Source organism: Balaenoptera physalus (genome assembly GCF_965194825.1).
Source record: "Balaenoptera physalus genome assembly, chromosome: 6".
Lineage (NCBI taxonomy): Eukaryota > Metazoa > Chordata > Mammalia > Artiodactyla > Balaenopteridae > Balaenoptera > Balaenoptera physalus.
In genome coordinates, this window is record NC_138885.1 from 62,673,979 (window position 1) to 62,795,874 (window position 121,896).

At 39.6% G+C, this 121,896-nt stretch overlaps 3 protein-coding genes and 1 long non-coding RNA gene across 20 annotated transcripts in view; 2 read left to right on the top strand and 2 right to left on the bottom strand.

The window, feature by feature from the left end:
• CERS6 (ceramide synthase 6) overlaps positions 1-26,115 on the top strand; it is a 318,012-nt gene extending 291,897 nt beyond the window's left edge. Inside the window, exons 9-11 of one of the 3 annotated variants that reach the window (XM_082465153.1) lie at positions 16,925-17,081; positions 17,640-17,663; positions 20,522-26,115. In XM_082465153.1, coding sequence (XP_082321279.1) covers positions 16,925-17,081; positions 17,640-17,663; positions 20,522-20,674 — 334 coding nt within the window. In that variant the 3' untranslated portion in view covers positions 20,675-26,115. The remainder of the gene's footprint in view (positions 1-16,924; positions 17,082-17,639; positions 17,664-20,521) is intronic. The other 2 variants (XM_082465154.1, XM_082465155.1) reach the window with 2 other exon arrangements.
• A 17,025-nt stretch (positions 26,116-43,140) lies between these two features.
• On the top strand, positions 43,141-100,856 carry NOSTRIN (nitric oxide synthase trafficking). Of its 8 annotated transcripts, none has more exons than XM_082465055.1 (18): positions 43,141-43,417; positions 50,636-50,797; positions 52,380-52,465; positions 64,001-64,084; positions 66,769-66,831; positions 67,032-67,113; positions 69,324-69,386; positions 72,022-72,120; positions 78,068-78,193; positions 83,397-83,495; positions 83,593-83,718; positions 89,774-89,843; positions 91,176-91,280; positions 92,381-92,469; positions 95,289-95,414; positions 96,347-96,461; positions 97,640-97,729; positions 100,647-100,856. In XM_082465055.1, the coding sequence occupies exons 2-18, from the start codon at positions 50,684-50,686 to the stop codon at positions 100,781-100,783; spliced, it is 1,674 nt and encodes a 557-aa protein (XP_082321181.1). In that variant the 5' UTR covers positions 43,141-43,417; positions 50,636-50,683; the 3' UTR covers positions 100,784-100,856. The 8 variants fall into 8 exon arrangements, with proteins under 8 accessions (XP_082321181.1, XP_082321182.1, XP_082321184.1 ...); XM_082465056.1 differs by having other exon boundaries at positions 43,221-43,417; positions 96,350-96,461; XM_082465058.1 differs by lacking the exon at positions 97,640-97,729 and having other exon boundaries at positions 43,221-43,417.
• On the bottom strand, positions 45,459-63,994 carry LOC309662425. The gene is made up of 4 exons (XR_014264661.1): positions 58,393-63,994; positions 57,457-57,576; positions 46,646-47,004; positions 45,459-45,548 (listed from the first exon to the last, which is right to left on the bottom strand). It is a non-coding gene; the product is annotated as an uncharacterized lncRNA (long non-coding RNA).
• Positions 100,857-106,354: 5,498 nt separating the features above from the next.
• SPC25 (SPC25 component of NDC80 kinetochore complex) lies at positions 106,355-121,667 on the bottom strand. 8 transcript variants are annotated; one of them, XM_082465199.1, is made up of 9 exons: positions 120,889-120,971; positions 120,273-120,403; positions 119,638-119,790; positions 119,479-119,544; positions 115,056-115,202; positions 113,897-114,001; positions 110,251-110,349; positions 108,437-108,486; positions 106,532-107,766 (listed from the first exon to the last, which is right to left on the bottom strand). In XM_082465199.1, exons 3-9 carry the CDS (start codon positions 119,774-119,776, stop codon positions 107,620-107,622), a joined length of 753 nt encoding a protein of 250 aa, XP_082321325.1. In that variant the 5' UTR covers positions 119,777-119,790; positions 120,273-120,403; positions 120,889-120,971; the 3' UTR covers positions 106,532-107,619. The 8 variants fall into 8 exon arrangements, with proteins under 8 accessions (XP_082321327.1, XP_082321325.1, XP_082321324.1 ...); XM_082465201.1 differs by lacking the exons at positions 106,532-107,766; positions 120,273-120,403 and adding an exon at positions 106,355-106,524 and having other exon boundaries at positions 120,840-120,965; XM_082465198.1 differs by lacking the exon at positions 120,273-120,403 and having other exon boundaries at positions 120,889-121,667.
• Between the last annotated feature and the right edge of the window lie 229 nt (positions 121,668-121,896).

Below are 121,896 nucleotides of genomic sequence, written 5' to 3' on the forward strand. Positions count from 1 at the left end.
CCAGGGATACAAAAATACATATGATGCCTCTGCTCAAGGAGCTTTTGATCCAGTTCTGACATTAGACAGCTGGCAGCAAAAAGTAGTAAAGAGAGGTATAAAATTTTGTGGTAGGGGCACAGTAGAAGCTTTGATTAATTCTGATCAGGGATGCAAGGATGGTTTCACTGAGGAAGTGATATTTGAGCTGGGCCTTGAGGGATAAATAGGTGGTAAATGGGAGGAAGGACAGGCCATCCTCAGGTAACACCATGAATGAAAGCAGAGAGGGAAGAACACAATATGAAATGCAATAGAATGTTACCCAGGGACTAGGTTCCAAGGTTAGGTCATATGGTAAAAATTGAGTGTATATTCCTAAATTTATGATGCATGTAACAAGATGGTCTCATTTTGAAAGGCAAGTAAGGTAAGAACTGAGAGTGTCCAAGTGTACAAAGGATTCATGTCCCCTAACTCCAGCGAGTTAAGAAAGTGACAGATGGGTTAAATTATTTAAGCACATTATTTAAATTATTTTTCTTTTGTTCTCAGTTATTTTATGCTGTTATTTTATTTTATTTTTGCTAAGTACAAATAGCTGGATCCTCAGTTTTATATTATATAACACAACTGATTCTACTGTCTAACAAGGTATGAAGAGGATGGGAAACCATGTGCGAAAGAGAGGAAGTTGGAAGAGCCAGCATTTAGGGGGATGTGGCTTAAGTTCTCCAGGTCAAATTAGAAACTGATATTGACAAGTTCAATATGGCAAAAAGAGTGAGGGAAAGATTAGTCTGTGTCCTTTTCCAAAATTTGTGCATATATGTTGCCTAAAGAGGGCAAAATCCCATGGATTTTCAATCACATATACATGATTTAAAGGCACTTCCCACAAAACTTTGGTTCTCAGCAGGTGAAAATAAATGTTGATCAGCCCAATTTGAAGAAAAAATGGAAAGGAATTGACTTTACTCTCTTAACTCTTTCTAGAGAGCCTGAAATGTCTATGTGGTACACATTACCTTCAGAATTAGAAAATATTAAAGCCATTCTAATTATAGAAAAATTTCATTTACCCTACAAATATTTCAAATCGTACTATTTGCCAAACACTCTACTAGGTATTTGAGACCAGCAGTGAAAAGGTAGACATTTCAGTCCCTGCTCTTATGAAGCTTTCAATCCAGGGAGGCAGATACCAGTCACACAGCTGCAGTGGTGAGTACTGTGATGGCATTCGGGCTGCTGCGAGGACCCGACCTATTCTGAGGGTCAGAGGATGATTCCCTAAGGAATGACTCTGAAGCTGCCGTCTGAAGAATGAGTCTGGGTCAGCTTGGGCACTCAGGGCTCACGGATCTACTCAGGAACTGAGAAAGTGTTTTGAAATGGTTCACAGTGATAATCTGAATTTTTAAAATATATATAATCTGGATTATCTGAATGACCCCCTCCTGACCAAACAGTGCCACATGATTTCATTACTCGCATTGTCTTTTTGTCGTTTTTGTCGTTAAAGTGTTACTTTATTTCTTGGGTTTTTGTGATGTTTATGGAACTGGTAGTTTTGTTTGTTTTTTTATTTAAATTTTTATTTTATATTGGAGGATAGTTAACAATGTTGTGTGAGTTTCAGGTGTACAGCGAAGTGATTCAGTTATACATATACATGTAGCTATTCTTTTTCAAATTCTTTTCCCACATAATTTGTTACAGAATATTGAGCAGAGTTCCCTGTGCTATGCAGTAGGCCCTTGTTGGTTAAATACAGAGGGCAAGGGTCAGGGGGAGGGATAGATTGGGAGTGTGAGATTGACATGTTCACATTGTCTTTTTGTTTGTAATCACCTTGCAACAAGATCTAGGTTGGGGACTAATCTAGTTAGAATCCTGTTACAGGAACTGCCTAGGTAGGAGTTGATGGTGGTAGAGAGTAGTAGTAGCAGTGTAGACAGAAGTAAATGGATTCCAAAGGAATTGAGGAGATTGACAGTGTGTATAGCCACATTGGTTATAGAGAGGATGGGTAAAGGGTGACACCACAATTTTGACTTAAGTAACTCAGTGAGGGCTAAAGCCATTTACTGAAGTAAGGAGATGGTGGCTAACAGAATGAGCTCTGGATAAACCTGGTGTATGTTCAGATCCTGGGTCTGTTCCTCTGACTGTATGGCTCTGGGTGAATTACCTACTCGCTCTAAACTCTTCTGCAAAATTTGGGGATGAACACAATAGTATGTCCCTGGAGTTAATGATGGTTAATAATAGGAGTGGCAGTAGTTGTGGCAGTGGTGTTACATTTAATAGGAATAGGCTTGAGGAAAATATAAATTTGGTTTTGGAGGTGCCTCATAAATATCCAAGAGGAGGTGCCACGCAGGCAAGTGTGTGTGTGTGTGTGTGTGTGTGTGTGTGTGTGTGTGTGTGTGTGTGTGTGTGTGTGTGTCTAGGAGCATTTCAAAACAAAACAAAAGAAGATAGACTTGGCTGGAAAACCAACCTGAAGAAAAGAATCACAAGCATGATTTTGATCGTGTGCTCATTCGTTTCATGAGCTCAGAGGCTGGTAGTGAGATCAAAGTTCACAGAGAAATCAAGAAAATTGTTATTTCAGGACCACAGCTTCTAGCTTGGGCAGGCACACTTTAAAGCTGTGTCACTCTTCATATCCAAAGACCATAAATGTGACCGCTGCATTCAAGAGCAGCAGGGGTAGCATTCTAAGCATTGGTTCCTTGGTACAAGGGGCATGTAAATAACATAGAAGTCCCCGGGTTATACAGTCAGCATCTGAAAACTTCAATCTCAGCGTAGCATTTGTTTCAAAGGATGAGCACATTCTTGGCAGCTCCGAGGTTGTTGAGGACGCAGGCTTTAAGGGAAAAAGTCAGAGCTTTAAGGACAAAAAAATTGAGCTTTGACTTCACTGTCATTTGTCTTGCTCTGAGGAGAAAGAAACAAATCACAGTAGATAATGATAAAAATGCACATTAGCATTTTGTTGGTATTGCAATTTGCTTTGGTTCTGCATGTTATAGTGTTTGCTTGAAAAGGCTTCCAAAGCCACTCTGTATTAGTCTCAATGTGAGATATCATCTCCTTTATTGCCTAACATCCTAATAATTTTATTTTCGGGGGCCTAATGTTCTCTTTTTTTTTTTTTTCTGTTGCGTGTCTAATGCTGCTGCTAAAACGAACATCTTGGCAGTAAACAAGCCCAAAACAATTATCATGGCACAATGCACTGAATAATTATGCCTATGGGTATAAATATCACAAAGCAAGTGTGAAAAGCAGCCCTGCTCTATCTGTACTTGTAAATCGGTGTATCCAGCAGGAATACTCTGGGGACTGCTGAAGTGAGGGCCACGCCTGCTGTCAGTTTTCTTGGAAAGGGAACTGATCAAGCATCCCCCATTCTCAGCACCTAATATTCTGTAAAGTGCCTTGGCAGATCCAAAGCAGGTCAAATGCACACAATCATTGCACTCTAAGAGCTTACGCTTTAAAGCGAGAGGCAGTGAGATCATGGGAAAATATCTAAAATGAAACAGACACACATTAAAGGACAAGTCATAGGAGGAGGCCAGGCATAGAAAACTGCGAGTGCAAGCACCCTGGGGTGGGAACAGTGTTGGCCTATTTCTGAAACAGAAAGAAGCTTGATGAACAAGAGGGAGATGGTCAGAGTTGAGGTTGGAGAGGTAGGAGAGGTCCAGGTTAGGAACTTTTATGGGCCTTGGGATGTGTTTGGGATTTTATTCTTATTGCAGTGGGCCGTGATTAGAAGGCTCAAGGCAGGAGAGTAATTCAAACAGTTATGATTATTTTTGAGACCTATCGGCATCACTGCTACAGAGCAGTAGGACGGCTCCCTGCTGCCCCTCGACACCCTTCTCCTTGGGATGGATGCTTATTTGGGACTTTGCTTGCCTTTCCAGGCAGACTGATTTTCCCTTGTCTCGATATCCTAGGTGAGGAAGGGATAGTTGGCCCCAGGGCCCCAGGGCCTCACACTACTTGGGGCCATTCCTAACCCTCCCAGTTAGAGAAGTAGGGTAATATTTGTATCCATATTTATATTTGCCATCCTGATGGAAGGGGCAACTTGAGGTAAGGTCGAAGAGACAGTGAGTTACTAGCTGGAGCCGTGTGAGAGTTGCTTTTCAGAAATGAACGTGAAAATCTTTTATATAGTCTCCTCTGGTGTTTTAAACATAAAAAGCCCAGTGATATATCTTAGGAAACTTGATGACATTGACTGAATCTAAAGGGGACTCTTCTTATCAAGTAAAAATCTATCATGAACACTGCTCTCTCTTCAGCACCATGGTTGTTCAGTGACCCAAGTCATCGTAACTGGGTGATGAATCACAAACACTCACCAAGGACGCTCAATGCTGGCTGCCTAATAGATCAATTAAGTGTGTGCTTAGGACACAAGCAAAGTGGGCCGTAAGCATTTTTTAAAAATATTTTTACATTTCAGCAAGAATTGACTTGATTCCCCATGCCAAAAGAGAAAAAGATTTTTAGGGATTTTCTTATTGTTTTGTGGTTTGGAATCATTTTTAATATCCATTATATGTGGGCAGGGATAAGGGTGCCATCTTCCTTTCCAGCTTTGGGCTTCTTGATCTGGTTCTGTGGACACTCTGCCTCCTTTGCATCGGGCTTTACTTATTGTCTGAATGAGTTTACAAGCTCATGCTTCAGACCCTTTCTTCGAAGGACAATTTCTGCAAAATCCTGGGGGGTTACACATAAGCTTTGTGTAGCCCAAAGGAGGGTAAGCAAGGGGCTGGGAAGAGTGGGGTCCTCAACTGTCTCTGAGTTGGGGCAGTTTGAAACCTCAAAGTTGGGGATTCTGATGCCAGGGTGCTATTGCTCTCATTAAAGTGGGAGAGGGGACAAAATTTTAAACATTTCATGCACAGCCTGGTAACTGTCATGCAGCCACACACAATCATAAATGACCTGCAGTCATCACGTCTACTGAGAGCAGAAACGGATCATCAAGTAATTCAGAATTGTTTGTAGATTAAAAAAAAAAAAGTACGAAAGGGAAATAGAGAACAAAAGAGGCAGTTTCCAAACTTGTCTGCACATTGGAGTCATCTGGGGACCTTTTAATTTTTATTTATTTATTTATTTACTTATGGCTGTGTTGGGTCTTCGTTTCTGTGCGAGGGCTTTCTCTAGTTGCGGCAAGCGGGGGCCACTCCTCATCGCGGTGCGCGGGCCTCTCCTGTTGCGGAGCACAGGCTTCAGACGCGCAGGCTCAGTAATTGTGGCTCACGGGCCCAGTTGCTCCGCGGCATGTGGGATCTTCCCAGACCAGGGCTCGAACCCGTGTCCCCTGCATTGGCAGGCAGATTCTCAACCACTGCGCCACCAGGGAAGCCCTGGGGACCATTTAAAGATTGCACCACCCAAGCTATGCCCCAGACCGTCTGAATTACAGTCTCTGGAGGCCGTCACAGGCATCAGTACTGTTAATGCTCCCCAGGGAATTCCAGTGAACAGCAGATCTGGGAACTGCCGCCCTGCAGAGCAGCCTCACTGAAGCACGTGGCACAAGGTGGGACTCGGAGAGACCAGGTTTCTAAATTCTACAGATTAAGGGGAATTAGTTTTAAACTGGAAGACACCATTCCGATTAAAAACTGATTTTGAGCATTGTCAGTGGACATATTATATATATATATATTTATACAGACTCCAGAAATCACATGTATATTTACTCGTTAACCTAAAATATTTGCCAGAAAATTGGTATTTGTGGAGCACCTGCTATATATGCTTCACCCTAGACTCTTCACCCTCACAGTGGGGGTCCCAGGACAAGAATGCAAGTGGAAGGCCACGTCTTGCCATCATGTTCCAGGTGAGATCTCAGTCAAAGGAAGAGTTGGGCAGAATAATCAGGAAGGTCCATCTGACCTCCTGGGATTTTTCTTCTTGGATTTGTTTCTTTAGTACCATCTGAGTGCCATGCTAAGGATACTCTCTCACAGAAATGTGAATCCTAAAACCAACAAGTGTGGCTCAGATTCGAGTTCCCCTCCATGTGTACACCTTGGGCATTCCTAAAGGTGTTCAGGCCCGACACCGAAAATTCAGCTTCACTTGTTCCCCCGCTGAGTGTGGAACACAAATAGGTATTTTTGAACTAACTTGAAAGCGTTAAAGTTTTTTAGACCATCATCCTAGAAAAAAGTTCTTAAGTGTTTTCTCTAAGAATACTACATACACGTAGAAAATCTTTTATTTTAAATTCCTAGAATCAGAAGTAGCCAATGTGAACATTTTAGAATATTTTCTTTTAATCACAATTTAATCGCATTTTATATACGCATGTATTTACACATACATATGAAAACTGGAGATCATACTGCATATGATTTTAATATGATTTTTTCACTTTTCATTAAATTGTGAGGATTCTCCCATGTTGTTAAATAGAAGAGATGATTTTAATGTATGAATAACACTCTACCATACAGATACACATTTTAACCATTTATTTGTTTCTTTTTTGCCATTAAAAACAGTATGTTTTTAAATTTGTTGACAATGTATTTATTTAAAGATAAAGATAGATAACTGGAAAAGTAAATTTATGAAGATAAACAATCATTTAAAAATATTTATATGTATGCCAAATTTTCTATAAAGATTTCACCAATTTACACTCTGACCAGCCACTTACAAGAGCGTTGCTTTTATTTTATTTTTGGCAGCACAGTGGTTTATCTTCTTTTTTACATATATTTGATAGTTTAATTGTATAAGTTTCAGGTATACAGCATTATAGTTTAACATCTGTATACACTACAAAATGATCACCACCACAAGTCTAGTTATCCATCACCATATAGTTGACCCCCTTCATCCACTTCACCTACCCGCTTCCCCTCTGATAACCACTAATCTGTTCTCTGGATCAAGGAGTTTGTTTTTATTTTGTTTTGTCTGTTTGTTGTTTTTTTTAGATTCCACATATGAATGAAATCATACAGCATTAGACTTTCTCTATCTGACTTATTTCACTTAACATCACACCTTCAAGGTCCATCCATGTTCTAATCAGTATAAAGTTTGAAGATTATTCTCAGTAGGAAACAGTGTATGAAGTTCGGGTTGTCTGAGTTCAAAGAAGTCAGAGGCAATTAACACAATCTTAAATACAGTAAGTTATAACAGTCTAATTTTCACAATCACAGAATTTCTAAGGAGTTATTTGCTTGCAAGAAATGTCAAATAATATGTGACTTGAATAATAAATGTTTACTCATTTAATAAAAAACAAATAGTTTACTCTTCCAAAAAGAAAAAAAGGTCCATCCATGTTGTCCCAAATAGTAGGATTTCACTCTTTTTCATGGTTGAGGGATATTCCATTGTGTGTGTGTGTGTGTGTGTGTGTGTGTGTGTGTGTGTGTGTGTGTATACACACCACATCTTCTTTACCCATTCACTCTATTGATGGACACTTAGAGTGCTTCCATTTTGCATGTATCTTTTCAAAATAGTGTTTTCATGTTCTTCAGGTCAATACCCAGAAGTGGAATAGCTGGGTCATATGGTAGTTCTGTTCTTAATTTTTTGAGGAACCTCCATACTGTTTTCCATAGTGGCTGCACCAGTTTATAGTCCCATCAACAGTGTTCAAGGGTTTCCTTTCCTCCACATCCTCTCCAACACTTGTTACTCCTGTCTTTTTCCTGATAACCATTCTGACAGGTGTGAGGTGATATCTCACTGTGGTTTGGATTTGCATTTCCCTGAGGATTAGTGATGATGAACATCTTTTCATGTGCCTGTTGGCCATCTGTATGTCTTCTTTGGAAAAATGTCTATTCAGATCCTCTCCCCATTTTTTAATTGAGTTGTTTTGTTGTTGTTGAGTTGTATGAGTTCTTTATATAGCTTGGCTATTAAGCCTTATCAAGTGTATGGTTTGCAAACATCTTCTCCCACTCAGTAGGTTGCCTTTTCGTTTTGATTTTATTGCATTCTTTGTTTTAAAGTCTGTTTGGTCTGATATGAGTATAGCTACTTGAGCTTTCTTTTCATTTCCATTTACATGGAATATCCTTTTTCGTCCCTTCACCTTCAGTCTCTGTGTGTACTTACTTCTGAAGTGAATCTCTTGTAGGCAACATATAGATGGGTCTTATTCTTTTATCCATTCAGCCACTCTATGCCTTTTGATTTGATAGTTTAAACGTTTTCTCTTTTAATTTAATTTGTTAGTTTGAACATGTTCAAACCCACAGAGAATTTGAAAAAAATATATAATGAATACACATATACTCCCACCTGCACTCATCAACTGTTACCCCTTGCAGTACCCATTGCATTTCTTTTACACACATGCATTTCTCTTACATTTGTCAAATCATCTGAAAGTGGGTTGCAGATGTCATGACACATCATCCCAAAAACTATGGCATACATATCTCTTGTTTTAATTTTGTATTCATTGGATTATAAGCACAGTGGAACATTTCATCCAAGTTTTCATAAGTCATTTGTATTTGTATTTCTTCTGTGAACTGTCTGTTCATATCCTTTGCCTACTTCTCCATTGATGATGTAGCACTTTCATCATCAACATCTATGATGCATGTGAGTGAAAGCTGCATCAAATGCTACCCAAATACCGCTCAAACCTCCTAACAAGGTGCTAGGCCCAGTACACACGGATAGCCGATGGTGTGTAAGAAATTTCCCTTGTGATTTAAGGTATGGCCTTGGCTATTGCTATTTCTGTCAGTGAGAAGAGAAGTCTTATATTCATCTCATTGACTATAAACATTCTATTCATGGCCAGGGACTATGGAAAGAAGTAACTGAGGTTGAATGGATAAGCACAGTTAAGCACGCTATAACTAGTAAGAGCAGAGAGGGTGTCTTGTCCTGTCAGTTAAATTGTTTTTTTGCCGTTTAGATGAAGCCCCCTAGGACAGGAGTCCCCAAGCCCTGGTCCGAGGCCTGTTAGGAACCGGGCCGCACAGCAGGAGGTGAGCAGTGGGAGAGCGAGGGAAGCTTCATCTGCCGCTCCCCAGCGTTCCCCAGTGCTCCCCATCGCTCCCCATCACTCACACTACCCCCTGAACAAACCCTATCGCCCCCTCCAACCCCGTCCATGGGAAAATTGTCTTCCACGAAACCAGTCCCTGGTGCCAAAAAGGTTGGGGACTGCTGCCCTAGAACACTGTATACTGTATTCGAAGATAAGTTTTACCAAATAAAACCACTGTCTCGAGGGCCACTATCTTGATATGTTTGCAGTTGGGATTTCTGCAAAAGAACTCTTTGCTATCCAGCTCCTGAGTCTGCACACCCTTGCTGAACGACTGTCCTGGGACCACCTGAGTCAGATGGGGTTGGTGGGGGAGGCCTCTGGGTTTGCTGCATTTCAGCCGTCCTTCTCTCCAAGGCAGGGTTTGTTATTTCTTTCTTCCTCAGTAAATTGTTAGAATATGTACCTGCGCTGAGTTTGCCAGCAGATAAATCACACCCGGCAGATTCCCAGCCTGGCAGTGACAGGTAGAAGAAGCTTTTGAGTTTCAGGCCCTGAGCTTTGCACAGCCATTTCCCCCTCCTAAGTTCCAAGGCACAACTATTTGTCTTGTGGCTCTCTTTTTATTAGTGTAACATGTAATCCCAGAAATGGTGTGGTATTAAATGTCACGCAGAGTTTGTGCAAGGCCTGGTCCTGATTCAAGTTACAGACGTGAGCAGTGCCTCAGGGAAGCAGGTCCCCTGTCTCCTCGTGCCCTCTGTCTGCCCGTTTCCCATCCGCCCATTCGCCTTCTCTCTCTTTCCTTTCCCCTTCTTCGTTTCCGTTTCTTCCTGCCCCCAAGACAAGATTTGCAGGTATTGCCCCCATAGTTTCCAGAAGCTCTCTCTTATATCTTGCAAAACACATTTCTTCCACAGAATCATGAAATAAGAAGGTAACAAAAGGAGAGTGCAGAGATCAGGCAGGTTTCACAGTTCTTAGGCCAGTTATTAAGCTCTAACAAAAACGGAATTCTGACAAAAACAGCTCCAAGCATGCCAACAAAGCCCCATTCCAGGGACAAAGGCGATCAAATGTGCTTATGATGTGTGTTCAAGTTGGCCTCTCTACCGTCTCAGAATCTCCACACCCATAACCACGAATGAACCTAGAGAGCTGCTTCCTTTGTTCAGAGGGAATAAAAGCATCTGTCTTTGGAGGCAGGGCTGTGAACAGACCTATCCCAGAGAGGCAGGGACCTTGCCGCCACTGGGACGCCCTGCTCTGCCCTGCGAGCAGCTCTCCTCCTCGGCCCTCCCAGGAGCCAGCCATCCCCTACTCACATAAAACATGCCAGCCTGAGGGGACAGAGGGCACCAGCTGGTGTGACCACAGACAGGTTCCGTCAGTCACTGCCTTCTTGTCTGGAGCAGGAAGCTGGGACTTTGAGGAGAACCGCTTATGGCCAAGCCAGGCCACCCCTGTGCCGCTCTGAGACTTAGTGAGCTGGCTTTTGGGAAATCCGTCCAGCTCTGTGAAAATCTGTTGCCCTCTTTGCCCTAGTTAAGACCTTTAGAGGCTTCTGTTAGCACTTGGCTATCTATTATCATTCTCCTATGGTCTCCTCAAATTTTAACTTAAACTGATATTTATTTATGGGATTTATATACATGTTATACTTAAATATTCATTACAGAAATTTTATGGAATATGAAATACCGCAAAGAAGAAAAAAAAATCCCAATCCCATAATTCTGAAATAACCACTGTTCATAATTTGATGTCTTTGTTTCTAACATTTTATATGCTTAAAATTACATCTTTTTCTTTACCAAGATGCGATCATTCTGCACATACTGTTTTATAGCTTTGTTTTTCTCATTTAACATTGTACTATAAGCATTTTTCCATTTCATTAAGTATTCTTCTATAACATAATTATATTGGTTACAGAATATTCCATCTTCTGAGAAGGTCATTGTTTATTCATCAGTACTCTATTTGTAAACATAATCTAGGATGTTTCAAGTAGTATGCTACTATAAATAATATTTAAATGAACATCCTTATGGCTAAATCTTCCAAATCCCTGAAATTCTTCCTTAGGACAAAAGGTTGGAAATAGAATCATAGACTCAGTAGGTATGCACATTTTGATACATGTGGTAACATTACCCACTAAATACAATATGCCAATTTATATTCCATCCCCAGCTCCCCAACTAGATGATGAGTTCTTTGAGGCCCACGAATATGTGTCCCCAACAGTGGGGACAATGTTGGGCCTACAGTACAAACCTGTGCTTCAGTTTCTTCATCTGTGAAATAGACATAATAATACCTACTTTGAAAACAGAATTTATCACGTAGGGTTTATTTCATGAGGATTATGCGTTAGCACATTAAAGCCTGAGCCCAGTTCCTGACACATAAAGCTCAATAGATACTAGCCTAGTGTAAGAATTCTACTATATGGGGATTCTTCTGTATGAGGTGTTGAAAGGATTAAGTAAAACAATGTATATAACGTGTTTGGGCCAGTGCTCAACACATACTAGTTACTCAATAAACAGCAGTTATGGGGACTTCCCTTGCAGTTCAGTGGTTAAGACTTCGCCTTCCAATGCAGGGGTTACGGGTTTGATCCCCCGTCGGGGAGCTAAGATCCCACATGCCTTGCAGCCAAAAAACCAAAACATAAAAAACGAAAGCAATATTGTAACAAATTCAATAAAGACTTTAAAAATGGTCCACATTAAAAAAATCTTTTAAAAAAGAGCAGTTATTGAGAAGCAGACAAGTCTGTTTTAGGGGCACGTAGGCAACAAAGAGGAGGGTTGAAAGTAAGTATGTTGGAATCAGGGTACAGCCCGAAGGACATGTGCTTTCGCTAGGGAAACTCAGGTTGGGAGATGAGGAACATAGAAAGGCAGACCAGGCCGTGGAGGGGTTGGGAACTCAGGCAGACAGACAGCAAATGGGGCACCAAGAGGGCAATGACTCATTTTGAGAAAAAAATCCACCCCAGCCAGGAAGTTACTAGTGACAAACTTCCTGTGATATAAGGGATCAGTGTCTAAGTCTGGCCAGGCTGTGACCTAAAAGTAAAAATAAATGAATTGATCCCCATGTCTTACTCAGATAAGAATATGAGAGAACTGATATGCCCGTTGCTAGAGGAAAGACAGATGGTCCCTCCGGGTTCAAGTTCAGCTTCCTTTCAGGGATAGAGAAGCTAGTTCTGTGTCTGCTACAGACTGAGAATCTATTATTCGAGATAATTAAGCATCCAGGCATTGTGAGCAAGGTTTTCTGCTGTCTAGCAGCCTTGACTACCCAACAACGCTTGACCAAATTGTTCTTAAGTCTGGAGCTTTTATTACTTTAGAAAAACCAGGACAAAGAGCATTGCTTATAGCAGTGAATTAATTACCTGACTTTTCTTTTTCAGGTGTTAAGTGTCCATGGTTTCTGTTGAGAGTACATTTTAAATGCTTTTCTATTACCATCTACTTTAAAATGAGCAAAACATGCCAGTAGATTATGGATAAGCTTTAGGTAGAATCTACTCTTCATTTATGTTTTGTGTAGGTCAAATGAAAATAAATGCCAGAGAAGCACACACACATCCTGAAATATACTGTGGTCTGTCTGGGAAAGCAAAGTCAAGACCATTCAAAAGCTCTGAAGTAAAGAACACCTTAATTTTGACTGTAAAACAAGTTTTCCTTTTTAATCTACCCTCACTGGCATCATGCAGCAATCCTCAGCGTGAGGCCCTGAACCTGACTCTCCCTGAGAAGCAATCTTGGCTCTCTTTGGATATTTGACATGGATCTAATTATTGTGGTTTCTCTATAGATCACTCCAGAAACACACAACCAAGGCTCAGGCAGAGCTCTTTGGTGGGGGTAGAAGAGGAAGGGGTGCAGGCAAAGCTTATGATTACTTGCCATGGCTGTATCGTAAACGTCCACCTGTAACTTCATTCACACAGTGAGAGCACCTAGGCCTCTGTCATCTTTAATAACTCAACCACCATTATGTGATCGTGCCTCTAAGTCACTGGAATATTTTAAAAGTAAGATATATGGAGCGGAAAGTAAGGATATTTATCTAACTTTGCATACTAAAGATAAACTTTTGAGTTGGCAGTCACGATAAAAATGAAAAAAAAAAAAAAAAAAAGCATTGGTTATAGCTTTTCTGAATGAGACACCAGTGGAGATCTTTTCACACTGTGCTCTATGGCAGTAGAAGACTTCTGGACTTCTGAGGTTTAAGGGGGCAAGCAGAAGTCACATTAAGCCTTAAATATAGTATTAAAATGAGACTACTCTGACTTTTCTTTGCTTAAGAAAAAGTGGCTAAACTTTTCTGCATGAATGTATACATTCCCCTCCTCCTATCCCCACATAGCTTATATATACATATTTCTGTGATAATCAAATTTAAGATGAAAAATCCATCAAGGGTAAGCCTGAGCAAAAGTAACTATAGGGCAAGTCAAATTAAATTCCTATGATTCATTAAACAGCCATTAAAATAACCCATCAGGGCTAAGCTATTGGGGTGGTAAGTGGTGCATCTTTACATCACCAGTGAATTGCTTGGAGCTTTGCCCTGCAGGCATCGTTTCTATTGGGAATCACGCAGGAAGAAGCAAAGATGGGAGCCTCTTCATTCCATTGTTGGGGAAGATTCTTAGAAAGGAAGGTGTAACCTGAAGATGGAGTGATTTCTATGCTGGGACCCAGACTTTGGCAGAAGGTTCTGGCAGAATAGACCTACTTGAGCACGCTTTGTACGTGCGTGATGCGCCATCTAGTGGTTAAGTGACCCTAACGTTAATGAAAAGGAAAGTCGTCTTTTCTGGCCCCTTATGCTTCCAAACTCTCCACCACTTGATTGGAGCAGCAGGAGGAGGTTTGATGCTGTAGGCTACTTTGGGGGAAGAAAAAAATCTATTTTCTTAGAAGCCATATATTGACCCCAAATTAGTGGGGAGGGGGGGTAGAAACACTGATTTATAGTAATTATGCAAGCCAGAGAGGTTGCCAATTGGCAGTGTTTGCCCCAGAGTACTTTTTTCCATTTTAGTTTATTGAGGTATAATGCACACAATGTCATACACAAATCTTCATGATACATTTTTACATTTGTAAAATTTTGCATATGTATAATCGGCATAATCACCACCTGAATCAAGATAGAGAATGTTTCCAGCATGCCAGCAGCCTCCCTCCTGCCCTGTCCCCTCAGTCCTCCCTCAGAGATACCACTCTTCAGAGCCCTGTCACCATAGATTCGTAATGACGTCATTAAAGTATGTACTCCTAACCCTAACCTCTGGGAAAGGATAAAATCCTGTAATCACCATTTTAATAGTTTGCCCAAAAGGGGACAGTTTTCTCATCAGAAACATTCTGTGGCTAACCAGAGGCGCCATTTCCTGGGTTTGCTGTTTTTCAGAATCCAAGTGGCATAATGTCTCTCTCCTCAATCTCAATTCCTCATATATTTTCCTTACCAAGCTTCTCACTGAGAGGTATAGCTCTTTGGTGCACTGATTGTTTTTTCTCAATTGTCTCTGCAGGCAGCCAAGTCAATTTTCAAAGAAATCCCATTACTTTTGAGTGGCATTTCAGAGGTGCCACTGATTGTCATGGCAAAGCCTGTAAATTCTGATGCAGTGTTTCAGAAATTAATGTGAATATCATGTCACCAGCGACTGCATGACACTCTGTTCATAATAAGCCAAGCAAACTGTAATGGTGAGAAAGGTTGTCAAACTTATAATTCAGCAAAGGCTAATTTATAATGCGTAGCATCACGCAGTCATGGTTGCCATTTCTACAGGACCTCTTTCTGTTCAAATGAAACTAAGTTCCCTCTGAAGGTCAACATGTTTAATATGTCAAGAAGCAGAGCTGGTTCTGAAATAAAATTATTTTGATTATTCCCGAGTTGTCTTGTGCATATCTATTTATTTGATTACTGAACAAACACACAGTCAATCAGCCATCAGGTCCAGCGAGCAAATTACTTCGCAGTGTTTTGCAAGGTGCTGGAGATAGGAAAGCATAAGGTATGTAAGGCCTCCCTCGCTGTCGTGGAGTTCATCTTTGTTTAGACCTGTTGTCCCGTGGCCTGCAAACTGTGTATAAAGACATGGCTGCCTCTTGGGATAACAAACAAGGCAGGAATATACACATTATCCTAACTTATTCCTTTTTATAAATAACTTGTATTTTGTCCTAATTATTCGTCATGGATTTGGAAAAGAGAAGAATATAAAGAAGAAAATACAAAATTCCCTAATCCACCAAAGAAAGAAAGTCTATAATGGCTTTAATTCCTTCCAATGAATTATAATTCTCTTACTTTTTCTGTGTGTATGTGCAAATATATATTTATTTTATGGAACTGAGATATTATGATTTTTCTCTATCATAAGAAACTCTTGAAACATGTTTAATATTGTGAGTGACTTTATAATTTCTGGAATATCTTCATAGTTTTTTAACCACTACCTGTTATTGGAGATTTAGATTGTTTGCTGTGTTTGAAATGGTTACAGAGATGTAATGCCTATTATTTGAAATGAACTCTGACTTTTTACCATACTTAACAGCCAGAACTACCAGAATAGGGTTAAATAATAATGGTGATGCTGGTTGTCCGTGGTTTGTTCCTAATTCTAAAGTCAGTAACTCTGGTATTTGTTAAATATTATGACCACTGCTGAGTTGAGCTGGATAAAAATCATATTAAGTGCTTTAAGTTCCAAGTGTTAAACATCAGCAGTGGAGAATTGAACATTGCCAAATGTCTTTCAGTGCAGTTGGAATAATTAGGTTTGTGCCAATTTGGCCTATGGATGTGTGATAATTATATTAATAGATTTCCTAATGTTGGTCCCCCTCCACCAGAATGAATACTACTATATCACAGAGTAATATACTTTTAATGAATTGTCAAATTCAGCTCCATACTATTGATTTTAGGATTTTAAATCCATGTGTATTGAGCATTGTTCTTGAGAGATAACTAATACGGTAGGGTTAGAGACACACTCTGTTTGTCTCATTCTGGTGTATGAATGCAGGTTGCTGAAATTGGGCATGGGGAACCCGTTTATGTCTATTATTCATTCTCCTTTTTTTCTTTACCTCTTATCCCAACTCAAATAAATGTGTTTTTTTTTTCCTTTTGTGAATTCACTAAGTACTTTTCTTAACCTCTCTCAAAGCATTCATCACACTCTTATATTAAAATTTTCTGTATATTTGCCTTCTGTTCTTGTATGAGTGGTCCGTGTCTTACATTCAAGAGTTTTTCCATCCCTCCCCCTTAGTCACTGAGTATTGTCCACCTAACCTCTCCTGAGGGTCCCGGCAAAGCACTGCAGGGACAGTTGGTGGAAATACACTTCGATGAGTTTTGTCAGTCCACTTAGATCTCCAAACCAGCCCATCACTGAGCTAAGGAGGAAAGCAAGGAAGTGAGAGTAATTCCAAAATTTTGTGGCTACCGTGCTTCTGTGTGGCAGCAGTATGAGTCCAGAAGGCATGAATCAACTTCCATAAGGCTAAGGAGCAGATACAGCAAGGATGAGAGCCAAGCACTGAAACCAGCCGTCCTGTATCTGCCCCAGGTGGCTGCTCCATCCTGGTCCTGATGCTGGATAACAGAGGGAACCAATTACTTCAAATACTTTCGTCTGCCTCAAGTACATACTCTTACAACTAAGTATATTCATTATATTCTAATAATTAAAAAAAAAATCCTTCCAACCCTCATCTCAAGACATCACTTCAATATGATATCTTTCAGTTGCCTTCGTGCTTCTTTGCAGTAACTAGAGTTCCTTTGAAGGCAAAGTGAAAAGCTGTTGTTCAATGATTACTTTCTCCTTTTCCTTAGGGTGTTAAATACCACATTATTTGAAAGTTGGGAGATTGTTGGACCTTACCCTTCCTGGTGGGTTTTTAACCTACTGCTGTTGGTAATACAAGGCTTGAACTGCTTCTGGTCTTACTTGATCGTAAAAATAGCTTGCAAAGCTATTTCAAAAGGCAAGGTAAGATAAAACTCACCCTTTCTAATATGTCCCAGAAAATTATGGTTTTGTGTTCTTCTAATCAACGAGAATGTTATTTATTATTTAGAATTTCATCAAAACTGTTTTTTCTCCTTCAAGGTTTAGCATAACCTCTTTGAAACACAATACAGACTTTCATTTTCTTCTGTTCAGTTGATTGTTTTACATGTAGCATCGCTTTGCTGAATGGTCTGCATTTATAATTTTAGATTCAGTGGAGGTATATTATTTGTTGTGTTCCCGCTCTCCCTTTCTCCGTCTCCCTTGGTCCTCCTCTGATTATACTTATACCAAACAGAAATTTAATAATTCTTTTATTTTATGAGAAAGGGTTGCTTGATGCAGTATGACCATTTATGACTTTGTCAGTAAAAATTTAGTTAAATCCCTTTGGTTAAAAATGGGCTCATGAAGCTGATTTGAATAAAGCTTCCCAGGCCTCAAGCCCTCTGTGTAGAGCAGTGACTTTTCTGGAACGTTCTCTGTGACATTTTCTTACTTTCATTGTTCGTTCTCTTCCTTCTGCCAACCTGGAAGTCTGGGAAGTGGAACCCTTTACATGTAAGTTTCTCACGTCTCTCTCTCTCTATGCCAGTCCTGGGTCCCACGTTAGCCCATTGGCGGGGCACTCCGATGCTTTTGTTTCCATGCATATTGTTCTGTCTAATCTGTTGGAGCTGCCTGGAGGCTCTAACCGAGGTGTGGCTCCCACCAGCTGTGAGGGATGCTAGGGACAGCTCAGTTAGTGACCTTTTGTGTGAGCTTTCATTCTGCTAAATTTTGCATGATCCAACGGAGGAGATGGATTTCTTTCATTGGTGTTCAACATGTCAGCTAAAAAACAGAAATAGACCAAAGTGAAGTAGGAGAAACAGAACTAAGTTGGGGAGAGGATCAACGCGGTCCAGAAGGGAGGCCAGAGCATCGGCTCTTTGCCAGGGCTGCCCTGGGCAGCGGGGCAGCACGTGACCGCTTTGTGAGCCCCTTCCGCCGGGGCTCGGGACATCTAGTCACGTACTATGAAGCCAATTCTCGGCATCAGCTCCTATGTAAATACAAAATATTTTGAGCAATGAATTGTTTAAAAGCAAAAGTTCATTTTTTCTCTGTGACCTCGTACTCTTTAAAATGAGCATGTATTTCTATTTTAAAAAACGCTCCTGTCCTCATTTGGATACAAATTAAATCAATGTGCACAATACTGTCAATATGATAATGGTAACTGAAGATGCAAGGAGGCTGTAGATTAGATGATTTGTGTCCTTATTGCATTGCTATTTCCACCAGATACACTGTCTTCTCTCTAGTTTACTCCTTCAACTTTATTAGGAGACAGTCAGTTTTATTTCAGATCTCAGGCTTCAAAATATCTTAACTGCCTTTGCTGTTCACCTAGGACAGTAAGATTCATCTTTGGCCATGAGTTATGGACTCTATTTTCCTGTGGGTTATTTTGGGATATTCTAAATCGTTCCTTTCTTTGGAGGTAACATAAGTATAGATTTTTTTTCCAAATGCAATTAAAAATAATCTTACTAAGCATGCAAATGTAAATTAATCGCTCTCTGAAACTGGAGTTTTCTTTCCTATTAGCAGCTTAATTTATGACTAATGGATTTCTAAACGTAGTAGAGCTTTCATTCTAATGCTGTCTTTGTGACCCATTTTTTTGGAAGTTAAAGTATCCTTATAATCTAGTCATTTTGGTGTTTCAGTATCTAAATCTTCTTGGAGATGGTCCTTGTGAGTCTCATCTCATCTCAGGGGCCATCGGAGTGAGGTCCATTTTTATGTATTTACTCAGTCATCTCTGCTTAGGCTGGAGCAGCCCTGCGCAGCTCAGGACTTTCTCCTGTCCCCTCCCCACCCCACCTGACGGAGGTGACGTTCTCCTGCAGTGATGGTGGCTTCTCAAATTGGGAGGGCAGTGGATTCCAGGGTTCTCTGGTTGGGGGGTAGCGGTGACAGAGAGGATGAGATGTGGAACCCAGTTCATTCTGAAAAGCCTCCCAGGAGATTCTGCCAACTTCCCAACCCACCTCTTAGAGAATCATAAGGAACTAGACTGGGAAACTTTCTATGAAGCCAAGCAAGCCACCAGGTCCCTATTGCTACCCCCCTCCCCCCCCCCCTTAGACAATAAGTAAACAGCACGCAGTTACTCAAAGGTCTTAAGGCCTGTGGGGTAAAAATGTTTACCATGATGTAGACATAGAGTAGGAGGTTCAAACTCTTTCAATTTTAAAAGCAGTAGAGTATTTCTGTAATTTCTTCCTACATTACCTCCTTGTGAGACAGTATGATTTTTTTTCATCTTTTATGGTAACATATAGATTTATATCCTGGTGCCTTACTCATGACTTGTAGAGTCTGAATGGAGGAGGGAAGAACCCTGAAATGATGGGAGCCAATTCATGATGATCGAGCCAGTAGATTTTTCTTGGGAAATATTTTCAACTAGACCTCACCCAGCAAGTGCCCCAAATGCCTCCTGCTGCCATTAGTTGTTATGTGGTATACAAAACAAAATTTCTACTTAATTCTGGCAGACAAAAAAGAAAAATTAAATCATCAAAGAATGCATTAAAAAGCCAAATAAGAATGATGTTTTAGTGTACAGAGCTAGTGAATATCTCCATTAGTGTAGTTAATTAAGAGCTGACTTTAGGGACGTCCCTGGTGGCTCTGTGGTTAAGAATCCATCTGCCAGTGCAGGGGACACGGGTTCAAGCCCTGGTCCAGGAAGATCCCACATGCCACAGAGCAACTAAGCCCGTGCACCACAACGACTGAGCCCGCACTCTGGAGCCCGTGAGCCACAACTACTGAAGCCCACGCGCCTAGAGCCCGTGCTCCGCAACAAGAGAAGCCACCGCAATGAGAAGCCCGCACACCGCAACGAAGAGTAGCCCCCGCTCACCACAACTAGAGAAAGCCTGCACGCAGCAACGAAAACCCAAAGCAGCCAAATAAATAAATAAATTTATTAAAAAAAAAAAAAAAAAGAGCTGACTTTAAATGATTCTCAAAGAGAATGTGATCATCAGAGAATAAATGGACCCATTTGTACCAAATTCCTATAGTGCCCTTCCAGTAATACCATATGCCACTTTGCCAGTAAGAGTGGGGTTCATGGTCTAGTACATTCTCAATATCCAAAGGTACCTTAAGGAAGTCAGCAAAGCTAGCCCCCTGTGATGCCTAAATCCACCTACATTCCTTGATAACTGACTTAGTCGCCCAAATGTCTATCTCCAAAGAAGGGGAACTTATTACTATGGCAATGTTCCTATCCTCTTTGATTTTTTAAATATTTAGATCTGTTTATCTTCATGTATGATTGTGCATATACTTCTGAGCATGCCATACCTTAACGGTTCCTTCGGAGCTGGCTGCACTCACCTTCTCGTATTCCACAGGTGTCCAAGGATGATCGAAGCGATATTGAGTCTAGCTCAGATGAGGAGGACTCGGAACCTCCAGGGAATAACCCCCATGCTGCGACCACCACCAATGGGACCAGTGGTACCAACGGGTATCTCCTCACTGGCCCTTGCTCCGTGGATGATTAATTACTCAAAACTACAAGTCCCAAATAAAGTGAACTGTTTGTTCCTGGAAGTATTTAATAAGTTGCAAATGCAGTTCCTTTCATAATCTCTCAGCACCAGAAACAAAAATTAGGATTATCAAAGCATTTTGAATAGTGCACTGCCATATGTCCTGTCTGTGAATGAGGAAGAATTACCATTCTGTATATGTAGGCATGCTTTATGTAATTGGCACAAGGGAACAGTATTTGCATTTGTACTGTCTTAGAATATTATTTATTTTTTTTGTATTTGTTTGTGAATCTGTGGACAAAAGAGGGTTTCCTCACTCCTTTTACTCTCTGGGTTCATGACAGTGAGGGAGACGCTCGATCTGCTTCTACCCCTTTCTATTCCCCTAAGCCAGTCCGCTAGGAGCATTAGCTTAATTGGTCACTTAGAGCAAGCAAATCCCAGTGCAGGATTCTCGTACAGCTCCAAATAGGTTTGCTTTCTTTGTGTTACAGTGCCTGTTTCGAAATGGCCTGTACAGTCTCAGTGAGCTTTCTCCCAGTGTAAAGTTGAAACAGGATGAGCTCAGTTTTGTAATTGTCACTCTTCGTGGTCAATTAGCTGTTCCAATTAAAGACTGTGGTTATTGGAGGACTTAAAATATTTGTTGTGTATTAAATTGCTTTGGATTAGATGTCATTTCTTATTCACACAGCCAAGATTTCTTCAGTGAGAATGGCAGCTAGCTGGGGATTAACTTTGGAGGTTACAGAGATTTTTTTTATTCTCTATTATGGGATCAGTGCTCTGGCTCTGAAGGAAGGCTTAAGGTCATGGTTACAAACAAAGAAGTCACTCTTCCTACTGGGAATTTGTCCCATGATCTGAGAATAATACAAAGAGAGCAGCAGATTTCAACCAGGTTTTACCACTACCCCTGTAATTAGCGCCGTCTTTTGCCATGTCATGAAAAAAAGAAGCTTAGTATATTTTGGGAGAGAAAAAGGAGACTTCCAAGAGTTGGCAAAAGTCACCTCTAATGCAAAGCACTTTACCGCAACCAGCTTTCAAGAAAGCGCCCTATCTAGTATTTGATCTTGATGTTTTTATTTTTCTGAGCAAAATAAAGCCAATGGGAGAAAGACCATTTTACCCTTTGTCTTTTCTCCTTAAACATAACCCATAACATAACAGAATTTCCTGTTACTAGAAACTGAGCAGTGTTACACTCTAAGTCCTTTTGTTTGCTTCTTTGAAGAACTTGCTCAGTTTCCAGGAATTTTTGTTCAAAAGGAGCTATTTCCAGAAAAAATAAATAAAAATTCTACTCAGCAATGAGAAAGATTACTGAAAAAATAAGTTTCCATAGTCTCCTACAGGGCAGTGTTATTTATGTATAGATAAGAAAACCATACACATAAACCAAAGATTTTATCTCTTTTCTTGAAACCAGCTTTTTAGTAAGAGGGAATAAAAAGGTATTATAAATACTTATTTCATAAATCAGAAAGACCATCTTCTAAAAAAAGAGTCCCAAACCACAATGCAGTGATATCAATGTGCAAGTCAGGGCTAGTGAAGGGAACAGCAAAATACTAGGAAGTGCATGTCCTGCTCAAAACCATTCATATTCAATTCAATTTTTTAAAAAAATTGAAATAAAGCTTTGTGCCCACAGTGTGCAACATGAGTGTTAATACTTCCAAACAAAAACCTCACGCTGTAATGTTAACTCTTTTCCCACCTGCTTATAAAATAGTGTGTTTTTGGTATGGTCCATAGTAATGATTGAAGAGCCTTGGAAATATGTCTGCTTGTTTATTGAGGAAACAGTATAACTAACTCTTCTTGTAAAGCCTTATTATTTTATTTCACAGAACAGGGATATGTCTAGGAGTGTAATTTGTGGATGGTCGTGTTTGTAAGACCGATCATTAAATACCAAATATGCTTAAGTCATCTGAACATCTGCTAAAATGCAGATATATAAAAAGTAAACAGCAAGCATGTTATAGCTGAAAATTTTTGAGACGGTGAAAGTTTCTTATCAACTAAAATATGGAACAGAAGAATGACTCGTGCCTTGCTTTAGTGTCTAGAGCAAGTCCCCTGATGGGTGAAATAAACCAGAGAACCACAGTGTGTTCAACTTTGAATCATCTGACGCGTTTAGCACAGAAAAATAATTTCAAAAGATCAGCTTGTAAATTAAAGGTTTAGAAGATTTGCATGAAATGAAGAAAATTAAGTCTGTCCTTAGCAAAGACATCTATCTGAACAATCTTTTGTTTTTCCCAAAAGTCACTTAGAAGGATTGAGAATTCTCAGAGCCTCTCTGACCAATGGCAGGAACTTAACGCAGTCCTCTATGTATCTGTGGATTTTTATTTCATTTTACATTTTAAGGCAAAGAGTTCTTTTTGACTAATCAGAATGGTGTTTGTAGGTCTTTTGAGATGAAGAATAATATATCTTGTCTACTGCTCTCCCATGGTGGCCTGATAAGGCTGAGAGAGGAAAATATGCGAGATCGCCTATCTTCTACCTGTGCCAAGCCATAGCTTTGGAAGTGGATTTTGTAAAGTAAACTGTAGGTTTAGTAAGAGTGTTGTTTCCCATTGATTAACTTAGCCTGTCCTGGTCATATTCAACCTTCCCAAGGTACAAAGAGATATGTAGGAAGGAGTCTAGAAAAGGTAATATCTTATTCTCCAATTCTATAGCTTTTGTAGATTGATTAGAGGGAGAAAAAATGTAGAAAATCAAGTAGAATTTGGCCTTGGGTCAATAAATGATATAAAAATGTGTGATCTATGTATGTACCTGTATGTTTCTCAAAAAAACATGATAAAACCAAAATATCACTGACTCGTCCTTATCCATATCCTTTTCATGAAAACCATCTGCCATGCGCAATAGAAACTTCCCACCTCCTTCTCCACTTCCTGTTCATGGCCCCCCGACATCTGAGAGTGGTAGACTCCTTCAGCCTCTTTGTCTCAGAGCTAAGATCATGGAGGCCCTAAAGTCAGCATCTAAGTAGTTCCCATTTCCAAACTAAGTGATACAAATGTTGAGAATGGGGGAGCAACTACTTTGGATTGTTAAACTAAGTGTTGGAAAAAATGCACATGATTTCTGCTTCACCCCAGGATTTTATTAGCATCCAACTCCTGCTAGGCTGCTAGACAGATGGTATCCTGAGGTACCATCAGATAATGAAACAGGCATCTGACAAAGATGAACTAGGAAAAAAGAGAGGCTCTTCAAAGAAAACAAGCAATTGGGTGAGAGAAATAACTCTTCAGTGGGATAAAATCAGGTCACCTTTAGCCAAAATGGTGGGTAAATCTCAAAATGTCCAGTTCTATTACCAGACTTTGCGTTCTGAGTATTGGATAGCGTTTGAATTTGAGCAGACTAAATGCTTGCACCTTAGGTAGAAAGGGCCTGAATCTTCCACTCTATATTTTTCAACCTCATTTATCTGGGCCAAAGGAAAAAAATCACATTTCATTCCAAGTTACCTGAGTCTTTACAAAAGAGCTCTTCCAAGAGAACTTTATGGACACCCGTGATTGTTCCCAATCTATTCATGATTTTTGCATTGGTAGTTATTTTTGTCCCCTTCTTGGAGATGTTAATGCCAAAGTTGCCTGAATATTTGAGTATTTTTTTCTTAATTTGAAGTATGAAAAGCATACAGAATAATTCTGAAGGTATTAAATAATTCTCTTTATCAGTATGTGTGATGATATCACTACGTCCAAAGAAGTTTCAAGAAATCCTTTGGAAATAAGAGGTTAAATGTTTACATTTCATGTGCTATTTGAGATCTTAAGATTCTAATTAGCTTACTTATTTTTCTTTGTCTTTGGCTCATTCCTGCTTTGTAGATAAATATTAGTAGCCTTGAAATGTTCCTAACGTTAAAATAAGAAAAGATCAAATGAGATCAAAGTCTGCACTTGTGTGCTGTCCATGGAAGGAGTACTGTCAGTCACAAACAGTTCACGCAAAATGCAGCAAGATATTTTTTTAAATGAAGTTATTGTTGTCCCCAGAGTAGGAATAAGTTTCTCTTGGTTAAATGAAATTGTACCATTATCAAATTACCAGATAGTAATTAGCACTGGTTTGCTGTGGCCACATTTTAATTCTTCATAAGTAATAGGCCAGAAAAAGGCCCAGTGGTTTGCATTTGTATGCATGGTCCCCTCCCGTCCCCTAGGGGGCGCTCAGTAGATGCCGAGGAGGCCTGTTCACTGGTCCACTCTATGCTGTTGGAACGCCTCTAACATGCGCTCAGAGGGAGCATACCTGATGCTGGTTTTTATGGAGAAAATTGTGTTAGAGAACATAAAACATCATAAGTAACTGTTAATAAGATCTGTAGACACCCAAAGGAGAACTTTAGTCTTTCCAACGTGAGTTCAACCTGAAGCCTTTGAAAGGAGCACATTACCAAATGGCTACAAGCTGAGACCCCATCCGATCAAAGTCTCTGCAGGCAGACGGCCCATCATATGGTGTCTCCACAAGACTAGACAGTCTCAAGATTGCCCAGGAAGCAATGGAAGGGGACCACTAGCCTAAGATCTGTCTTATCTTTCACTCACATTCCTTTAAGTCTCCTGGGACTCTTAATAAAAAGCAGCCAGAATATTGTCACTTATCTGCTATCAATTTCCCAATAGCCTTTGGATCAGTTGTGTACCATACTTCCTTCTATGCCTGATTCCATTTTTCCTAAAAAGTATTGTGCCCACGTGAGCCTGTTTTCCTTAACACAAGTCCATGAAAGCTTGGCTTCCTATTTCAGTATATGTTGCATGGCCTGGAAACCAGGGAACAACAGCTGTTGGTGTGATTTCTATGTTAAGTGAAAAATTAGATTTTATAGAGACATTTTTTTTCTTTTGGATCTACAGTAATTTTTTAAAACTGTCATTGTAAAACTGCTCTTAAAAATTAGGGGTTTTTAAAGATTAGTTGCCAAAGAGAAATTAGCTCTGTAATAGGAACAGTTATGTGGTGATTCTGGAACTTAGCGCTTCATTAATTTAAACATGGAAAACACCCTCCAAGTTTGATTTCCCAGAGTTTCATAAAGCCTCTGAGCTCATGATTTTCATCACCTCTTTACCCACATGATCAGTTACCTCCATAGCCATTTGGTGTCATGCAAGGGGAAGGTGGTTAGTTTGGGGATTTGATTTTTTTCAACTTGCCGTGAGAAATAGAATAGGTGACAAAACCTTACTTGTTAAGACAATTCAGCGCTTGAGCATCTCTGTCAGAAATGGAATGATGTACTGTTAGCCAATTAGAATTATTTTATGTATTGTTATTATGTTTTGCTGATTTTTATATGAAAATATAATTATTCATTCTTGATCCCTGGAAGCAATCATTATAATGAGGATCATTTTACTTTGAAAACACTTTCATAATAAAGATAAGTATTAAGAGTACAGTGTAAATGCCCTTTTCTGTAAGCACTACCGAGCTTGTGTTGGTAATATGTCACATCTTCCTGGACAAGATTTATCCTCACATCATCCTATGAGTTTCTTGTAAGCCTCCTCAAATCCCAGTAGTCGCTATGATTACAAAAAAGGATGTAATATTTATACGTTCCATATAATGTTCTATTTATATGTTATTTTGTCGAGAATTTAGCTAAGCTACTTGATGGTGGTGTTGCCTCAGCAACCATTTTGTTTGCCACGCAGCCTGCAGGGACCGTAACTTGACACTAGCCCCTCATACAGGTGCATGTCCTGAATAGCAGCCCAGAGTCACAAGCAAATGTAAGTCCCCGATATATGACTTCAGCCCTTGTGATCAACAGTCTCTCCTGCCTCCCAGTGCTTGTATGCCTTATGCATCCCTTAGATAAGACTCCCCCAGAGGGCTTACCAAAACCTCCCTCTTTTGGCTTGAATTGACTGATCTGGCCATAGCCCAGGGACCCCAAAGCACTCCACATGTTGGACCCTAGTAAAAGCATGTGCCCCAGGTCCTGTCTCTTTCTCTCTGTCTGTACCCTGCCTTGACCTCCCTGTGTGGCCCCTTCAGGTGTGCCATATTACCCCCCCCAGGACCTGTGAATAATAAACCTCTCTATTTCAAGTTCTCTTGTGGTCTGTTGAACTCTGTTGTCGGTTCACCATCCGACACCCTGTGCTCCACTTAACAAAGGTTAATTTAACAAACTCATATATACACACATATACATAACATATATCTATGTTATAGTATCTCTTTGCAAATTAAGATATAAAAGCTTCAAGTTAAGTTTTATGTAGTACTTCATTCTGGAAAAATATAATTTATAAAGATATCAGATCAGATATATCAGACTGTACTAATTTTTCCAAACTATAAAAGAGGCACTTAGGATAAACAACACAAAGCACAACACACACAAAATTGCCCCTCAGAATATGTGCACTCATAGGAGCTTGGCTGACATCATCTTCTCGGGGTCTATACCCCACTTTGTTAGACCTTCTCTCCCTCTTTGTCTTTCCTGTGTAACTCTGTCTTCCCCAGCTGCTCTTCTGCTTTAAGCTTATGTCATCTCATATCTCAAGAGCCATAAAAATAGCACTGACATTCAACCAGACACACCCACCACCACCAGCATTATAAAAAATAAAGCAGACAGCCTATTAAAAATCTTACAAATATTATAACCACTCTCAACAACATTCTGATTCCAAGCATGAGTTGTTGTAATAAATTTAACCACCAGAATTTCTCTGAGGTACAGAAAGATAGACTATAAGCAAATGCACCATTTGGGGAAACCAAGAACTTTTCCAGTTCTGTTAACACAGCAGAGTCTAACTCTGCAAGCATCTCTACCAAATAGCCACGATGCAGCTCAGCTTCTCTTGGGCCCCCTTCCTTATTGCTGGGCCACATCCATCCAAGGCACATGTGATTTCTGCCCCCTAATTCTGTTTCTACCAGCCCTGTACTTGCTTCACCTGGAGCAGTGGTGGCAGTGTCCACAATGGTGAAAGATGGCAGGACAACCCGACAGCGGGGTCACGCACCAGGATCTGCTAGGGTGCAGGGTGGTCCCTCAGAACTAATCACCTCAGTGACGAGCCTGAGGACCACACCCTGGATTATCCCCAAAGCCGCTGTAGCATGAGGAGAGAAAAGTTAACATCATTCCTAAACACTGTAGTTTAAGAATTATGTAAAGTGTGTTTCAGAGCCCAGGCAGGAAACAAGTCACTAGTAGATGTTGAGTGGAAGAAACTTAAACCCAAGGACTATTTTCAGAGGCCTGGGCAGGACTATAAGGTCAAACTGGATGGTAAGGCACCCAGAGGCCAGCAAGCATGGGAAGCTGTTAGCCCCCTGGGCTGTAACCAGAGGCCAGTGGGAGGGGGTGGATGGAGAAGCTGCCTTGTGGGAGCTGGAAACTTGGATGGGAAGTCAACACCTCTGACATCTCTCTCTTCCTGCTTTCTCATGCCACCATTGGCTGAACTCAGCCAGAAAGCTGCCAGTGGGCACCCAGGGAGATGTGGGTAGCAGAGGTCCACCTCCCACGTGTAGAGCAGAGATCTGATGGGAGGTAGGGGCTGGAGGGCAAACAGAATAACCAGCATAAAGCTGGTGGTGTTACTGGAGCCTCACCTAGGGCCTGGCAGGTAATAGGGCACAAAGAACGTTAGCAGAACGAAAGAACCCGCTTAGGAGACTGCTGGTGAGATCTGAGCTATCAACAATAACATTCCATCTCTTAGGAAACAGGGTGAGCATGAGATCACACTTTGTCTCCAAGTCTTTCTGAACTCGGCATTTCCCTGTGTGTGGGCCGCCTCCTCTCACTGGTGCTGGGGACACAAAAGCTGAGGGGTTTTGTGGCAGGACTCAGGTAAGGGAAGCCACCTGCGGTACCAGCTTCCCAGACCCAGGCATGCAGGGCATCAGCGGAGAAAGATGCAGGCTAGAGAAGTGTCTAGAAACAAACAGAAGAACTGAGTAGAGAGGGTGTTGAAGAGCTGGAGAATTAATCAAGTGGAATTGTGAAAATATGGGGTGAGAAGGTCTAAGCACTGGGACTCGTGACTTAAGTCTTGAAGCAATTCTTTAGGCAAGAGTTTTGTTTGTTTTTTAATTAATGAATAATGAATCTATTGGCCTAGCCAGAGATAACTTGAACACCAAAGTCCTAGGTTCCTGGCTGCATCATTCAATCATTTAAAAATATTTATAGAGAGCCCATTAGGTGCCAGGAATTGTTGTAGGCACTAAGAATAGAAGGGTGAATAGCACAGGTATGGTTCCTGCTTTCATGGAACTTCCAATCTAGTAAGAAAAGGAAAAAAGAAAACAAAGAAATGAGCATTAGTTTGCTAGGGCTGCCATAACAAAATATCACAGACTGGGTGACTTAACAGAAATTTATCCCCCCTGCAACCCCTTTCTCTACAGAGGACAGAAGTCGGAGATCAAGGTGTCAGTAGGGTTGATTGTTTCCTTGGCTTGCCTTCTCGCTGTATCTTCACATGGTCATTTCTCTGTGTATCTGTCTGTGTCCTAATCTCTTCTTTGAAGGACAGCAGTCATACTGAATTAGGGCCCACCCTAAGGGCCTCGTTTTACCTTAATCACCTCTTTTTCTAACCATCGATGGAATTTTTATTATGTTAATCCCCTTTTTCCAACAAAAAGGAAGAAAAGTTTCAAGGGTATCATAATATGGCAAAAAGTTAACATCCTTCATCTTCTGCAATGAACACTGATTCATACACATAATCTATTTCTGGGGCTTTTAGGGATATGTACATAGAATGCATAAATGTGAAAGGTATCTTAAGGCCTCTTTAAAGGCCTGACCTCGAAATACAGTCATCTCCAGAGGTACTAGGGATTAGGACTTCAACATGAATTTGGGGGGACACAACTTAGCCCATAAAGCATGATAATTTCACATAGTGACACAGGACAAACGTAAAGAAGAAACAAAGTGATTGCATGTCTGCCAGGGCTCTTCAGACTGGGTGGTCACAGACACCTTCCAGACAGGGGATTTGGGCTAAGATGTAACTGACAGGAGTGGCTGGAGGAGGAACTTGGGCAGCTGCAGACCAGGCGGCAGGAGCCCGAAACACCAAGCCTCTGAGGGAGCAGGCTTGGAAGTTCAAGGAACAGCGAGAAGGCCAATGTGATGAAGCAAGATAGACGAGGAGAGAGCAGGTGACGACATTCGAAAGTTAGGGAGGGACGGGTCATACAGGGTCTGTGTTCCAGGGTAAGGAGGGCAAGTTTTAGGATAAGAGTAATGGGAAACCTTTCAAGGACTTAAGCAAGAAGTAGCATAATCTGACATGTTGTCACTTTTCATGAGAAAAAGAACATGGGCTAAGTAATGCCCATCCTAACCGTTACTGGAAAAACTGCTCCAACTTCAAGCGAGTCAGCAGTGTGTGCAGAGGTGTAGTGGACATCACATGACAAGGCAGGGTGGTGGGCACATGGCCATTGGAAGAAATAAAGGACTAAGCATTGCTGAGGATTCAACCCATAGGCGACAAAGTTAAGTCTGGGCAGAGAATGAGAGGTGGAAGATTTTACTGTAAGGATGCTGAGCTGTGGGACAGGAAGAGCCTCCAGGTTCCTTTAAGGAGAGCAGCTTGAAAAAATATGACAGATTGGCAATCATCAACCAGGGAGAACCCTGGCGGGGAGGGCAGGCTTCCTGACTGAATGTAGTTCCTTTGTGTTGTCACTGTTAACACGTTTCTTTGTGTAGTTCAAAGGCGTCTCATGGACTGCGAATTGATGGATGATCACAGTTTCCAAAACACCTCCCTGAAGGAGCCGAGCATCCAACAATAACAGTACTTGCTGTTTGTACGTTTCATAACTGATGGTTGCATCTGAGCTAGCCTGCTTGGTTTAGCACAGCACTCCCCAGACAGGGAAGGCGAGATGCAGAAGAGAAGGGACCTCTTAGGGCTTTCCTACTGTGTGCAGGCATCATGCTAAGTGCAGAACTCTCTCAATCAAACCATCCCTGAAAAGGTAGGTACACTTGCTTCTTGTTACTCACTGTGGTGATGGTCTATAAACTCAGTGTGAATCATCACTCCTATGAGAAATACAGGGCTGGGTTCCTGCGAGCCTCTGTTCACAACAGTTTCATCAGCTGATCAATACATAACTTTTGTTTTACACTTGCTTTTGTTTAAAGACACTTTTATGTAATATATATTGTAAATTCATTAACACTGAACTCACAGCTAAAAGCACCAAAACATATGCCTGAACAAAGCTTGTATGAGCTAATTGTGAAATATTCTGGAATTTTGCAAACTGGTTATTAAACAGTCATTATGAAAAATTATATAAACTTACAATTTAAAATTATATTTTAAAATACAGGTAATACTCAAAAACATCCCTTTCTAATTATTTGCCTACATTTTAATATCGCCTATGCTCTTGAAGTAGGATGGGAATACTATATGATGGTGTGCTATTATGCATTTCTTCCTGACCCTATGTTCAGTGACATTAAATAGGCAGCTTGAAATCAGCTGTGGTGGAAGTATTTACTCTATGGCAATGGGCAAAACCTGAAAATTGAGATGTTTGTTTGTTTGTTTGTTTGTTTGTATGATCCAGTTGTTAAATATTTACCAGCGCACCACAATCACCCACAACTTATAGATGCAGAAACTAGGACTCAGAGAAGTCATGGATCTCTGTCACCCAGCTATCGAGCAGTAGAGGTGAGATTTGACCCTAGACCTGAGTGATTTCAAAACTTATACCTATATCTTCCTAGTACATTACACTTCTTCCAATATTTGCCTTTGTTTCTGAGGACTTGGGATGCCCAGCTTTCTACCGCATTTGAATTGTCCACTGGCTTTTTCTTATTACCACCTTTAATTTTTCTTACAGATTTCAAAATTTTACCCCTCTAGTTTTCATCCCTGTTTTCCCTCTTTTCAATGTTATATTGTTTAGTGCTCTCAGATACATCAGGGCCCCTTCTTAGGGGAGATTCTCAATAAACCTAATACATCAGTGATTGAACTCAATTTTCCAAGCTCACTGTATCTTTCCAGTTCACAAGGCACATACATCTTTCCCCAGCTTAACCCTGGGAGCTTGTAAGGGCAAACATATAGCCCAGAACACAGGTTTAAAAGGAACCAATTCAAACAGTTCAATAATTCAACACATTGCAGGTTAGAAGGATAGAAGATATCTAGGTAGTGGAACTAGTTATTCAGACATCTAGGTTTTAAGACTCAGCTGAAAAATCTCATAGGGAAGTACTCCTGAGGGTGAGTAGGGATGGAGCGCTGGAGAGAGAGGAGGTTATAGGAAATAAAAGGGCGATTACCAGCCTTCCTTTTTTGAGTCGCAGCAGTTAATTAGATTATCAGGATTAAACTCCTGTTTCCTATTAGTTTTATTGACCCAGGCTACTAGTAACGACCCAGTAAGCCAGCCAGCAAGCAAAGTGTAGGATGCCAGGCCATTTGGAGACATATCACCAAAGATGAGTTCAAAAGGGTCCCTAAAGTTTTTAAAAGTAATGAGTGTTTTTTTGTCTCAGTTGAGGGCACTAGATGGATGGTTCATAGAACAGAGCCCTGACATACTATACTTCCAGTGCTGCCATTTCTTAGTTATACCACTTACAAGTCATTTCTGAGAATATATGAGACAATTTATGCCATGCTAGCTAAAAACACTACAATGCTAATGAATTCAATAAAATTCACATCAATATTAAGACAATACATGTCTTGAGCACCAGTTCTCTATGAGGCTTTCTGGTAGGCATTGTGAGAGATATAAATAAGACAAAGGCAAAGCTGCTGAATTGAAGGAATTCTCAATCTACTTTGAGGGGCAGGGCATAAGCAGTGGTTATTTTAATGGGTCTGGTAGCTGTAAAAGAAATAACACTTGTTCTAGTATGTAGATCAAACTTTATGATAAAGGTAAAATGCTTTTGAAAACTGTAATTACTCTACATATATAAGACATTGTTATCATCATCATATAAAATACACTGTAGTATAGTCATTGCCAGAAAAGTTCAGAGGAAAGGGATGTTGCTTAAGGATCAGGTAAGAAAAGGTTTCAAGGAGAAAGCCAACAAGAATGGATACGATCTGGATGAGTCAAGTGGGAAGAAGAAGGGCATTTGATACAAAGGGTATAGGAGAACCAGTGAGTAAGCCCTTAGCCGTGCCCCCTGAACCCTGTCACCTCTCACTCCATCCTCATCCCTCCCCATGGCCTCTCTCGACCTAGTTCTCAAGTCCATAGTCTCAGAACATGCTCTGTTGTGTTATATCTCTGGCATTTTGGACATACTACTCACTCTGCCTAGAAGGCCATTTCCCTCTTCTCCATCCAGCTAACTCTTGTATGGTCCTCCTGCTAGAAAGGTGGAATGTGATACTCTTCCTAGAGAAGAAAAGGTGCAACCATTTAACTCCATCAGAGTGCTTATCACACTACCTTCCTCACTTGATTGTAAGCATCTTGGGGACAAAGACCTTGCTTTCTACATCTGGATCCTTAGCCACCACACTTGCTGCATAGTAAGCACTCAATAAATGCTTGTAGAATGAATGTATATATTTACAGAAATAGGAAATTCAGGAAGATGAAGATGTTTTGTAAGGGGAAAATGAGCTGATTTTTACATTTTGAATTTGAGCTGATGTGAGCCCATTCATCTGGAAATGTGTGCCCAGAATTGGAAAGATGGGTCTATAACTAGGTACCATTATTATTTCCACTTTTTCAGATAGAGAGACAGATGCACAAAGAGGATAAGAACCTTGCCAAGGTCTCAGAGCCAGAAAGCAGTGATGCAGATAACTTAGTCCAAGCTCTGAGTTGTTCCCCTGTTGCCTACTGAAGCAGAACTTCGGGAAATGCCCAGAGTAGACAGATACAAGGAAGAAGATAAGCCAGCAAAGAACTCACTGATAACCAAGATAGAAAGAAATACAATGATGTTAATGATAATGATGACCTTCCCTTCTGCCTCTTTCTCCCTTCCTTTCCTTCTCTTCCTGACCTGTTCGGTCCTAACGCCTAGGATGGGACAGAGCAGGGTGATGTCTGTGCCAGGTGAGGGAGTCATGATGGCCCAGAGTTGGGTGCTGGAGGCCACATGGGCTTATGGACATTTCTGCAGAGGGAGGACAGCACCGCATGGAGAACTGGAGGTGGATGGGTGAAGAGGGTGCCCATGCAAGGTGGGGCCCAACATAAGGCCTTGAGCCTGAGCAGGAGGATGAGGGCATCCCCGCAGAGGCGCAGCCTGGCATGGAAAGTCAGAGTGGCTGCAGTGGGAGACTGGTTACATGCAGGGCAATTGACCAAATATATAATATATTAAGGATAATGGGAGCCGCTGTCAGAAAAGGGAATTACAAATATGGAGGGGGAGAAAACTGAATGAACTTAGTAGTATTGGATTAAAATTATAAATACATGGAGAAGTTGTTTGTGAACTAGGTGCCCCCTTCTCCATTCTTTGGCCATTGAATAAAGCTTGTGTTGTTCCAGCCTCAAAAAAAAAAAAAAAAAAAAGAAATTATAAGTACCCATGTAAACTCATGGTTTTCACTATATAAATAGATATCAAGATAAATATAAATATATAATGAATATATCAAATAAATATATAGATAGATATCAAAATAAATATAAATAGATGAAAAATAAATGTAAGTATATATCTGTGTATATGTGAGTGTATTTATATTCTACATTCCCTAGGTGTCCACCCCAGGGTCTGGAACCAGTGACTCCCCAGTGAACACAACTAGTGCCCCAGGTCTTGGTCTCTAAATCCATCCTAAATCCATTCTCCACTGACAGGAACCAGGGCTCCATGAAGAAGTGGCTAAATCCAGGGCTGGGCAGGAAAGCACAGACTGGAATGGAACATTGTGTCAAGCCAGAAAGCAAGGAAATACTCAAAGAATGATGGGAAAATTGTATAAGGCACAGAACCAAGTTGATGGGGCTCTCACTGGCCAAAGTTAGGACATTTTGTGCATCAAAATTAGTAATAGTAACTGATTATGATGCATTGAATAAAATGGGAAACTGTGAGTTCATATACATTAGTAAATGAATAAACTGAAAGTTTGATGAGGAATGAGGTGTTTGCGTAGTTTCAAGGTACATCCCTGCAACATGTTTACTAAGCTCAAAGGCAAAAGTTGTAATTTAACAGCAAAGAAGCCTGGCAGACACCATCTTAATTAAGTAAATGCCATCAGTAATGGTACAGATGGAATCTTGAGTCACTTGATTGGATGCAATAAGAAAGCAGCATCACTTCTGTTGATATTCCTGCCAACAGGAATCATATATGATTAGATGCATAACCTGAATCTCATCATGAGCAAATATCAGATAAATGCAAATGGAGGGGCGTTCTACAAAATAATTAACTGGTAATCTTCAGCTCAATGGTATGAAAGTCAAGCAAAGACTGAAGAACTCTTTCAGAGTGAAGGAGACGAAAGAGACTTAACAATTGGATGCAATGCATGATCCTGAACTGCATCCTGTTGCTATGGAGAACATAATGAGGACAATGGGTGGAACCGAGGAGTAGATGGTAGTAATGAACCAATGTTAATTTCCTGCTTTCGATGGTTGTATTGTGGTTTTGTTGAAGAATGTCCTTGTTTGTAGGAAATACACACTAAGATATTAAGGTATGAAAAAAAGAAAACTTCTGTGTACTGAACTTGCAATTTTCTGTAAATTTGAGATAATTTTTAAAATCAATATATGTTTTCAAAACCCTAATAATGTCGCAAGTGAAATTTTCAGATATTTAGATGCAGCAAGATCACTTTTTATAAATGAGAATGCCATCTTTGAGTTCCAAGAGCAATAAAGCAATACAAACTGTCTCAGCCACTTAAAGGGAAGTTTAGAGAAAGAAGAAAATACATTAGCTAAAACTTCTTGAGAATTCTAAATTGTTTAAGTAGAATAGTCATGTTAGTTTTTTGCAATTTTTGAATTATAATAGTTTCAGTTTTCAATATTTTATGTGTGTAATACAATCATCTTTAATAATGCCTTACTTTATTTGGCAAAAATAAATTAGAATGATAGTGATAACAGTAATAGTAAACAGCTAGTGTTTATTGAACATTTATTATGTACACTTTGCTATGAGTTATGTGGTATATTACTTCCATTTTACCTATCAGGAAATTGAAGCTTAAAGGGCTTAAGAAATTTCCCCCCAAATTAGCATATTAATGTACAGTACAGCCAACTTTTAAAACCATATTTTTCATGCTCCAAAGCCTATACTATTAATTCCTGCCCTCTAGTGCCTCCCATGGAGGCCATAGAGAAGGGAATCTTAGGGAAGATATCAGAAGCCTAGGCTTCATTCCAGATCCAACCATTCCTTCATTGTTTACTCCCAATCCAATTCATCACTAAGTCGTCCTGGTTCCATTTTAAAACTCTACCCTTTCCTCTCCATGTTAGTTAAGGACTCGCCATTTTTCTCCTGGTTCCTGGCAATGGGTTCCCAGTCTTCCTGATCCTTATGTCTTCCTTTTCTAGAGTCTCCATACTGCTGTCAGAGTGATTGGTCTGAAATGTGCATCTGAATATCACAAATATGCTTAAAATCCTACCTGCAAGAAGACCCCTGTGTGGCTCCAATTACCTTTGGGTTAAAGTTAAAACTTGGCACCTAAGGCTTCCCATGTCTCGTCTCTGAGTATCTCTTCAGCCTCAACTATAATATAAAGTCCCACGCAAACTGTGTACTCAAGGAACTCTTCTGAATACACCAACACACTCTCTTATGCACAGATAATTAGTATGTGCCCTTGGAGCATCAGCAAGAGTGACCATCTCTTGCCAGCATTTTCTGGCATTCTCCCCTTCCCCAACCAAGCTGATCAGGGTACGTCTTTAGAGTTCCCATCACATTTCTGTAAAGACCTCTTTCATATAACCTGTCACAATGTAATATAACCTTCCTTCATCACACTGAGCTCCTTGAAAGAAGGGATTGGAGTTTATTCATCTTAGTGTCCCTCAGAGTGCCTGGATCAAAGAGGGGGCTACATCAGACCTCACTGAGTGACTGAAAGAACGAATAGGCATCAATGAATTATCAATCGTACAAGATGCTTCCGAGAGGCAAAAATGAAAGAAATGGTGATTTTCAGGAGAACCATTACAGAAGCATTGCGGGAGAAGCTGAATAAGGGGTTAAATAATTTGAATAAGAGGACAACAGGGGAAGATTTTAAACAAGTACACAGAGGGCTGGTTGACTGAACCTAAGTTCTGAGTAAACCGGTTTATATACTGAGTGCCCTCAGTCCCAGGGACGAGCAACGGCTTTAAAAAATTAGTTTATACTTCTGACTAGGTAATGCAAGCACATCATATAGAATTCTAAATGTGAAAAGGGAAATAGTAAAGCTCCTCCTCCTCTCCACACCCATCCCCCAGCTCCTAAGTTCCAGTTGCAGAAGGAATCAAGGTAAATAACCGTTTGGAGTGCTTTTGTTTTCTAAGATTCTATCTCCATAACCTGGCAATGATTTATAGGAAATAACTATAAATCGATGATTTATAACGTAGAAGTATAACCATGCTGAAAAAGGCAAATAAATCCTGGGTGGCACTTTATTTACATAAGCAAAAATGCCAAACTCATACTGTGCCCTGGAGACAAAAGCAACCCTCTTCTTGACATTCCAGAGTGCATTTTAATTGAAATCCGTTAAGTTTGGCCCTAGATGAGCTTAGGAAAATGTAAGTAATAGCACATGAATATTAACATAGGTGATCCAATGAAGATATAAGGTAATTTAGACTAATCTGCATTTGTAAAATATTTTTCTTAGGCTTTTTTGGGGAGAAGTCAAGCCATAGATCATGGCTGTAGGATGACTTGATTTTTAATTAGTTGTCCATTAAGTTTTCATTTCCTAGGGCTTATTGGGGAAAAGTAAATTTACACTAATTTGTTTTATGCAAATTCATCTATTTGATTTCACCTTTATTCTCCATTAGCACCTGGAGATTTTAAATTAATATATATGGAAGTTGGACACGTACAACAATGAAAATTCAGCCCTAGCACACTGAATACAGGTTTGTATTTATAAGTAAGTTAATTGTGACCATTTGGACTTTAATTTAAAAATTAGGTAATTTTTATGAAGTAGAAAGTGGTAAAAAAAAAAAAAAAAAACCTATTTTGTGCAATTTTAAAAACCACAAGACAATTAGTACAAACTGAGCGTAAAAAGTTACTTTAGATGCTACAAATTAGGCTGGCTATTAACAATAACGATATCCGGGTGCCCGCCCCCCTACCCTTCCTCCACTCCTGCTATAGTTTAAAACACTCATTAGTGCTTCTAAATTAGACAGATTTTTTTTTTTTCTCATCCTCAGACTTTGGGCATAGGTACATTTTTTTTTTTTTAATGTATGCATTAAGGCAAGGCTTTAGAAATGTTTCTTCCAGGTTTGGAGAGATATGGAAATTAAGGAAACTAATCACTGCAGCAACCAGAGACTAAAAATAAAACGTTGTTTAGTCAGAATGAGATTGCTTCTATAGTTCCCTCTGAGGGTGATTGGTGGAAGTGATGTCATGTCTTGTAAACACTGTGGCTCTCACGTGCTTAGAATGGCTGCAGAGATGGTACTGGTCCTCTGTCAGCTCAAACAGACCAGGGAGCAGGGGCTTCGTCCAGGATTCAGAAGCAGGATGTGTCAAGGCACAGTGAAGATGTGGCACGCTGGTGGCCAGCCTCTCTGCCTGACCCTCTCACCCCTGGAGCCCAGCAACCTGACCAAGTGCTCCTGCTTACTCTGTCGTCAGAAACAGAGGCCAGCAACCCCAAGCCCAGATGCTGTCCCTTTACATTCTTCTTGCTGTAGATATGGTAAAAATTATCTCAGATGTTCTTGGCACGCTTTGCAGAAGTTGGCTTATTTTAGACTCCAGCTTTCTTAAATTTATTCTTAGCATTAGGCCACCCTTTGATTTTATCCTTGGTCCCAAGACTTTTCTTATCTCCTATGTTTATATATTTTTAACCAACAATTCTCCAAGAAAGTTCTCTAAGTGGCCCCTTGGGATTCTTCTGATTCCTTCTCAGTTTCCTGCTTGTCAAGGCCATTTTTAATCAGAGCAGTGGAGTCTCCCAAGGGCATTTGGACCATTTCCCATTTTAGAGTTCCTGCCCGGTCATACTTATCTTTGCTCTCAGTGTTTTGAACTCTGCTTCCCAAGAGCTGAAGACATAGGCCTATCCATAAGCAACATTCTCCGTCTTGTGGATGGAGAGGAGCTAGCTACCGGGGCCACTTTCTCAGAGTTGAATTCAATTAAGTGAAAACAATTATTTATTGGACATTTACTTTGCTCCACACACTTTATATAAAGAGTTCACTGAGTAGAGTGGGAGGCAGACCATGAAACGAATAATCTCAACACAACGGGGTAAATGAATCAAAAGAAGGGCAAGCCATGGATAACAATAGTACAAAGGCAAGAGTGTACTGTGTCTGGGGAAAATGACACAAGCTGGACTTTGGAGATAAATGAAAGCCCACGAAGGCCACATAAAGGTAGAAGGAATTCTAGGTAGAAGGAACCAGCATTATGCAAAGTCCTGAAGATATGGACTAACAAGGCCTGCTGTCACCATTTCACTTATTAGTTCTAACTTTTTAAAAGATTAAAGTTAGCATAATTGTTATCCTTTTTAAAAAGTGTTATTTGTCTTGTTTGTTTTCTAAAGCAATACATGTTTGTTTCAAATGTTAAAATTATATAGAAATGTATGACCTAGAAAGGAAGAGTCCTCCACAGTCCCATCCTTCAGAGATATACTATTGTCTGCCTGGTGTATATCTGCCTGGATGTTTTTTCTTATATAGGTACCAAACTACACTCATACTCATTCTTTTGCAGCCTGTTTCTAAGTATATACAACTAAATATTTTATATTCTATCCTCATTGTTTGGATCTGTTTTTTCCCAACATCCGGGTTGAGTGGCAGTGCAGCATAGTTATGAAACACGGAAGCACTGGAATTAGATGAATCCCAGCTCTCTCGCTCCTAACTATGTGACCTTAGGTAAGTCACTTAAGCATCTTGTGCCTCAGTTTTCCTATGTGTATTATTAGGATCTATACAGATCTATCTCAAATGATTGCTATGATGATTTAAAAAGTTAATATTTGCAAAGCACTTAGCATATCTTTACAAATATTACATATTGACACATGGTAAGTCCTCTAAACGTGAGCCCATATTACCGTAAGTTATTTAAGCAGGTCCCTACTGATGGATGTTTGCACCATTTCCAATTCTTTGCATGCTTTGGCTACTAAAGAAACTTCAAGGCAAGTTTTGAACTGCCCTTAACCTCTGTTACATTTGGGGTCCTTCTTTCTAACTTACTGGCGCCAACATCTGCTTACAGACACTCAGCAGGTGTGTCCTCTTTGGCGGAAGCACACAAAGGGGTGGGTGGGGTGCGGTGGGGTGTCTTCCAGATCAGTCCACCGCAGGTTTTCTTTCTGCAGAGAGGCCATGCCAGCAGGCGAATGCTGAGCACACACAGGGAAAGGAAGCAGGAAGACGAGGATCCGAATGGTCGAACGGTAGGTCAAGCTGGAGGCCTGGACTGGAAAGAAGCCAGAGAATGAGTGCAAGCCGGGAACGTGTGGCCAGAGACAAACCTGAAGTGAGAGAACTCAAAAGGATGCCTTGGGCACCAACCTTTTGAAAGAAGTATAGTATACGTTCTCTGAGATGCTTCACTATATATAGTTCTCATCAACCTGTAGATACAAATGAGGTGATGTTAATATCAATTCCAGAACTATAAGCCCTTCCCCCTTTTGCTCACACAGGAACTCAGCTTCCTCCTGCCAGTCTCCCTGGGCCATTTCTGGGAGTCAGAGATTGGGGATTCTCATATGCTCTCGGACAAACCTCCTGGCCAAGGTGCCTTACCAGCCACAGCCTCAGGTGCTGCAGCCTCCTTGGAGAACCCGCTCTGCTACTTCGTCCCCACCCCTACCCTCTGCAGCGGGGGAGGTGTGCGTGGCAGAGTATGTGTAGGATGGGATGCGGGGTCAGAGGGGAGAATGACCCTATCTCCAAATCTTTGTCTAGAGCCTGTCGTGAACTTAACTCCCCTCTTTTCTCTCCCTGACCTCAATCTCTGCTGAAGTTCCAGACAGGTCCCCTGAGGCTGAATTGAAGAAAGGGAAAGGCTGACATATTTCAGCCATCCCCCTCTGGTGTCCTATCTGCTTTATCTCTCTAGTCACTGAAGAACAAATAGACTGACCGTTGCAGTGGGTTGAATGTAAAACAAATCCCAGTTCTCTGCCCCTTTCTGTGTGTGTGCCCTTTGCAATGAGAGACTCAGCTCCTCCCATTAAGGACTGGAATCTCCCACACCCCCGTGAATTTGGGCTGGCCTGTGACTGGCTTTGGTCAGCTGAATGGGGCCGAAGTGATGGTGTGTCGGTTCCACGCCTGCACCTCGAGAGGCCTGAGCACTTCCATTCACTCTCTTGGCTCCTCAACACGCCCGAGAACAGCCTGGCTTAGATTTCAGGCTGAGGAAGGCTCGCCTCAGCTCCCAGCCAGCCACCCGACCAGCAGAGCCCAGAAGAGCTGCCCTGCCAAGATCAAGAGACATTTGTAGATGACCTGCTTTCGCAAGAGTAGGGCCAGGGAGACCCAGAGAATCACCAACTAACCCACACACTTGCGAACTAAGTAAAGTCACGTGAAGCCACTGGGTTTTCTGTTTATTACACAGCATTGTTGTGACAAGAGACGACTGATACAGCCCTCTTTCTAACCTCCAAAATCAAGGTTTTGTTGCAGATTCCAGCACCCTTCTGAGATGCTCAACAAATAGCCAAACTCTAATTCTCAGTATAAATTCAGCCAGGACACCCAGCTGCCTGTACAACAGTCTGTGGGAGGAATACTGTAGTGAGATGGAGATACTTTAATTTCTCCAAGAGGACTAAGGGAAAGCTAGTTAGCCTGCTGGGAGAGACACACATGAGGAGTATGGGTGTGAGCATGTCCTACCAACCTCCCAGAGGGCCACAGAGACCACGGTAAGCTTGGTGTGATGGCATTTCTTGGGGGGTTGGCAAGGGAGGCCAGTCTCCCCATTCTGAACTGAGTTGGGCCTGATCTGAGACCAAGCGCAGCAGGAATTGGGGGAAGACACGGAGCTGCCCCAGGCCCTGGATCCAAGGCACCAGCTAAGTCTATCTACCACTCTGAAGGCAAGGAAGCCCTCCAGTGGGACATATCTGGAGTGACATATTACTAACCTCACTTTGCAATCTGTCTTAAAACTCTTCCAGTATGACGGGTGCCTGGTCTAATTGTAGCCCTGCGATAGCTACGGCTCCGTGTGGTAACCTACAGTGATAACGTTCCTTTGCAGAAGCTCAGGGGAGAACCTTGTTAAGTGTGTGAATGGTGGTCCCTGACTAAGGACCCCTCCCTCAGATTACAGGGCAAGTCCTCCTCCCTCATTGTCTCTCCCTCTTCATGTGTTATTTCCAGGGACTGGGAATGGAACTTGCACATCAAGGGCAAATGGGTGGAGTCAGAGTCACCTGGGCAGCTCTGGAGTGTTCCCCTGGCCTGTGTGGATGGAGCTCCTTCTGGGCTGGGGACCTGTCTGCCAGTCAGAGCAAAGCTGCCCACAGACCAGCTGTCACAAGGCAACAGGCCATTAGCTGGAAATCTCAGGATTGACCCCTGGGCCACAGGTACAGAGTAAGTGATCAAAAATAAGTTGCTGATGGCTGATTTCTGGTTCTGTTTATCCTTTTGAGTGATTTTTTAAAATGAGGTTGAACATAGAAAAATCCTCCTTGACTTGATAGCTTAGGCTTCTTGGTCCTCTTGGGACAGTAGTGAGGGTTGTGTTGTGTTAGGCCCCTCGAGGTAGTTAATGCATGCCTGCTCCCTGGTAGCTTTTTCTGGACATTTTCCACTATAGTCATGGTTATATAGGGGTGGTCTTAATTGTCTGGTACCTTGGCCCTGGGGTGATGTGGGGCAGGGGGACTATTGGCTTGGTGTGTGAGAGGTAGATAAGGGAGGTGATTGGGGGTCTGAGCTCTGGATGGTTGGATTGCATATCAAAGCCATGCTTATAAGCTAGTTGTCTACTATCTCCAGGAATTAGCTAACCCTGGAAGGTGCAGTCCCTCCTCCCCAACCCAAAAGACCCCAGTGTGTCACAGCAACTGAAAATACAGAAAATAAAAAACAAGGTGAATATGGCAAGCTGAGAGAATCCCTCTACTCTCAGCCCTGAGTGACTGAATTACCAGGAACGCTTTATAACCTCTGGGCTTTCTTTCAAGGCCACACAGTTCAGGACACAGTATTCTGACCCCTAAGTATTTACAAGAGTCATTCTCACTCTCTCACTCCAGCTCTCTTGACCCAGAGCCATTCTTTGCTTTTTCAGAAAACAAACGGGATTAAAGTCCTGGGCTGGGACTTCCTCCTTGGGGTGTTTGACAAGGACTGACGTACTCTAGGCCCTTTGAATCCCGGAAGTCCAGGACACACCCAACTTTTGGTGCAGCATCCTGAATGCCGGAGCATAGGTAAAAGGACTGAAGCAAACATTTCACCATGAGGGACCCACTGACAGATTGTTCGGTGAGTAGCTCAGTGTGGTTTGCCTGTGTGTGAGAGGGCGGCTGAGGAGTAGATTTATGTATTAATGGATTTGAACTTAAGAAATTTGGGACGCTCAGAAGCCAAACATGTTTAGATATTGGCACTGGTACAAAAGTCTGTGGTTTTTCTTTGGTTCAATTTAAAACAGAGCTCTTTCTAGCAAATGACAGGGCAGGTAATCGTCATCTTTTATTCTCATATTCTTGAAAAAACTTTGAGTGTATGTAGCATTATATTTACATGCAGATGGTGGCTGTTTGGGAAACATTCTTCAAATCTATGCCAGTGGTGCCAAAATCGTGCGTACTGTAGACACACAAATGCACAGAATATCTGCAGCCAGTTTGGGGCTCTGGGAATGAAGTCAGGATGCAAGGGTTTTGCGTATTTTCCCATATCATTTAGAGCCCAGAACTGCAAGGCCCGAGGGAGGAAGTACAGACTCCGCACTCTGTCCGCCCTGCGGTGGTCCTCGGACATGTTTACCAACGTGTTTGTTTCAATCCTGGGAGTGGTACCAAAAATAGAAGGTTGGTCAAATTGTGAGGTCGTTAGCTGCAAGAGCAGAGATGTAATTTAGGAAATGAGGAGCAATTAAAATAAAGGGTGGAGGGGGGAGGAAATAAAGTAATCAAAGATTGTCAGTGTGTTATCCCAAGAAATGGTGCCAAAAAACTAAAACTGGTGACATCAGAAGCAAGGGGTTGCATTCATCCTTCAAGTATTTTATTGAAAACAAACAAAAAAAGGTGGAGAAGCAGATAAACAGGGGCTGCAATAAAACCATAAAGAAAAAGATCAACAGAGAATTATTGGTTTCGTTTGTGTTTATTCAGTGGATGTGGAAAGCACAGGCTTAGCAAAGATGAAACTGTATCCACCATCCCATGGAATGAGTTCAGGAATCAGACGAGCTAAATGAGATAAAGTCATGGTGGCTAGTGATATTAATAATGACAGCGTAGTAGCAGGCTCTGCCTACTTTTACTTTTTAAAAACACAATAGTCTCAGAGGCAAAAAATATACAAATCAATTTTCACTGCAAAGTAAAGGAGCTGTTACAGTGGAGGATTACTGGACTGAATGTCAATATTATGACACAGTATGAGTGTGTTTCGTGTTTGGTAATTGCAATCATTGTTGCTTTTGTTGTGGTCACCCACTTACAATGCTTGGTGTCAGTTTGTTTAACTCTTGTAAAAAAAAAAAAAAAAAGTCTGCCTGCCGCAACTAAGACCTGGTGCAACCAAAATAAACAAATAAATAAATATTTTAAAAAATCATAAAAAAAAAAACCCAAAAAGAACACAATAGTAACATGTGTCTAAGGTAGAAAGAAGTTCCAACAATATGGTTGTATACAGATTTTAAGGGCGAAAACTCCTCTCTTTGATTTCTTCCACCCCAATCTTGTCTCTCTTGGTAAGCTAACAGATAACTTTTCAAAAATCTTTTCTCGTTTATGTATTTGTTGTTTGTTTATTTTTCACTCCTTGCATTTGCTCCCTTACTAAAATGTTGACTCCTCTCCTTTCTCCTGATAGGTTAGCGATAATGTTTTTGTATAGGGTGGGTGAGTGGGACGGGGATGGGATAAGTGGAAGCAAAACCTTGTCACCAACGGTCACCAAAGAAGAAATCAAGACCAAGGGAAGAGTGATATAGTGGAGAGGAAAACCGAAGCCAGGATAAGTTAAAACAAAAACAGAAACTAAAAAACAAAAGCCTAATATCCCTTTCTAAGGCTGACTTCAGACCTGGAACTAGGAGAAATATTTCCTTTGAGCAGCTCCCAAGACAACCCATCACCATATCTCTATGTCAGCTTAATGCTCCCTCCCTGACATGTGGAGTCCTTTTCCCTATGCTGAACTATTGCCCCAAGGACTCCTGTCCTTGTCTCCAAACTTGAAAGTCATCTTTCTGGGCCCACTGCCACCAAACGTAGTCGAGAGCGGGAGGATATTCCTTCAGCCAGGGTTTCTGAATCCTCTGAAGTCACAGAATCTTTATTTATTTGCAATTGTTTCATCTTCAGCAAGTGTTCAAGTTGATTTCCTGGTGCGGTCCTAGTTTGCGCTTGGGCCACAAGGCTGTGTGAAGACGAGGCTGCAGTTTGGCAACAGAATAAAACAAGGGAGTGGACTGCAAAAGAATGCTTCATGAAACAGGTAGTTTCATGAAGAAACCAAAAAGAACGCAAAGCTTTATAACTTTCTGCAAAATATTCCATTTCATGAGTCTCTAGGGTTACACGGAACACAACTAATTCATAAGGCCTTAGCTTAGCTACAGTTCTTAACTTGGTCTACCCCAGTGGATCCACATATGGAAACAGTGGTTTGTGTGACCTTCAATGGGAAAAGCATGACCTATTTATTTGTGTTAGTTTCTAACTGCAATTTAGAATTTCCGCCAATTTTGAATATAAGCAGCAAGCCCTAGTACAACTGCAGTGTCTGTGACTTTGTAACTAATAAAAATCACTTATATTTTTATATAACATTACATTTGTTTACAGATATCTAGAAATACTGTTTACTCACACTCAGTGTGACTTAGAAAATTGGGTAATTCTTAAGACTCATTATTTAGTATGTTAATTAAAAAGCATATAATATATGATTTAAAATTATATTTTATAAAACATATATCAATATAATTAGTTTCCTTTATAATCCTGTTAGTTTGTTTTATGCATTTGAAAATATTTTTCTGAGTAAAATAGGTCTCACCAGACTCCAGAAAAAAATTTAACAACCTCTTCTTTTAGGTCATGCTCCAATGAGCAAGATAACCTGATAGCTGGGCCATTCTACCTCAAAGAGCTGGGTTAGTGTCTATGCACAAATTATCAGTCACCAGGGTAGCACACAGATTGCTTGAATGCTGTGTAGGACTTTTTACTAATCTTGAGAAAGTCAGAGCTTATTTGAGGGAGATTTTTAAAAGTTCTCTTTTTGCAAAAGAGAAGAATTGGCTCTGGGCCTTGATGCCTTAATGCCTGTGAGCTTAGTTTCTAATCCTCAAAATATGCCAAAGGAAATCATTTACAAATCCATGTGCAAGGAAACAGGATCAGATTATCTCCAAATGAAACAATCTAATCATTAAAAAAAAAAAAAAAATAGCACCTTCCTAAGAAACAACGCCATAGAAATCAAGGGCAAGTAATTAACTGTAACCAAGGTTTTGCTTTTACTCACTCCTTCAGTATCCAGGTAGGGACCTGTCGAAGCAGGCTTCCCTGGGTCCCCATAGTCAGCCTCTCCTCTTAACTTCATCAGCTGTTGAAACAGTACTGTGGGGCTGCTCCTTCAGCCTGCTTCAGACGCCAACCTGAGCATCCCATTTCCGTGGCTCAGCCTGGGTCAGAAGATATTAACTGGCACTAATATAAAAGATGCTGGGGCAATGGTCCATGGCTCCTGAGGGGTGCTGGGACACTGCAGAGATAAGGAGGCAGCTTGGGTCTGGCGTGGATGTCGGCCCACAGCATCCGCAGTGTGCATCAGTGAGATGTGGGATGTGCCGTTTCACATTTTGTGGGCCTCTGTTTCCTCATCTGTAAAGTAAGAGGAGAAGAGGATGAAGTAGGCTGTGTTCTTTAATGTGTCTCACAATCTGTGACAGCCTGCCGTGGAGATTCTAAGTATTCCCCAGGTGCCTAATAAATACAATTTCTTAGTTTACAAAAGCAGTACTTAGAGATATTACACCACATGAAATCAGTAGCACAGTGCCTGGCATGTGAAAGGCGTCCAACAAAAGCTTATTTGATTAAATTTAAGTAGAACATCATGGTTTGTTTAACACTATGAGGATCATCATTACCCCCCGCCCACCAAAAAAAAAAAGCAAACTTTTCATACTTGCACCTAGAATGAAAATGGATTTTTCTAGAGTGATTGAATTTAACCTTCTTAATCATTCAAATCATGGAAAGTCAGAAAGAGCAGCTAGGCCAAGGTTGATAAAGTGAATTTGTTGTTGTTCACAAGACATCTGTCTAATCATTTCACGTACGAATTGCCTAGGTTACTAAGTTTTTTCGTAACGATATTTATCCGACAGAATTTGCTTATAAGTGCTGGGCAGAAGCATTTTCTTAATGGCAGAATGGGACATGTCTGTGTACATTAGTTATCTACCTGAAGGGATTTTTAGGTTCTCAGAAAGATCCCACATATTTCTCCACCAGCCTGCAATCCCTTTATCAGGGAAAAAAAAAACATGTCGTTTTTTTCCTAGTACTTAATGACCTTAGGGAAAAGCAGCATGCTAATATAAATTCAAATGGAGATGTAAGATCAACAGTAGGTTCTTTCCTGGAATGAATATTTGGTAGGGTGTGGGGTATTCAAAAGCTCAATAGGTGGGAAAAAAACAGGAAAAATTCATCTTCCATGACTCTGAGTAGAGCAAAGCCTTCTGTGCTGGTTGATGACATTGAGGAGTGAGCTGCACTGCTCATAATACTGAAGGGTAATACCACTCTGAGTACACTTAGTGTGATTATACTGATTAGCTATTTATAAATATATTTATTTCTAATCGATTCTCTAGTTGATTTGCTCACTTAACATTTCTTATCACAGTTCTGTCTCTAACTAATGAGGTTATCTTTCGCTGTTTCGGCCTTAACTAGAAAATAAGAGGATTGGACTTTAGTGGTTTCCAAACTGTGCTCCATGGAATGAATCCCTTCAGAGACCCCTGTGCTGGGTGAGAGTGGGGTGGGGAAGAAGGATGGGAGAGGAGAAGGAGAGCCAAAGCCCAGGTCAAGAGACTTCATCCCCTCAAAGCAGATAAGTTCTAAGATTTTCTGATTACACACACACACACACACACACTGGATGAGATGGTCTCTGGGGTCTGCTTTGATGTTTATGCAAGTCTGCTTTTGCAAGACAGCTTTTGTCTTCAAGTCGGAGTACATGGTACAAGATGAAAGGTACAGAATCATTGAATCTAAAAAAGGGGTTATGCTGAAATAAAGGAACTATTCTTAGTCGCTCTTTTATTTATTGATGTCACCTTTATCTCAGTCTGGAGCAGGGTTTGTCGTGGAGTGTCCAGTACATTATACGTAGAGTCAACGATAAAGATTCTCCCCATTGCTGTAATAAGCAGAACATCCCATTCTTATGATCATTGAGTTAACAACAACAAAATGTATTGAAGAACTTCCTGACTTGTGTGTACCTGGGCACACAAGTGCCCAGGGGTCTGGGGGATGAGTTACAGGTGGGGTGTAGCTGGGGGGCTGAGCTCATGGGCCAGTTGCCTCTACCTTGAACAACTTTGTCCATTTACCACATTGTTCCAGTACAAATATCATTTTCCATGTATACCATGATGTGAAAAAAATTAGGAAGTACTAGCCTATTAAATGACAGGAAAATCCTCCCCAAATCCAAAACTGGGAGCCCCAGGGGCAACTGATGCCATTAGATATGCTTGGTTTGAGCAGATTCTTGCTTAAAAAAGTTGAATCTGAATGCCTTAGGGAAAGACAGGCGGTCTCCATACTGCCAAAGCTCACCCACTCTCCTCTGAAAGCAATCGAGTTTTGAATCATTGGTTTATAAACTTTCCGGGTTTCCTGGCTTCCTAGAACTAGTCCTGTGGAGATAGTATTTTAAAAATGTGTCTTGGAGAGTTTTGATGGCTTGATAAGTTTGGGAAATGCAGTAGCCCCTGCAGCCCCAGGACAGGGAAAAATTCTCAACTGGTTCTGCTCATTTCCACTTTGGTTAGGGGCAAGGTTTCCCCTACCTGTCCCCATCCTCATACATGGTATCTGAGGCACCCCATTCTTTCCCCAGGACTATTGGATGCAAATCGCCTCTTCTGGTGATGGTGAGCTGATGGGGGTCCACATCCTAAGACAGCTCATCTCAGTCCCTTCCCTCCCCTCCTAGTTTTCCTGATGGGAGTTTCTTCTCTCTGCTGCTCGGAAGGCATCCTTCCATCCAACTCTCTGCTTCGTCTTCTCCCAGCCCCAGCCTTACAGAATTTGAGAACAGAAAAATTCACTTTGCAAGCATGCATCCAAATCTTTCTCTCCTGCACATGGCCCCCTGATATTTTTGTTGGGTCTTTGTTTCTGTTTTGGTGTAAGCTGGAGAGAGAAACAAGTAAGACACTATTTTAAAAAATAGCTTAATAGTGTGTAATACTGTGAGATATTTCTAAGTAAATAAGAATGCTACAGGACCTATAAAGAAAACCATAAAATTTTATTGAACATGAAATAAGATTTGAACAAATGAAAAGACTTACTCTGCCCTTGGGTGGGAAGTCTAAATACCATAAAAAAGTTAATTTCCTCAAATTGAGATATATAGATGTAATGCGATTCCACTTAGGATCGCAACAGGGATTTTTAAAATTATAATTAGATAAATGTTGATATGGAAGAATAAATGTGCAAGAATAGTCAAAGAAATTATTAAAAGGAAAAATTGTTATTTAAAAAGAGCAGAAGCAAAGTGTCAATATCTCTGTAACTTAGGTAGTGAGAATATAATGTGTATCATAATTATTGTTTGTATCATTATTATTTATAAAACATAAAATGTTTCATAATTTAAAATAAAAAGTTAAAAGACTGTGTATGAGTTAGAACTATGTTTAGCTGCATATTTAGAAAACCCAAAGTAAAAGTGGCTTTTAAAAAAACCTACTGTTATATTTCTCTCATGCATAAAATAAGTCCAAAAGTAGAGAGTTAGGGGCTTCTGCAGTGGCCCCCAGGGCATCAGGGACCCAGGCTCTTTCTCTCTTTCTGATCTAAGATCTTAGCATGTGGCATCCATCCTCAAGATCACCTTACGGCATCAGCTGTCATTTTAAGTCCAGGTTTCAGGAAACAGGAGGAAGGAACTTTCACTAAAACCCAACACAAAACTTTCACCCATACCTCTTTGGGAAGCATTTAGTCACATGGCTACTACACCTCAGCGTGAGAGGGGCTGAGAAATGACTTTATTCCAGGGGCATGTGCCTGCTAAACATGTCTCTTTTCTTCTCATGATACCTAGGTATGTTTTATTGGATGTTATTTGGTGTTATGGGAAGAAAATAAAAGCCTTAAGGGACAATTTAGTGAAAGTGTTTAGGTAACAAAGGAATAAACAAAAAAGCTAAACAATTTAAAAATGCTTACCAAACTCTTCCATTGTACTTGTAAGGGGAGGAAGGAGGCCTGAAAGTATCACATCATTCATAGATGACAACTTATGTTTGTGGAAATAAAAATGAGAAAGCTTGGTTGCCCAATAGTGATTTTACTCTCATGCCTCAGAGGAGAATCATTTCTTCATGACGGAGGCTACACTTGGATTGCACTACAGGTATGTTTTGCTTGCTTGGCAAAGAGTTTAAAATTTTGTGAATTGTTTGCTGCAAAATTTTAAAAATTATGTTTCAGATACCAATCCTCATTTCAGCTTTTTTGCACAAAAAAAGCTGGTCCATGGTCCAGAGTTGTTGTGGCAGCTGTCTCTCCAGTTCACTGCCCCCATCCTGCTCCTCCCTCATCCAGGTGCCTATAGGCACCGAATTTTTGCAAACCTTGCTTTTGGAGTTAACAATGTCCTCCTAAAGAGCTTTGCCCTCTCACAGTTGTTTTTGTGTCCCAGGCAGTTTCAATGAAGCTGTTTGCTCCTATTGTGTGTCTACCAAATCCTGCCATGGCTTTCTGTGTTAAATTCAGGGGAAAGTTAAACTACTGCATAAAGAGAAAAAGATTTGGTAGCTATAGGATTATGTTTCTACATCCTAGGTATTGGTTGGTTCCACCCCTGAAGGTAGGGACCTGGCTTAGGTCATTTCTTTAGGTCTTTCTACCTCTGCGCCCTGTGTCCTCTTTGCTACTCTGCTAGCTGCTTACTCCAGGTGCTATAGCTGAAAGGTTGCCTCAGCTCTGAGGATTTGTATAATGGGAACATGCCTGCCCCATAGTAGGTGCTCAGGAAGTGTGAGTTTCCTTCCCTTTCCCCTTCTCAACAAGCGACTAGCAGCATGCCCGAGACATTTGAGGGCTGGAAGAGGCTGGCTCATTGTATGAACAAAGAGCCACCACACGGCACTCAGTCTACACAGAATTTGCATCCTCTTGTGTACGATCTTATTGTGAAAAATGTGATGGGCTATCGCATCTCCCAGATGGAAACGCTGAGACAGTGTGTTTGAGACTTGATCACCTTACTCACCCACTCTGTGTCAGGGAAGCAGCAAAATCAATTGACACTTGCCCTCTCCATCTGGGCACTTAAAATCTACTGTCATCAATGTCTAGCCTCACCAATACAATTTTCAGAATAACATTGTGGAGTTCTAAGTCACATGACAAAATCTTTTGACTGGAATTTTTGTGTCTACAGGCTAAATTCATATATAGATAAATTTATAAGGTTTGGTTCAACCAAAATGTTCAACTCATTATTATAACATTCTTATTACTAGAGTTAAATGAGACATAGAGGGGCCTAGGAGAAATTTTATTACCAAATTATTCACTTACGTTTTCTATCTCAGCCAAGAAGTACTCACTTTAATGGTTCAGGGTTTGTCATGAGGTCCAGGGATAGTATTTTGGAATTTGCGGGGAATATGCAGTGTATTTCAGAATGTACTTTTAGCCTTCCTGGGAATAATAGGGGTGACAGGAATCCAAATGCACCCCGCTGTTGAATTGTTTGCATTTGGCTTAAGAAGAGACAGGTAGACCAGCTTTATTTTTGAAAAGTTCTCCAGGATCTTTCACATCCATGCAGAAGAGACTTCATCTTTATTTTAAGAACTCACCCAAAAGGTGTGCATTCTGTAGCTGCATGATCATTTACAACGACAGTCATCATTACAGCAGCGTTCTGAATTTATAGGAGTTCAGTCTTTGGAAGTGCTCATAATCCCTCTGTGCATCTTTTTCAGTATAATAAAGTATACAAGAACCTAAAGGAGTTTTCTCAAAATGGAGAAGATTTCTGCAAGCAGATCACATCCGTTCTTCAGCAAAGGTACAAAATGCATGTTTGCACGAAGCAGTTCTTCCTCTTTAGTTGCAGCAAGCGATATAAGTGGAGGAGTGATTACAGCTGTGCTACTTTCCAGAACACAGTGTTATATTTTGGTACTTGAGAAATTGGTTTGAAGAGCGATTCTCTGTTATTGCACATTTATCATTGGGGCGCCATAAAAATCAGGAAACAACAGGAAGTAATTCTGCTTGGGAAGGCTCAGTCAAGTCCCTTCTGATTATTACCCTCTCCTGGGGCCCACCATTGTACCGATGTGTACTACCATTAGTGTGCTTCTCACACGGATGGCAATTATTCGTTTACATTTCTGTCTCCCTAGCAAGGGTAGTGGCTGCGTCTTATTCTTCTTTGTATGCTGAGCTCTTAGAGTCCGGCCTTTTGACTTCTTCAGTAAGTGTCTGTTGAATGAATGTGTGGATGAATGAAAAGTCACCGTTTTCAGTATCATCTTCTCTCTTTTTTTTTAATTTGCTTTTTTTTTTTAACGTCATTATTGGAGTATAATTGCTTTACAATGGTGTGTTAGTTTCTGCTTTATAACAGAGTGAATCAGCTATACATATACATATATCCCCAACAGTATCATCTTCTCCTAATACTCGATACGATCATGTGTAAAGCTGTTCACTGTGGTGAAATGAACACACTGAACTCAGTTAAGAAAGTTACAAAAATTCCTGCTTAAAATTAGAGTCCACGAGGACTGAATGGGGCCATAAAGGGTGCTTAGGCCATTTCCCTATGTCCAGACAGCTCTGTAATAAACAACTCCAAAGAGACCTTCAGAAAAGATTGTTTATTCTTTCAAGGGAACCCATTTCAAATTTAAAATATTACATGTGTACCATAAGAACAAAGATGCCTGAGTTGATTGCATTCTGTATTAGTAGGTCAAGAGCAAGGGAGAACATTAGCTTTATCAGGACTGATGAATGAGGCCAAGGAAAGATACAGGAGAGTTCAAATGTGCTTTTTTTTTTAAAATTATATTTATTTAACGAATGCTTATAAAGAATTTGGATTACCTTTTGTTTTTTGTTTTAATATTTATTTATTTATTTATTTATTTATTTATTTATTTATTTATTTATCTATCTGCGCCGGGTCTTAGTTGCAGGCATGCGGGCTCTTCATTGCCCGGTGTGGGATCTTCGTTGTGTTGTGCGGGATCTTTAGTTGTGGCATGCGAGATCTAGTTCCCTGACCAGGGATCGAACCCGGGCCCCCTGCGTTGGGAGCGTGGAGTCTTAACTGCTGGACCACAAGGGAAGTCCCCAAATGTGCTTTTTTTTTTTTTTTTTGAATTTTTGAATTTTATTTTAATTATTTTTTTATACAGCAGGTTCTTATTAGTACCCAAATGTGTTTTTATAAAGAAAACAACCAGGTTTGTCAAATGGAGTCAAAAAGAAAAAAATTTGTAGTAAGTTATTTCTATCTTAATAGCCAAATTGCTTTAATTCTATGAAAAGAAGAGGGAGGACCAATCTGGGAGGGAATTTGTTCTGTAAGAAAATATTTTTACCCATCTCAAAGGAAATTATTTAAAATAAAACCAGTTAACTATTATACAAGTTCAACCTATTACCTAAATTAGAAAGCATCTCCCTCCTGCAGATCAAGAAGAATCTGTACACAGAGTAGCCATACAAGTGACCTGGGTTGCAGTCAGCTGGGCCTTGATTATTTGGTGTCTCCAGGTTCAAAACTAATGCCTGGTAGACAGCTGTGAAGATGGAAGGCAGGTGATAAATAATGCCTGGTAAACAGACTCAACAAATGACTGAATAAATTTGGGGGAATTACTTCTCCAAAATGGCCCTATTGTTTTTCCCTTGTCTAGGTAACTCTGTTATCTCCGCCTTGCCACAGACATACCTACTTTATATACAATCAGAACCTTCATGTCTTACTTGTGTCTCTCTTGAAGTTGCTTCCGCAGGTTACCATCTGCCCTGGACCTATTCACATGCAAAACTCTCCATCCACACATTCCAGAATGGCAAACAAGCTCCAATGAAGGAGAAACACTTGGGTAGCTAAAGATATCTCCCTTCATGGTTTTACCTCCTCACAGAGCAGAATTTAGAATTTGAAAATCTAAAGAATACTACTGGCTAGCAAAATTACATGCATATCTCTGGGATAAAAACTGCATAGCATAAATACAAAAAGGGGATCTAATCGTTTACCTAGGCCAAAAAAATTATTCTGGATATTAGGTTGTTTATACAATAGATGCTTTCCTGAACAATGTATAAAGCTAACCTTTTACAATTAAATCATTTCCCCTTAACCAAGATGCCTTGTGTGAATTGCTTTATGTTTATTCCTGATAAATGTGCATTTGGCAATATCTCCTCACACTTGAGCTTGAAGCTCTCCTCCGTCTGCTTAGCTGTTTGATCATGCAGTTAACCTGAAGGATGTCATCCACACTAAAAGAGTTAGGTGTTTCGGGAGAACTGTTTTCTGATGGACACAAACTCCCTACTAATCTATGAATATGTGGCACACTGTGATTTTTCCAGCTGTATTCCTACGTGTCAGCTGGCCTTTGCTGAGGCCACCTCCCTTGCCAGGACTGGGTCATTTCTTTCCCATGGGGAGTGATTCTGATGTCACTACCTCTTCCTATGAAGTATTTGAGCTTTGAGAACATAATTACCATATCAAAAGGATGAATGGCCACAACATAGCTGGTATTACACTTGCCTTCACTGACCCTATTCTGCGAAATCAGCAATTAGCTCCCCAGATATACAAAAGATAAAAAGCTGTTTCCCACCAGTTATCTGGACATGAGCACTGGGCTTATTTTCCTCTTAAATAGATGGGCTTATTACATATGAATCAATGATACCTTTCCCTGGTATTAGAAAAATGCCTAAAAAGCTAGTACTCTTGAAAAGAAACTATCATATTACTTAGACAATAGACAACTAATGGGAAACTCCATCAGACAAGTAAAAGAGTACTCTTGGAATATATATAGCAGGCATTTCCACTGAGGTTTGTGACGTAGAAAATCATGAAGGCAAATCCAGTGGCCAATATAATGAAAGATTTAGTGAGGGGGCATATGGGGCTTAAGGATACCTGCCACATAAAATGCATTCAGTAAATCCTTGTAGATTGAATGAATAAATAAATGAAAGATAGTTAAGGGTTTATTTTCTTATTATTACATCTACATTATTAGAACAGGGTCTTTACTATTGTTGTATATTAACAATTCCAGACACCTTGCTTAAGAATCCATTGGAATGTGGTTCTGCTAACACTTCTGTATTAGCTTGTGGCTACAAGGGACTGCATCCCAATCAGGCTTCGAGGCCAGATAATGTTTTATTTCCAGTCTCAGCTGCCTTCTTGCATTTGTTCTAATAATTGGTAGTGATAGAAAAGTGTTGGTATTGAAACACCATTTTGCCTGGAAATTCTGCAATTCATGGTATTGCTTAGCTTCTTTTTTCCAATTAGTTTCTCCAGTTTCTTTTTTTATAGTAGTAACTCGGATTTAGCCAGAAACACACAGCACCTCCTAAGATGCCTAATGCCAAAGTCATCAGGTTCATTTCAACACAATCACAGATCAGATTCAAAAAGACAAAGGCACATTTCCAGAAACTATTTAAGTGTTTGGTTCCCTGCACCCTCACAGCTAAGGTTTAAACAGGCTTTGATGGGGAAAGTCAATTTTTTCTCTCTAAGGAAACGTAAGGTCAGGTTTTCAAACGGCAAGTACCACAACTCCGGACATAAAAAATTTTTTTAATTAAAAAATAGAAGAAAAGAAAAGAAAAAAACAAAGAAGGAAGTATAGTGGTCATTAACCCATCTACAATTCATTGCAGATGCTGTCAGCGAAAGATAAATGATTAAAATGAAATCTTTGATAAATTCTTACCTTTTCTAGTCTACCCATAGCCTGAGTGATCCTAATTCCCATAACTTCAGCTCTTTTTTTGCATATTGATGGCTCCCATATGTACATTACTAGGCAGTATGTCTTATCCATACTTCAAACCATATATCCAACAGTCTATTGGGCATTTCCAGCTGGATGTTCCATGAAACCACAAAGGCAGCCTATCCAAAACAGAGTTGATCGGCTTTTCCCGAAAGCTGGTACTCCTTCTGGATTTTTAACCATGATTACTGGTACCTCTGCCCACCCAATCAAACCCAGTACCTCGGAGCCACCCATGACCCCTTCTTCTGTCTCAACTCATGACCAAGTCTGTATATTTCTCTCTTCCAAACACCTCTTATTCCTATAGCTTTCTTTTCATTTCATGGCCTCTGCCATTGTTCTGACAGAACTCTCAACCCGTCCTCCTGCCTGGGGTACTGCCTTGCAGCTGTGCAGTTTGTGCACTGCACAAAATCACCTGGCTGAGGGGCAGAGTGAAGGCAGACATCTAATCCACTCTCAACCCTCGAGTCTGGTACGTGGGCTCAGAGCTGCGTCCCTTCAGAGGATCTCCTTTTTCTAGTCCAAGCAAGTTGCCTCAACGAGGGAGCATCTAATACATCTTCTACTCTGTGGCCAGGACCCTGTTTAAGACCCTTCAAAGACTCCCATGACCTTTAGTATAAAATTCAGCCTTCGTAGTATTTCATAAAAGGAAATTTGAGATCTGGTCCCTGCCTTCCTACCCAGCTTGTCTCTCTCCATCTCTGCATGACCCCACATCTCTCCATCTTACCTACAGTCACTGCTTACAGAACCACTTGCAATCACCCCCCATGGCTCCCTGCCATCCCTCCCACCTGCCTCCATGGGTCCCGGCATTTGTACCTGCTGTATCCACTGCCCGGTAGACACTTCTTCACCTGCATTGCCAGCCTCCACTCGATGCATTCTTCAAGATTCAGTCACCCCACCCTGGTGGGCCTTCAAGTCAAGACTCCAGTCCCCAGTGTCAAAAGAGTACTCCTCAGAGATGTACAGAACCAGTGCTTACCTCTGCTATCGCTCTACTGCCTACACTGTTACTTTCTGTTGACTTGTCTGTCTCCTCCACTCCTTGAGGGTCTTTGTATCCCACGTGACTGACACAGAGCCGGCATTCAATAGATGTTCACTGAGAGAATGAATGCATTCGTGTATGAGTGACTCTGTGCCTTCAGGCACTCATAACTTTTAAGAAGTCTAAGTTAGGCTCTTTACAAGGAGCAATATAAATGAGTGTGTCAAAGAAATTTACTTACATCATGTATAGAATGTTATTTTGAACAAAAGCGAGAAAAGAATAATAAAATCACAGAAGAGACCATTTATCCAGTACCGTCTATAGATCAGGCACTGCGTTAGATGTGTCTGATCCTTGGTCTCTTTTACTTAAATTCTCAGAACCCAGTGCAGTATGCGAATACTCTCATCTACCCCTGATATACAGATAGGGGTATGGAGAAGGTGACACATTTTGATTTCTACCCAGCTCTACCCAGGCTTGTTGTAAGGGCATCTTCCGAGTGGGCAGGCACTTCGGGGCACTGCTGTGGGAGTCCCAACACACTCGGGGTCCTGGCCCATCTCCCTTCACAGAGGGTGTTCTATGGGAAGGGACACCAGTGGTCATCAAGTTCAGTGGCTTTCAAACCTGGTAGCACAGCGGTCTGTGGGGAGCTCTCAAGGGCCACTTCAGGGGGTAGGAGGAAATTAAATGGGCAGGGCTCAGAGCCCTTGTCACTCCTGTTCCCACTTATTCAGAACATAATATCTATATGATATGGTGGGATGCTGTATAAAATTTTGTTTTACAGCTAAGAAGTTTAAAAAGCCGCTCTTCTTGTCCATGTTACCTGACTTCCCCCATGACAACACTCCCTCCCACCCCACATAGACTCACTCAGTTCAGGAATTAACAGACACAGAGGATCTGAAATGCTAGACCTACCTTAGCTGTGCCTTCCCCGGGCCAGAAGTGAGCAGTGACTCAGTGGGACTCCCAGACCGGCCCAAGACAGGACGACCTCCAGGTCTCATCCTCCCATTTCTCCTTTTTTATACTGTTGTCAGGAGCCAGAATTACGGCAATGAGTAATGACGAAGTGGGCGTTGTGGGCTAGCCAGAGAACCTAACCGCTCGAGAAACAGGGCTGCTGTGTAAAAATGTCTTTCAAATTGTTAATAACTAACTTTTAAACACAGGCTATTTGTATGAGCTTGTGACTCTTTCAAAAGGCAAACTGATAAAGCTTGGGTGGAAAATGTCAGCATACCAGGCCCCAAGAAGCTGTTGCTGATAGAAAGTAGGAGGGCAGAGACCGGGGTGTGAAACTGCAAAGATTTTCAGATTACTAAAATTTCTTCTTAATTCATAGTAAAGGGAGGGCTCAGTCACCTGCTGTTTTCAAGCTTGAGAGAGCCTTAGTTCAATTTTAATTAATTCCTCACAGACACAGGGGCCAGCTACAGTGTTCGTTTTTTATCACTTTTTATCATCTTAATTTTCTTAGAGCACGGTACTCTAAAATTTACTACCTGGTCGCTTATAGTCTTACAGTTTAATTTGTGGTCTGTCTAAAGTATTGAATCTGATATTTTCTATCTCTCCTTTCTTTCAAAAATATAAATATAATTTATTTTCAAATCTAAGACAAATGTTAGTCTTTGACTTATTGGTTGGTCTTCATTATTACTAATGAAAATTTATTGACCTGTCTCCACATGCTGAGAGGAAATTAGAATATAAATGGATTAAAAGTCAGTGCATGCCATTTCCCTGGTTAGGGATCTTTAAGACTCACCGGAATATTCTGAGATTGAGTTACCCATCCAAAGAAATATACATCATCAATTTCACATGTGCCAAGACAATTGCTTGGAGAGAGAATCTCAACTCCTATTAGGTGTAGTAGCTGTAGGGCTAGAACATTAAGCTCAATGTTCTTATAAACTCTTTTCTGATTATTTTAATGAGGGGAAAAAATTCCACGTCTCAGTTTGAGATTAGCTCTGCCTTTCTTCACTTCTTTTGCATGTGGTGCTTTTTAGGCCAGAAACCATGATAAAGCAGCTCCCTTAGAAGAAACCAGTGTGCTTGGAGGTGCAAATTGCCACCTCTGCCTTGGGAAAAGGTGTCCCTTTTGAACTCTGTCCTTTCACTTCTGTTTAGCAGGAATTCTGAAAGGCTATATATTCTGCTCCATTAGACCCTAAGCACGGATGAGCCACAGGGCAGTGTTTATTCCGACTTACAAAAGTGACAGCTCTCTCCACGCTTGCCAGTTGGAACATGGCTTCTTAGAGCGATTTCCTCTGGGGAGGAATTTACCCATTAACCTGTGCTAAGATAAAGGCCATTCAGGGTCAGAGGGCAGAGAGTTTTTCAGTTGTAGGCAAGCTCACCAGAAAAGAAGCCTAGTGACGGGTTCCATTCCTCACGTATCCAAACTCATCCTCCCGACTTTTTCATTTCATTTCCTTCTGATGTGTGGGATAATCTGCTGAGGATTCTGAAATGGTCATTAGGGTTAAAAATGCAAGAGGAAATGATTGCAGCCTGTTTTGCCTGGTTGATTCTAAAGCTGGTTTTAAATATGAAATATATAATATGCAATATATATATAATATTTGTATATTAGGGTCACCGATATAGTATTGAAGGCAGAGGTGAAGGGTACAATCATGCTGCTCAGAGAGACCGTGTCTGGTCTCAGAGGGCTACCTTGTTGACGTTTGATATCAGAGCCCCCTCTTCCCTACTTTTCTAGACCCTCAATACGTCCAGGAACTGCACAGATGCTTTTGGAAGAGGCCCCGGGAAGCTCGTTCTGTCTACACAGAGGCTGCTGTGGATCCCGTTTCTAGCTGCTAAGCCGCCAGAGTTGTGGTGATTCAGAACACCGCAATTAAAGGCAAAGGGAGAGGCGGTGTCAATTTTAAAAAGCACTTGCCTTTGACTCCCCCGCAATTCTCCTTCTCCAGCTGCTTCCCCGCAGTTTCAGAGGCAGGAGAGTGGAGTGCTGGGCAGGCAGGTTCTTGAGCCAGACAAGGGTTTGAATCTCAGAGGTCACTTCTCCATGAATGACCTCGGGCAAGTTATTGACTAAACTCTGTGCCTTGGTGTTCCCCTCCATGAAATGGGTAGAGTAAGTGTGCCTTCCTGATGGGAGGTATTGCAGGTTAAATGAGGAAATGTACTTAAAACACTCAGAATGGTGCCTGGCACGTTGTATACAATAAATGTTGGATGTCACTAGTTTGTGTGTACACAGAACACATAAGGTCAAGCGTCAGCAACATGTCACAAAGGTGATGGCAGCACATTTGTTGGGAGAGAGAGCACAGTTTGGACACGAACTTCATGGGCAGGATTACAAGAATTTTTAAGCTGTATACCAACCTGTAAAACTACACATCCTCTTACTGCTCTGAAGCAAGAAATGCTGTGTGATAATTGCCTCTCTTTAGGCTGGTTTTCTACTGTACTTAAGAGAAAGCCAGCAGAAATATGGGGGTTCAAGAATAAAGCCAGGTTCAAAACAAGAGCCCATCAATTCAAAGAGAGCAGGACCCTCTCCCTTTCTTGACACCAAAGCCCAACTTTTTTCTGGAATCAGATTAAGTTAACGATGTCAGGGAATGCCACACTTCCCTCTCATTGTCCGTTTTATTTCTGCTTAGCCTCTGAGCCATTTTGTAGGACCTGCAAGAACAGGGTCAAAGTGAAACTGAATTCTGAGGAAGAGGCTGTGCCTGACAGCATTCCCTTTCCTGTGGGAAGCCATTCAGGATTGTTCTAGAGCTGATGGATGAGAAAAATGTGCATTCTTTCCCCCGCTTCTCCCCATCTCTGTATATTTCTGAATGTTTAGAGATCCTTTTGGATACATCCTCATAATAACATTAGAAAAATTAATATTTATTAAGAAATTTTTGGTGCCCAGCACCAGCTGAGCACAACAAATGCATCATCATATTTAATGTTCTATGTGCTGCTTCCAAGCAAGAATGGAATGCTGGAAAGGAAAGTCCTAAGGAACCCTCTGGTTAAAGACGGATTAGGAGAGGGTTTATGAGTCTAGCTATTGCAAGTGCTGGAAAGCCATGTATGCTGACATCAGAGCTGAGCACACCTCAGACTTGTGGGACTGAATTTAAATAGTTCAGCAGTTTAAAGTTTTCTAAAGTGGTAAAATGAGAACAGACTTGTGGAGACTGGTTAAAAATTCTAAGCAAGACCTGATAGGAAGTCCACTCATTCATTCATTCAAGAAATACATGCTGAGCACCAATAACATGGCAAGCACTGTTCTAGGCCTCGGGATATAGCAATGAGCAACACAAAATCTTTACCCTTATGGAGCTTACACTCTAGGGGTATTCATAGAAGCACACTAAAAAAATGATGTGATGTAAGATAGTGATAAATGCTAGGGCATAAATAAAGCTGTAGGGAGATAGTGACAAGAATGCTCTTTTCGATAGGGTAGCCTCTGAAGTGGTAATGTTTGAACAAGGCTTGTTGGGATTGACATGAAGAAGAATGCCATGGGGTTATGTAGCAGAAGGAATACATGGCAGAGGCCACAGCAAGTGCAAAGGCCCTAAAGCAGGATGACATTTGGCCACTAAGCAAGAGTACCGTGAACAAGGGGATGGCTAGTAGGAGGGGAAATCAGAGAGGGAGCCAGGGGTCAGATCGTGCAAATCAATAAAAATCATTCCAGTCTTTGAGCCCCTGTTGGGTTTGGGTGATTACCACATTTTAATTATCATAAACCCCCTTGAGGTAAGTCTGATTACTTCATTTTAATGTTGCCCAAAGCCACCCTACTGAGCTGTAGCGTTCTCTTGGGATTCTAGAGCACCCAAGTTCATTGAGGGTGGCGGTCTCTCCCAGCTTGCTGCTGACCAGGACTTTCTCTCGCCATCAATCACCACATATTCCTAGAGCAGAAAAATCTTTTTTAAAACACTATGAGATATTTCTTTACCATCTTCATTATTTAAAAATATGTGTCCTAACCTTTTCTTATACTTGGCCAAGGCCTGATGCCAAATGGGTATTTTCTGCACCTAGGGCTTAACATGCATCCTACAATGGTTTTCTTTCTTTTAAAAGGTGCTAAAAATAACCTGGAGCACAGCTGTACTAAAGAGGAAAAATGAATAGAAACTTAGCGATAGGTCCATAGCCCATGATCTCTGGGTTCCATTCATAAAAGAGGTCCTTCCTTTTTTAGTCTACAACACTGAGTCTAATTTGTGTAAAAACATCCAAGGATTAAGTTAATTACTGGAGAGTCCTGGGATTGTTCCCCAAATGAAATGGAGTCACAAATAATTCTAATGATGTTTTATAATAAAAGTAGAATTAAAAGACTGAAAAATATGCAACAAAGACTCTCTGGTCCATATTAAGATGAAAAAAGTAGCATAAATTGAACTTAATATCCTACATTTTTATTATTTTCATTGAAAAGTGAAATGAATAAAAATGTGTCTTCATTTTAGCTATAGATGGGCCTAAATTAGGACATGGAAAAATCAGCTTAAGATAAGAGTGACTCAATCCATCCAAAGAACCAAGTTTTCTTTGGGAGGGTATGCCCAGATTCCCTACTGAGTCTTGTCCTGCATGGAAAGTAATGGGAATTCATTTTCTAAATCTCATGCTGGCCCATTAGAAAGTTACTGTTTGGTTAATTCCATCATAATGTATTATTGTATTGCCAGCTATTATAATCTAGAGCTAGTCTGATGGTGCTGGTGTCTCAGGATAAGTAGGAAAGTAGCTGGATTACTTTGCTAGGACTGCCATAACAAGGTACTGCAGACTGGGTTACTTAACTTACAGTCTTACAGCCTCTTACTGTAGTTTAAACTACAAAAACATATTGTCTCAAATTCCTGGAGGCTGGAAGTCTGAGATCAATGTGTTTGGTCAGATTGGTTCCTTCCGAGAGCTGTGAGGGAGAATCTATTCCGTGTCTCTCTCCTAGTTTCTGGTGGTCTGCTGACGATTAACTTTTGGCATCCCTTAGCTTATAATACATCATCCCAATCTCTGCCCCTTCATCTTCACACAGCATTCTCCGTGTGTGTGTTTGTGTGTGACTGTGCCCAAATTTCTCCCTTTCATAAGGACATATCCATACTGAGTTCTAGCCAATCCTAGTGACTGCATCTGAACTTGATTATTTGCAAAGACCCTATTTCCAAATAAGGCCACATTCACAGACAGCAGGGTTAGGACTTAAGCACCTTTGTGGGGGAATACAGTTCAACTCATAACACTAGTGTACAAGAAGGTTAAATGAAAACTTCTCTCCTTCTGTAGGATTCTCTTAGATATCCTTAAAGATTACACCTAGGACAGGAGAATCCTTATAGTAGACAAATCATCTCTTTATTCATTGCATTATCAGCCTGAGTCCTCCTTCATATGTTTGTGTGTGTGTGTGTGTGTGTGTGTGTGTGTGTGTGTGTGTGTGTGTTTGGTTTTGCTTGATTTCCAGCCATTGTATCTTATCTAACAACTATCCCTTTGCTAACAGGGCAAATTTGGAAATCAGTTATGCCAAAGGACTTCAGAAACTGGCAACCAAACTGAGCAAAACATTACAGAGCACAAAGAAAAAGTAAGTATATGGAAGAGATAAGGCAAAATCACTCTTAAAAGTAATAAAAAGCGACATATGTTCAATTCCAGCTTCCTCATATAAATGTGGCAAGTCCAGAGCATCAAGCATGGCTTCCAGTTCTTGGGCACTTACTGTGTGCCAGACACTGTGTTAAATGCTTTCATAGATACTCCACATTTAATCCTCACGACAATCTCTGAGAAGTCTTTTTATGATCCCTATTTACAAACAAGGACTTGAGGCTTGGAGAGTTTAAGAACCTTGCCTGGTCACACAGATAATGAATTTCAGAGCTGGGTTCATCCTGAGTCTTTGTGACTCTTAAGCTCATATTCATAAAAGGCCTTGCTGAGGATATTAACTTGGGAAGCAGTGTTGTTAAGTCGGAAGCTCTTGAAATCAGGAAGTGTGAATCCTGCTTTATCTCAAATTTATGACCTTCAACAAGTAACCTGGCCTCCCTTGATTTCCTCCTCTGTCATGTGGAGTAACAAGATGTGCTCCATTGTGTATGTGTGTGTGTGTGTGTGTGTGTGTGTATCGGGGGGTGCATATTAAACGAGGTAATATATGTAAAGATATTGGCACATCAGATGCTGAAAAAATGTTGGTTCACATTTTTTTCAATTCAGTTGAGAATGAAGTCAATTACTTCTCTTTGGGGAGAGAAAAAAGATATTAGTATTCTAAAAATGGTCCATTAGTGATAATTACTTACAAAGATTTTTGACTAATGCTTGCAGATGCCACCCAATGGCAGTGCCATTGCAAAGACCCCTTCTGATGGTAAAAGAAAGAGGGAAAGAAAAAAGGAAAGCTTCTGGAGCCCACATTCCTACTCCCTAGGCGTCATCCATAACAGCAAATAATGGCTTTGAAATTGATCTGACTTTGAGCTTGATTTTTAGGATGGTATTTTAGTAGCCTGCAAAGGAACCAGTAGAGCACAGTGGTTGAGTATAAATAGACTTCATTTAGACTACCCAGGTTTAAATTCTGGCTCTACCTCTTACCAAGTAGGTAAATTAGGACAATTTACTTTACCTCTCATTGTGTATTTAAAATGGAAATAAAACACATCTCATATAATTCCTGTGAGTAGTAAATGAAATAATACAAGAAATGTGTTTAATACCTGGCTGGAGCCAGAGCTCCCTAAGTGTTCATTATGATTTTAATTTTGATTACCTTCTAAAGGATGAGAGGTGTAGGTGTAGGGGTGTGTGTCTTATTGTGTGGCAACCCTAGAATCCAGCATGGTGCTCCCAAGGGGTTGGCATGAACAGAATGCTTGGTTAACCAGGGTTAGTACAACAATATTTAATAATAAGCATTAACTGAACTTTTATCTATACCAAAATCTGTTAGGTACTTGTATAATAACTCAAATTATTTCTCTTCTAAAAGACCAGTTAAGTGAGGGTCAGGGAAATCAAGTGATTCTTCCAAGGTCATGCAGGAAACAAAGGGGAGCTTGTGGATTCAGACACAGAACCTCTGAGGCCAACGCCTTCTCCTTCCTGCTCTGCCGCCCAGCTCCTCCCAGGGGCAGATGTCAGATTCCTTTCCCGAAAGTGTGCTTGGGTTTCTTTTAAAAAAAAAACAACTCTGTTGAGATTTAGTTTACATGCAATAAGATGCACCCATTTTAAGTAAATGGTTTGATTGATTTTGACATATGTATACACCATATATCCACCACCAAAATCAAAGTATACCTATTTTCATCACCAAAAGACTCCTCATACCTGTCTACAATCCTTCCCCCAACACAGTCCCAAGGAAACACTGATCTGCTTTTTTTCAATCTAGATTATTTTGTCTCTTCTGGACTTTACTGTAATTGGAAGCATACAGTGGGTACTGTCTTGGGCCTGGTTTTGTGCCTGGCTTTGGATACACAGAAAATCTGACATCCTTTGATCTAGTTCTCCCATTCTCTGGCTGCCAGGTGCAGCCTAAGTCATTTGGAGGCAAAACCTCTGCACCGTCTTGCTCTCAGGACGGGCACCGATCTGTCCCTTCCCTTCCATCAAAGTCTACACTGGCTCTGTGGACTAGTCCTACAATGGACTTCCTGTTTGAAGGCCAACTATAAGTACGAGGAAAATAGCGTCATACTTCCTAATTCTCCCTTTGTGCTGCTAGGGTCAGGGCAGAGTTACCCTTTTGTTAAATTGAGATAGTACTCACAAGACAGTAGAACATCTGAGTGTTTGTCCTAAAGGCCAGCAGGGAACAGGACCTAGACCCCAACCCCAAGAGCAGCACGCAGGGCATGACCAGGGCTCTGGAGTCCTACATAACTTAACTTTTCTGAGCCTCCGTTTATTCATCTGTGAAATGAAGAGCCTGAAAAGATTGTCTTTAAGGGTGGCATGCTCTCTCCTGCCTGTTCTAAATGGCTTCTCACCCTTGGCTACTTTATTTCCCTGATGTTCTACAGACATGAAATGAAAAATGGAAATCAGGATGAAAAATGATTGGGAAAAAAACGCAGTTTATGTAATGACAATAGTGCAAATAAATATGTTGGCAGAATTTAATCCCATGGAGAAGTTGAAATAGGATTAGGGATATGAGTGCAATTGCTGAATGCAATGGCTCAGACATGATGCTTTATTTCTCAGACTCCTGGGAAAATGACACCCACACTTGTGCTCCCTTGTTTTTGCCTCCAGCTGTCTTGTCAGTGCCTGGGCCTGGGTCTCGGAGGGCATGAAGTCGGCAGCGGACCTGCATCAGTGAGTACTCACACGCTGGCCTTGCTCCAGCCCCAAAGGGAGTCATAAATATTTAAAGTGGGTATGCTACAAATACTCCACTGCGAACTTGCACTGAGTAGATATGCCTAACACACAATTTTACTTCCCCAGAAAATAATTCGGAAAGTAGATATAAACCCTAATACTAGGCTTGTGTGTCTTTCACGTTCTATTTCCAGAAAACTTGGCAAAGCAATTGAGTTGGAAGCAGTAAAGCCAACTCATCAAGTCCTGAGTGCACATGAAAAGAAGAGAAAATCAGTGAGTCAAAATCTTTCTTTTCTCCCTGTTAAAGCAAGATTTCTGTCTCTGGCTCAAGAAATAAAAGGTGATCTAAAGGTGATACTACGTTTCAGGAATCTATCATAAAAATAAACACAAACCCAAAGATTTATGTACGAGGATGTTTGTTAAAGCATTGTTTATAGTAGTGAAAAAATGGAAACTTCTTCATCATCCAAAAATAAATTACAGTGAATTCAAGCAACGGAATACTATGCAACCATTAAAAATCTTATTGCAGCAGAATTTAATGACATGGAGATGTAGTGCTAAATTTAAAAACAAGACAAGAAAATCTAACAATATAACTGCAATTTTGTAAAATAAATGTGTGAATATATGCATAGAAAAAAACCTGGAAGCACCTCAGAATGTTGATAAGAATTATCTCTAGATAGTGGAATTAGAGGCTATTTTTATTTCGTTTGTACTTTTTTGTATTTACATTGTTTTATATTGAATAGATACACCTTTTGTAAATAGAATTATAAACGCAATTTTTAAAAGGAAATGCTTCTCTATACTTATGACCTTGGAATTAGGTAAAAGAAATACTAGGTATAATCCTCAAATAGCCTTAAAATTGAAGAAAAATAACTAAACAATTCTTTCAGGGCACCTGGTCCTCTTGTATGGCATAGTCTCTGGTCTGTCTGTGTACTTTTCCTTCCAGAACAGTTTCATTTGTGTTCCGTTTTCTTTTTATTTGCGTGTAATACAGTCAGTAAGCACTTTAAAATATATTTTCAGGCAACATAAAGAGGTATTTAATAAACACTGCTTAGCTCTGATAGGGATGGGGTCATGGTCATTATCTGTGTCAATGACAGGTACAGGTGAGAAGTTCAGAGCAGTGATAGGAGGTATTTGAGAAGGGCAGGGGCAGTGGCTAAGGGGAGTTTCAAGTGATCACAGCCAGATAAAGCAGGTCTTAAAGGTGGTAAGTCCATAGGATGAGGGGATTTGTGAAAGCCCTGATGGAAGGGAAATGATAGCAAAAAAATTTTATTCAAACTTATGAAACTGAGTCAGGAAATGGAATCGATGTTTGGTGGACATCCACATATTTTTACCAGAATGGGTGTTCTCCTTAGGGCTAGGGTGATGGGGGAAGTTTACAGAAATTATTAGAAAGTAATATAATCTTCTGCCTTTACAAACCAACTTAATAAAAGCCAAACACTAGTCTATACTTCATTAATTACAAAACATTTTCATAACACATAATACTATGATAATCACTAGAATTTCCTTATTACTTACTAAATTAGGCACAAGTGCTATGATCACAGTGCTTTAGATAATTAATGTCATGGTCCCCTCAGAATGCTGGTCCAGTTTATAATCTTCTTTTCAGCATCTGCCCCTCCCTGTTGCACTCCTATCACCCTGCCACATTTTCTCACAAAAAAGTCGAATTTTTTAAAGTGAACTTGTTCCATATTTCAACAACATAGAGTCAAAAGTGACATAGTGCATAAAATTATTTTAATTGTATTTGTTGTGCTAAACCACATATTCCAAATTTAATGAACTGAAAAAGAAAAAAGTACAGTGTTGCTAGATCTCAGAGTGGTTGAGTAATGGCTGATCTGTGGGTTTTGAAGAAAGGTCTATGGTTCAGGAGAAAAGGTTCTGCACTAACTTAAGTCTGATCTCCTTAGGAGGTTGCCTAGTTCCATTTTCATCATTTACTGCCCCATTGGCTATTTTAAAGTAGGAGAAAAAGTTAATTATGGTTAAGAATTCAATCTCTTTGAAATTAAAGCAATATTCACGTTAGAGGCAATAAGACAGTAAAATTAGCACTGCTAGGGCTTTTACTGACTCTCACGGTATTAAAATTTGGGCCACATGGAATAATGCTGAAGAGGAAGTAATGGGACTGGAAGTGATACCAAACTATGCAAGATCCTCCTCCGCACAGATTGTACCCATTTATATTGTTTCTACAGAGTTATATATTAAAAATAATTATCTTACCAAATGCATTCAGGGTAAATCTTGTGAAGAGATTCTTGACCTGAGGAAAAGAGAGTTGACTACTTTTCTCAGGAAATATGTCCTCTATAGGATTTTTAAATTCCACTTAATTGTGCTACTAATTGTACCAGAATTAATAAGCCAGCACCGTGACTCAACAAGAAGACAGCAAAAAAAAAATTTTTTTCTTTTTTTCCCTTCGATAGCTTGATAATGAAGTTGAAAAGACAGCAAATCTTGTCATTAGCAACTGGAATCATCAAATTAAGGCAAGTATACACAAATATCATTTGTGTAAACCCAATTTTCAGGATTGAAGCTTTTGGCTTTTGTACAAATGTGATCGTGTGTTTTAGTGTCAGTATTTCTAAGTGCTAACTGAAAAGCAAAATGTTTCCTCGTCTGAGTTATTATATAGATATATCTTTCAACTAAATCAATAGAGGAGCAGAACTCTAAATATGACTTTTATTTATAGCTAACATGTGGTGTTTATTGTATGTCAAGTGCTATATATTTATGTGTTGAATCATCATGAAAACCAACCAATGTGGTATATGACCTTGTGTTGTCCCATTTTATAGATGGGTGGGGAAGCAGAGACACAGAGGTTAATAATTGCTTAATGTTACAAAGCTGGTTAATGGTTGAACCAAGAATTATTCCAAGTCACTGGGCTCCAAGGTCACTGCCCTTAAGCATTACCTACACTGACTGCCTCTCTGTATAATTTGAAACTTAGGGCAAGATACGGATACTGAGTTTTGGTTTTATCTTTTATAAGGGCATTTGTGATCTCTGTCTCACCAGTGAGAGGAGCACAGTGAGGGGTGGGTAAAGGTGTGTAAAGGGGGATGCCTGTATTGGTTTCACAAGTATGTACGGCCCACTCCTTGTGCACCACACTGTACTAAGACATGGTTCTTGTTTCCATGTAATTGAAAATGTAGTTGGCTAGATAACGTGTGCAGGAAAGAGTGAATGACTTCTAAGGAGAGGAATTATGATCTGGTGTGAGAATTTAGAGCATATCAATATCATTACAGGGTCTTAAGCAGAGAGAATCACAGATGGTGCCTATATATATATATATATATATATATATATATATATATATATATATATATATATATATATATATATATGATTATTCTAGAACAATCTAGTTTAGGAGGAATTCATTTCGAGTAGGAAGGACTTGAGGCCAGTGGAGAGGGAATCTGCTCGGAAAACCCAATGATTCCCTTTGAGGGGACTTGTGCTACCAAAGTTGATATTCTCTTTTTCATCTCCAAAGTGTTGGTGCCCAAAGATAACTTTCTTTCCCAAGTAGATGGCCATGAGTGCCAAATAAGCGGAGACACCCTCAGAAACAGGCGGCCGCATCTCAGCCCTCAGTGTTGCCTCTGAAGCTCCTGCTGGAACCAAGGACCGCATAAGACAAGGACATTAATCAGAAATGTTTGAGATAAATGAATTTCTGTGCCCACAATAACAGTCCTGGTAAAGGCATGCTCACAAGAATCACTTTTATAGTAAATATTTAAAGGTCCCATAAACAGGAGTCCAGTCATTTGTTTTCAGTTTTGCTCTTGATTTTATGAGCTTTCTTAAACAGAATTTGTTTTTAAAAATACATTCTGTAAAATATTCAGCTTTCACAGGAAATGCAATACAATGGACCAGAAGAGAAACTATGCTCAGTAACTGCCACTGCTTTCAGGAACAAAAAAGAATCTTTTTTTATTTCCCAGTTTCCACCAAGTAATTTTTCTAAATAGAACGATTTTATTTTTTATGAAGATTGACAGAGAAATTAGAGAAGATAAAAGGCTTGCACTATAATAGTTTTCTCTCCAGTTACAATTCAAGGAATTCAGCATGTCAGTAATGAGGTGTAGTCTGCTTTGGAGACTCGGATGGAGAGCCTTAAAGAACCAAATGCTCTTGGCTCCTACTCTCATTTATCAGCGGGCATGTGACCGACGGAAGGTGGAGGGGAGGGTCTCTGAGCTTCTTGTTCCTTGAATTCCATTTTGTAAAGGTTTCATATGTTTAGAGACCTTCAGAAGGCTTTGCCTCTGACTTCCTAGGGAAAGAGAGACCTGGACTTTTCCCTTCATTGTCTGGTTTTACAGTCATTGCAACTTGAGGTGAACAACCATACCATCTTTCAGTCAACCCGGTTCCTGAATAGGCTAAATCCAACTCAAACCAAATGCTGTTGATTTTATCTCTGGACCGTCCTGTTCTGCCAAGCTGGGACTGTATAGGGAATGACCAATCACCCACATCATAACCCAGGCCAAGGCTGGAGGCATCAACAGAGTAGGGGACTTTGAATGCTGCTTCCTTCCTGACCCCTCCCTCCGCCTGCCCACCACAAATGCAGGGTAGTTCACAAGATGCCGGGCAGATGCCCAGCTCTCAAGCCCAGGCATCAGGGAGCAAAATTTTTCTTTTGCTCTAAGTTTTAAGAGAGCATCTTAAAATGACCTCAATTGTGGCCAAGCAGATTTAAAAGAATGATGCCAGCAGTCTTCCATGTTTGTTGTGATTTTTTTGGCAGGGGTACGGGGGGTGGTTGGTAAAGCCATTGCCTTCCATTATGCTAGCTAGAACGATGTTTTGGAGACTCGCAAGCCTTCGGTGATTTAACGAAATGTATAACCCTCTTGAATGAACTCAGTGTAATGAAAAAAATATACGGTGGTTCTCAGGGCAAAATGTTAGCCACTGTGATATTTTAGGCAGATTTTTGAGGTGAGGGCAGAAATGAAGAACTAAAAATACACAATCCTTCAAGCTAGCACGTGAACATGACTTGTTCCAGAACAGAAGAGTTTTTCTCTTGATATCAGTTTCTGATCCTTTTTTGCTTTGTTTGTATGTTTTTGACTCTAGGCCAAGAAGAAATTGATGGTTAGTACCAAGAAGCATGAAGCGCTTTTCCATCTTGTAGAAAGCTCCAAGCAAATTACGACCGAGAAGGAGAAGCAGAAGGTAACCTCTCATGGCCGGCTGAGTGCATATGGCTTAGAGATGGATGGGCTTCCTGCCCTTAGCTATGAACACAGGAGAACTGGCTGATTCCCCCTCTGTGCGGAGTCTCTGCAGGGCTGTAGTGTGGCAGAATATGAGAAGGGTCCTAAGTTATTCCTGGTCTCCATATATATATATATTTTAAAATCTTTTTCTTTAAATATTTATTTATTTTGGCTGCTCTGGGTCTTAGTTGTGGCACGCAGGATCTTCCTGGTGGCATGCGGGCTCATAGTTGCGACATGTGGGCTTCTTAGTCGCGGCATGCAGACTCTTAGTTGCGGCATGTGAACTCTTAGTTGCTGCATGCATGTGGGATCTAGTTCTCTGACCAGGGATCGAACCCGGGCCGCCTGCATTGGGAGCTCAGAGTTTTACCCATTGGACCAACAGGGAAGTCCCGGTCCCCATATATTTTTAAAAGGTATTATTGACAGATGACAAATTAAACCAGTGGTGTCCAATATTTTTGATAAGGAGCCCAATTAAACATCTCTCAGCTCACACCCCAAATAAGTAAAAAATATATACACATAGCATAATGTATTATATAATGTACTTTACCTATCTTGTATATTATATAGAATACTTTTTATATTAAACTAATGTTATGAACATTATACAACATAAAAAATTAGAAATATTTGAAGGATGTGGTAAAATGAAATAATATTTTCAGTGATTAGCTAATCATGATGTCTTCATATAGTCATTAAGTGGCATATACAGACAAAATATACATGTGGGGCAAGGCTCAGCCTTACCCGTAGTAAATATAAATTTGTATTTCTAGTATGTCCTCTTGATAATGTCAGTTTTTTGGTCAACTTCTCATCAGCTCTCACTAGATCGTGCCAGTTTTTGCCTTTTCATGTGGGTGATGATGCGCCTGTAATCGGGAGTGGGAGAAAGCGTCGGCTCTGACGTTCTCCTGTGGCTTTCTTGTGCTTGCATTGTTAGTTTTTGGGTTTTTTTTAAAGATTTATTTATTAATTGATTGATTGCTATGTTGGGTCTTTGTTTCTGTGCAAGGGCTTCCTCTAGTTGTGGCAAGCGGGGGCCACTCTTCATCGCGGTGCGCGGGCCTCTCACTATCGCGGCCTCTCTTGTTGCGGAGCACAGGCTCCAGACGCGCAGGCTCAGTAGTTGTGGCTCACGGGCCTAGTTGCTCCGCGGCATGCGGGATCTTCCCAGACCAGGGCTCGAACCCGTGTCCCCTGCATTAGCAGGCAGATTCTCAACCACTGCGCCACCAGGGAAGCCCGCATTGTTAGTATTAACATCAATCTACAGCTTCGTAGCAGAAATCTTTTTAAGGCATGTGTTCATTTTGTGTGTGTTAACCTAATTAAAGTGGATAATAAATCTGTAAATCCGTATGATCCAGACTCCTGCTGATGGGCACATGTCCCAGGATGCTGAGAGTGAAAACATTTGTGAGACCCACATCAGCTTCTCATGGTATAAAACTCCCACTCTCCCTCCAGAACACTTCAGAATCCTCAACTGTCCACACGTGGGCACTAATATCAATTCATGTATTGAATAAGAGTAAGCTTGAACACTCTTTTTGGGCAAAAGTGAACACAAATAATATTGGAGTATTAGATTATCTTGCACACCCCTTATGGTATGTGCCCCAGATTGGTAACCTTTGAAATAGTCAATATCTTCCCCCAGAGATGGAGTCCCCCTAAGGAAGTGCAGCCAGCACCACTGCAACCCAAAACATTCTTAAAAGAAAAAGAGAATTGTCATTGCCAAGTAACTCTATTATTTCATCTGAGGAAACTATCAGTTGAATAACTTAAATTCATTGTTAGCAAGATATTACAAGGTTCTTGTGTCAGTCTTCACAGTTTGAAATGATCATAACAGGTACTGAATAATGAGACAGCTTCCGAAGAGGAGGCAAAACCAAAGTAAGTTAAAAACCTAAGCTCCAGGACCTTGTTGTAGGCATTTGGAGCCCTCATTAGAAGCTATTCTTTATTGATGTCGAGGAATAACAAAAGCAAAAGCATGGGCCGCTAAGTGGTGAATTTTTGCTTCCTTCCCTCATTAGCAGCTTCCCTGGGAGGCGGAAGTCCGTGATCCTCCCCTGCCCTCCTCCTCCTGGTCCTGTCAACCATAGCCCTTGGCTGTCATTACATCACAGACCCCTACCATCGTCATCACTTCATCTGGTAGCTTTCTCTTTTTTAGTCCTAAAGCTAAACGCCTAAGGCGGCATTCATTTTTGCATCTCATATAGACATGCCCATGATCTCCCACTTGAGCCGGGCTGGTTCGGTGCTGCTCAGCAATCCTTGTTCTCACCAGAAGCTGATCTACATCTCCATTTTTCTCGCTCCTCCATCCCCACCACCCACTCTCAGCAGACCATCTTGCCTCCAGCATCACAGGGTAAACAGAAGTCAGTACAGCCCCCTGCCTACTGAAGTCCTATGTGCAATGCGACAGGCCAGTTCTTCATCCTGTGCTCTGATTCCCATCCCAGCCTCCTCTCAGAGGCCCTTCCCTGGATTATTCCCTTCTCTCCTGTATCTCTAAGGGTTGCTTCCCATCAGCCTTTTCAACTTCCCTCTATCTTGGGAGAGTAGGAAGAATCAGGGAGACACCCTTTGTCTCCCTGATATTCCTATTCCTGCTCCTCTCCAGATATCATCATCTCTTTCTTTTTACAATAAGATTTATTGAAAGGGTTATCTGTGCTCTGTCTCCACTTCCTCATCTCCCGTTCACTCCTCAAACCACCGACCAAGATTTCCCCACCAATTCTCTAGAAATGTTCTTGCCGTTGAATACGTGGTCCTTGTTGCTAAAGCTAATGGGTGCTTTCCAGTTCTGACTTTATTTAACTTCTTGGAAGCGTTAAGCATCATTGACTTTCCCCTTCTAGAAACATTCTCCTTTTTTAACTACAATGACATCTTACTCTTTTGGTTTTCCTTTCTGTCAATTTTTTCTTAAGCTCCTTTATGGACTTGCCTCGTTCTGCCTGAACTTTCTATATTGTTGTGCCTGATGATTTCTCTCCTGGGCCTCATTCGGTTTTATTCGGCATCATATCTCCAGTGTCCCACACAGTACTCTCAATATCAAGTGCTCAGTACATAGCACATACTCAACAAATATACTCTCAAGGCTTTGGCTACCATGTCTCTGCTGACAATATGCAAATTTATATCTCCAGCCCAAACCAGTCTCTGAACTGCTCTCTGGCATCTCAAACTCAATATGCAAAATCAGAACCATCACTTCCCTCTACCAAAAATATTTTTTATTCCTCTGTTTTTTATATATTTGAATATCACCATCTACCATATCCTCCCAATTCTAAGTCCTAAACCAAATACTTCCTGAACTTATCTACTTATATTTATCCCCACTGCCACTACTCTCTCCCAGGCCACCATCATCACTGCTTGGGTTACTCCAACTGACAAATTGGTGTCTTGGCTTTCAGTGTTTCCTCTCCTTATCTATTCCTCATACACAAGCCAAGCTGACTTTTCTGGAACTCGAATCTGAGCATATTATTCTCCTTTAAAAAGCCTTCAAAGGTTTCCAGGTGACCTCAGGATAAAGCACAAACTCTTTTATGTGGCCCTCAAGACCCTCTCTGACTTGGCCCTTGCTTAACTTTTCAGCATTTTCACTTTTTATTATTTCTCTCAAACTGTGTGCTCCAACCTCACCAAAATTTTTTTGGTATCATGTCATGCTATTTTGCCTCACCAATTCCTACTTTCATTTTAGGTTTATTCACACAGGGATCATTTGTGTGAGTACCCACTCTGTGACACCTGAATACTTCTATCGTCTTGGGATCTATCAAACAGGATAACAATGGCCTGTGTGGGTCCTTGACTAGAGAGGGAGCCTATCTAGTTCCTTTACCTATTCCCAGTGTCTAGTACATGACACAGTGTGGCAGTCAAGAAATGTTTGGTGAATGAATTAATGAATTAATGAATCGATGTTTGTTCCAAGAGAAAGAAAAGAGTAAAGAAAAAGTATTTAATCTTTGACAAATTTTAGGAAAAGTTCCTGAGAAGTTCCTTAAATAAGAATATAAGAGTCTCCATTCTTCTTCTGTATCTGTTTGGGGTTATTTGCTGTAAATTTGCTGAGCAGAAACTTCTAGTCAATAGCTGTAGAGTGTAGGCTGATGAACGTGAGTGGTGAGGAGAAGCAAGTACAGATCAGGAACCTCCAACTCAAGACTGTAATCTACCAATGATTCCTGTACTCTTATTCTGTAAATCCTTCAGGCCTTGGCATTTCTTACCAGGACAGGTAGAGATTTGTGCAATCAGTCTCCAGATTGACTCTGTTCGCATTGCTGGGCACACTCAATAAGAATCAAAGAACAATGACTTAGCCAAGTATAGCCATGGTACACATTCAACCCTTTCTCTGTATCATTATCAGGCTAAAATTCACAAGCTCATATCTCTATAGATAAATGGCTCATTACACTTGATATACAAAACCAGCCGTGTCCTGGGTAGGTCATACATCAGAGCTGAGAGACAGTTGAATGGCTAGCATATCAACTGGAATAATAAAGTGAGTGGTGTTAACATTCAGCATTTTGGATGAATGTTCTTCATTACTGAAACATTAGTCAAAATGTCCTTAAACATAAAGAGGAGCATTCTTAAAAACCTTTATCTCTGTCCTTGAAAATCCTAAACTGCTTAAATCACAGGACTCCTTGGTGCTGCTTGAACTGTGGCTTGAGGGCCATTTGCATCAGCATCATCTGAGGAGGCAGTGAAAATTCAGATTTCCTGATCCCACTACCGAGCTACTGAATCAGTATTGCTCTTGGTGGAACCCTGAAAATCTGCAATTTTCCAAGAATCTCTGGTCATTCCTAGGCATATTAAAATCTGAGAATCATTCATGTAATACAACTTCTTCCTTTCTCAAAGATGTGAAATTATGTGTCTGAGCATTTTGAGAATTCAATTCAAACTACCCTGGTCCAGAGAGTTTTGTATTACTTTGATTTTCACAATCAGGATGGCCAATTTTGGTGACTGGCCAGAAGGGGCTCTTTGTGAAGGAGCATATCCTTGGGGGTCAGGATGACAGGAAAGCATTTGTCAAGCTGTCCATAACTTGCAGTGAACAATGGCATGTATCTCAGGCTCTTTCTTCACTAGTAATAGTAACACTCACTAGTCTTTGAGTGCTATACTAACTGTCAAGCAGTGCGCCCTGTTCCTTACCTGTGTCACCTGCTTGATTCCTCAGAGCAACACAGTGAAGTGGGAGCATCGCTATCCCCTTCACAGAGATGAGAAAACTGTGGCTTGTGAAGTTTAAGTAACTCACTTGTAGTCAGAACCAGGACCCTAATCCTGAAGTCTGATTCCAGAGTTATATTGCAGAGTTTATATAGTGAAAGTGAAGTGAGAGGATGGTCTCCAGGCCTAATGCTAGTTTTAGAAATTATCTGATTGTGCAAATCTCTACCTGTCCCGGTAAGAAATGCGGAGGCCTGAAGGATTTACGAAATAAGAGAACGGGAATCATTGGCAGATTACAGTCTTGAGTTGGAGGTTCCTGATCTGTACTTGCTTCTCTGCACCTGTCATTTGGCCTCTTCCCTTCATCTGATGAAAGTGGGCATATCACATCGTATTTAAGGACCTCAATTTCCTCATGTGAAAAATTGAAGGAATCCTATTGAAAGGCTCTTAGGTTTCCTTTCAGTTCTGACAACCCTGTTTTCTGAGAAAGGTCTTTGATTTTGTCATCTATAGTCACTGTTTATGACTTTAGCTGGGAGATGAGAAACTCATCATTGGGATGCATATAATTCTTTCTCCAGAATGACAAAGGGCTTTCATAAATGCGTTCATGAATATGTGACACTGATGTTTTACCTTAGCTCCTCAATAAACTGAAAAAATCAACTGAGAAGTTGTCAAAAGAAGATGAAAACTACTACCAAAAAAACATGGCCAGCTGTTCTGCCAGACTGAAATGGGAGAACACACTGGAAAATTGCTTCCAGGTAAGTTATGCATTCACTTTTTTTTTTTTTTTCTTTTTCCAAAGAGCTTTGTGTGGGAGAGAAATCACTGCTCCCATTCTATCTTCTAGGCACCCTTCAAGGGCTATGAGAAAAACACTTAACCTAGATGTCTCCATCCGTCTCATTTTTCTATCTATATCACAACAACGGGAGATAATTATGATTCTTACTGGTATGGCTGCCAGGATTCCTGGTGTAGCGGACGTCTAGCTGGCCTTCAAGATGTGTTAGGTATTGCTGTTACTAAGTACCCTTATCAGAGGCTCTTGCTAGGTCTCTCCTTCCTTTTTCTCAGTGTCCTTTTCTCCTGTTAGGGTCTTCCTCCACCTTCTCCTTCCACCCCAGCCTGCTTTCAGCAGTCCCAACTTTTATGTTGAAGCTATGGAAATTATCTTCTTCGCTTATAAAGTCTTCGTGATGGTGACAAGATGTATATCATTTACATTTCAAAAGAGCTTCTTTCAACTGAGCTTTAAAAATACTTAAGACTCTAGGTTTTTTCATTAGAATCCAAATCAAGTGAAGAATCTACTAGAAGTCAGAATCTCCATAAAAAAAGAAAGGTTTCCTTTCATCCTCTTTGTTTCCTGGTTTATTGCTACCACCATGCTGGAGGCCACTGGTATTTCTCCCCGCTCTTCCTTTGAGTTCACACAATTCCTCTTACTCCCATAAGAGTTCTAAGTTTAAGTTCTAAGCTTATCCTCTTGCTTAGAGCTAGCCTCTGCCCCCTGAGTGCCAAACCAAGCCCTACTAGACCCACTTGAGATACTCCTGTCGAGTCACCCTTGCCTCGCCGTAACCAGTAAGGATTCCCTTACTTAGTATTTCGTTGGCTTGTACATACTCAGTCTATACCAACAAGTCATTGACTCACATATTACACTATGTATTCCTTATTCTCTGTTGTTTTGCAAACAACAGGAGTAAAATGTGATATTCATGAAGACACATGACAAAAGTGGGCTGAACTCAATTAAAATGAAATTTTATTAGAAGTGTCGAAAGTGGTGATGGGTCAACCAGGGTTGTTCCATTTCATTTTTTTCTCCGTTCTCCCACCATTCTTCTGTAAAAGTGGAATATAAGAATGTATTTTAACGTCTTATGAAGTGTCCTCTTACCCCTTCTTACTCTGCAGATTGGATTCACAAATTCTTTCAGAGAACATTCATTGAACTATGCTTAAGGTAGTTTACTAGATACTGTAAAATCTCAAGTGCGATTATTAAGTAATGAAACCAATTGCACAAACCACACGTCAAAATTAGTCTTATTACTTCATAATTATTCTATGTTCAAGCCACATTTCCTACCTTCCAAGAAGAAACAATTCAGTTGTTAGAAATAACCTATAATATATTTTGAAAAATAATAGCCTCTCGAGAATTCCCCAGTGGCCCAGTGATTAGGACTCCATGCTGTCACTGCCATGGGCCCAGGTTCAGTCCCTGGTTGGGGAACTAAGATCCTGCAAGCTGCTCAGTGTGGCCAAATAATAATAATAATAATAATAATGGTAATAATAGCCACTCTATCAAAAATGACCACAAATCAAATGTTTGGTACTGTTAGTATTTACTAGATGAATTATTTTAGAAAGCCTTTTGCAATAAATGCATCAGCCTTAAAAATGTTCACATTATCAACTAGTATTCCTCATCTGAACCATGGAACACAGAAAATAATGTGAGTGACTGTTTTCTGAGTTCCCCAAGGGTGGTAGTGACTAATACCCTCTAGATGCAGAGAAGAAATGGTGACTCATTGCAGATAACAGATGCCTTAGGACATTAGGGTTTAATTCTCTCCTAGAACCTCGGTTGAAAAACCTAATTTCCTTTCCATAAATCCATCTTGAGGAAGTAGATGAAAAACAAAATACAGATTTCTGGTCAAAATACATTAAAAGTAAAAGGGAAGAAGCAATACAAATGGCCAAAATTAAGGGGATGACTAAATAAATCAATACACTCTACACAAGGCACTATTAATTAAAATGGTGTTTTGGAGACTAGTGGCATTGGAAACTGCTGTTGTATAATGTTAAGTGAAAAAACAGGATACCAATTTGAATAATTTGGTTGATAACTAGGAAGATAAAATCATACATACACACATACCTCCACAGACTAAAATACATCAAAATGTTAACAGTGGTCACTCTAGGTGGAAGAATTATAAATGATTTTTAAATTTATTTTCTTGTAGCCCTTTATGGCCCCAAGACAATGTCTAGGGTGCTTGTTAAAATTCAGATTCCTGAGTGCCTTCCTAGACGGGGTAAGTCAGAACTTCTGAATGATTTTAGGAAGGGGTCTAGGTGATCTCTAGAGGTACTAAAGTTTGAGAGTTCGTGCTCTAGAAAAAGCAAGGTACTTCTTTGATCAGTTTTATGAAAACAATTTAGATGAAAATGAAGTCATTCCAATCTCTCCGGGTAGTACAAACCGGAAGGTCAGGACAGCAGGAAGTGAAAAGAATGAATGAAGTGTGAATCATCATGAAGCCTGGGCCCCAGACAGCCTCTCCATCTACTCCTCCTTGATAACTCTTTGATCCCACTTTCCTCTCATGTGCTAATATGAAAGCACAGGAGGATAATTTGAGGTCCTCCAGAGTATCTTGCTCCTCTATGACCTATTTTATACAAAAAGAACAAAATCATAGAAAGCAATAATTCATTAAATGAGATATGGATTTCCCCTTCTCACAGTGGAATTTATCTCAGCCTCTCTTCACGAGCAGACATAGATCATCTTAATGATTTCCCTGAAATGAAATTAAAATCTTTTAAATATTGCCATCGCCACCAAGGGACACTGGTTATTCTAGTCTCAGATTGCTGCTAGTGGCTCAGCACTTGTCACAGTAAAGAAACAGCTGCCCAGCAGGGATGCAGTGTGTTCCCCAAACCTGGCTTTTGTTTTCTGTCCTGCCCTTTGCTCACGGTGCTAAACTAGAACCGCTGCTTTCTAGATCTTTTCCCATAATATAAAGACTCTTTCTTTTTGAAGACGGTCCCACTTGAGGTCCAAGGCACTGAGCAGAATTTATTTTACATATTTGTTAGAGGAGGCATATGGTTTGTGCCCTTTGATGAAGCATTACATTTACTAGGCTACTCTTCTGTGTCTTTAATCCTGTACCTGGGGGACAGAGGGCACATTCAAATGGCTGGTACTTGAGATTTTGGAGAAAGACTCAGGAGACCAAGAGCAGAAACAAAGGTATTTCATTCCCATTGACTTACAAAAATTGTGCAGCTTCTGACTAGACAAAAAAGGTAGCCATGGGGGAACAGAGCTCTAGGCTTCCCAATTCAAATGTCAGGACACTTGGTACAGAATTGAAATCTGCATGTGGTTCACAGAGATGTTCACAGTTACTGCCAGCTTTTCACCACTTGCATTTAATAGCAGCATTAAAATGACTATATACTAGTAAACAAAGTGTGGTAAGTACAGACAATGGAACATTATTCAGCCTTAAAAAGGAAGGAAATTCTGACACAGGCTACAATGTGCATGAATATTGAAGACTTTATGCTAAGTGAAATAAACCAGACACAAAAGGGCAAATATTGTATGATTCCTCTTATAAGAGATACCTAGGGTAGTCAAATTCATGGAAGACAACAAGTAGAATGGTGGCTGCCAGGGGAGATGAGGGGAGAGAGAATGGGGAATTTTTGTTAATGGGTACAGAGTTTCAGTTTTGCAAGGTGAAAAAAGTTCTGGATGTGGGTAGTGGTGATGGTTGCACAACGATGTGAATGGACTTAATGCCACTGAACTGTACACTTAAAAATGGTTAACAGGTAAACTTTATGTAACTATTACACAAATAAATTCTTTGAAAATTTAATGATTATACACCATAGATTAAATAACAGCAGGATGTGAATGCAGTCAACACACAAGGGTATAAAGGAACACCAGGCTGGACAGGCTAGTGGCCCCTGCAGGTGTGCTGAGAGACAGGATGGGAGAAGCCAGTGGCCTTTGTGATGTCTCCCCACCTCCACCCTACCAAAGGCCTTGAGACGCAGTCCGCCCTTCTTACTTCCATGATAATGCCACCCACCAATTTGCCCAAGAAGGCTTTCTTCCTCAGGAAGGACTATTGATGAGTACTCTTTACTGTGTGGGAAGGAGCAGGGTGGGATGGCAGGTATGAAAGGAACCAACCTAGCCTCTGGATAAAGGGGGAAAGCCCAGGCCTTGTCCTTACAGAAACGGGATGAGGCATGCTGTCTTGGACACTTGCCACCTCTGTCAAAGCCCACGGGCTTCTGGGCACATACCCAGCAGCCTCCTATGGCCCTCACAAGGCTTAGGAATGCCGCCTGCATTTCCACTTGACCCAGCCTTCTTGGACAATGCCTAGTTGCTGAGCGTCCCTGTATTTCCTCAAAACGAACAGTCTGTAGCTCAGCTAGCAGTGAGGGGTGAGAGTCAAATAACTAACTTTTTCTAAAATGTTAATGGCTGACAAGGCAAATGTGACCTCCCTTACTTTATTTACTCTTCCTAGCTAAAAGCCATAAAACTCTAAAAGTGGAATTTTTGTCATCCCGCACAAAACAGGGAGGCTGTGTTGCCACTTTCCAAGAGTGGTCTCTGACGCCCAGGCCTAATTTTAGGCCAGGATGATGAATTGATCAGACTTTAAGCTTCTGCTCTCATCACATAATTTCCTTAAGCAGAGAATTTGCATCTCATCATCAATGTCCCTGCCGGAACCGGCAGAATGCCTTGTATGTGCTGCAAACAAGTCTAGAAATACTTAGTGTCTGACTGCATTTCCAAGATACAGACGTGGGTTTTACTGGACTTCATTCTTTTTTTGGAACCCACGGATTCTTTTCAAATGATTCCTTTCTCCCCCTTCTTTGTGAACATCAGGTAACCTGTGGCATCCTCCTATGTGCTTTTTCGCCCAGAAAAGCCTGGAGAAAGTGTGTGAGTTAAATTGATCCTAATGCAGGATAAATAAGACAGACATCAAATCACATTCCTGTCCTGAGGAACTACCCCCCTCCACAACGTGGATATAATGTAATCAAGGGGCACAAACAGGACGGCTCACTCAGACTTTCTTCGTTGTGTTAGTGCTTAGTGGGTGACTTCAGTTTTGTATAACAGCGGGCTGATCTAATCTCATTTTTCATCCTTCTCAGAGCAACCTGGAGCTGGAGAAGGAAAGAATTCAACTCTTATGCAATAACTTAAACCAGTACTCCCAACATATTTCTGTTTTTGGCCAAACCCTGACCACAGTGAGTAGTAAAGAATTCGCCATCTCTGGTATGCATGGTAAGAACTGGCAGGAAACGTGTCCTCTGCAACCTTGTTCTGCTTTCCTCGGCATTGCAGTGCCACACGCAGATTCACTGTGCCATCAGCAAGATAGATGTCGAAAATGATATCCAGGCTCTCGTGGAAGAAACCGCAGTTTTATCTACAGAAAATAAATCTGAGTTCCTATTAACTGATTACTTTGTAAGTATGGGATGGAAGGAAGTTTCATTCATGGGAAACCTTAGTCAGTCATATACTGAGGGATTCATTTTGAAAAGAATTGAGAGCAATTGTAAAGGAAACGTATTGTTTGGGAAACAAAAATATTGACTTTTTCACAGTCCGTATAAATTTAAAAACTGTGTGGTTTACAGACTGGGCAATGCAAACCTGTCTTTGGTATTCTCTGCAAGGGAAGAACTCCAAACAGGGTTTTAGCCTGAATCTTTTTTTTTTTTTTTTTTTTGAAGCAAATATTTTATTTCATTTACTTCTTTAATTTAAAAAAATTTTTTATTTTATATTGGAACATAGTTGATTAACAATGTTGTGTTAGTTTCAGGTGTACAGCAAAGTGATTCAGTTATACATATACATGTATCTATTCCTTTACAAATTCTTTTCCCATTTAGGTTATTACAGAGTACTGAGCGGAATTCCCTGTGCTATACAGTAGGTCCTTGTTGGTTATCTATTTTAAATATAGCAGTGTGTACATTTCAATCCCAAACTCCTGATCTGTCCCTCCCCCCAAGACTGAATCTTCACACTCTATAAATAATCACTGTGTATCACATTGGTTGTCTATTGCTGTGTAACAACTTACCCCCAAACTCAACAGCTTGAAGCAAACGTTTATTATCTCAGAGTTTCTGTGGGTCAGAAATCCAGGTGTGGGTTAGCTGGGTGCCGGGGTCCCACACAGGGCTGTAATCAAGGTGTCAGCTGGGACTGCAGACATCTCAATGCTCTACTGGGAGATGATCCGCTTCTAAGCTCACTCACGTGGCTGATGGCAAGCCTCTGGTCCTCGGGAACGGTTTCAGCTGGAGATATCAGTTCCTTGCCGTGTGGGTCTCTCCATCTATGGAGAGCTCACAGCATATCAGCCTGCTTCCCCTGGAACTAGCAATGCAGGAGAGACAGAGCTAGAGTGTCCAAGATGGAAGCATAGTCTTTTATAAGCTAATCTCAGAAGTGACATCTCATCAAATTCTATTTGTTAGAAGCAAGTCAATAAACAGCCCACACTCAAGGGGAAGGGATCACACAGAGGCATGAATCTTAGGAGGTGAAAATTATTGTCAACATCCTTTCTGGTCCTTGCCTTTGAAAAACTTTAACCTAATTAGAGGATTATATTTTTTCTTTTTTCTTCTGGTTCTATTGAGATATAATGAACATACAGCACTGTATAAGTTTCAGGTGTACAGCATAATGATTTGACTTACATACATCATGAAATGATTACACAAGTTTAGTGAACATCCATTATCTCATATAGATAGAACCTTAAAAAAAATAGAAAAAAACTTTTTCCTTGCGATGAGAACTCTTAGGGTTTACTATCCAGCAGCTTTCATATATAACACACAGCAGTGTTCATTCTATTATCGTGCTGTGCGTTACATGCCCAGTACTTACTTATCTTGTAACTGGAAGTTTGTACCTTTTGACCACCTTCATCCAATTCCTCCTCTCCCCCGCGCCCACCTCCAGTAACCACAAATCTGATCTCTTTTTTTATGAGCTTGCTTGTTTTTGAAGTATAATTGACCTACAACATGATGTTAGTTCCTGGCACACAACACAGTGATTCAATATTTCTATACATTACAAAATGATCACCATGATAAAGTTAGTTGTTATCTGTAACCCTACAAAGTTATTACATTATTATTGACTAATATTCCCCATGCTGTACATTTCATACCTATGATTCATTTATTGTGTAACTGAAAGTTTGTACCTCTTAAATCTCTCTCACCTATTTCTTTTCTCCTCTACCCTCTCCCCTGTCAACCACCTGTTTGTTCTCTATACCTATGATTCTGTTTTTGTTTAGTTGTGTTTGTTCCTTTGTTTTTTTAGATTCCACTATAAGTGAAATCATACAGTACTTGTTTTTCTCTGTCTGGCTTATTTCATTTAGAATAATACCTTCTAGGTCCATCCATGTTGTCACAAATGGCAAGATTTCATTCTTTTTTGTGGCTGAGTAATATTCCATTATATATATAACAAATCTTCTTTATCCATTCATCTATTGACAGGAACTTAGGTTGCTTCAATATCTTGGCTATTGTAAATAATTCTGCAATGAACACTGGGGTGCATATATCTTTTCAAATTAATGTTTTTGCTTTCGTCAGATATATACCCAGGAGTAGAACTGCTGGATTGTATGGTAGTTTCCACCAACAGTGTACCACAGTTCCCTTTTCTCCATATCCTCACCAACACTTATTATTTGTTGTCTTTTTAATGATGGCCATTCTGACAGGTGTGAGGTGATAGCTCACTGTGGTTCTGATTTGCATTTCCCTGATGATTAGTGATGTTGAGCATCTTTTCATGTGCCTGTTGGCCATCTGTATGTCTTCTCTGGAAAAATGTCTATTCAGGTCCTCTGCCCATTTTTTAATCTGGTTGTTTGGTTTTTTTGATGTTGAGTTGTATGAGTTCCTTGTATATTTTGGATATTAACCCCTTGTCAGGTAAATCATTTGCAAATTCCTTCTCCCATTCAGTAGGTAGCCTTTTCGTTTTGTTGGAAGTTTCATTTGTGTTTTGTTGACGTTTCCTCCGCTGTGCAAAAGGTTTTAGTTTGATGTAGCCTCATTTGTTTATTTTTGCTTTTGTTTCCCTTGCCTGAGACATAGTCAAAAAAAATATTGTTAAGACCAGTGTCAAAGAATGTTCTGCCTGTGTTTTCTTCTAGAAGTTTTATGGTTTCAAGTCTTACATTTAAGTTTTTAATCCATTTTGAGTTTATTTTATTTTATTTATTTTTTATTGAAGTATAGCAAAGTGATTCAGTTATACATACATACATACATATATATATATATATATATATATACATATATATATACATATATATATATATATATATATATATATATATATATATATATATATACATATTCTTTCTTTATGTTCTTTTCCATTACGGTTTATCATAGGATATTGAATATAGTCCTCTGTGCTATAGAGTAGGACCTTGTTGTTTATCTAGTCTATATATAAAAGCTTACGTCTGCTAACCCAAACTCCCACTCCATCCCTTCCCCATCGCCCTTCCCCTTGGCAACCACCAGTCTGTTTTCTATGTCCATAATTCTGTTTCTGTTTCATAGATAGGTTTATTTGTGTCATATTTTAGATTCCACATATAAGTGATATCATATGGTATTTGTCTTTCTCTTTCTGACTTACTTCACTTAGTATGATAGTCTCTAGTTGCACCCATGTTGCTGCAAATGGCATTTTTCTGTTCTTTTTTATGGCTGAGTAGTATTACATTGTATATATGTACCACGTATTCTTTATCCATTTGTCTGTCAGTGGACATTTAGGTTGTTTCCATGTCTTGGCTATTGTAAATAGTGCTGCTGTGAACATAGGGGCGCCTGTATCTTTTTGAATCACAGTTTTGTCTGGATATATGCCCAAGAGTGGGATTGCTGGATTATATGGTAATTCTATTTTTAGTTTTCTGAGGAACCTCTATACTGTTTTCCACAGTGGCTGTACCAACTTACATTCCCACCAACAGTGTATGAGAGTTCCCTTTTCTCCACACCCTCTCCAGCATTTGTTATTTGTAGACTTTTTAATGATGGCCATTCTGACTGGTGTGAGGTGATACCTCATTTTAGTTTTGATTTGTGTTTCTCTGATAATTAGTGATGTTGAGCATCCTTTCTTGTGCCTGTTGGCCATCTGTATGTCTTCTTTGGAGAAATGTCTCTTTAGGTCTTCTGCCCATTTTTGGATTGGGTTGTTTGTTTTCTTGTTGTTGAGTTGTATGAGCTGCTTGTATATTTTGGAAATTAAGCCCTTGTCGTTGGCATCTTTTGCAAATATTTTCTCCCATTCTGTAGGTTGTTTCCTCGTTTTGTTTACGGTTTCCTTTGCTGTGCAAAAGCTTGTAAGTTTGACTAGTTCTCATTTGTTTATTTTTGTTTTTATTTCTGTTGCCTTGGGAGACTGACCTAAGAAAACATTGGTACAATTTATGTCAGAGAATGTTTTGCCTATGTTCTCTTCTAGGAGTTTTATGGTGTTATGTCTTATGTTTAAGTCTTTAAGCCATTTTGAGTTTATTTTTATATATGGTGAGAGAAAGTAATCCAGTTTGATTCTTTTGCATGTAGCTGTCCAGTTTTCCCAACACCATTTTTTGAAGAGGCTTTTTCTCATTGTATATTCTTCCTCCTTTGTCATAAATTAATTGCCATTACAGAGGCTTATTTTGAGGACATTTGGGTGATTCTACTATCACATGACCTTCCTTGCTAAAAACTGATCATTTTCCCTGGTCAGAGCCCAGACATCTTGCCTGTTTGCTCTGTTGGGCTAAATTCTTTATCTTCTTGGGTCAGGTCATGCCTCAAAGATTTTGTCCTCCACTCCCCTCTTGTTAGTTTTAATTGTAGTGTTCTAGATGCTGATCATTAATTACCAAAATCTGCAGGAAAAAATCCTGGTTGCTCCTTCCTGGGCCCTCTGCTGTATTTCACTCAGACTTCCAAGGTCCAGTCTGGGAGGCTCACCCCTCTCTGTGTGTAAAACTGGACCACTTGTCATGTCCGCCTATAAGAGTAAAAGTATAGCCAAAACCAACATCCCAGGACCCCCACTCAGGGAACAAGAGATGAGGGGAGAGGGAAAGGCAGTTAGATCTGGCACAATAATGAATTCTGACTGACTTTCTCCTTCCCATCATCTAAACAGCAACAAGTGGCCGGCTGTTTCTTTAATTGAATCTTTTTTTCCGACCCTGGCAAAGGCAAAGCAAATTAGCAATAGCAATGTCTGTTAAAGCAGAAACAAAGGTAGAGATGGAAGTGGAAAGGAAGATTTGATTACATGGGGAAAGTACCTTTTTTTTTTTTTTCTTCCAAACCGTGTAGGTGATCCCTGAGATGGGAAAATGTACAATAAAATATATCTATTACTTTCTTGTAAAAGTGCCTCTATCAGCTAACCTGTCAATAAAATAAGGGTCATTCTCCTTGAAAATTTGACTAAGCTCCTGTTGAAGTGTAAAGAAGTAGCCACAATGGTTTATCTTTAATTGATGTACCCATGGGAATTTTTGGTTTCTATGAAATTTCAGTGTACCAGAACTAACGACTGTCTGTTGTCTAAGAGAATGTACTGTATCTCCAAATGGGTGAATAGGATTGTCCTAATATTCTTAAAGCAAAACACCTCCAAAATCTGACTTTATAGTCATTGGCAGTAAGTGTAGACTGGCTTTTATCGAGTGCTATGAAATTTACATGGACGAGGGTAAGACAGGAGAACTATCTGAGTGTGAATATTGGAGGGCTGGTGATTAGTGTGAAAAATATTTGTAAGGTTACTGTAAAGGCCATGTTCACAAGATTGTATCTGCAGTTTAAATGCCTCCTCTGGTATTGATCTTCTTTCTGACAAAATTTTGGAAGAGAAGGACGAATTTAAGAACGTTAACGATGGCAGTTTAATCTATCTCAAGTTGATCCAGTAGTGATCTATCCGTGGAAATATATTTGTGAACAATATAGGCATCCCCAAAGAAACCAAATGAAGTCTTGGACTGGCATGAGAGTCAGATTATGAGGTGCATTCCTCCAGCAAGGAAGGACTGAGGGTTGGACTGAAGCATGCTTGCAGTTCACTCGGAGCTCACCTGCGGGGGTAACGTCAGCTTGGGCCTCAGCCTCAGGCAGACATGTGAAGGAGTGGACTCTGGTGGAGAATTGGGAGTCACAGGGGTTGGGTTTCAGCAGTAATTACTTACTAGCTGTTTCGTCTTGGGCCTTCATTTATTTCTGAGTGTCACAGGTAAAATGGGGAAAATAGAACCAATCTCGTCGAGTTGTTATAAGAATCACAAAGAGTCACGTGTGATAAAGGATATAGAGAAAATTTTTATAATATATAATACACAGTATGTAGATTAAATAGTTTAGTGTCTACACTATATTTTTGTAAAGGCTATTATTCTCTTTGCTCTAAATCTTCTCTTCTTCTCTTTCTGCAGGACAGTCTGTCTAAAGGTCTTCTCTCCACCAATATTCACGGTCCTCGCTTTTCTCCTTCCTACCACATAAGTCCTGACTCCTGCACGTCCATCTTCAGTCATCAGTTTTCCCTCTGTCTCCAAGGCTTCCGTCCATCTCCTGCACTTATGTTCAGACACCTCCCAACCTGACCCTAACATCCTTTTTTTTTTTCACATAAAGGTTTTAATCATTTTATTTTATTTTATTTTATTTTTTTTTAACATCTTTATTGAAGTATAATTGCCTTACAATGGTGTGTTAGCTTCTGCTTTATAACAAAGTAAATCAGTTATACACATACAATATGTTCCCATATCTCTTCCCTCTTGCATCTCCCTCCCTCCCACCCTCCCCATCCCACCCCTCTAGATGGTCACAAAGCACCGAGCTGATCTCCCTGTGCTATGTGGCTGCTTCCCACTAGCTATCTATTTTACATTTGGTAGTGTATATATGTCCATGACACTCCCGCACCCTGTCACATCTCACCCCACCCCCTCCCCATATCCTCAAGTCCATTCTCTAGTAGGTCTGTGTCATTATTCCCATCTTGCCACTAGGTTCTTCATGGCTTTTTTTTTTTTTTCCTTAGATTCCGTATATATGTGTTAGCATACTGTATTTGTTTTTCTCTTTCTGACTTACTTCACTCTGTATGACTGACTCTAACTCCATTTTAAGTTGCGTATCACTGTAGGATATTTGCTCTTTGACTTGTTACTAGGCATTTAAACTGTGTCCTAACATCCTTTTTTTTTCTTTCAACTCTGGAAATAACGTATATGAAAGCTCTGCTATTGTTAATGGTTCTCATAACCTACATGATAAAATCCCTCCTTCAGCCTGAAAATCTGACCTAAACTACTTAGACAGTTTTTTCTTCCACTACATTTGCTCAAGCAACTGGTCTGTTTATTGTTCCCCATACATTTCACACAACCCTCCCTCTGTCCTTTGCTTGTGCCATTTCTCCTGCAAGGAGTACCCTTTGCCCTCCTTCCCCTCAACTGAAATGTGCTGGTTAAGTCAGCTAGTCTCCTTGAAGCTTTCATGCCCCTTCCCTTGGTGAGCCACATGCCCCTATGAAATAGCTATAGTAACGTTCACCCTCCAAGAATAATTTTTATCTATTAAAGAAAGTGCTCAGCTCTACACTTACAGGTTGTGAACAAGGAGCTGTCTTCTTATTCAGTAGGTCTAGAAAAGGTAGACCGATCTGTAGAAAACCAGAGGTTACCCTGCTTTTTTTTTTTTGTACTTTTTTCTTCCATCAAGTTAAAATTGAATACAGTCAGTGAAAATCTCAGTGCAGCTAGTAGTAGCAACTCTTACTTTTTTTCCTTTAAATTGTTAAACGTCCTTTGTTTTTCCTAAAGGAAGAAGACCCTAAAAATGCAATGAGTAAAGAGCGACAGGCATCTTCAATAAAATCAAAACTGTTGAGACTGCAAAAAGATATTGAAAAAGCCTCACGAGACCAGGAAGGTGTGTAATTATCTCTTTGACTGACCTGGTAAGGGAAAGTATTCTACTCGGAGGTTTCATTCAGAGTTAGGGTGATTCTGCTTTTGCTGACTGGTGCAGAGATCATCTCATTTAAAAGACCAAATATCAAACCTAATTTGTGTGAATAAAGAAAAATGAAAAAGCAAGGAGAGAGCAAAAAAAATTGAAAATGACATTCTGGTCTGTGAGATCTATACAAGTACTATACCACCATTTCCAGAAGTGTAGCATTTTACAGTGTTCCTGAAATTGGCTGATATGAGGGACAATTCGTTTGGTTTAAAACATAGTAAACCTCCTATGTACAAGGCTTTTCATTTTCTTGTGTTTGTTTATTTATTTCCCCCCGTATTATTTTATTTTATTCTATTGGGGGTGCTAATAGGTTGTTTTTAAATTTTTTTAATCTATATAAATTTTTTTTATTGAAGTATAATTGACGTACAACACTATATTAGTTCTAGGTGCACAACATAATGATTCAGTATTTCTATACATTACAGAATGATCACCACTTGTTTGTTTCTTTTTAAACTAACTTCCTGAATGATGTGAAAGTCATTCAAATTAAATCCTATACTTAGAGGTTAGGTATGTGAGAATGTGAAGCAGCTCTAAAGTGTTACGGGTAATAAAAACAACTCCGCTTTTATGATCGTGATATGTAGAGCTTATTTTATGTGGACCAGAGAACACTGATGCAATGTAATACTTGATAGGAAATCCAAGAGAGCAAAATGTTTAGAAATGTAAACATCAGCAGAGGAGAGCTTAACATGGGGGTAAATGTTAGGAATCCACCACGGAATGGGTCAACAAGGAGGATGCAAAAGCTCATCTTGAAAAATAACAATCAAGACTCCTTAAGCACCAGCATTTCTCGAATCCCATTAAATGAAGGTACAGGTCACCCATTCAGTAAAATTTAGTGACAACTACACACAGAAACAGCCCCAGCCATTTGGCAAATGCTCCCGGCATCACTTCTGGGCTCAGGCTCCCTCCGAGTATAACCACCTGCCAGTTGTGTCCCACTAGGACCAGAGGAACAGTGACTGACAGCCTTATTTCACTTTCAGGCCTGGAACGAATGCTGAAGGCATACTCCAGCCACTCCTCCTTCTCAGACACAGAGAGCCAAAAAAGCACAGCAGCCTTAATGGACGAGGTAAACATTTGCAGAGTGCAGTTTCCTAGATTTAAGGATGAAGGAGCTATTTTGGGAATGCTTGTTTTCTGGACCATTTGACCTCTGTTTGCCTTTCCTTTCTCATGACATAGAACAGTCTAGTCAGAGAGCTTGTACGCTCAGCTCCTTGACAAGTGGTTTGAGGAATCTGGAAAAATCCAGCTACTTAGAAATGTTTGATTTAGTGTCCTCCCAGGGGGGAAAAAAAAAAGTGCCTAAAATAGAATTTCCCCAAATAGAATCATTCATTTAAGGTCTGAAGACCATGTGTACTTTACCCCAGTTAACAGATGTGACCAAAAACACAGGGTCTGCATTCAGAGAGGCCTGCATCTAGCTCTGCCTTTTACAGGGACCTGGGACAAGTTTAGTTTTCTCATCTTTAAAGTGGGGGTGTTGCTACCTAAGGGGTTTTGTGAGGATGATGAATTATTTAGAAAATGCTAGCACAGGGCACAGAGGAGAACTGAAATCCTGGTAATCATCATTGAGATGCTGTTTTCCATTCATCCTTGAGCTCACATCAGGGTCTTCCGAGTGTAACAGGGGAAAGGAGAGATGTGGCCGCACAGAAGGAAGATGGCCGACTGGGGAGTGAGGCAAGAGCTTCCAGGGAAACAAGGGAAAAAACTTCAGAGGCCAAGGTTGTTTTGAAGGAAAGGGACATACTGTCGGTGGAGGGCAGCGAGAGGCACCTCCGGGCCTTTTTGCTGAAAGGCTGGACCGCGGCAGCCCAGAGACATTTGTTGGGATTGGTGGGCAATGCAGCCTCTTCAGAAGAACCCACATTATAAGGGCAGTTAGTAAAGGCCCATGAATTTTAAACAGGAATAAAAATGAACAGATACTATGACCTATGTGTACAAGATACAGGGTTTCTGCTGTGATTGGAGAGGAAGTTGACTGCGGTTAATCTGAGAAGAATTCAGGAAGAGATCAAATTTTTATCAATGTTTTGAAGGATCCAGGAAGCTGAACCAGCTTTCCTTACCTTGCACATAGCCTAAACAACTCTCTTGTAAAAGTAGGTACCTAATAATTCTGTCCAAATGAGCAATTTCAATAGTTCTTTGGTAAAAGTAGACAGATGCAGCCAGGTACAGTTTATCTGTTTTTTAGCAGTGGCTTCCTTTAATGGAGGTGGTGTTGCAGAAATAAACCTGACACTTTCTGTGAAAAGACAGGCCTGAATTCTGTTCACTTGGGAACAGAGGTCTAATATCCTTGCAGTGACATATGGCTACAATTTTTATAAAATTATAAAACAGACTGTTAGACGTTTTCTGTGACAGCATAAAATGTTTAGTTAATTAATTCGATGTAAATGATATTTACCAAAAGAAAGTCATATGGAGCATTTTATGATGGCATTAAGATTTAAGTTTATTTCTTTGGGTTCTTGCATAAAATTTTGTCGTTGACATAGAACACGTTATTAAGATCATCTTGGTACACAACTGGCCTGATTCACACAGTGGAGGATGCAAGATGGGAGATGATCTGACCCCTGAATTTATGGTGTTTATGATCTAGTGATGGAGCAAATAAGAACCTTCAAATAGTAGGTGCCAAATATCCATGTAATTCGGTCACGCACCTCTGCCTCTAATGGAAGGAAACTCGTGACAGTGGTAGACTGATTTTATGTTACGCAGAGAAGGCTTCTTGCAGGGAGAAGCTCTGTTTCACAGAAATTCTTCCTAATTCATTGGCTCTTGGTCCTTGAAGTGCTATATTTGAAGCAAGAATGTTGGCAAGCCATATTCTCTGAGAAGTTGTTGTGGAAACTGGAGGTATTTAGAGCAGATATTGTCTTTGGATACCGGAAGCAGCACCACAGAGCAGAGAGACTTGATCTGTGATGTTCTCAAGTGCAGACTAGATCTACGGCTAGGAGCTAGTGGGGAGCTTTTGATTTCATCCTAGCTGAGCCTGCCCACGATGCAGTGGATTGTTCCAAGGATTAGAGCCCTTCCCCATCGATTGGAGGTGTTTGGTCCATGGCTGTGACCCCCTGGCCGGGATGTTAGGATTAGGAACCCCCAGGCTGGAGGTGTGGAAAAGAGAGAGAAGATTGGATAAGCAGACCCCTTCCAATATTTAGATTCTGTGATTTGATTTACAACTTGACAGAGAAGTCATTATAAAGTTTCTAGCTCAAGGTCAAATCAGAACAGGAGAGACTAGGGGAATAACTTTAGTTTCACTCTTTATTTTTATATTCAAATACCCCAGAATATGGTTTCAAGTTTCCAGAAGTGTTACTGCAGACTTTCCGGGTAATATAAGAAGACCTCACCTCTTCAAGAAACAATAATCATCAACAACAAAACCCTGACTCACATCATTTTAGTTTGATTCTATTGATAAGATGTTCACTTCTGTTCTTTATGTTAAGTGCCCATGGCACCATTGCCTTTCTTCAAAGCCTTCCGAAAGCCTACCTTCTACCATCAACACTTATTATTTTCTACCTCATTCCTCAGCAGAAATTCGAGTAAAGCGATTCATTGCCACAAAATGCTGAGTAATGTACCTATCAAGGTTTCTGGTTTACCTTATTTACAAGGGTCTAGAATACAACACACTCAACAACTAAGGCTTTCCTCTAGACTGCTTAAAGTGTCCATTGTTTTTCTCTTCAGCATTTTCTGCATATGAGTTGCAAATGAGTTGAATGTGTATTTTTCTGGACCTCTTTGTCATTTTGGAAGTTATCCTGATATCCCTTTACCCACCCAGTTGTGCCTCAAAATTTTCTAGACGTTTACTCATATGGTCAAATGATGTATCCACAGAATAACTTGAAACTAAACCTTTTGCAAGCAAACGCCTATAAACTGTCATCCGTCTTAGCAGAACTTGAGCAAAGACCTCAACCCAACCATGTCTGTAGTAACTCCATCTTCAAGTGGAAAGAAAAGGTAAGCATTTAAGAGGTTGGCTATAATTTCTTGACTGGGCTTGCTGGGTGGAATGGCTTAAAGCAGCAACAGGCCAAAAAAACTGTTACGAATTATATATGCCATATGCTCAAATCCCCAGTTGCACAATTTTAAGATAGATTTATTTAATTATTTTTTGAGCACAGTAACAAGAGCTAAACACAAATGAATACATGCTTTGTATTCATATGTAAATTAATGAGTTAAAAACACTTTGGGTTCCTTCTTCCTTCTCATTCTTCTCACTTCATCCTTTGAACGTGCTGTTATAGTAAAATTTCTATTAAATCAAAATCTTAGTATTCATACAGACCTAAATTGTAAGATTTTGTGATATGCAGTAGTCTCATCCATTTAACATAGTACATAATGTAGATAATGCTTGTGCACAATTTAAAAAATTCACACACATGAATTTTCCCAGTGTTACACTCTAGGAATTAATGAGCATGTGAATATACACGGGTAGCTGTTTTCCATTTCCTACAAGAAGAAGGAGCTGTAACCACCTTGTGATGAAGGGACAGTTTTCTTTCTAAGAGACTCAAGCTCTAAAAGGGTCTCAGTCATTTACACAGAGTCATGATCATTTCACTTGCTTTAAAACCAAGTTGAATTTGTAGAAGTAATGCTGTAAATGTTACTATTTGGCCTAGGGGTACAGGTCAGAATTGCAAACACAGGCTATAAAATATAGTAATTGTCTAATTCTGAAAATATTAAGGTCTCAGAAACAAGAACGTGCTAGAGTAGGGTTTAGGAATGTATCGAATTTTTTCTTTATACCCTCCTCCCAACAATTGAAAAACAAATTCCTGAGGAAAACAGCTGCAGAATAGTTACTTTTCCCAAATACTTTTGATGACAATGTTGTTAAAAATGACTTTTTTTTTTTTTAACTATTCAAACAGCAGCAGACACATAGTTCTGTAAAAATTTCTCGGCCTTTTCTGACAAAGAGATTAGAGAATGTTGTGAGCAGGTCATCTTCTGGTGGGCAGAGAATTCCAAGTTCTTCATCTACAGGTAATCTCATGCCCAGAATCTGGGGCTGGGTCCTATCAGTAAAGCACATTGCCAAAATTATATTTTATTTTCAGAGCCACATTGACATAAATCGGCTGAAAGAAATTTACGTTTCAATTAGGACTGATTAATTTGTTAAAATGTGTAGCTTTTAACTACAAGCTAAAATGTAGTTAGCTTGTGTGCAAGCTAACTGTGCAAATGTCATCCAAAAGGTGGGAAGGACTCAAGAAGATTGGAGGGTTGGGAAAAGAATTCTCTAATATGAGAAGGTACCTCCAGTCACTGGCGTCCATGTTATTCAGACAGCCTGCAATTTGCTGCCCACACACTCAGCCTGGAATCACTGGGAGGACTCTACAGCTTTCTCTCCACAGCCTCCTCCAAACTGCCATGCAAATCCCAACCTCTTTTCAGGAAACACGGTGACCCCAAGGCCTACCCGCCCCCTGTGTTCAGCCACCTGACTTTAGTCATTTTCCATCCACACCCCACTGCCTTTTACCTTTCAACACACACACACACACACACACACACACACACACACATACATACACACACACATACATGCAAGCACCTGTCATTATCCGTCACTGTTCAACTATAGTTACCATAACATTGACTCTCTAGGTTCTTAATTAGAACTTGGCAAAAAAGTTTCAATCCAACCCAGGCCATTGTAGTCCACATGGTATGTTAAAGACTCGTGGTTGCATCGTTTGAGAAACAGTTCCCTAAGTACCTGGGGATGATGGAGGAAGCGCCTGCTCCAAGTGTCTCCTATCTATTCCTGATTGGCAAAACTGGTGCTGGTTTTCCAAAACGTGAATACAGTTACCACACAGCGTAGCTAACGGATGTTGATTAAGTTCACGTGGGAAACAATTTAAAATTGTCATCATTATTATTACTACTACAGTAACTTTTTGTCCAGACTTACTTTCTATGTTACAGCTTTTGATTATGTAATATACACAGCTCATCCACATAGTATGTACATCAGAAATGGTTACTGAATCAAAGAATGAATGTTATGTACAATTATAAACTTTCCTTTTGGGAAGATTTCAATATATTTAAGCTGTGCACTACACGGCTGAAAAACTAGACCACTTCCCACCATGTTCATCTTGCCTACTGACCCAGCATTAGTCATTATAACTTGATCCAACTTTCAGCCTCCGGTGTGACCCAGCTCGGCAATGGTCTTTGCAAGGCCTTATATTCTTTTCAAGCCAGGCAAGATGATGAATTGAATTTGGAAAAAGGTAAGAATCATTCTCAAATAGTTGAATTGCCTTTCCCATGTTGAAATTTTTAACTTGAATAAAACTCTTGTCTTAGCCTTAAAAGTTATTACCAGGTCATGCATTCATAGCCTGGCTGTTATCAGACTAAGTTCAAATCTATTATTTGACTGACTACTTACTCTTTGGTTTCTCCTTCCCTCTTAGATGTTTGCTGAAGAACAAAGATAAATAAATAAATAATTTCAGCTTGTCTTAAAAACAAGGATATGTATTACTATATGTATTACTCTCAACCAAATGGGTATCTCTTATATATATATTAATTTTTTATCAAAGTGTAATTGATTTGCAATGTGTTATTTTCAGGTGTATGGCACGGTGGTTCAGTTACATATATATGTATATATTTATGTGTGTATATATGTATAGATATATATACGCATGTATATAAGTATACATATATATATATACACACACATACATGTTCTTTTTCAGATTCTTTTCCATTATAGGCTATTACAAGATATTGAATATAATTCCCTGTGCTATACAGTAGGTCCTTGTTGTTTATCTCTTTTATATATAGTAGTGTGTATATGTTAATCCCAAATTCCTAATTTATCCCACCCCCCCTTCCCCTTCGGTAACCATAAAATTGTTTTCTATGGAAAAAAAAAAGTTATTACCAGGTCAAAGCAGTTCAGGTTTATAATCACCCTTCTTAGAAGATAAAGCACATCAAAAAGAAAGCTCATATGATAAAAATAGCTAACACATATTTGGTGTTTACTAGGTGCCAGACATTGCTGCAAACACATTGTCCAATTTAATATTCCTAAAAACCGTTTGAGGTTGGTATTATTTATGCCCATTTTATGACTGAGGCGACTGAGGCACAGAAAAGTTAAGTACTTTGGCTAAAGTCACCAGCAGTAGTGGCACAGGATTTGGACTCAGAAAGTCGTGCTCTTAATCACAGTGCTCCATTGGGGTAGAATGTCAGTAATGGAAAGTTATCAGAGAGGTAGCCCCACCTTTTTCCTTTTCAGAAAGTTACTCATACAAGAATGTGAAGTGACTTCCTCTCATGGCTTAGTCTAAGTGCCAGTTCTAGAACCTGGGTCAAAGGACTCCCAGCTTAATATTTCTCCCACTTTTCTCTCAAAAAAGGGTTTTATGACCAATTAAAGGAATCAGACCCCCTTCTTTGTGTCACAGATTTTGGTTTAACATGGAAAGGTTATTATATAATGGATGGTGTAGACCCCAAGATTATTAAACAAGATAAAGTCACCAGCCTCAACTTTCTCTGTGTGTCCAATTAGCAACCACATTTGGATGTTAAGCTAAGGCAGGGATCTGGAAATGAAATGGTTAGTGAGAAAGAACTGTGTCATCATAGGAGAAAATTTATATTCCATGACCAGGACATGGTGCCCAGAACCAACAGAAAGTTGAGATGGATTTTGCAGCCAAACAACAGGGATACCACGTATTTGCTATTGGTTCATAGGTGCTTCCTTTTCAGTTTGCCAGTCAGAGTTCTCCAGGCAGTTACTTTTCCTTGTAGCTCAGACATAAGTAAAGACAAGAAAAAAGGAAAGTAGACTCTCTCCTGCATGCATCTTAAATCAATGTTGCCTTTAATTTAAAAGTTTTAAGTGTTGTTATAGAAGTCAGTTCGTTACTCATCATGACATCCTAAGGCTACCTACACCAGTGAGTAAATGAAATGCAGTATTCCCACCTTCCATATGAATTAAAATACATTTCCCAGATGCCACCTAGAACCCAGGGTCCTGAGTCTGAGTTACATAGTTAACACAAGTTGATCATCTTGTCTTCAGTTCTCTGTTGGTTGCAAAGCCTACTTATACATTATATCCTAAGTGGGTTCTTTAAATGGAACGAGACGTTCGTTGGAGGCTTAGGGAAGCTGGCGATAAAATTTTAAGTTATTCGTTTGAATTCCGATAGTAGGCTGTGTAAGTCTACTGACCTGAGAGAACTCATTAGACAGAGACCTTCTTAGACTGAGAATGATCTCCTGCAAGAATAAATAGTGATGTGACTGACTAAGGAGAGGTAGAAGGGGGATTAACGGTCTCCTTTGCCTCAGAAAGAAAATTACTGGGGAGAAGAATGAAAGAAAGAAAGACTGAAAATGACCTCATGATGATGCTAAAGATCAAGTAGCTCTTGGATCCTGAAGGAAGTGGATATTTCCACTTTGATGTACAGGAAGCAGCCAGAGAGAAAGGACTCTCTCTTACAAGACAGGGAATAATGTATTTTTTTTCTTTTTAATAGAGAATTAGAGAAGAGCCATGGGTTTCCTAGGAATTCTGTTTATTTGAATCACTGCTTTAAAGGAGTATTGTCCTCAAATTGATATTCTATTCAAATGATCTACATTGTTGAATGGGGAGTTATATTGTCATGCAAAGCTGTGAGCTGGAACTTCGGACTCTGAAGCTGGCTCATATAATGGAGAGAAGCTGCCTCGATCTAAAGAAAAGTCTGGTAGCTGAGACATACTCTCAGTAGTCAACATACCAAACTATTTTGGCCACCAACATGAGGAACCCTTAAAGCACAGACACCAAGAAAGAGCTTGGGGATGACCCATCACCTCCATCCAAAGTGAGCCAGGCAGCACGAGGACACAGGCTCCAAAGCGATTTTGTTTTCAATCAAACTATTTTATGGCACAACTTGTCCATTACCTTAGTCTTTTTAATATTCTCTGCATTCTGCCTGCTTCGTGCAGAGGTGGTCAATAAATTTTGCTTCATCTGAATCACATGCAGAAAAATGCTGCTACCAAGTAACTCCTTGAAAGCAGGATCTCCTTAAAAACTGTCTTACTGATCAGGCTCGGGCACGTGCTTAAGTGCAGAAACCCACTTGTCTAACTATATGTGCATTTTCACAGGTGACATTGTGACTATACACAAGAAGAAAGATGAAGGATGGTGGTTTGGTTCTTTAAAGGGAAAAAAAGGCCATTTTCCTGCTGCTTATGTGGAGGAACTCCCTTCAACTGCCGGGGCCACATCTTCACAAGCATAAGCAAGATTCTGAAGGCATCGCCTTACACTCTGTAAATTATACAATGTGGTGCAAATAAAGGCGAAAGCTGTGATCTTCTGTCTTTCTAACTGGGTGATGGGGTCCTACCTGCATGTCGCAGTGCTTTGCACTTAGTTCTTTGAAACAGAGTCAGAAGATTGAGAGTAAAAGGAGGTGGGAAAGAGGCCTGATGGCTCCTAGAGTTTTCTAAGAGACCCTAGAGATAACCTAATACAGCCTCTGCTCACAGAGAGAGAGAAGACTGAGTCCAGGGCAGTTCAGCCTTAAGTCAGATAGTCTTCTGGTAGCACAACAACAGAGATTAGGACACAGATGTCTTTTTTCCTGGGGTCTTGGGTGGAAATAGCCACAGCAGGCCCACCAGAGGTCAAGCAGTGTCAGGGAGACGGGGAAGAATACAGATCAAGTCCAAGAAGAAGAGCTTAGCAGAGACAGGCAGGCAAGGAACCAGTGAGATGATAGACCCAGGTTAAGGACGTTAGAATAAAGGATCAGGAGCCAAGGCAAAGAGGCGGCGTGGTCGGAAGAGAGGGTGGCAGACAAGGACCATATACCAGGCAGAGGATTTCCGGGTAGAATGGAGTACCATCCTGAGCCAATGACCTTCTGAGGTACCCTCTACCCACAACCAGAACTGCTCTTAGAGTGAGGTCAAGTGTGAGCCAGAGATGGCTGGGGATCAGAGGATAAGAGCAAGGCAGAGAGGAAAACGTTAGGAAGGAGACAGTGCCAGAAACTTTATGCCTCCTTGCCCAGTTGGAAACTTCATACACCAATTCAGAAACCAGGAATTCTGCACTTCCCTTCCAGGTCATGATGAAAGGAATACCCTAAGCAACTTCCTAGTGAAAGACACTTTAAGTGCTAATGAGTTTCTAGTTTGGGTGGAAAGTTCTAGAAACTAGCATTTACTGTCCAAATGGAAAATTTAGAGAGATTTATGCTGCTTCCCCAAATGTCCTATAACGGGAAAAGGTTGTGAATGAGAGAGAGCAGACCCCAAACGCTTCCCAAGGGGAACATTTTAGAATGAAGAGAAGTGGTACAGCAGCATCTTCCAGAAAATGACCCAAGTCAGTCTGGAGACCACACTCTCCATTGAATGGAAGGTCAACGTATTGATGATACATGTGGGCAGATTTACTTTTGTGCCAAATAGACAGTCTGGCATTAAAGGAGTAATTAAAACCCAGTCTATTACTCTCCTGCCCCCTACCTCTGTTTATTTTTTTTAACTTGTCAAATTTTATATTTTCACAAAGGAAATTTTCAAACCAAGGTACATATAATTTTTTATACTCTGCACCATTACACTCCTATAGCAGGATATAACTAACAAACACATAGAGATATTTATAGATACAGATATCAGACCCGAAGGAGCTCAAGTAAAATTTGTTATGTGAGACATAACTTACAGCCTAGAAGAACAGATCAGAAGTTTTAACGTCATCCTTAATGGTGTATTAATGAAGACTTTCCACACGTAGAAAGTAGGCTGAATAACAGGCCATTAGACCATGAACAGAGATTTTGAGTTTATATTTCCTCTTCATCTGACTTCTTTCCATTAAGCCTTGATGGATAAAAAATTGTATAGCAATTGACTGTAGCCTACACTCGATCATTTGTATAGAGAAAGTGATGATAATGGGGGTTGGGCCCTGAAACTCTTTGGAAGTAATTTTCAAAGAAAGGGGCCTCTCCTCTTCATAAAGCAGTTTTACTTTGTAAACACATAAATGGTTTTCCTGGTTTAAAATGTTGCTGCAAATCCTTTTTGCATCTGTGATATGTAATTTTTAAACTTCAAAGAAATACTATAGTCTTAAACCAAATAAAAATACAAATATTGTTGGGGATAACAGACTTGGATATCTTCTTAGAAGGGCAAGAACTTTCTGGCAGGACAGGTATGGATGCTACGCCTTAGATTTAGGTAAAAATTAAGTGCATACTGGGAAGACTAATGATGTGCCCAAGTCTTCCACAGAGAATAAAATAATTTTTAATATGAATACTTTTAAACTTCTAATTGGGCTTTCATAATTATATTCCACTAGGCAGTTTTCATACGTCAGGAAGTTTTTAGCAACATTAACAACCTGAAATATAGGCAGTAGAGGTCTGAGCCAGATTTTCACTAAAAATATCAAAAGCATTACTCTGTCTTCTTTCAGGTAGAGTAAAAGCTTACTATCCATTATCCTGTCAACCAGAAAGATCAATTTCTTTTTTTTTTGCATTTTCAATTACTTATAATAATTAATATTCACAATGAATATTATGATCCATTTGGATCCATCAAAAAGTAATATGATATTCAGTTTAGGTTAAAGTAAATTTTATTGTACAGTATCATAAGGCTTTAACTGATTAGTAATTCGAGCATAATGTAACTTTGTTCCAGCTTCCAAGAAAAAGTCTCTCCTCCCCCAAAGTCTTGATGGCCTTGGGGGTAATCAGCCTAATTTGGAGAATCAAAATAACAACACATTCCATTGTCTGTGGCAATGTTAATAGGAAAAATGTCTAACCCAGGGAAGATGGGCCTGGGGGCAGGGGATCACGAGAAGGTGGGATTTTGAAGGGTGAATAGAAGTTACCATACAGAGTGGTTGGGGCAGTATCACTCTGTCACTTCAATACTAAAAAGACAATGAGCCCTTTTCCTCAAAGAGTCCTTAGTCTCTCTTCTGAAAGGGAAACAGATGGGTAAACACAATATACTGTGATAAGTGCTATAATAGGAGTATATCAAGAAGGTTATGAGAACATTTAGGAGGGGCATTAATTAGGATAAAGGAAGTCGGGGAAAGTCCAAACTGAGCAGGAGTCAGGCAAGTGAGAAGGGTGAGGTGAACGCTATGGGCAGATAAGAAAGTGCTGCATGTAACCCCTGGAAAATACACATGTAAAAAACTGATTACATACGAGGCCGCAAAGTAAGACTCTAGAAATTGTGTGACCACAATGTAAGCTAGAAATCATTAAGAAAAGGTTAAGTGAAAAAACCCTGTGTGTTTGGAGAACACATATGTATGTGTCCCTGCACACAAACGCACATGTGCACACACACATTCTAAATAACACATGGACAAAAAAATCAATCTTAATGGAAAATTTTAAATGTTAGAAATAAAAAATAAGAAAGTTACTATGTATTAAAACCTGTAGTTTCAGGAAAGCAGCTTAAAAAAAGTACTATAAGAAAAAGGAGAAAGGCTAAAATTAATGAATTAAGCATCCTAATTATGAATTTATGAAAACATCAGAAACAACCTAAAGCAAATAAAATATCAGAAATTAATGAAATACAAGACAAAATAAGGGGTTGAACAAAGCTATCCATTGGTTCTTTGAAAGGATTAATCAACTGAGCAAACCTCTAGCAAAGTTAAGAAAGGCATAAATATTACTTCTAAGAAAAAAGTAGACATACTACAGATGCAGTAGATATCAAAAACTAAAATTATATATTATCGACAACTTTATACCAATTAATTGGCAAAAAATGTCAGCAAAAGAGATAAATTTCTCAAAAACGTATGCCTTATCAAAACTCAGGAAGAAATAGAATAACTGAATAATTCAGTAACTATTAAAAAAATTTAACGAGCGTTTTTCTAAAAACATCTTCCTACAAAGAAAACACAGGCCCACATAGCTTTATATGTGAGTTCAAAAACAGAAAGTCTTATTCAAACTTTTTCAGGAAATAGAAAAAAAGGAACACATCTCAACTATTTTCAAGGGTCTAGGACCTAGGATAACTGTGACTCCAACATCCCATGAAGTTTATACAAAGGAAAATTAAAAGCCAATCTAATTCATGGCTATGGATGTAAAAATTTAAAACAAACGTTTCACAAACTGAATCCAACATTATTAAAAACAAAACAAAACAAAAAAGATTGCACACCATGACTAAGTTGGATTTATTCTAGGAAGGCAAGTTTAATTCAACTTCTTTTTTAAGTCTATTTAATATAAATCACCTCATTAGCAGATACAAGACGAAAATCTATATAGATACAGAAAAACATGATAAAATTCAACAAACATTCATGATAATTACTTTTAGTTAACTGAAAATAGAAGAAAACTTTCTTGGCCTGGTCAACAAAAAAGAAAACAGCAAGTTTGGGAAACTACACATAGTGCAGTCTGGCCTGATAGAAAATTGATGCTCAGAAAGATTAAATGACTTGCCTAACATCATGTATCAATTTTAATAGTAGAGCAAAGACTGGACCACATCTTAATCCTCAAATCTTCCTACATTACCATGTTGGGGCCAGAAAGCAGAATTTTTCACAAAAAAAGAGTATTCAAGATTTACCATTATACAGATCACATTTATTTGATCTCAAATATTGCCACTTTCTGAATTTTTGTAAAAATCTATCCAACTGAGTAAAATAACTTCATCCTTGAAGTTTTTCCCTTTGTTGGACCTTAGTTTCAGCAGCTACCTCCAGCTTGCCTGGTTGCTAAGGGAAAACGATAAGATGTGTCTAAACTCCAAACATTTGTCACATATTTCACCATACATTGTTCATACTTCACACTACAATATGTTTAACAATACCAAGAAAGGAGATGATTTAAACAGCTCATATAGTCTCCAGTTTACTTACTTAACTGACGGACTCTTTTTCTACTTAGATGAAACCCTTGTCTTTATTCAGAAAGAGTCTTATTCTCAATTAGCTTTGTCATTTAGTCAAGAATTGCCTGTAGAAATATCTTTACCTTCTAAAAATTGCTGGACATCTCAGCAACATGCCTGTAGGTATTACTGAACAAGTCAGCTCCTTTTCAAAGATGTAATTTTAATTTCCCATTAAATAATCTTATATTGAGTCTAGAAATGTGTTCGACATTAACAAATACTTACTAAGCTTCTACTATGTGTTAGATACTATGCTAGGGTGATACCAGGCACTTCACTGTCATGGTACACAAATTAAAATATAACTAATTGTCTCTGTACAAGAAAGAATCCTCTGAAGTGGAAGAGAAGCAACACATTCTAATCCTTATTAGCTGGGAAATCGAAACTTTAAATCCACTAGCAGTACATTTTAGCAGATTTTGTGCTGATTCTGTTTTTTTAACTTAATTAGTGATTGAATTTAATTTTAGAGGGCTTGTTGTTCCATTTTATTACAAAATGTGGAATAGGTTAGTCCACCTGATTTGGATTCCAGTTCAGTTTTACTACTTGTGTGCATTTGTTTCCCATTTAAGAAAATCTCTTATCTATGTATCTTGTGCTTTATTTCCGTATCAGGAAGACTGTAAATGCTTAAAAGTATTATTTCTTATTTACAACACAGCATCCTAAATAAAATGGATAGAGCAAATTTAATGGAATAGCTTGGTTTACCTTTCACGTGTATTCAAAGTGCAATTTTCATAATGTATCAAACTTTAAAATTTAAGCTAATATACTAATAATGTTGGCTCCAGAATATTCCTAGGTTGGCACAGAGCAAACCTCAAAAATTAGGACATTTATATTTGATTGAACAGATAAAGACTTACGCATAAGTCAACAGCCCTCCATCCACCATTTCCATAAAGACCTGGGTTGATAAGTGCAGTCTGAATACCTAGAGATGGTTCTCAGTGAGTCTCTTGGGTTCTGAAGGCCAGGTACTAAGGATCCAGACAAAACATATTCCCCTGCTTTTTTTTTCTTAATCATTATACTTCTATAGAAACACAAAAGCAAAATTATATTATAAAAATTCAAATTTGTAAAAGAAAACAAAAAACAATGCAAATTTGTATAGAATCTTTGTTAAGAACTCTGTCTTCACATACTTTCTCTGCAATATAGCATAGAAAGGCATAAGGTAGAGTCTAGGTGAAGTTCATGGGTTAGGTGCCAGACTGCCACCTGGGTTTAAATCCCAACTCTAACACTTCCCAGCCATCTGACTTGAAGTTACTTACACTCTCTGTGCCTTGGATTCCTTATCTGTAGAACGAGGTTATGGATAGTACCTACCTCACAGGTTGTTGAGGGAATATAAATGAGTTGACATCTGTAAAGGGCTTAGAACAGTGCTGGACACATAAGAAGGGTTAAGAAAGTACTAACTATTATTCTAAGGTGGCCAGCCCTAACCAATTCCCAATTCCAATTTTGGAATGAATCAACTTTCCAGGTGAGAAAACAAACTGATATAAATTTCTGTGGCTTAAGGCCCTTTGTTTGGTATGAGAGTGCACTTTATTCATACATCTGACCTTGGATCCCAGCTGCAAAGCTGGTTCCTATGCTATCCTTTTGTGACTTTCCTGCTACATGGTCTCATTCAGAGGTCTTGTCCCACCTCCACCCCCCAGTTAGAAGAAGTGAAGAATGGTGGTCCTTGAGGAGAAATGGACCTAAGTGCGGAGCTACCCATTTAGTCTCTCATCCCCCGTCTTCATTTCTCTAACTTGCAGGTGAAGAGGATGTTTCAGAATCAATGCCTAGTGCCTTCTTGCTGTATGGTTCAAAACATTATATCAAGAATTTGTGGTATGAGACATGGTTTTCCTCTAGTTTCAATGAATGAAAATCTTTTCTTAAGTTTTGTTTGTTCCTTGAGAATATATTTCAAGCAGTAAATATGTACTCACTATAGTAGGCATCTGCTATTTTTTTCTGTTAAACATGTAGTGTCTATTTCCATTTAGAGAACTACAACATCCCTACTCTTAGCTCCGTTTTCGAGGCTAATCTACCTCCAGACCTGGGTTTCCTAGGCATGAGAGGCCACTGGGGGAGAGTGCTCTGAAACTCCCTCCAACCCTAACTAGACAACTGGCCTAGACTTCTCCCCCAGACTGCAGGGAGAAGACAGCAGTAGCTGGAAGCACGAAGGCCACTGCTCCATGGCTTTTAGGTGTGCCCAAGGTATCCCGAGAGGTGTAGTATGTGGCTTCCACTTAAGCCAGCAGACCTAAATACAACCAAATTTATAAAGAAAGAATGGTGACAAAAATGAAATCTTAGAAGAAGTTGATCGAGTTCTAGTTTGTACTGAATAGACTCCAGTGATGGCAAATTTATATCCAGACCACAACTAACCAGTATAAATATTATAAAATGAAAATTGGTTATAAATTTTCTATATTTGGATTTTCAAAATTAGACCCTTTTCTAAAAGACATTTTAGAATACTGCCAATCTTCTTCTGATGTAAAGATTTGTCCTTTATTTTAACTGTAGATCCCACTTGGTTTAAGATAAAAATATTCTTTCCTTTATGATATTAGGATAATAATATTTATTTTGTGAAGTACATTTTAAAAATTGCAAACCTTAGGGTGGGCCCACCCCCCCCCCTCATTTTTTATTATTACTGGTCCATGACCTCCAAAAGCTTGACTTTATAAATCTTCTTTCCTAAGATTTTAATTTAAATAATTTACAGAAATCAGCACACAGAAATGTTACAAAAATACAAACAGATTATAGACAAACAACGAATAATGAGACCTTTTTTAAAAAGAGAAACGCAATAGGGATAACGGTTTTTATATACTATTTATACATTAATTATAAACAATAGCAGTAAAAGCTTTCCGAACATTGGCAAGAAAAGCCGAAAAATTGTTGGTCTTCCTTACATTTTCCTGAAATTCTGCTAGGCACTCAAGATGAGGAGCACTATCTGACACTAGAAGGGGGAAGAAAAAAAAAGAAATTTGAACGAGTATTTTAATAGAAGAGAAATATTTCTAACTTAGATGCTCTCATCTGATTCAAGTCATTTCAATTCCATTTTATTGAAATGCTTTCAGCATAGAATGATAGATACACTTGATTTTCGTATCCTATCTTTTAGACCTTTCCTTTGTTTAATCTCTAAATATTCAAATGTTAAGTACTACAATCTTGCTTTAAATTTAAACAGATGGTAATCAAGGGATTGAAGAGCTTAGAGATACAGAACAGCATGCCATTTCCCATACATTTTGTTTTAACTATTTAAAATATTTTAACAATTTTTTTTTGAACTGTCGTCAGTTTTCTCTGCAAAATTTGGCCTCAATTCTAATTTCTGGCCACTGGATCAAAAAAATAACAACTTTCAATGCCAAACCTTAATAACTTACAGCCGTGGAAAGAAATATCTGAAGTTTTACAAGTGAAATGGGGGGTCATTAGAAAATGTGATTGCTATTCCCAAAGTGGTATTTACATGGCCTAGTAATCAAATGAGACTCAAAAGACAAAGAACAATATGACCCTCGAATGCAGTTGCACCAGCTGGTACACACTGGGAGCAAGTCTCCAGTAAAGGTGGTCAAAGGAAAGGAATGATCCAACTTTCTCTACCATCAATCTTGTCCTTTGTCCAAGGAGAAGAAATTCAACCATATCAGATTTCCAGCTCTTTGGTAGAGACTGCTTAGGAAACAATGCCCATGACCAAAGCAGAGAAAGAATAGCAAAGAGTGCTTGGTTCAAAATTTATACTGTAGATTCTATTTTAATACATTATCAAATACTGTGACGCTACCTAGCAATAGAGGCTATCCAAGTTGGTGAAAACTGAGAAGCTAGGTAGGAGGTTTGGGGGGTTTGCTTTTTAAAATTTAGTACCCATTATCAGATTAGAAGATATTTACCTATAGAGTAAAAAATCAAACACTTGTACCTGAACTAGATTCCTAAAATATAAATTTCATTAGAATAGGAATTGAGTCACTAGAGCACGTTAGGGAGCCAGCGCAGCAGTTTACCTGAGTGTCTGTCTGCTATAAACGCTTTAAGATGAGAACATAGGTATAAAGAGCTAAGAACCATTTTTCTGAATTCCAATAAGTTAAGGACTACTTTAAAGGGGGTCTTAGAATAATAAAAAGAGATAAATATATTTCCATTCTCTTCTTGTTCACACTATTGCCAAACATATATATTTCCCATGCATCAAAGCCCTTCTGGCCTGCTGCAGAATCAGTAACTAAGCTAAATTATTAACGTTCAGGATTTTCAGGATAGGATAATTTGGGGGGAGCAGGGGTGTTAAATGATCACATTCTGACTTTACATTCAATTTTAAAACCACCTACTTGGATAACTTACAATATCCACATTTAGGCAGTCATAACCTTTATAGCTTTAGCTTTGTTTTAAATTCTCTAAGAGGATAATTCATACTTGCATATGAAATGCAGTGATCTTTGGTCTTTTAAGTCTTTTAGCCACTGTGGCACTGTGCCATCCTGAAGAAAAGTCACTTATTAAGGCTCCTGGATAATATCTATAACAAAACTATACTCATTGCCTTTAGAAGACAATATCCCAAGAAGCAAGACTGGAAAATAAGCAACAGCTTGTGGGAATATTACTTGCCTTCACATTACTTTATATTCTAAGTCAAATAACATTCTGGGATGCCAATCTTAAGTACCAGTTAAGAGATAGGAGTACATACCTTCATAGTCCCTTGCTTCATTTAGGCTCAGGGAAAACATAAATGGGCTCTCAGGATGCTTAGGGTCAATGTTAGTGAATATAAACTGCAACTTATCACCTGAAAAAAGGGATTAAATTATTTAGTATGAGAATTATTTTATTGTGCCAAAGCTCTCAATGGAGATGAGCTTTCTTACCTCCATCTCTGATCAATATCTACATTGCTAAGTACATATATTCACTTAACCAATGTCTCCAAACGTACAAGTTACAAATTAGCTTTGAAATGCACTGTAGTTTAAACATGACCAAAAGCACAAGCAACAACAACAACAAAAATAGATAAATTGGACTTCATCAAAATTAAAAAATTAAAAACTTTGCCCCTAAAAGGACATTATCAAGAGAGTGAAAATACAACCCACGGAATGGGAGAAAATATCTGCAAATCATAGATCTGATATGGGTTTAATATACAAGATATATGAAAAAAACACCTACAACTGAATAACAAAAAGAAAAATCCAATTCAAAAATGGACAAAGGGACTTGAATAGGTATTTCTCCATAGAATATATACAAATGGCCAATAAGCACATGAAAAGATACTCCTTATCACTAATCACTGAGAAAATATAAACCAAAACTACAATGAGATACCATTTCACACCTACTAGGATGACTATAATAAAATAAATAACAATGTGGGCAAAGATGTGGAGAAATTGGAGCCCTTGTACATTGCTGGTGGGAATGTAAAATGGTGCAGGTGCTGTAGAAAATACTTTGGCAGTTCCTCAAAAAATTTAAACAAAGAATTACATGACCCAGCAATTCCATTCTGCAGTATATACTCAAAAGAACTGAAAATAGAGACTCAAACAGATAACTGCATGCAATGTTCACAGCAGCATTACTCACAGCAGCCAAAAGATGAGAGTAATCCAGTGTCCACCAACAGATGAACACATAAGCAAAATATGGTGTATATATACATGATGGAATATTATTCACCCATAAAAAGGAATGATGTTTTGATACTTGCTACAACATAGATGAACCTTGAAAACATTATGCTTAGTGAAATAAGCCAGACACAGAAGGACAAATATTATATGATTCCACTTATATGAAATATCTAGAACAGGCAAATTTGTAGAGACAGAAAGTAAATTAGACGTTATTAGGGGCTGAGGGGAGAGAGGAATGGGAATTATTTAATGGGTACAGAGTTTCTGTTTGTGATGATGAAAAATTCTGGAAACAGATGGTGGTAATGATTGCACAACACTGTGAATGTAATTAATGCCACTGAATTTTACAATAAAATAGAGTTAAAATGGCAAATTCTGTTATATATATTTAACCTCAATAAAAAATTTTTATTGTCATTTAATATTTTGACAATAAATTTAATTTGACTTTTTCTACACAGTTATCTGGACTTAAAGCCTATTTTTCAAAAGACCTCCAAATGCTTACTAAGGAGTAAATACTCAGTAGAAATTCAAAATGGCAGCCACAAAGTAGAAATCCACATGCATTTCAGTTTTACTCTACAGCATAAAAAATGCTTTTAATTATAAAAAGAAATCTTCAGAAACACTGAAAAAAATTTGTCTTGCATTTAAATTCAAAGTGAAGTAATTATGTCAGTATACCAGATTTTTTAAACTGTTAACAGTAATGGGAAGTATGCATGCCAAAGAAAAGATTTCATAAGATATTCAGTTAGGCAAAATGAAGAGTTTAATTTGTGTTGTCTCTTCTTTAAAACAATATTTCCTGATTTTGAGGACTATGAGAAACTTCTACTTTAAATATAAAAATAATTTTAAAGCTTTAAAACTGGTTTTGAAACAAAACACAAAAAAGCACCTCAGGATAACAGTGAATATAAACTTAGAGACCAATGGATCAAAAGTTCAGAGCTGGACCTTATGTTCTCCTCTAAGCAAAGGTTAATATTTTGTATTAAAAACTCATTCCGGGGCTTCCCTGGTGGCGCAGTGGTTGAGAATCTGCCTGCTAATGCAGGGGACACGGGTTCGCGCCCTGGTCTGGGAAGATCCCACATGCCACGGAGCAACTAGGCCCGTGAGCCACAACTACTGAGCCTGCGCGTCTGCAGCCTGTGCTCCACAACAAGAGAGGCCACAATAGTGAGAGGCCCGCGCACCGCGATGAAGAGTAGCCCCCGCTTGCCGCAACTACAGGAAGCCCTAGCACAGAAACGAACACCCAACATAGTAATCAATCAATCAATAAATAAATCTTTAAAAAAAAAAAAAAAAAAACTCATTCCGACAGATAAGAAAAACAAAAGCCAAGGCAAATAGATATATGAATAAAGGGCCCAATCAATCTCAGAAAGAACTGTAATTAGTAAACAATGGGAAAAAATGGTCACATTTTCATTAATAATTAAAGAAATGCGTTTAAAAAAATAGTTTCTATTATATCTAGTCAACTGCTAAAAAACAAACAAACCAAAAAACTTTAAAAAAACTACAATTCTGGCACAAATACAATGCAATGGGTACTCTTTACATTGTAGACAGATTGCATAGAAGAGTTAACATAGCAGGCCTGAGACTGCTATACCCAGAAAAGACCTGCTTGCAAGGCTGGTCCTTGCCTGGTGTGTCAGAGATCCCCAAGACCACCACAGGTTTGAAAATTCACTAGGAGGACGCATAGGGCTCATCATATGGTTATACTCAGTGCTATGATTACAGTGAAACGATACAGCAAAATCAGCAACAGGAAAAGATACCTGGGGTGAAGTCCACAGAAAACCAGGCACAAGCTTCCAGAGTCTCTAATGAGCTTCCCCAGTAGACAGCACTTCACATGTACTGTCACAATTCGATGCTGAAGGGATTAAGTACGTCCTGTGTGACTCCACTGGGTTAGGACTCTTGAAAACTTGCGTCTGAAAAGCTCGTTTTCTCTAGATTTTGCCCCATGTGCCTTTTTTCTTTGGGCTGATTTTGTTTTGTATCCTTTCACCGCAATAAATCTGAGCCCTGCTGAGTCCTGTAAACTTTCCAGTGAATCGCCGAAACTGAATGTAATCTTGGGAACTCCCAACACAATAAATATTTCTGTAAATTGGCACATATTTACATAATGGCCACAAAAATATTCATATGCTTTAACTCAGTAATTCAAGTCTGGGAATTCCATGGAAATTGTGTCAAAAAAATGGAGAGGTCTACCTATGTTCACTGTAGTACCTCTAAAACTGAAAAATGTAAAATCCAAATGTTAACTTAGAGTAACATGGGTTAAACAATAGATAAAAGATTGAATAAGTTATGCTACACTTATGGAATGAATTATTACACCACCATTTTAAAATTACCATTATGAAGGCTATAGCAATTAGAGAAATACTAATCATACAATGCTAGTAAGAACAAGGAACAAAAATTATCTGCATGTTGGCAACCATGCCTAAAATACATTTATTAAAATACTGGATGATAAACAACCAAGGATCAGTAATTACATTAGGGTGATAAAAATTCTGTAATTTTTTCCTACTATCTAAAAAGTTAATAATGTGGCCATTATTTTACTTGAAAATATTTTTTAAATTCTTTTCTACTTAAGACAGACTTTTCTAATATCCTATGTTTTACTTACATTAATATACTTACCATAAATTTTTCGAATTTCTAGTCCAAGTCGATCTGTATACAGGTCTGCAGATTTCTGTAGCCTTTTCAACCTCTCTTCATTAGCTTTGTTAGCAGTGGAAATAGCTATGATTAAAAACACAGACACTGAGTATCGAATATTTTAAATAACATTCAATTAATGTTAATTAATTAAAACAAACTTAAAAACAACTATAAAAATGATGCCAGGCAAATGAATCAGCTTACATTTACATTTGTTACAGTTTCTATCTCTACCAGTTAGCAAAAAGGGGCTTCTGTTCATTCAAGCTGGAAGGAAAAAATGCATGAGAAAATACATACAGGTAGTATGAGGAATAAGTTTTGTTCTATTTTATTATGAAGTAGCATGAATAAATAGGCCAAGGGCTTGCATGACTAGCACAGAAATAGAAAGACTTCTTGTACACTATTTTGCTTTTCCTGGTTAGCCAAAAATATATCAATTGCTTCATTGGAAAAATATTCTATTCTTTAAACATAACTACCTCTCACAAGAAGTCAGCCTTATTTCACGCTAGTTTAGAATTTTCTTTTTAATTTAGTGCAATATTCCCTAAGTAATACTTAGCAGATGAGAAAAATAATGTCGACTGGTACACAAACTCTATAAGGAAAAGCAGTCACAAAACAAACTTTGCTATTTTCAAGAGATTTTAGAGTTGATTATTTCATTTGTGGGCAAACAAGGCTCCTATCCAAGAGAAGCACCCTTTTTGAAAAATGTGAAAGTCTTAGACAAAAAGAGGCTTTGCAGTGTGAAAAGCATGCTTAATAGTTCCTGACAGAGCATGTATGATCAATAAATTTGTTGCATAAATTACACTATGGTTTCTCCCAGGCAAATGTTATTTAGTGAAACTGTCTCCCACTTTGCTTAATTAAACTCCCATATCAATTTCATTATTCTCTGGTTCTATTAGAAATCAAAAGGATCTTTAAGCAAAAGAAGGAAAATGAAACGCACTTAGCCAACTTCACAGACCCCTCGCAGAGAGAGGTGAGTGGTGGCTGTGACCGTGACGTATGTTAGCCGCTTGGGGCGGTGAGCTGGGGAGAAGGCAAGGTGTCCACACCGTGACCCATCGCCACTTTGAAATTTAGGTTGTTTCAAATACATGTACAACTGGAAACTTACTTTCCCTCTTCCTAGCGTATTCTTCCTTAAGATCCTGGATATTGGCAGTCAGTGCGTCCAATTCCTGCTTTTTGTCTTTTACTTCAGCAATCAACTTCAACAAATTCTCTTTCTTTTCTTGAATGAGCTTGTTCTGCCTGCAGATCTCTGTGAGAAGCACAAAGTATTAGCTAGAATCTATATGCTTCGCTTGTCAACATGTATCTAAGAGCAAAATACTGACTTTCATAAAATTAATAAAGAATGTTTTAATTGATAAGCGTTTCCCGATGATTGAAAAAGTTGTAAAAGAACACCAAAAATCCTTATCTAGTCTTTCCTGTTTGTCTTTGAAAACAAAAATGAAGAGACAAAAATGCTTATTAAAATGAGGATACTAAATTAAACCACGAAATACAAAATCAGAAGATCATGACCTTTGCAGCTCTCCCCTCCAAATAAATACATGAATAAAACCTACCACCAAAGGCAACCAAACTCTAGAAGATGGCTTTGCAGATGCTTTGAAGAAATAGATTTTAATGTTATATAAATGATTCTGGAATATACCAAAAAGAAGAAACAAGAGAGGAAGAGCGGGAGGTAGGGAGGAAGAACAGACCTACAGCTCAGTTAAACAAAAAAAAATTCGAAAACAAATGTTGGTATACTTAGCAAATTAATATGATAAATATCATAAGTCAAGAAGTAGACTGTTCCCCAAACACATTTATTAAATATTTAAATGTAAAATGAAATCTTATGAAACCTAAAAGGCAGTATCTGTGAATATAAAATTAACTATATGGGGAAAGATTGTTTTACTCAAAGGCAAAAAGAAATCAAAGAGAAAGGCAGGCAAGCAGACAAATAAACTCATATTTGATTCAAATAAGCATAAAAACTCTACTGTATGCTAGATACTGTGTTCTTTTATATAAATTTACTTAACTTTCACAGTAATACAATTATCATGTACATCTTACTCTCTTTTTTAAAAGAAAAAGAAAATATATATAAAATAGATAACCAACAAGGATCTACTGTATAGCACAGGGAACTCTACTCAATATTTTGTAATAACCTATGAGGGAAAAGAATCCGAAAAAGAATAGATACATACATGTATATAACTGAATCGCTTTGCTGTACACCCGAAACTAACACATTGTAAACCAACTATAACTTCGATTAAAAAAAAAAAAGAAGAAGGAAAAGACTCAGCAGTTCAATAACTTGCTCACAGCTTTACTTGCTAGAATGCAATGAACAGTAAGACCTGGATTCAAACTCAGGTCTTAACTTCAAAGGTCATGCTTTTGACCATTAAACTATCCTCTCCCAACAAAGGTAATTATTCTTAATCTAAAGAAGACACAAATATAAATTCCTAAGAAAAAGACCAGCGAAGGAATGAACAGAGGAAACACAGAATGCAGATGGTTATCAAATACAAAAGATGATTTAACCTCAGTAATCACAGAAATGCAAATAAAGCAATAACACAGTAATTTTCATTTATTATAACAATGTTTATAAAAATAATAGCTAGTGTTGAGAAGAATGAAAAACACTAGAGTCCATGTGGAAAAATTTTTTTTTTTTTGGAAAATATTTTTGACATTACAAAATAAAAGTCTTAAGGATATTCATGTCCTTTGATCCAGTAATTTCATTTTTACAAAGCTCCTCTAAGAAAACAAGATGTGTGCAAGTATTCATATACAAAAAATTATTTTCAGTGTTATTTATAATGTTGAAAAACTGAAAACATTGTATATGACTAATAAGTAAATTATTAAACACAGTATATCAATAAGGTGTAATATATTTTCAAAGAATTCAGTAATGTGGGAAAATCCTGCCATAGTAGATAAAAGAAAAAAAAATGATACAAAGTTATATAGATACCATGAACACAATTATCTTAAAAAAAAAACCTAGATAGCATATGAAAAATAAAAACTACAAAGTCTTCTGTTAAGTGTGGTTCTCAACATTACAGATATTTTTAAATTTTTCTGTATTTTCCAAGAATTTGGACATGATCACATTATATCAGGTGTAATTTAAAAATAAACATCTTATCAGAATTACCAGAAAGAAAAATGCTACTTTTTAAGGATAATTAAGTAGAACTGTACTGCAAAAGAGATGCAGTTTTAAAGTCAAAAGTTCTCAGTTCCCATCTGGCTTCTCAGTTGTTACCCAAGGACCTTGGTCAAATCACAACTTCGGGGCCTCTTTTCCTCATTTGTAAAACAAGAATAATAATGGCTGCCCATTTACTTACCCTACAGGGTTAGGGTATCCAATGATAATGTGAAAAGTTTTAAACTATTAACTGGTACATAAATACCATATATGTGAGTGTTTTTATTCTAACATTTGAACAATCGTGTGGATTTGTGCCAATACAAATGTAAGGGCCCTCAATATTGCATGACTACTATTTTATATGTTTATAGTCAGCTCTTTTATTCGCCAGGGCCAATATTTCAAACTTTCACTACTCACCATGGGAACCCGCCCTTCCACCTTCCCTTCTATGTGGAAAGGTGAGATGGTACATTGGAAAGAGCACAGACATTTCAGCTGCAATCCTAGACCGTCTATCTACAAAATATATGATCTTAGGCAAGTTTCCTAACCTCAGTGAGCTTTTAATTTCTTCATCTGCAAAATAAATCTCCTCTGCCCAACACATAATGTACTTCATCATCTGACCAGCCACTTCTCTGCCACTCCCCATTCACACTGTACTCCAGCCATCCCACAACTCAACAAGCTCTCATGTTTCCACCACATTCCATATGCTCTTCCCTCCTCTAGAACAGGGGCGCTGACTCTGATGAACTTCCCCATCCCTCTTCTATGTGACCTTCTCCAGGGCAGTGTGACAGACTGTGCACATTCAAATCATGTTTCTGTTGATTACCAGCTGTCTGACCTTGAGCAACTTACTTAACCTCTCTGTGCCTATTTCCTCATCCATAAAGTAGGATTAAAAACAATAAATATACCTCCGAGGGTTGCTGTGAGGATTCAGTCAATCACTATATGTAAGGAGCTCAATAGGCCCTGGCATGTGGTGTATAAGGTAAGGGTTAGCTGTTAAATATTTTGTAATCCTCACTGGAAAATTCAAGCTCTCCAGATTCTATGTCACTAAATTCCCATCCCATCATTATAGCAACTATTACAATGTATTTTAATTGTAGTTTTCCTACCTATGTCTTCCACTAAATTATGAGCAGTGTATAGATTACATCTTACGTATTGTGGCCTCCTTGGTGCTTGGCAAATAGCAGTTAAATGTTCAACGAATTCATCAAACTTAACGTAAATTATATTTCTGTTCAAGTATAAACTGATTTTTTTAAAGAAAAATAATTGATAATACTTTTAGATTTTAAACTATTTAGAACACATCTTCACACTACAGATAATCATTCAGAGCACACTTTGAGATGAACTGTAGTGAAATTTATAGTTTCAAACTTAATTTTCTAATCCCTAGGGATTCTACAAACCAAGAGTGTTTAAAGGACCTAAACTCAAGATCACTCTTACAAACACATACACACACACACGGTTTTCCTTCCTGCTACTGGTTACAGAGGGAATGAGAAGCAGTAAAAGGGCATGGAAGCTTCAGGGCAGCTTAGAAAGTAAACATGGGTAGAAGTCTACCATAACAGCCTACCAGGGTTTCCAAGATCAAATGCCTTCAGGGGCCAGATAATGAGTAAAGTAAGTGCTCAAAGCAAAGCAGAAGAAGCAATCAGGGACTGTGGCATATTAACCACATGTGTCCCACATAAAGGCACTCTGATTTAATAGTGTTCAAAACATGGTGCAGCTAAATTTAGTATCTGCAGTGGATTTCGGCCTGTGGCTACATGTCTGTGGTCTGTGTGTGAGAACTCAGTAAAAGCTGCCGATCCACTCTGGACAATCTGCAGAGGCATAGTAAAGAGAAGGCAAGAACAACAGTAAAAATATGGAAAGAAAAACTGTCAGAGTATTAACCCTACACCCAAAGAGCTGAGGGAACTCCAGCTTTTCAAACCCTAGTCTGTGAAACTCGTTTTTAAAAAATTCAGGCATTTACACATCAGTATAGATGAATCTCACAAGCATAATGCTGAGTGAACAAAGGGACAGAATACATACAAAATGATGCCATTTATATAACATTCAAAAACTCAATACTAAATTAAAATATTGACAGATTAGTTCTAGAAGGTGAGAGAAGAGAAGGTATAACATGGGATGTTCCATTTCTTAAGCTGCATTATGGGTACACATATGTTCACTATTTTTATATGTGTATACACTGTATATCTATAAATACATTGTTTTACTTGTATGAGGGATTTCATGAAGATGTTTAATTTAGAAAAAAACCCTCTGTGATCTATTTCTACAGATTGTCACATACGATTTTGATATTCCAGAAACATCTCAACCATTCGTTCTTCTTCCTTTAATTTCACAGACAGCTTTTCTGAAAGAGAAATTGGGAGTTGAAGTTTCAATTCAGCTGAAATTACACTAAAGAACAAACAAAAACAGCATGTTACAAGTTAAACTTAGGTACCTGCAAATGCTTTAATGGAATCCTTGTAGGTATCTCTTAGGCCCACCATCTGACAGGAGGTGTCACTGACAGTGCTTTTGAATTTATTCCAAAATTCATTTATGCTTTTATCGAATAGTGCCAGTTCGTCCTCTACCATTTTGTAAGACAATGCTAGAAAACAAATAGGACACACATTATATTTTTTAAGTTATTGAAACCATATCAGCCACATATTCCAATCAAGTATATTTTGGCAGTTTGATCTTTGCTAGAAAATGGTTAGCAACTTACTTTTTTTTTTTTTCCTATTGAAGTAGTTGATTTACAGTATTGTATTAGTTTCAGGTGTACAGCAAAGAGATTCAGTTATATATAGGTATATATCTGTATTTTTTTCAATTCTATTCCATTATAGTTTACTACAACATATTGAATATAATTCCCTGTGCTATACAGTAAACCTTTGTTGTTTATTTTACATAGGGTAATGTGCATCTGTTAATCCCCTACTCTCATAACAACTTACTTTTAACTCTAGATATTCCAGGGCATATCAAGCCTCCTAGGCTTAACTACAGTCAAGGTGCAGCAGGAAATCAGGACACTCTACCTCCCAGGAATTCGTTAGTAGTGTGACCGCACATAACACTTACACGCTCTCTGACCTTGGGAAAATGACTCTGCCTCCTTTTTTCACAAGTAAAATTGGTGACGTCTAAGGCCCCTTCCAACTCTGACCTTTTTGATTCCAGTCTAGATTGTCAGGTCCCAAATGACAGGGCCCCTATCATAGAATAAGATCCCATACATCTACACTCCCTCTCCCTCCCCCACCCCTAGACCGGGAAAGGTACCAGTAAAACGGAGACTGGAGGGGAGTTTAGTGGGCTTAGTCCAGGACTAGTACAATTGACCTCGACTCTCTGGGCCTTAGTGTCCTGCTCTGTAAAAGGATGTCCTCTAAGACTCCAGGACCCACCAGTTCTCTGTAACGCTAAAACCTTCCTAATGACATCAAATCTTTCCAGGAAGGTCACAGACATGTCTTGGTGAAACCACAAACCCCTCTGCCTCGTCGCAGTCCACCCTGCAAGGCCCAGACGCCCAAACAGCAACAAGACGTGCATTTCAGACTCCGCCCCCGAAAACACGCATTCCGCCTCCAAACCCACTTTCCCCTATCGCGACAGGCGGGTTTCGGAGCCCAGCTCAATTACCACCTTCTCCGGCAGGCCTGAGCCCGACCACCTGCCCCACAAAGACACGAACCGATACCTGCCAACAGCGGGTCTCCAGAATCGGATCCCGCAGCCGCGCCAACTTTCCTATTTCAAACCTAGGACGCCTTCCGCCTCCCGCCTTTGGGCACCCTTTCGCCTTCTGATTGGCTGATAGTATAGGCTCTTCATGAAGGGATTGGTTGAGCTAGCCCTCCGGGATTCTCGCGGGAAAGATGGAGAAAAGGGCATTCTGGGATTGGTAGTTCTTTCTGAGAGCGGCTGGACTCTCCGCTCTGCTTGGGAAAAGTATCAATAGTTCCAGGAGGACTGGCCTGAGGGACCATTCATCCATTTCAAATAAAAGTTTATGCAACAAATATAAATATTGGACTTTAATTGTATTCTGTTGCCAAGTATATAGCCTCTTCTTTGATACTGCCCGTAGCTTTAATAAAACTACTAAAAATACCATTGCATAATGTCTCATGATTTAATAACTCTCCATTGGGAAGTGGTTGAAATATTACTGTTTACTGGCTTCTAATAATAACAAATTCCAAAATTTCTTCATTCTCTGTTTTTGATCCTGTAAATTAAAGCAGAGACATTAAAAGGCAGTACCTAGTACTGGTAGTCCCTGCCCCAGTAGAAATTCAATGACACAAAACTTTTAATAGCCAAGAGAGGGGCAAGATAGGGGTAGGGGATTAAGAGGTACACACTACTATGTATAAAATAAATAAGCAACAAGGATGTGTTGTACAGCACAGGGAATATAGCCAATATTTTATACCTTATTTTTCAAATTTTAATTTATTTATTTATTTTTGGCTGTGTTGGGTCTTCGTTTCTGTGCGAGGGCTTTCTCTAGTTGCGGCAAGTGGGGGCCGCTCTTCATCGCGGTGTGCGGGCCTCTCATTATCGCAGCCTCTCTTGTTGCGGAGCACAGGCTCCAGACGCGCAGGCTCAGTAGTTGTGGCTCACAGGTCTAGTTGCTCCGTGGCATGTGGGATCTTCCCAAACCAGGGCTCGAACCCGTGTCCCCTGCATTGGCAGG

Coding starts and splice junctions, on each gene's coding strand:
- SPC25 (XM_082465198.1), bottom strand. CDS start 119,776: ATGGTAGAGGACGAACTGGCACTATTCGATAAAAGCATAAATGAATTT. Junction 119,545..119,637: donor TTCCATTAAAGCATTTGCAG/GTACCTAAGTTT, acceptor TTTCTCTTTCAG/AAAAGCTGTCTGTGAAATTA. Junction 115,203..119,478: donor GTTTCTGGAATATCAAAATC/GTATGTGACAAT, acceptor TGCTTCTCACAG/AGATCTGCAGGCAGAACAAG.
- NOSTRIN (XM_082465055.1), top strand. CDS start 50,684: ATGTTTGTGGAAATAAAAATGAGAAAGCTTGGTTGCCCAATAGTGATT. Junction 50,798..52,379: donor ACACTTGGATTGCACTACAG/GTATGTTTTGCT, acceptor CATCTTTTTCAG/TATAATAAAGTATACAAGAA. Junction 52,466..64,000: donor ACATCCGTTCTTCAGCAAAG/GTACAAAATGCA, acceptor CTTTGCTAACAG/GGCAAATTTGGAAATCAGTT.